The 106,141-nt window shown below is 37.9% G+C and overlaps 6 protein-coding genes and 1 long non-coding RNA gene across 7 annotated transcripts; 3 read left to right on the top strand and 4 right to left on the bottom strand.

Annotated features, from left to right (window-relative positions):
- Window positions 1-5,081: 5,081 nt before the first annotated feature.
- Window positions 5,082-10,167, bottom strand: LOC115926886. Its single transcript, XR_004065324.1, has 2 exons — window positions 8,426-10,167; window positions 5,082-8,393 (listed from the first exon to the last, which is right to left on the bottom strand). It is a non-coding gene; the product is annotated as an uncharacterized LOC115926886 (long non-coding RNA).
- A 1,845-nt stretch (window positions 10,168-12,012) lies between these two features.
- LOC100888616 (protein strawberry notch homolog 1) lies at window positions 12,013-68,810 on the bottom strand. Its single transcript, XM_030992486.1, has 30 exons — window positions 68,701-68,810; window positions 53,039-53,195; window positions 51,842-51,934; window positions 50,834-51,430; window positions 50,410-50,542; window positions 49,388-49,597; window positions 48,250-48,334; window positions 47,324-47,414; window positions 46,680-46,841; window positions 45,992-46,127; window positions 45,392-45,497; window positions 44,439-44,592; window positions 43,789-43,971; window positions 43,228-43,325; window positions 42,292-42,452; window positions 38,059-38,349; window positions 37,359-37,616; window positions 36,145-36,305; window positions 34,511-34,639; window positions 33,819-33,954; window positions 32,378-32,490; window positions 31,421-31,492; window positions 30,912-31,005; window positions 30,339-30,413; window positions 29,728-29,874; window positions 28,997-29,085; window positions 28,385-28,477; window positions 27,682-27,908; window positions 21,510-21,700; window positions 12,013-13,442 (listed from the first exon to the last, which is right to left on the bottom strand). The coding sequence occupies exons 2-30, from the start codon at window positions 53,183-53,185 to the stop codon at window positions 13,360-13,362; spliced, it is 4,515 nt and encodes a 1,504-aa protein (XP_030848346.1). The 5' UTR covers window positions 53,186-53,195; window positions 68,701-68,810; the 3' UTR covers window positions 12,013-13,359.
- LOC105444945 lies at window positions 62,155-64,467 on the top strand. The gene is made up of 2 exons (XM_011679861.2): window positions 62,155-63,985; window positions 64,040-64,467. Exon 1 carries the CDS (start codon window positions 62,409-62,411, stop codon window positions 63,975-63,977), a length of 1,569 nt encoding a protein of 522 aa, XP_011678163.2. The 5' UTR covers window positions 62,155-62,408; the 3' UTR covers window positions 63,978-63,985; window positions 64,040-64,467.
- Window positions 68,811-69,439: 629 nt separating the features above from the next.
- Window positions 69,440-76,001, top strand: LOC586407 (transmembrane emp24 domain-containing protein 2). The gene is made up of 4 exons (XM_786191.5): window positions 69,440-69,741; window positions 71,048-71,240; window positions 72,028-72,135; window positions 72,638-76,001. Exons 1-4 carry the CDS (start codon window positions 69,556-69,558, stop codon window positions 72,760-72,762), a joined length of 612 nt encoding a protein of 203 aa, XP_791284.2. The 5' UTR covers window positions 69,440-69,555; the 3' UTR covers window positions 72,763-76,001.
- Window positions 76,002-76,472: 471 nt separating this feature from the next.
- Window positions 76,473-87,182, top strand: LOC115926884 (deoxynucleotidyltransferase terminal-interacting protein 1-like). The gene is made up of 11 exons (XM_030992485.1): window positions 76,473-76,536; window positions 78,047-78,148; window positions 78,829-78,917; window positions 79,484-79,589; window positions 80,948-81,046; window positions 81,868-82,029; window positions 82,329-82,400; window positions 83,601-83,779; window positions 84,185-84,245; window positions 85,104-85,228; window positions 85,805-87,182. The coding sequence occupies exons 2-11, from the start codon at window positions 78,068-78,070 to the stop codon at window positions 85,944-85,946; spliced, it is 1,116 nt and encodes a 371-aa protein (XP_030848345.1). The 5' UTR covers window positions 76,473-76,536; window positions 78,047-78,067; the 3' UTR covers window positions 85,947-87,182.
- Window positions 87,183-90,566: 3,384 nt separating this feature from the next.
- LOC115926567 (chromatin target of PRMT1 protein-like) lies at window positions 90,567-92,270 on the bottom strand. Its single transcript, XM_030991360.1, has 2 exons — window positions 92,097-92,270; window positions 90,567-91,506 (listed from the first exon to the last, which is right to left on the bottom strand). The coding sequence occupies exons 1-2, from the start codon at window positions 92,149-92,151 to the stop codon at window positions 90,614-90,616; spliced, it is 948 nt and encodes a 315-aa protein (XP_030847220.1). The 5' UTR covers window positions 92,152-92,270; the 3' UTR covers window positions 90,567-90,613.
- Window positions 92,271-93,189: 919 nt separating this feature from the next.
- On the bottom strand, window positions 93,190-100,485 carry LOC115926528 (DNA repair protein XRCC1-like). Its single transcript, XM_030991318.1, has 7 exons — window positions 100,407-100,485; window positions 98,574-98,712; window positions 97,438-97,590; window positions 96,789-96,955; window positions 96,044-96,171; window positions 94,903-95,279; window positions 93,190-93,605 (listed from the first exon to the last, which is right to left on the bottom strand). The coding sequence occupies exons 1-7, from the start codon at window positions 100,449-100,451 to the stop codon at window positions 93,229-93,231; spliced, it is 1,386 nt and encodes a 461-aa protein (XP_030847178.1). The 5' UTR covers window positions 100,452-100,485; the 3' UTR covers window positions 93,190-93,228.
- Between the last annotated feature and the right edge of the window lie 5,656 nt (window positions 100,486-106,141).

The raw sequence follows: 106,141 nt of genomic DNA, 5'->3' as shown, positions 1-106,141 counted from the left end.
CACCATGCGGTCATAAAGAAATCAGTGTAATTTACGATCTTACATCTTATACACAGAGATCTTCTAATGGATAACGACTTGCCCTCCTACCCCTCCATGTAAAATATAGGCTTTGCTTTTGTAGCTTAGTATGTTGAATACAGTCTTCCATTTTTACTTTCTTTACAAACTGGTGCTATTAAATGTCTGTCTATTACGGCATTGTTGTTTAATATCAGTAACTTTGATTCACGTTGATGTAAATTTTGATCTATGGAGTCCTTATAATTCATTTTTTAATTATGCTACGAGTTTCCTATAGTTGTAATGTTGATATTGAATATTAATTAGTCTGTATTGATTATATTATTACTTTTTGTTCTAGTGGACTAGTTTAATCATATGTGCTGCATTATTTGCTCTTTAATAATGTCAGAGTATTCACTTGTGTTGCTCTCATAAACGTTTAGTTTGATCAAAAGCAATTATTATGTAGTTAAAGTTCATCGGAAAATGAGAAAAGCCATAGTTGTGTTGATATAGTACCGGTTTTAATAGTCTATCATTTCGGGGTGCTGTTGTTATTTGAGGGAAAGGTGGAGTTAGTAGGACGAATGAGGATTGGAGAGAAAGATACTAGGATATACAGACGTACTTTTGTTTATTGTAAATACACTGACGTAAGTAATTTTTAGAACAAACTATGTATAGTATAGATTGGTTTGATTTAATAGGTGATAGGTCGAATGTCTTTTATTTTTATTTCAATCAATGTGATGTAAATTTGTAAATGGTCCTTATAACTATCGATACTACTCTCATGTTTCTTATTTATTTCGATCATTCACCTACAGGTACACGTGTATGGGAGGTGTTCTTCTCATTCCAACACAGATCGCGACATTAAATTCAGAATAGGCTTGTAATAAAACTAGGCCAACGGAAATGGACGGACAGATAAAATAATCATTTATCATGTGAACACTCTTCATGTTACGTCGTAATTATTTTCTCGATTTTGTAATCCTGTAAACTCTACTCGTTTACAAATGTATTCAGATATAGAGCCTTGAAATACTTCATTCATATGATAATGTCTTGGAATACCGAATGTTTCGAGGCTTGCAACCGAGGGAATAAAACTACAGTATGTCGAAGGGAGAAATGCATTGAGATGTACTAGAAAGAAAGTGATTAATTTGGTTTTACCTCAAAATCTGATGAGACAGTTAAATACAATTGTCCATGGCGACGTATATTTGAGATGATTTGTGTTGCCTTTATAATGTTGCAGCCTGGCGTGCCTTTTGTGATGGTGTATTTGAATTAATAAATGTCAAGCCTAGGTTTGGACTTATTGGAATAATTTGTAGAACGTGTCGTCGTTGCCTGGACTCAAGAGAACGTGACACCAAACACTCGTAAATAATTAAAGCAGGGAGTACATCACATTGTAACATATTGTGCACATATACATGTACAGGAGAAAAGAGTGGATTGATCTGTGGCAGAAATAGTCGTGAAAACAAAACATATATAATGGTGGAGGGGGTGATGGAAGTGACGATGACTTTGGTTGCGATAATAATGGTGATTGTAGTGGTGGTATTGGTGGTGGTTATGATGGTGGTATACCTGACTCACACCGACAACAGACCGACCAAAATATTAAGTTACCCCTATGGCAAACGATTAGTCAGTTTGGAGTCGGTCTGGAGTCGATTTGGCGGTGTGATTAGTTGTTGGTGGTGGTTGTGCAGGCGGCGGAAGTGGAGGAGATGGTGGCGGTGGTGATGGTGGTGGTGGTGGGGGTGATGGTGGTGATGGTGGTGGTGGTCGTGGTGGTGAAGGAGATGGTGGGGGTTGTGGTGGTGGGCGTGGTGGAGGAGATGGTGGTGGTGGTGATGGTGGTGGTTGTGGTGATGGTGGGGGTGATGGTGATGATGGTGATGGTGGTGGTGGTGGTGGGCGTGGTGGAGGAGATGGTGGTGGCGGTGATGGTGGTGGTTGTGGTGGTGGTGGGGGTGATGGTGATGGTGGTGATGGTGGTGGTGGTGGTGGTGGTGGTGGTGGTGGTGGTGGTGAAGGAGATGGTGGTGGTTGTGGTGGTGGGGTGATGGAGGAGATGGTGGTGGTGGTGATGGTGGTGGTGGTGGTGATGGTGGTGAAGGAGATGGTAGTGGTGGTGGTGATGGTGGTGGTGGTGGTGATGGTGGTGGTGGTGAAGGAGATGGTGGTGGTTGTGGTGGTGGGGTGATGGAGGAGATGGTGGTGGTGGTGGTGGTGATGGTGATGGTGGTGAAGGAGATGGTGGTGGTTGTGGTGGTGGCGGTGGTGGAGGAGGTGGTCGTGGTGGTGAAGGCAGTGGTGGCCACGTTAGTAGTAGTGAATTTGTTACCCGGTAATTACATTTTCGACGCCATCTATGTTCATAGTGATGGAAGGTAATGATGTGCATTAAAAAAAATATATAAAGTCGATCCGGAAATTGGAGAAAAAAAATACCATATTTTATAGGCCTACATGTGTTTAGAAAGCACTTCAACAGTGGAAGACAGTGTCTTATAAAAGAAACCTGTGATACCTAAGGGAATTTTAAATACATTAAATGCATTAACCCTATTGGATACTAGTGATCCACAAAATTGATATCACATCTGGATTCACTCTTAAAAATAAACTGCTACCTGATAAAGCTCTAATGATATAGATAATCAAGTAACTGTCTAACCACAAGATCGTTGTGAAACTCAGTTTAATTTATCTAAAGCAGTTCACACTTTTGCACATTATAATCTAATTAACAGTTGGCGAAAACAACAATATATACGAGTACAGTACCGCTGTCTCAATATTAATAAGGAGATACAATAGGCTTGTAAATCATGTGCCTTTATATATAGCTGAATCTTAAAAATTGAATTTTAAAAGATCTAGTAAAGAGTTTTTATCAGGCTACAATACCTTGAATGTTACAGAGGATTGACTTAAACTCAATTTTCATAACACTCCATACATTCATTTGATATCATTCATTAATATTTGAATTGTGTTTTTTCTCCAGTGATTCCAACGATAAACGTAATAATCGCAGTTTTATGCTTAAAATATTCTGTGAGATTTTCATATTTGCAACTCATGGTGTCACGGTGTCACTGTGTCCCGGCACTGTGTACGAGTAGGTATTGACTGAGCGTAAACTATTTCTTCATAATTGTCTACAAATCTTACTTCCCTTTAATCTCCTTGAGGAAGTCGGTTAAGAAAGGCCCCATGACATTAATTATGAAATTATAAATGGCCTAGTACAGTCAGCAGAAAACAAAAAAGTGGGTCTGTATTTTGCACCCCTGGGTGAAAAGTTGAATTACACCCTTCCTAGCTAGGGAATGTCCGATGCGTAATTGTGAAATATTGCCCCCCCCCCCTCCCGCCCCCCCCCCCCCCGTCTAAAATTTACACTTTATAATTGACTAAGACTTGAGGAAACAGGAGTCGGTTTAAACCCTTCAGATACGATTAGGTTTTTGATAATTGTTGCAAAAGACCGCCGATACAGAGCATTCCCGTCCCAAAATGGTGTATTGGGGGGGGGGGGATGCTTAATGGATCGAGGGATCTGGACCTTTATAATAAAAGAATTATCGTCTAGTCAATATGCATGTTTTTTTAGGCCTTTTACTTACAATGTCAAAAGACATTTGCCCTGAGATGGTGCAAAAATTGAGTTATTTTCATCACCGACCGTTTTCTTTTCTTCCTTTTTTTTTAGAACAAAAACAAAGCAATAACACAGCTGTAAAATCAGATGGCTCGGTTATCGTTCAAGTACTCAAGACTTTTGAACATTTCCTTCAATGTCAAAAGTGATGTCTCTATCACTTGTTAACAGACCGAGACAGAATGTTATAACATAGCAAGATATCATCGGTTCCCTTTATAAAGCACTTTACTCGGGACCACAGCAAAGCGTTTGAATGCTGCCGAAAGGTAGTTCTTTAGTTCAATACTCCCAACAACGGGAAGAACAAAATTGAGACAGCCTGGAAATGATTTTGGCTGTAAGCGGACAGATAGATCTAATTTGTAGTAGAGAGTTGTGGGAGACGACTTACTTACAGTAACATTACTAGTTTGAATGTATTACAGATCGTAGGTCATGATGAGAGATGGTGTGTGTAAGGTGACCTAGGAGAGGAGTAGAACAGGGACCTCCTTGTTGAGACATGCAAGAAAAGTACACAGGGTGTTCAGGAGATTGTTGGTTGGATGGAATCTACGTCCGGGCCGGGAGGAAAGATTTGGGGGATGTATGATCTTCATCATCATCCTCATCATCGTCGTCATCGTCACTGCAGTCTTTGTGGCTATCGAAATCTTTAAGTTGTCCACCCTCATCATCTTTGGCACCATCAGCGCCAACTTTATTGCTATCATCATCAGAACCACCAGCACCATTGTAATCATAATCGAGAATAAAGCAGAGGGTTTTTAAGGAAGTGTTTTGGGGTCCCCCCCCCCCCCCAAGATAAATGCTCATTTTATTATCTGATTACGAAACTTAATCTGTGAATAAATCTTTTATTTCCATGCAAGAAATATCTCGATGTTTTTAGAAAACTTGTCAAGAGTAAACGCAAATCAAAGGACTGTACTTTTCGAGGAAGACTAGTTTACAACCGACAACCATTCATAAGATCATTACTACTACCCTCAGGGCCAGGGAGAGAACCAGCAGTACTAGAGTTAGGTGGTGAATGCATATGATTGCTAACTTCACTTATTAAAAGAAGTATCAAGAGGCGATTTATTGCAAGAAAATTGATGAAAGAAACCAGACATTTCACCAAGGCTCCTATATTTTATATAAAGCTCTAACGTATAGTACATTTGCCAGTGAAGTGCATTGCAACACACGACTTGCATAAAATATTAAATTACTTTACAAAGATGAAAATTGTCATCGCATGCAAGAAGGACTACATGCATGCACACTAAAAACACACCATAATTTGACTGAAAAGTCAGATTGTGATTTAAAGAGAGAGGAAGGATGGAAAGGAGGACTACACAAAATAGGGTTCACAGAAACAAATTATTCGCTGATTTTATGAAACCACAGAAAAGAACATTTCAACTCAATATTCCGTAATCTAGGTCCCTTTTTTATTGCATTGTTTTTCGACAAAGATATATATAGACAAAGCATTTATCAATCATATATCAATAATATGAACAAAAAATGAAAAGAACAAAAAATAGTGAATTGAAAACAATAATCATACAATTTGTACTTCTTGTATCCAATACATCACGCTCATTTATATGTACATCTCTTCATATAAATATTCTCCACTAATCTTTCTTTACAAAATCTTATAGGCTATATCACAATCAACCAGAAATCATGATTGATATCATGACTATGAATGGGTGCTATAGCACACAACACTAAGGAGCAACAAAGACAAAGTACGTTTAATCACCTACATATAAAACAAACTCATATAAATATGATTATTCAGATAACTTTGTAAGGAATGTACTTTGTTCCCAGTGTGAGGAAGAACACAAAACATTAAAAGACAACAAGGTGATCATAACATTTCATGAATATATGATTACTTCAGAAGATTTTTCTCAGCTAATTATTCTCTTTCTAGGTATCCATCACAGAATACCAATATAACCCCTTGCATTGAAAAAAGAATTCACCATGGGTAAACTTGTATGAAACGAAAATGACATAACGTGTATCAGTATGATGTCTTCATCATATTGATTTGCTACATGCCCGTTATAAACGTCTACAATAGGGACAAAAATACTTGCAAAAAACTTTCAAATCAAATATCTTTTTCTTATCAATTTTTTAAGAAAAGGCAACCAACATTAATATGTTCCATTTATTAAAAACAAAACAAAATGATATACAAATGAAGAAATATCTATGACTCAAAGAATCATTAAAATTTGGTACATAAAGCTTCATAGGACAAGATAGGTTACAAGTTACTTTAGGCATATTAGTCTTTAACAATTCAGACCCTAATGAAATAGCACCCTGTCTTCCTATGAGTACATGGTGCAAGTCACTTATCACACAGTGGACATACTAAAAAGGTTATATTTTATATTCTTTATCTTCTATACCAGACAAAAAGAATTGAAAGTCTGTGCAAAATGTAGACATGTAATTAATGTGTGCCTCTGCAAGCTTGGAAGTACATTTTTATCATTGAGTTCCTTAATGGCAAGAGTCAGAGTAAGCCCAAAAAACGGTTTGATCCTGCTTCTCTTTTAGATATAGACAAATCCTATGAAAATTTCATGTAGAAACCCGCAAGTGTAAACACCAAAGAGTCAAAATGTGGAACTAAACAATGAATTCATATCATATTTTACCGTTCAGTTGCCTGTCATTCTATGAACACTGTAAAGAAAAGAAAAAATCATCTCTTTAATGACACAAGAAATTGACTGTATGCTAAAGTTGCATTGTGGCATCATGTTGTGGCTCTTAAGAGACAAAAGATGTGCAGCATCGCAGGATTGTATTTTACTAATTTACATTAAATCAAACTAACTTGGAAAATGGCTTGGCGGCTTACCAAAACAATTATCGAACCCCTTTGAAAGTAATTCTTTAAACACATATATCTGTAAAAAGTAAAGCAAGCATAACATTTATGTAATGCATGTACATTAATTGTATGGTTCTCTGAATTAATGCACAAAGCTACAATTTGCAAAATGAACTAGAGCAAGAAAAGCAAGCAGTGATGAATGGATAATTAGAAAACTGTAACAACTGTCTCTCAAATCAACCCAAGGTTTAACCTTAAAGGCAATTAGGATTTGTGTCTTTGCTATTATCAACTTGGAGACACAATGCTCTCAACCAACCTACAGACAAGGGAAGAATAGAATCAATTATTGGTAATTACTCAGGAGTCTACAAAGAAATGACATCAATTACTGCAACTGGCACCATTTCCAATATTGACTTTGTATGTGAACCCTCATTCTACTATCAATCTCAAAGGCAATCTACATCGTGTGTAGACAATAACATCCTATACCCCAAAGGCAGAACCTTCAAATTCTAAACACACTGAGAGAAAAATACTGACATTTTTGTTTCTTTTTTTTCAAACAGAAGAAAGTAAAGAGAGTAAATATTGTTCAATCAATTCTCATAAAATGCTCTTAGAATACATCAATAGCCTGGCAGGCCCTTTTAAATTAAACTATCTTCTCAACTAGAACAATTTGTCAAAAATCTTTTCCAGAACATACCCTACATGTGCTCCCATAGGCCATGCAATCTCACAAGGCCTTTTCAAAGAAATTGAATACAATAGAAACACATATTGTTTTTCCTTCACTTTCATACAAAGCTGTTGAAAATACTCTTCTCAAAGGGTTTCATTAAAGCTTGCATTTTGTCAAACAAATCAGAAGGCAGAAAGTAGCAGTATTTGAAAGGATGACAATGCTGTGTAGATTTAGCCATAAGAAATGCATGGTTTTGTCAACACATAAACATTGTTCATGTAAATGTATTGAATTTCTTTTCAAGAATATTCTATTTAACAAAATGCAACTATCAGTTCTTTCTGTTCAACACAGGGTTTTTTTTCAAAACGAAGGCAAGGTGTAGAAACTGCTCGTGCAGATACATCTGGAAAAATATGGTACCAAGTTACATAACCATAATGTGCTGAACAAATATTGCTTTTCCTCTTTCCGATGGTTAGGGGAAAGAGATGATAGTGAAAATGATAACAGTATCATTCTAAACCAGCTTATTTCATGTTACAAACATCAAAGACCCCAAAGCATGTATTATCTGTTGTGAGCCAGAAGGGCATTAACTCATACACTTAACACCTAACCAGCCTTTTGGCTCTTAATAAACATTCCTATCTAGACTCTTTAATAACGATCATAAACTTTAAAAAAGATGGTTTTTATTATTATCAATTTGGGGGACTTTTTTGGTTTGTTAATTTCAAGTTGATCGAGCTGGTGCTGTGGTAAGCTTGCTCTATAAATGTCACTTCAAATAAATCATACAAGCAACCTTTCCACTATTGGTTTGAGAGAACAAGAAATCTGTTGAGTTTAGGTAATGATTGTGGACGTTGGTCACCTTCAATTCAAGTTTTACAGTTCATCCCTTGACAGGCTTGACAGGAAGCTATGGTCAGTACAACTGTCCATGGTCATCAATGGTCATTATGTCCATCTTCTTGTCATAACAAGTGAGTAAATATTGAAGATTAGCAGCACTTGTTTGCAACAATAACCTTCAGCTACATTCAGCTGGGATGACTGTGGTTAATCATCTTATATTTTGTACTCCAAACTAAATGGGCAAGTGGTCTTTATGCATGAGTTACTTAAGTACACTTTTCAATGAGAAACACTGTTTACAGGAAACAAAAAGTGGGTCTAAATGTGGACCATCAAATACACTGATACAGGTTGAAGCAAAAGAAGCTCTCAAGTTGTATTTTGATATTCTTTTCATTTAATACCTGATAGCAAATTAAGCAATAATATACTTGTAGATAGCCAACTTGGGGGGGGGGGGTGGAGGCAGAGCTATCAGTGGGATTTGCATATTAAGGAACATTGTCTCACCACTAAACACTTTTTGACTGACTCTGCATTGAACTATGGACCTAACCGTTACAAGACCACTAGTGGCTCAACCACTGAGCCATGACCCGTCCATGACCTCTGGTAGATGACCTCTGGTAGATCATCCACATTGTTGTTATATAATACCTGATTAGGTACTAGACATGAGAGGAAGTCAGGACATTTGAGATCTCGATTCACTAGTCATAACAAGTATTTTATTTAGAATACCAGACTGAAATAGGACATCACTGAGGTGACAAGATAAGGAAGAGATTGAGGAGCCTTTTATGAAGAATGGTAGGATGGACTACAAGGTTAAAGGAAGGATCCTCTTAGGATAACCAACAGTGCCATCTTTAAAGCCCCACTGTACTACTTGCAGCTACCTGCTCCCTCTATATAGAAAACAATGCCTAATCGGTGACCGTTACTTGAGAGCCGAGTTAATGAGATAGCCAGTACAGATGGGGTTTAAAGACCAAGACAAAGTCATTGATTTTTAAATGTTTTCTGATGTTCTTTAATATCATAATCAAAATCTAATCGAAGATCTTAAAATATCTTATCTCAGGAAGTTGTCAATCATTTAGAGGCATTATCAAATATAAATTTCTGTTTTCTATTAATTTAAAAGTTGCTGATTGAACATGAACGTATCTCAATGATTGGTGGCAGGAGGTTAAATAGTTACCTTTGAAATAATTGAAATAATGCTTCAAAAATAATAACGGAGCTTTTAACAGCACTATCATAAAAAACTTACTTTTGTAATGTACAATTTAAAGGGGTGTTTGAAATCTTGCGTACCCGACTTATAACCTTCTGTTCTTGTCCTTAGAAGGTCAGATTGTTCATTCTAAATTTGAAAAGGTAATTCCGATGCCTGACTGACCTTAGCTTTAAGTTGTACTGTGAGATTAGATTAGTGGTTAGGAGAAACAATGTAACCTCGCTTTCTGGCAGAAATCATGATTAGATAATCTCTACAGGTCACTCTTTTTAAACAAAACTCAAAGACCTGTCTGGGGCTGTGTTCACACAACAACTCATTTCTAGAAAATCAAGTTCCTGAAAAGAAGAAGTTCTCACAAAATTAGTCTAAAATCATGAAGAAATAATCTTTTTCAAGTCAGTCATAACAGAACTGTAACACATCTCTGAAGCCTGTTTCATATAATTGCTAATTTTTTAAGGAAAAACAAAATCGAGTTTCTAAAATCAATATTCAAGTAACAAAATTAGGTTAGCAAAATTTGACTTCTTGAAGATTAAAAAAAAATAACATCTTGATATTTTTGTTCGGAAATGGAACTGTTTTATCAACATGCAGAAGAAATAGCCATTACAATTCTGGTATGAAATGATCCAGTAATGAACTGCTCCATCTGATTTTCTAGAAGATTTGATAGGTAACTGATGAATCGAAGCAGTAATTATGATTAGGTAAATTAATATGCAAATTTTTGTTTGTGTTTATCTTTCTTCCACTGTATACTTTGCATTGTCTCTGAGTTGCTAGTGGAAAACAAAATACCACGTTTTTGAGGACTATGATTAAATTTTTCAAACAAAAAAGTTCCACAAACCATAAAATCTGTAATGAGAACAAACATCTGGAGAAGTACCAGGATACAAACAAAGCCGTTTAATCAGTAATAGGAAACATCCTTAAATTGGCAAGGGTCTGACGAGAAGCAAGCAGTTCTATCTGACCTTCAATTGGTCTAGTTGCATAAAATCACCTGTTAATTGAAGAAATGGACACATAATTTCATAGAATTAAAGGGAAACACCAAGCCCAAGTATAATTTGATGTAATAACTTCACTGAACAATCAGGGGGACACATCAAGTAATTCTGAGAGGTATCAATAACTCATTAAACTGCAAATGACTCATTTTTTAAAGATGAGAATTAAAGGTAAAGACCAGTTATGGTCATGCGATTGCATTGTGAAAGAAACGTTGTGGAATCGATCAGAAAAGGTTGATCATCTAGCATCTCGCATCTGCAAGGTTCTGGAATCATCAAAATGATAAGAAATTTGGCCCATTCTTCGTAAAGTTACAAGCACTATACACAGAAAGATGTATATGGGACTACCCTATATCTCTCACAGACCATGAGAGAAACAAATTTACCAAATATATGAATTAGTAGGCGGTTTCCCGGCAAATTTTTTATCATCATGTATTAGTCAAAACATATTCTTTCACATGATTGGTAATGAGAGCTTCCATTTCATTTTTTGAAATTGGGGCGTTTCCAAAACTGGTCTTTACCTTTAATGCTTAAAGGAGAGCAACTTGGTTATGAGCCTGTGGGGCCATGCCCTTACTATCTCATCATCCATTCCCAACCTCCCGATATTGATTTCCTAATGACTTTTCCAAGTTTATTGACAGTTATTGCATTCAGGTATTTTATGAAATGTAGGTTCCATTCATAAACATTCTTCATTTTTCATTTTCTTTGGACATCTTAGAAACCACATAAGCCTTCATATATAAAGCAACCAACAAAAATCAACTTCTCTCATAATTCTTCTGGCAAGTAATTTATTATCTTCATGAAAACCCTGATTTTCATTTTGAACGAACAGTTTAGTGCATCCAGACAGTCCAATGACAATCAAGGGTACCTGGTTTATACTTCCAACACAATTCATCAAAACTGTTTGCTTATGATGTAAGAAAGTGTACTTCATGACATGTCAAGCAAATCCTTATTAAAAGGATATTGACATTAATCTAACCTGAAGCTAATAAGGAAATAATAAAATGCAGCTTTTCTCAGATGTCCCTCTTAAACTTGTTGATTGATGCACTTCAGAGATACCTGTTGGTTTTACTCAATCTGCCTCAGAGAGAGAGCTATAAATGTTGGAGGCTTGAAGCCCATATCTCAAACAATGTAGAGTCTGAAAATAAAAAAGCCTGTAGACTAGCATTCCTGTTACATGATAGATTGATGGAAACAGAAGGAAATTTTCTAAGAGTTACATAATTTTTAAGAACCTCCTCTTACGGGATAATGCAGGGAGTTGTTGGCTTGCTAGTGAGTGCTAGAGATTAGTTTATGACATGAACCAATAACAGACTTATGACAAGAAAAGTAACTAAAATGCTTGTCTTTTCTGTGAAATTCCAGTAACCATCCATAAAAGTAAATTGCCGTAAGCCATACAATGTATGTATGTCATATGTGAGTTGGAGGTGCTCAAAGAAATTGTTCTATATATTTGACACATGTGATATCTTTTAGCCAACCATACACTGATTAGATGCTGCTTGTAAGTGTCGGCTTGCAAGGTGATGTAGATATACATGTACAGTAGGCTTGCGGGTGCACCATGTGAGAGAGAGAGAGGGTTGAGTAGTCCTGGAAAGAACTCTGACTCGGTAATCCTCTCTCTCTCTCTCACATGGTGCACCCGCAAGCCTACTGTATACATACACTGATTGTATAACAAGATATAATCATATGCAATATACACCCTGTTATCACTAAATGGACTGATTTTGTTTTAGCCCCGTCATACAATTTTGATCATTTCATATGAAAAAAAGGACACATTTTCCATTATTATTATGTTTCAGGGTTTATTGTTAACATTACACTATCATTTTTTAAAGATTATTAGTATTGCTAAAGATGTAAATTGTAAACACCATCTTTGTTAGGTTTTTCCAAGGACTTCGTTATATGGAACTATTTACATTACACAAACTTTTTCTTCTTCTTCATAAATATGAATTTCAAAGTTGAATACAGAGCAAATGGCTATAAGTGTGCAAGATCTCCCTTGTTTGGTTGATGCTTCAGTGATCATGGAATATATCTATGTGTAAGGAACAATCAGATAGCACTGATGAATCATGCTAGAAAACAGAATACAAAATATCAGACATGGCATCATCCACATATGTTCACCTGTCCCTCAAACTGGTCTGAAAAACAAACCCAGTGTTTTCAAACATTAGCACATATAGTACCAAGGTTCTTTTTGGTGATTCCCCCGCCCTCTCAATCTAGCTTGGTAGTTCTAGTCCTTTTAATATATCTCTGACCTTGTCTCTTCATATTGAAATGTGCAAGGCTCTGAATCTGATTTGGACAGTATTCATACAGAGGACTCTCTTGTATTAATCTAATGTATGAGATGCTACCCTCTCTTTCATCTGAGCCTGGTGTATGAAGTGCTTGAGGTATCAGCAGTTTGTCTCTGAGTAGCTAGTGGCGTTCCATCGTCTCATCTGGACGTATGAAGTGTGTGAGGTATTTCAGTACTGACCATGGTGTATGAAGTGCTTGGAGAGATCTTAGAATGTCTCGCAAGTATCTAGGTGTCCTATTGTCTGATCCTAAGTGTAGTTTATTAAGTGCCTTGAGGATAGTTCTCAGTAACTGTCTATGATTCTGGTCTATAACATGCTTCAAGTGATCTTAGAAAGTAGCTAGTGGTGTCTTATCGTCCATCAACCCAGGTGTATGAAGTGCTTGGAGAGATCTTAGAATGTCTCGCAATTATCTAGGTGTTACATTGTCTGATCCTTCAAGTGATCTTAGGTCTCTGAGGAGATAGTGATGCTCTCCCATCTGATCACGGTGTTCAAAGCGGCCAATCTAAACAAGAGCTCACTGATCATCAAGGTGATCTTAGAATGTCTCTGAGTGGCTAGTTGGTCCTATCATCCAGTCCTCATGCATGAATTGCTTAGAATCTACTCAGTATGTCTCTGAATAGCTTGTGGTGTCCTTGGAGAGCATGTCCTTCAGAGCTGGGACACAGTTACTTGGAATGAGAAGACCTGCATACAGAGATAAAGAGATGGGAAAGTAGGAGAGGAAGATCAAAAGAGGAGAAAATTAGAAGGGCAGAAATGAGAAAGAGAAAGATACAAATGAATGGGGTTTAGAAAGGTGCAGAAAAGGGAAGAAATGGGATACAAATGCAATTAAAAACATGCTATATTTCATGATGAATATTTGCCTCTCATCGTTCTTTCAGTTTATGCATCAGATATCTTGTCAAGTTTCATCACATTCAGCAGCGCTTGCGAGATCTGCCTTGCCAAGGCTTTGACATGAACATGGTGTTTCACAGTTAAAGAAACCTGATCTATTAGTTACGCTGGCAATATCTGTTCAAAAGAGGCTGTACGGCAATTACATCAAATTAATTCCACTCCTGATATTTCCTGCTCCTAATTGAAGTACACATTTCTGGGGCCCTGACTACATGTGGTTAATTTCCTTATCTCGGCACAGATATTTGATTGGAAGTATTATCATGGGGGGAAAATCATGTCTAAAACCATATGGAGTAAATGAAATGTCAGATAACAGCATGCAAACAGAATGTTGATTCGTTTCCATTTAACATGTATTTAGTTCTTATTTATAATCTTTGCTATTTTTCTGACATTTTCTGCCATTTTCTCTCTTATTTATTTCACTATTTTATCTTATTTCTGATCTGTCTATATGTCTGACGGTATTTGCATCTGTCTGTGTATCTCTATCTCTCTCTCTTTCTCGGCCTACACATGTACTGTACATGTACCTACATTTAGTTTTCTCCTTACACCAATCTCTTAAATGTTTTCTCTCTCTTTCTCTCTCTCTCTCCACTACTCTCCTCTAATCTATCTCTAAAAGTCTCTGTTATACCCTGGTTATACTCTCTGAAATTCTGAAAAATACAACTGATAAAACAGAATAAGAGAATTAACACGAGGCTGATAAAATACAGCGCCAAGTAATCTCAAAAATTCATTAAGGTGCTCGAAATCAGGACACGAAAGTGAAAAGTATTAAAACTAATTCCCACAAGTCATATCAATACATAACAGATTATAACTCCAAGGCTTAAGAGCAAAATATAGTTTTAAAAGTACTCTCAAAGGTCATCAGACATACCCCTTGGATGGACACCATTTTAAAGGACTACATACATCATCCACTTTAACTCCCTCTCCATCTCAACATGGCACTAACACTCAATACACGTCGCAACAAAAGCAACCGTACACAATAGATTAATATTTAAAATGTAAAATATCTTCAAATATCACTTTAGTACTATCAAAATTTCAAATGAGAGTGCAGTGCAGAGCACAGGATAGCTGTGAAGGAGGAAGAAGTTTAACAGACCTTTTGATTAGTTGGAACCTGGTACTTAATTTGACACTTTAAAACAATACTGTTTGTCTTGAATGAAGACTAACCCAAGTTTTTCCAAGATGTGTCAATTGTGTTGCTGCTAAACTACAGGGCCTAACCCTATGGACTGCGGTCTCTATAGTCTCCTAGTTCAGCATTATGACTGAAATGAGTTTAATTTGTGCCTGCAAACTAAAGGAAAGGGAGGTAAGAGAGGAGAAGGGGGGCTAAATTAGGCCAACCAGCACCCTTGGGGGTAACGCTATGTTGACAGACTTTATTACTAGTGATCTGACAAGGCTTTTGACTTTCGGCGAGGTAACACTCGACCTTATAACACTCAACACTAAGACTCTCAAAAAAGTACACATGAGATGGTGAACCAGTCGAGCTCAACATAAAATCAAGATCATCATCATGGTTCACAGCAGTTACATGTATACGATGCTATAATTCTTTTGATAAGATTAAAATATGCAAATAATATACCAAGATGAAGACATGAGATCATATGATATCCGGAAAGGTCTGGTGCTTTCATTGACCGAAAAGAATTAAATTACAACCATCAAAACTGTGCCAGCATTACATGGGTGATGGCTATCTTTCATTCAACACTCTAGACATATATGTGAAGTAGAATTTCAACACTTGTGTGGTAGCTAAAATTTCAATAATCATGATATGATATCATTTTCTGTAACGGGTATGAATTGCCACATGTACATGTAACCCTTCAAATGAATGACTCTACCACTGACTAGACAACTCATGTCACATGACTTAGTCACATGATGTCGGTGAGCAAGATGAATGCACTTTTTAAAACTCTTATTACTCTCAAACGACCTTTCAATTGTATTTTTGTTTTCAAGGTTGTTCACAAGTAGAGTTTTTGGCACTTTGAGAAAGAAGATTGGATAATTATGTGATGTCATCATGAAAACCCTGTTTTTCTTAGAAATATTCTCCTTCCAGATGTCTAGTCTACAAAAACACACTACAGGATTTGTTACACCTTGCCTCGTTCGCACCAAAGTGTTATATTTCTTGTGATTCCTTGACAAGGAACCTATCATAAATATACCCATCAGGCAAGGTGAATCAAACATCATTTTAAAGTATCCAAGCTACAATATTGCACTGTGGTCGTGCAGTACAATATTCTTTATTAAAAACAACATCTACATGTATATAGTATACTGTATGTTCAAGATTCCTAATGTTTTGAAGATTGTTAATATGGCTTTGATTTGGAACTATTATCTGTGCACAATGTATCTCAAGGCAAGCCCATTTAGGGATACTACATCTGTGTCGAGAGAGACAATGGTACAAACATACCTTTGAATGATCAAAATAACAATCAATGAATTCAAACTCAATAGCTCTCCACAAAAACAATCACCAAGCTACTGGTTTTAAGGAGATGCTCTATGCTCATTGGTTATGCATTAAAGTGAATGAACTGTAGACCAGAGGAAACAGGTAGAAGGGGGAAATAATTTTAAAGAGTCTCTCGAACACCCTGAACAACTGAAATGTATAGGATCCTAACCTTTATCAATTATCTGAAGACACATCTCTTCACCACTTCATAAATAATCAGAATAATGAACCCAGCGCATTGTTTTTCTTTTTCTTGAAGTGCATAGAGACATGCAATATTCCTATGTATTAAGGTTTGCGCTATACAAAAATATTTAATTATTATTATTATTATTATTATAATCAGATGTACTGTAGCACCAGCAAGCATAGGGAAAAGATTTAAAACTTGAAACATGCTCATTGAAAACAGCATAGATGTACAATATATTGTGATGCTTCAATATTATAGACTTGAGGAAACAGAGAAAATGCGAAGATAGTAGTCTAACAGCTTCAAGAACGTCCCTGACATACATGTAGATCTATCAATTTCAGGATGAGAGATAAGTGAGAAACAAGAAGATACCAGTATCAAGATGATTTAGATACAGAATGAGATCGTCTAAGGAGGGACGTGATTGTCACATACAGGATGGTATAAAAAGCAAGGAAACGGCCGAGTTTAATGTTTCATCACATACTTATTCTGTGACTTATCTGGCTTAACTAGGGTCGATCATATGGAAATGAGTGCTCAACATGTTCTAATTGATACTAATATCAACAGCTGTGATCTGTTAGGATTGGATAGGATTCAGACATTTATTACCTCCCTCGACACTCAGCGTGTCCACACACTAAACAATTTATCCCGAAACTCTATAACGAAACGTCGTATAAAGAATCATAGTATAAATTTCAAAGTGTCCACACACAAGAAACTTCATATAAATAATCATCGTATAAATTCAAGGATGTCCATAAACAGAAGAAAGTAATCCTGAAACTCTACAGTCTGGTCTCCTTTCGCTCGAGATCACGTTAAGCCCCGCCCAGTTAGTTACACTAGTTACACTCCCCCTGTCCACACACAACATTTTCGTGATTAGGCGTGATCTTTATGATCTTTATTGAGTTTCAGTTCGAAACGATGCCCAAACCTGCGTTTCGTTAGACTAGTTTCGTTATACGACGTATCGTTAGTGAGCGTCCACACACACAATTTCATCGTAAAACTATCGCGAAACGGTATCACTATCGCGAAACGGTATAGCTAATCACGGAAAATGTTGTGTGTGGACAGGGGGTCTATAAGGGGTGAAGTGCCCAATGACTATCACATTCTTCTGATTTAATCAATTTTACATACATGTATCTCCATTAAAAAAAAAGGATTCAAAAAGTTTCAATGACTCACTTTTTCCTCCTCAAATAATTTGTAACCAATCTTATATAGTCTGTATATTCTCTCTTCCTTACATGTTTGTATAAAATATGGACATAAAAAAATATAACAAAAAAGTGCTGTATGACTGAACCTTCAAAATGCAACAACATTTTGCCACTTTGTTCATGAAAGAAGTAGTCAAAAACACGATTCTTAATGCTTATTTTCATTTCAAATGAGCTTAATCATGAATTGCATGGCATTGTGGTAAAAATAAAATAATATTTCAAGAATTATTTTTGGTTTTCCTGTTCCTGTATTATGTAAAGTTCATAGCATTCTAGACCGGAAGATAAAGACAAACATCAAACTGATGACACTGTATCTACCGGTATACAAGTCAAAGAATGACCCCCATGTACATGGGCCATGCCCCCCTCCCTGACCCCAAAAAATTAATTACATAAATAACTCACTAAAAATGTGTACCCATCAAGATATCTTGATTTATATTTACCCAGTTCATGTCTCTCAGATAACATGAGATAGAAACCATATCCATGAAGAAAAAAATAGATGGAACTTCGCAGTAAAAAATGATGCCTTCGCCATAGAGCGATTTCACAAACCAAAACAGGAGCAATTTTTCAAATTCAAGTTTAATTGTGATCCATTAACAGGTTCTCAGAATATTGTGATTACATGCTATTTTTCATATACATGTATGATCCTTTTATCTTTGACCTCATGACCCTAAAATCTAATAAGTTCATTGGCTTTGCAAGATACATACATGACCTAAGTTTGGCAGGAATCCATCAATCGGTTCTTGAGATAACGCGGTCACGAGAACAGAACGTACATGTACGGACGGACGGACGGACAACCCCAAAACATAATGTCTCCGGGTATTTTGTAACGGAGGCTTAAAAAACTTTTAAAATTCAGCCTACTACAAAATAAAAAGTATCAATCAAGGTCCATAAATCTTGGGATGACTAATAAGACTGATATATTTTGGGGTAAGTGAACCTCTTTTGCATATTTTGATGCGCCAGAGCTTGCACTTTCAAGAATAAGACCTTAACGACTGTCTCACCTCCTCATTCAATCTTAGGGTTTCTCTTAAATGTTTATGGCACCAGGATATATTTGGATGCATCCAATAGCTCCTGACTGACATTACCACAATAGGACCCCTGGTAGCTAGACCCCTGGAAGCACTAGTCTACATCAAAGACTCAACAGGATATTCACAATGATGTTCATTCTAACAATAATAATAATAATAATAATATTCTGCTCAATACATCGATCCAACGATGTGCCTAAGCGCTTTACAGATATATTACAGATATGATACTGCTAATGTAACTAGTAGATTGTACTCTAAGATACTGATATATTAAATGAATGCTAAGAATACAAATGCAAGAATACAATTACATACAGTTGTTGTGGTACAGTAATTCACTTGCAGCTCTGTCTTAAGGGTGAAGGTTCGAATCCGGACCAATCACCACTGTCCTTTGTTGAGGTATTTATCAACATTTGCCACTCTTCATCCAGGTGTAAATGGATAACTGATATGCTAGGAGAACTACATATATGCTATTTGAAGTTTCTTATACTTAAGTTGTAGTTATGACAGATATATGGGAGCTACAATTATTATCTGGTGATGTACAGTATGTATGTCTTTTAGACCTACATGTTTCTGAAATATTGTGTATCTGATGACTACAAGGTTGTTACTAATGGGATATTACACTCCTACCCAAATCAATCCATGAAGTATTTGATATAGCACCTTTCCCTTGCAGTTACAAAGTGCTTCATAAGTGATCCACGATTTGCTCCACAAATATATTATACACCCACAATTTTCACAATTTGTTCTGAACGAAATGTTAAAGCAAAATGAGGATGAATGTTGGCTGGAGTTAAGGCTATGAACTCCATAGAATAAGCAATACCCAGGGGTATTCTCCAATTGTGAATTTCCTGAAGAGTTTCTTAGTCACTTTCCAGCAAAGGCTTCAACTCATCTTTAACCGCTTGCTCTCTCTCTCTCTCTGTCTCTCTCTCTCTCTCACTCTATTTCCTTTTTTCTTTCTTTCTTTCTTTCTTTCTTTCTTTCTTTCTTTCTTTGTCTTTCTTTCTCTCTCTCTTTCTTTCTCTCTTTATCTCTCTTTCTCTCATCTCCTTTAATTTCACTCAATCTTAGTTTTTCACCCTCAGTCTTCTCCATCTTCTCTCCAACTCTCCATCCCTCTTCCCACTCTCTCTCTCTCTCTCTCTCTCTCTCTCTCTCTCTCTCTCTTTCTCTCTCTGTTTCTCTCTCTCTCTCTCCCTCTCTGTCTCTCTTTCCATTTTAATCCTACTTTTCATTAAGCAAGCATGACAATGTATTCATGTATGCCTACAGACGGCCAAGGGAATTCAGTCAAAGCTCCGAACAGGATGCATGAATGATCAACCCAATTTCGTGTTGGGGTATTGCAGTGCTTGCCCAACAAATTAAGGCCACATGGAAATAAAACATTAATCATCATTACAATGATGGTCGATTCTCTATGTCACTCTTCAAATGTGTCACACCCATTTCTCTTTGCCAAACAAAAGAGACAGGATGTGGAAAGGTTCACGCCAAATTTCTTCAAGCGATTCTTTCATAAATTTCACAAATGTCCTGTACAAATAGCCTTTAGTCAAACAGAAAATGCATTGTCTTGAAGTTGAAATGTGAAAAATAGAAGAGATATTTCTCATTAACTTACATAGTTTGCGAGGCAAATTTCAAGAGAAAATGACCATTACATTCATAATGATCCTAAAGCTGAACATTTAAAAAAATATTATTTCTAATTTTACTAAAATGCATCTCAATATACTCTAGTCTGATATAAAGCTCAGTTTACAGCAGATTCACACACAGCATGCCCCCTCCCCTCAATTGAATAATTCCTATAATATAAACCCTTGATATAAGAGAGTAAGGGTCGAAAAAGGTTTTAGTTTTCATAACAACAGCATGCAGCATTCAGCTCAAGGGCGGACAAAAACTTCATGGTAGGTTGGTTGGGGATAGTCAAAAGCACATATCCTCCAGACAAAAAAAAAGAACAGATAAATACATTAATCCCTGATCACAATAAAATTACCTCTCAACTATCCCAATGGAAAACTGAACACGCTATAAATACAATCTGAATTAGTTTCATAAAGGAAGTGTTTTTGCAAGGCCTTGCCTCGAAAACAAGCAATATTGATAAGGGTAAAGAATTACAAGGAACAGTAAAAAGGGCAACCAATGATAACCCAGACATGTGAAGGAAATGGAAAGAAAACTTTTACTAGGTGCAGTGACACACAGACTTGTAGACGGACAAAATGGGTTGGTTTACATAAATAACAACTATCTTCATATTCTGCTTAGCTTTCCCACCAGGTCCAAACTTATTATAAAATTCATGAAAATCTGACATGTAAATAAACAAGAAAAGCGATAAGTGCACTATTAACGTCCGACTACTTTTCCTCCAAAAGCAGGGAACTATTCTAATCATTACATCAGGGGTTTACTAATAGGAAACTGCGAAAAACACAGGGATAAAAATACTTTAAAATTTGGGGGATACTTTTTAAGCTTGCTTGCATAAAAATAACACATTTAAATTGTTTTGCATTGAACTCTTTGCAAATTTAGGGGGGCTCTTTTATGTTTTTTTAGGGGCTCTTTTGGGCAATTTGGGGGCTAATTCGCTCCGAGCCCCCGTGTATTTTTTTCACAGGAAAAACACAAGGTGGTGGTCTCTTTGGCATATTATGCAAGTTCAGGATAATAACCAAGTTTGCTGTCATTCGATTTGGATGCGATGATGTCTACCCCTACCTAAGGTCTGAATAATTAGATTAAGAAAGAAAGAAAGTAAAGAAAATGAATAACACTTACCGACAAGTTTTCCTCTGTCCGTCTTGAGTCTAATGATCTGCATGATAGAACCACTTCTAGGATTGAGTCGTAGGACTTCCTCCACTCTCGCCCATACACTCAATACAGCACCAGATAAAACAAAGAAGGTCCTACGTCTCAGACCAATCTCACAAGGCAGACCAAGCATGTGCGACTTGCAGGTTCCTTTCCTAGTAAGGTCAAGGAAGACAATTAGACATTGTTAACAATTCATTCAGGGGCAAGTATTACATTGCACAACTAGCAAAATGGCACAGATGACTATTGTGGTCAGATTATCAAGATTTCTGGTTTTGTGATGAAAGGATGAAAACAGAGTCAACAAAGTTCCAGAGAGTACTTAGAAAGTACACCATCTTTGACTGATCTTAGACTCGCAGGGTACACCTAGCATGCTTCTGTCTTTCCTGGTGGGATAGAAAAAAAGGCCATTGGACATTAAGAAAATTAATTGTGGTAACAGTGATAATACTGAAAGTGTTTTAATGTGGATGGATTGTATAGGAATATATTCAATAGTGTACATTTAAAAACGATGCTAAACAATAACACTCTGGCAAACCTATGATGATATCAAACGGCTATACATATGCATCAGAATGGGTTAAATCTTAAAATATCAACCAACAAAAAACAAAAAAATAAAAAAATAAAATACAGACAACAAATTCTGAAGAACGGAACCAAAGTTCATAACCCAAATCAAACCTTTAACATGAGTTTTTTATTTAGTCCTTTGGTTTTTGAAATGTCCCTGGGAAAAAAAGTATAACGAAATAAATACACACAAAAAAAAACTAGATTCATATGGATCCACAGTCAACCATATCTACTTTTTTCTATGCATTGTTATGAGCGATGAAAAACTTAAGAGTGAAACTTTTTTTATAAAAAAAAAGCTGAAGAAGGGTCTGTGTGTCTCAAGAGATTTAAGTCTAATTATTTGCACATTTATGGATGCTTAAAATACAATGGGTGGGCTTTACACTTCTGCCGTTTCCAATTATAAAGAATACATACAGGAAGTCAGGGTGTCGTCTATAATCATCATCATCACATGAGAATCATAACGCAAAGATGGAAAATTACAAGAAAAGTCATCACTTGGTTAAGATTTGTCTGGACCATGCATGCCAGATGAATCGAATCTCTCTCTCTCTCTTGAGGTAAAGAAGCCTTTCCTCCGATGAGATAGCGAGCGGAAAGATGCAGGAACAAATACAGGAGACAGACAGTCCAAGGGAAACAATGCAAGTCATCTGTTGCTTTCATTATCTCTTTCATGAGGTCTTTCATGACTCCTGCTCTTTGTCTGAACTTCTCCTAGAAGACAAATTCGGCCTTCCTCCATGCAAGGCTCAAACTCAAGGCTACATGCACTGCACCATCTCAAGACTGGATGACTCATATCACCAAGACAACGGAATCAGATTGAGCAGGGAAGATCTATAAATGTGATTTAGGAGAAGTATGGTGTCTCCAGCGAACCTTTTGCTTGTTGACTGAGGGGTGGAAATAATAGGTGCATCCACATAAGAGCTAGTTTCAAGAACAGTTGCAAGCAGAAGTTTGGCAAACAGACATTTTCAGTGGATTTCCTACATTTGTTTTCAAACCATCTAAGAATAATCTCAAGAAAGTTACAAATATGTGTTTTGATTAATCACAACTTCAAAACTTCATAACTTTCTTATCTTTATTTGATTTTTATCATTTTTTTTAATAAATCTGTTTTATCTTTATGTAGTTGTTAAAGCCAACTTGATGCTAGAGTGGACTTCCCCTTTAATTATCATTAATGAGAGATTTAAAAAATTCAAAAATTCTCTGTGGTCTTACTTCTAGAAGATCCAAAAGCTGAAGTTAGGATGCAGCTACAGAATTACTTATTGGAGGTTCCTTTGAGGTCTCTGTGTTTGGTTAACCAATAATGCAGAGTACCAAGGGAATTGTGGGTAAATGTCTGGGAGGTTGTGGAGAATTAGCAAGACAGGAAAGGAAACATGAACATTCATGACGGAGATGAAGATGAAAGAGAGGCACGCCAGATCAATTTGCAGAGAGTAAAAGACAGAGAGAGGGGGAAGACGAGAGGAGAGGGAGAGAGACGATGATAGAGAGAGAGAGAGAGAGAGACAGACAGAAATAGATAGAGAGAGACAGAGACAGAGAGAGACAGAGACAGAAACAGAGACAGAGGGAGAGAGAGAGAGAAAGACAGAGAGAGACACACACATACATGTAGAGAGACAGAGAGAGACACACACAGAGAGAAAAACAGAGACAGAGACAGAGAATGAGAGAGAGAGAGAGAGAGAGAGAGAGAGAGCAAGAGACCGGCCGAGAGAGATTAGTATGAGAGCAAGGATGCTGACAGGAAGTGAAGAACACAACACAAGCTAGCGGGAGGATGGAATGAAGAGGAAGGAAATGGTCTGAAGATAACGAACGGTTGATAAGAATGGGAAGGTATCAACAAGGTAATGATAGATAAATGGCAAGGACACTTGAAGTTGGTGTAAAGGTGTTATATTCTATGAAATATGAGAAAACTTCATTGTAACAAATACATGTACAGGTACATGAATAAAGGTCAAGATGTTTATTTGCTTTAATTAAAGTCTATACAACTTAAATGCCTGATGACAAAGACAAAGTTCTGTTTCATGATTTCTAAATTGTGCTAAAGAAATTTTGTTTCAACTTCAACTTCAAAATCCCACATAATTTTAAGAATATTTGGCTAACATTCTCGGGTGTCCTGTTTAAGTTCCAACAGATTCACTGATTCATTCAGGCTTTCTGAGAATTCATGTACACTTGCTCTCGTCATCAAGGACACTTCCAAAGTGCAAATCAAGTTCTAAGGCCACAGAACTTAATCAGTGGGACCAATGACTAGGGGTCGAAGATATACATCAGTAGGTAGGTGGATACAGTCGACATGTGAGCTGACAGACATATCAGTCAGGATTGGAACTAGCTTATCACTAACACAATACAGAGTTACAGGGACTACAAGTAGTGACCTGCTACTTCCTCTCTGATCCAATACTAGGCTCATTCACACACAAAACCGTAAAAATAAGCAAGATTCAGACATTGATGTTTTAATGGCAGTCAAAATTTTGCTTTTTTTTTTTTCCTGAATGAACCAATATTTAATTTTTGCTGATTAGTAACATTCTGATCATGATCACACTCACAAAAATCAAATTGCATAAATGGCAGCAGGTATTTGGTGTGTGAGGGGGAGGGAGGGTGTGAATGAAATGAGACAAGATAGCTAATGTATCCTTTTCCACAATGGAAAATATGATTAAGAGCAGTATTGGTTTGATCATCTGTATACTGTGAATACAGAGGCACATGTACATGTACCTTCTCCAGACAAGATGGAACTGAATGAACTACAATCTCCATTTTGCAACGAAACATTAATCTTAATTCAAATCTCACTTCGTTTGTGTGTGAATGACCCAACAAGGTGTGACTCACCCAACAGAGAGCTGGGAGAGGGAAGAGGAAAGACAGAGGGAGACAGACAGACAGGATGAGGGAGGGGATTAGAGTATACGTCTTGGGTAGAGGAGATGACTAGCATGAAATAGAAACGATGAAGGGGAAATGATCCAACTATATAGTACAATAATAAAACACAAATCGATAATAAGAGAAAGAGAGAGAGAGGTGGGAGAGAAAGGGAGAGAGAAAGAAAAAAGGCAAACAAAAAAATGGATAGGGGAGAGTGAGGAAGAGAAAAATAATGAAACAGCAACAGGGAGAAAAGAGAAGGAGAGAGAGAGAGAGAGAGAGAGAGAGAGAGAGAAACGTTATAGGGCTGTAATGCAACAGAGTACTTTACCCCCAACCCACCCAAAACAAGCCATAGAGGTCTTGTGGTCAAGTGGAAAACTCAAGGACTGTAAACCAAAGGTACGAGTTCAAACCCTTGCCATAGCACTAACATCCTTTGGCAAGACATTAATCTACCTTTGCCATACTCAACCTAGGTAAGGATACCTGGCAAGAATTAATTCCTTAAAATGGCAGCCATGCTGAAGGCGGAGTAATCATTTTGGAGAGTGTCAAGTCTGACAAACATGAGCACTATGCAAGAACTCAGTATTATTATAATCATTATTACTTCAATTATTATTATTATAAGAAAACATATACACATACCGCACACAAGTAATATCAGATTCATATGCTTCAAGCAAAGGGAAGATAGTATGTGAAAGAAGGTTCAACAACAACAAAAAGGCATGGAATTTTCTAATGAGCAAAACAAGACATTGAAAATACATCGCAAAGAAGTGGTTAACAAGAATTATCTACATCAGGAAAGTGATAGATACATGTACCTAAAGAATGTAATGATCATTTCAAACCTTGAAAGAGAAAAAACACAGCCGAGGAGTAACAAAATATGTGTGTGTGTCTTATGGTTTCCTATCTTGTGCACCGCTAGCTATGACTCACTCAGCATGCAGTGAATGATCAGCCTTACTACATGGTAGGGGTAGGCAGAGATGGAGGTAGATAGTAAGTCAGGTGCTTTATAACAAGTGTATTAGAAAATGATACTGAAGACAAACAGAAAGTCCAATGGACCCCCCCCCCCCTCTCCCCAAATAAAGAGGTAAGGAGAAAGACAGACAGTGAATGAATAGCCTTGTTGAACATGACAGGGGTAGGCAGAGATGTAGATAGTGATATTAAGCTAAGGGTATAACAAGAGTATTAGAAAATGAATACTGAAGACAAACAGAAAGGCCGATTGAAAAAGAAAAGATATATAGATAAGGAGAAAGTCAGACAGTGAATGGATAGCCTTGTGACATGGTAGGGGAAGGCAGACATGGAGCTGGATAGTAAGTCAGGTGGTTTATAACAAGATTTAGAAAATGAATATTGAAGACAAACAGAAAGGTCAATGGAGCAAATAAGAGAAAGAGGTTAAGAAAAAGACAGACAGTGAATGAATAGCCTTGTTACATGACAGGGGTAGGCAGAGATAGTGATAGTGATAGTAAGCTAGGGGGTATAACAGTAGTAAGGACATGAAAAGTGAAGATAAACAGAGAGGCCAATGGAGAAAACAGAGATAGAGGTAAAGAGAGAGACAGACATGGAATAGATAGCCTTGTTACATGGCAGGGATAGGATGAGATAGAGATAGTGATAGTAAGCTAGGGGGGGGGTGTATAACGAGAGTAAGGAAATGAATACTGAAGACAAACAGAAGGACTGTGGATAAGAAAAGAGATATAATAGGTAAGGAGAAAGATAGACAGTGAATGGATAGCCTTGCTACATGGCAGGGCAGGAAGAGATAGAGATAGTGATAGTAAACCATGTGATACAAAACAGGAGTAAGGAATAGATGACAAATAGACAGAGAAAGAGGAAGATAGAGAAGGAAGATCAAGAAAATGAACAACAAAGAATAGGGAAAATAGACAAAGAGAAAGGCATAAAGACTGGTCAAAGAGAGACATTTAAAAAGAAATATGAAATTAATTGAGCTATCCACACTTGTTTTCAATAGCAATGAACTGAACAAAATAAAAAATGTACACAGCAACACCCCCCTCGTCAGATGTCATGTATCATAAGATCTCTATGAAGATAAACATGTATCCACACACATTGCTTTATATCAAAGGCCTACATGGGAGTTATGTTGGAGATGTCGTGGTTGAGTGGATACGTCGCTGGACTATTGATCACAAGGTACACGGTTCGAGCCGCACCGCGGCACTAATGTCCTTTGGCGAGACATTGATCTACATTTGCCACACTTCACTCGGGTGCAGTAAATGAGGACCTGGTGAAATTTATTCCTTGAAACGCAGCGCACGTAACAGGTGCACTGCTAAAGCCAGTGCGATTATGATTAAGTAAGTGTTAGGCGCAATATAAGCAATTATAATTATTATTCACTGCAATACAGGCCAAATCTTATGCAAACATTGTCAAGACCACTCACAAGTCAAGTTTATGTGTAAATCTGGATTTACATTTGCAGTATGGCTTCACACAAGTAATATCTTGAAGCTGATATTTTATCACAGCACAATTTAGTTGTTGCTGATTGATTCTCTATACGCAATTTATAAATAAGTGTAAACATCACTAAACTCACCAGAAGATATGAGCACACTTGTTCTCAGAGGCCTTATAGAGAGCTTCCCAGAATGGTTTAGCTTCATCCGGTAGGACCTTCCTGAACCTTATCTTGAGTTCACTGACCGTCTCTAGCTTACTCTGAAGACCAATGTTAGGCTTGAAGAGCTGTAAAGAACCTTTCTTAGAGGAGCTGGAGGAGGGAGGGAAGCGAGCAAGGATTGCTACCTTACGACCAAACTTCATCTGAAAAATAAAGGAATATGCCATGTGAAAGAATTATATTGAATAGACTTTGAATCTGACTGATTTACTTATTTGTTCCTCATGTGATAAAATGTGCTTATATTTTTTACACAATAAATCACACATGCATTTTATGAAGGACAATTGATTGAATAAAAGTAGGAACTTTATTCTTGTGAATTTGTCTATCACAGAAAATCTTTCAAACTGAAAAAGACTGATGAAGAATGTATTTTAAAAAGTTTAAAGTGATGCAGTGACAATCATAGAATGCACAGTCATAAATGACGCCTCCGCTATAGAGCGATCTATACATCTAAATCTTTGAAGGATCAAAATTGGGTGAAGCATCATTCAAGTCAGGTCAAGGGAATCATTAGATGGTGTGACACCTCCTACATAAACTCAATTTAATCTGACTTGATGACACTATCCTGACATCTTCTTGACTGCTCTTGTTGAGAGTGAATACTCACCAGTTGTGAGATGTAGAATCCTTCTTCAGGCTGCGAGAGCTCTGACCACATATCAATAGCTTTCTTCCATGACATCCCTCTCTCCGCTCCAACCTAAAATACAACACAATGAATATAACATTAATATCACCTTCATCTGACCACATATTAATAGCTTTCTTCCATGACATCTCTCTCTCCGCACCAACCTAAAATACAACACAATGAATATAACATCAATATCATATTGGCAGAGATGGAGAGGTCTTCATCTGGCCACATTTTACACATTGCATGATTAGCAAGCTACAATCATCAGCACAGACTCATAGCATCAGTTATAAGGACTATTTTTTTTTTTTTTTGGGGGGGGGGGTTTAATCTGTCATTTCTGTAAAGCATGTGTAGCATTCATCTCTATCACTGTAGCCTCTGCTTCCAAGGTGGAGATTACTATCCTGGAATTTATTTTACATTATAATTTTGTTGTTAACATTGAAATCATTGTAACAGGCAACAAAACAACACCATTAAAAGTTCAACTGTCAAAAGTTTTTGAATTATTACACTGAAATTCATATAATGTTGTTTACTGCATATAAATACATTACTGTTGAACATCAATGCCTTTACCTTGTGGAGTTCATTTGTTGCATTGCCTGACATAGCAACATATGTGTCTGTGTGTATCCTTCTTATATCCATTCTCTCATTGCTAATATCTGTTGATAGAACAAAATACAGTTTGCAAATGAGAAACAGTGGAGTTCATGTATTCTTGAAGATATACATATAAAATTCTTTTTTTTATAAAGTCCTTCCACAAGACAAGTACTCTGATTATTAATGTAAAGATGAGTACCTTGGCAGTAATGGACATATGTCAATGAATTGTTCACAAGAAATATAACAGTCTGTTTCTGGTTTATCATTAATTGGTGTAAAGTAACTGCTTGGGAAGAGGTTTTAATCATTTGGGCAATGAAAAAAATGGGAAAAAAAGGGATCTGCCACCAATAAGAAGTTATCACATGTGAAGTACACATTTATAAATAGCACTTGAGCCAGAACCATTGCTGCCAGTTAATATAAAACTGGATGAATATGGCCTAAAGTCGCCAAACTTTAAATTAAATTGCACCGAGAGTCTGAAACGACATTTTAATAAATGAGCCATTACAAACTCTGGTAACATTTACTCCTGGCTTAAATTAGTCCAAAATGTAGGTTTTAAAAGTTTTAAAGATTAGGGTGAAGGAAAGGAATAATAATGTGTGGTCAAGAGTTGCAGTAAGGCCTTTGTGGTTTTGTTAAAGTTGTCAACAGAGCCGTGTCGTAGAACCAAAAACAGATTCTTTACATACCCATAATACCAGCATCCCACTGGCCTTCCTTCTTAGCCCGTGATATAATAGTAACCATGGTATCACTGAAGTACTTGAAGAGAGAGTTCTGGGTATCTACCTCCATACCAAGGAGACGATTCAGGAACTTAGGCATACTGCTGTAGTCTGGATGGAAGACAAGAATAAAAGGTTTGATACTACTCACAAAATACTTCCAAACTTCCTTTCTATTCAAGACACTGCTGGTGTTATCCTGAAAACATCAGTCTTTCATACATCAGTCTTCATTTTTTAAAGCAGGACTGCACTATTTGTAGCTACTTTGCGCCCTCTATATAGCAAACAATCCCTAAGTGGTACCCGTTGGCCCCCCATGATCCCCTTTTCCTTGTGTTAATTGAGAGCTGATTTAATGAAATAACCACCTGTCGATGACCATGCAGGGAGGTCTAATCCCTCCTGGCCAAACTAGTGCAGACAGGCTTTAATTGAGCATCCATTTATTGAACGTTTCAGGGGAAATTACTATTGTTTAGTGTACTGAAGAAGATTAAAATTAACTCTTTCAATGACTTGAAGAACACTGCATATAAATTTAGAAAGGGATGGAAATGAGCTGCTAATTTTACCTTTCTCAAAGAAGTACATATCATGATCCTCATTGTATGACAGCAGACCAACACCTACCATGGCTTTCTTCACATCTACATGAACAAAGAAAAATAAGTGAAAGAGAAACAAATTCATTTTGAAATATTTTATATCTCAGCATAATTCAATCAGCAATTCAACAAATAAATTTAAGTACAAACATATTGAAGCTTTTTATCTGGCATTCATCAACGTTTATTTCGTATAAATGCCAAACACCAATCATTCTTTATCAATAAGGGAAGCACAAAAAAGTTGAATTGTTGTTATAGGCAATCCTCTGTGGTTAACATATATATTTTGTCACATTTTTTTCTTCTTTCTGATATTTTCTAAATGTTTGAAATGGAGCTTACACACGATATGAAATGAGCACACACACATAAACCAAACAAAAACAAAAGAAAACCAAAACCCCAAAACAAGAAGATACATATATAATCTCTTTTCACAAGAGCACTACGTATAATTTCACTTAAATTTTTTCCAGTCAAGAAAGATACAAAACATAAATATCTCTTTAAATTATTCCCATTTGAGATGATACATACCATCAAAGAATGACGATCCTCCAGGTGGTTTTACTATAGGAGTGTCCAGGTCCAGAATGGTTCTCATAATCAGCTCCAGTGCTTCACGTCCATACTGATAAATGAGAGGAACATGTGATGTAATCATTAGTATTTCATCAAGGCACACGCATATATATGCATGTAGTAAAGGAAAACCATACAAAATCAATTTGTCACATTTCTACAAATGTAGTTGATAATTAGGAAGCCATCAGAATAAGCAAATTGTAAATACTGTGAAAAAGGTTGTTTTTTTTCCCAAATAATATCTAGAAGCATATACATTCCTGTTGACATGATTCTTTCCTTACACAGTGGGTTTCAAGTAAAATGCTTTATAAAACTTTATTGGAGAAATAAAAATTACTAAAAGAATTCCACATGATGTATCTATATGAAAGAAGTTTAAATCCATGATAGTGACTCATTCAGCCCCGGTAAAAATCTCCTGAAGGGTAAGCAAACTATTACGGTTGTCAAGCACCTACCTTTGTATCAATGTTAAATCGACTCAAGTCTTTGGATTCTGTAGCTCTCCTATCACCGTGAGTAAGTGCTCCCTGCAATATGACAGGAATGATATAAATAAAATGAGTTGAAGAAAATCATCATCATGAAAATACTACCTTCAAGTATGTGAAAATGAATTCAATGAAAATAAAAAGACATCACTAAATTGTTGCTGAGCCGTACATAAAGCACTAAACTAAACACCAAAAGTACTTGCTAGTGTCAAGGGGCGTATTCACACCACAAGGGGGGACCGTGGGCGGACCGTGGATCGCGCTATCGTAGCGCGATCCACGGTCCGCCCATTGGCATTTGCCGAATCCACACCGGAATGAGATAGCGCAGTCTATCGTAGCACCCACTTTTTTTGAGAGGTCAGAGCGGTCAAAGATTTCGCGCGCTATTACTAATTAGGAGTGTTGAGTTGTACCGATTCAGATTCAGATCGCACCAATATAGAATGGGTATAAAATTCCCAGCGTGTAGAACGATGACTTCCGGCGTGCTATCGTAGCTCGGGTTCACACCGGCAGAGATAGCGCGGTCTAGTGGGCAGGCGCTAGACCGCAATAACTCTCGTGGACCACCCCCAAGAGGTGCTCCAGTGGCACACTGTTTTGGCTCGCCGTGGCTCACTGTTGGGCGGACCGAAATGACGTTGTACCTTCCACACCGCAGAGATAGCGTGGTCTAGCGCGCGCTAGACTGCGCTTTCTCTGCCGGTGTGAACAGCCTCATAGAGTAATATGTGGAAGCATCATCAATTTCTCTATTAGAGTTGTAGCACAATATCAATTACATGTATCAATCACTGAAACTTTTCACTTATTCTTCTACAATTGTGAAGAGAAAACTGGTAATTTTCAGTTGAAAAAGTTATGAAAGTCTACTTTATGTCATTTATCTATCTGATGAAATATAATTTTCAGACTTACCAGACTTTCGAGTCGCTTAGCAACAATGGAAGCAAATCTCTGTTCTCCCGCTAGCTCTGAGATGAGGAAGACATACTCTGGTGCTGTTACCTGATTAGATCTATGCGTACGACCTACGAGATAGAGAAAAGTAATATTGACAATATTTATTTCTTGTAAGTGCATATCACATATATTGTCTCTATACGCTTCCAAAATATGTTGAATACTACCCTGGCTTTAAATCCAGCAACCACAGTGCTCAGCGCATTCAAGGAAAGGTAACTAAGTGGTTAGAGAATAGGTTTTTGTAGTTGAAGGTCTAGTATTCAAAATTAATTTTACATGGTAGTGCAATTGGGCAAGCCTTCATTCATAATCATGTACTTTCTCATATCTACCACATGTGGTGCTTAAAGGTAAAGACCAGTTTGGAAACGCCCCCCTCTCAAAAAATGAAATGGAAGCTCTTATTACCAATGTGAAAGAATATGTTTTGACTAATACGTGATGATACAAATTTTGCTGGGAAACCGCCTACTAATTGATATATTTGGTAAATTATTATATCTATTCGGACCGGATAGATATCCCGTAGTCCCATATACATCTATCTGTGAACAGTGCTTGTTACTTTACCAAGACTGGGCTAAATTCCTTATCATTTTGATGATTCCAGAACCTTGTAGAGTACACACCAATACTTATATGCTAGATGATCAACCTTTTCTGATCGATTCCACACTGTTTCTTTCACAATGCAGTTGCATGACCAGGGACCCGTCTCACAAAGCCTTTTTTCAAATGACAAATGACAAAAATCAGAGACAAATCTGCCGATAACCAATCACAAGCAAAGATTTCAGTAGCTTATAACAAAAACTGTCATTTGTCACTGATGACAAGTTGTGTGAAACGCCCCCCAGAACTGGTCTTTATCTTTAAGGCACTCAAATGAGAGGGGCGATAAATTCATAGCCCCACTAGGAGCTTACCTATGAGAGTACCCTTGCTTTCATATCAGACAAGTAAAATGAGCATTAATCAATCAAAAGAGAGTTGACTCTCAAACCAAATGAGGACGAATTCAAGATAGTGTTTACGCCTGTCATCATCATCGATGACAGACAATTGGAAGGGAAATTGAGGATCGCAATATGGTAAAAAATCTATTTTATTATTATTACTACTACTTCTATATATGTATGACTGAAGATTTCTTGGAAAGATATGGTGAAGGAAGAAAGCAGTAAGGTTGGTTTAAATAAGAATGCTTGAGACAAGAAGAAGTGGACAGAGGGAGTGTCATCATGGCACGAAAGTCAGCTGACTTTATTAAATGATGATGATGATGACTATTCTATAAAATATTAAAAACTCAAATTATCTACATCTCTGAACACAACAAAGACAAATATCATACAGAACATTTCTGGATGTGATGATATTAATAAAGTCTTACCAAACTGTTGAACAGCTTTATCTGCACTCCAAGGTAATTCTAATGTTATATGAACTCTCTTCTTCTGATTGGCTACTCTTCTATCGGCCTGTAGTGAGATCCCTGAACTTGCTGCTTCTGAGATGATAGCTACATACTGCCAACCACAAACACAACAAATACATTTATTCATAAGTATGCTGCACAATTGAAATTAGCATCATTTACTTTTACTGTTTTTCATTAGCTGAATTGAGCATAAGTCTATTTGTAAATGTTAACCTCAGGAACATGGCAAATCCACTCCACACTGACTGCAAAATTGACTGAGCTTTTACCATTGGGGGTAATGTAATTATTTGATAAGTCTGTTGTTGGTCTCCTTGATGTGACTGGGTATTAGAAAAGAATACTTGTAAATTCTACAATAGAAGAGTGAAGTTTTGTGCATCAACCCAAAGAACAAGGGGCGAAACCTACTCCCATACCTTCTAACAATCTCTATCTCTTAAAGTTACTGGTCCTAAAGAATCTAAGTCTTGACAAGAAAAGTAATAGAAAGACTAGGGTATTATGAGCAATTGCTGCAAAGGTCTTACATCAGGAGTAAAACAATATAATGAAATGGATATAATTCAAGACCAAAAATTTACAATTCTCTTAAATACATTCTTACCACAAAACTTAAAAAGTTATGAAAGCAGATGTCTCACCTTCTCACCTTCCATGAAGCGTCTTTTCTCGGTCAGATTGAGGATTTCAAGTGGAATGTCATATTCACTTCTAGATTCATACTGGACGCCATTATCATGACTCACCACTCGACCCTTACGACCTGTCATCTGATTAAAGCAAATGGTATACCACAATTAATCTCGTTGTAACTGGCAACACACACGTACATGTACTTCAAAACCAAAAAATTATATGAACATACAACAACAAAGGCTGTTTTGACAAAAATTCATTCTTATTTTTAAGTTATTTCATGGATGGAACATAAATGTGCACCACTCTCAAAACCTACAAAATTCTCTGTTTTAAAAATAGACAGAAATGTGTATTCGATCACATACTGGGAATGGAAGCAGGGTTGGCATATTTCCCGCTTCGGAGGGTTATTTCCCGGACGCCGGGAAATAAGCGGTATTTACCGGTATTTACCGCTTTTTACCGGTATTTACCACTTTTTACCGGGAAATACCGGGAAATATATTTTTCCACTCACTTGTTCATAGGTATTGTCCAATTTTGAACATAATAACAATGGTGGTGAGTATGGTTGCTCTTGTGTGTACTATTTGTGTGTGTGTGTGTGTGTTTGTTTGTTTGTCTATGTCTGTAATTATGTAATGCTGGAAAAAAATACAGGAAAAAGATACCAAATAAACACCTAATCTAGATATGATGTTCTTCATTAAAGGGAACCAAAACCTTCATACTTTGATGAAATCATTTGTGGACAACTCTCCATGCCTTTTGTACATCAAATTTCACAATTCTTTCATTTTTTTCCCCTATTTATTTGTGTTCTTGATCGGATTTCATAACATGTGAAGTAGAATATCATTTTGCATTCTATATCTTGCTTTCAGGGGAGTACATTATCTCAATCACAAGAAAGAAGGAAAAACATGAAATTTGATGTACAAAAGGCATGGAGAGTTGTCCACAAATGATGTCATCAAATTGAATATCGCCCTCTAGTGACTAGTCATTTCAAAAAGCTTTAACTTCCTTATTCCTTGCCTGATTTTGTTCAAATTTTCACTGATTTTATTCAAATATCTTAAACTTTACAATAAAAGTAACTTGTATGAAGGTTTTGGTTCCCAGTTGCTAATTACCATATTCATGAATACCTATTAATTAGCATATGAACAAAATGCCATTTGTTTGGGTGTGTACATGTATGCAGTGAGGATTTCATAAATCTGTTTGTGTGTTCCTACTATGAGTATTGTGCTGCTAATTATTTCAGAACAATATTTTCAGTTATGAGGCTAAAAACAAGTAAAATTATTAATAAATAGAGAATTAAAATTATATTTCCCGTTTTTTACATATTTACCGGACGTGCATCTTATTTACCGGACAATATTTACCAGTATTTACCGCCGGTAATTACCGCCACCGGTATTTACCGCCCAACCCTGAATGGAAGCGCAGGATTATTTATTGACCGTTGCGTTTGTATAATTTTACCATTTGCATGATTATATTCAACATATTTTCATATGTATTTGTAAATTGTGAACAATTCAGCCATTGGATGCTCATCATGATTTCTATTAAACTATGAATAAAGGGGAATAAAAACACAGAACTATTCTATTGACCACCTTACCTCTGCAACATTATCTGGTCCACCTAGTTCATCAATGAGCTCATCTAGTGTGTTAGGAGGTAGTTCAGCTGATAGTTCTTCTAGAGTATCCATGAGTTCTTGTCTCATCAGTCTTCCTCTCTCGTAGGCATCCATGCCTGGTAGTACACTACTCTTGGTAGCTATGGACAAAAAGAAAACACATGTTTGATAAATAATAATAATCAGCATTTATACAGCGTCATCTCTCTAGAAATTCTATCCCGAGGCGCACTATTTCAGTGTTGCCCCAGCTATGCTAGCTGCCATTACAGTGCTCAGCATTTCAAGGAAATAATTCCTGCTAGGTACCCATTTACCTCATCTGGGTCGAGTGTGGCAAATGCAGATTAATGCCTTGCCAAAGGCCATTAGTGTCATGTCGGGGATGGAACCACAACCTTTCAATTTCAAATCAAGTGCTTAAACCAGACTATGACACTTCTACATAAAGCTATATGGTAAAGCACTATTTTGTGGAGGTGTCATGGTATTCATTCACTTGACTATTAATCCAAGGATTGAGCATTCGATTCGCAGCCCTGCACTAATTTTCTTTAGCAATACATTCATCCATATCTACTACTCTCCATCCGGGTGTAAGTGGATACCCAATATGCTAGAGCACTTCACATATGGTCTCCAGCTGTGACCAGGGTAATACTGTTAGGCACAAGAAGCGTCACAGCGTGCTGGACATGTGCGCTACATAAGAACTAAAGAAGCCACCATTATCATTATCATTATTATTATTACCAATAGACAGAGAATAAAACAAGAAACACTTACATATACACAGGAATTCAAAGCAAATACGTTTCAGTAGATGGAATATTATGCAACCTGACTGTTATCCAATATGGCAGTAAACACAATGTTATCAGATGTACAAAACTTAGATCATTGAGAGTGACAGATGATAGGTTTTGTTATTAGCTAGTGAAAATCCTTGCTTCTGATTGGTTGTCAGCAGATTTTTGTCATTGAAAAAAGGCTTTGTGAAAACAGTACCTGATAATTTAACCTCTCAGATATTAACATTCTTATTGACATTCTTATTGTTTGTTAATCTTTATCAAGTTTATACTAACTGTTACTTTAATTGTTTTTTATTTTTTATCTTGTAACAAAGCTTGTACTGCCCTTTAGGATTGAGTTAACACCTTCCAAACTCTGAGCAGAGGATTTGAGCTTACCTGAAGGAACTGATGATGAAAGACCCTGTAGGGTAGTAGCCGCTGCATCGGTAGATAGAGACCTTGGTGCCTTTGGCAGGATCCCAAGAGCTCTTAAAGCGTTGTCTGCAGCAGAATCAACGCTATCTATCTCATGAGAGGCGCTCTTAGATTTAGATGATGAAAAGGGAGATAACGAAGCTTTCTTGTCCTTGGGTTTCTTTGTCTTCTTTGTTTTTGGCTCTTTGCCCTTCCTTCCACTCCTGTTCAACCATGGGTCTGAAAGAAATCACATTTTACTGTTTTAGAAAACAAATGTATGTTGTTTAAGTGTTAAGTGGGAAATGTAATGAAGGGTATTCATTGATTGGACTAATTGCCAGGAAAAGCTCTCATCAGGTCCTCCTTCCATTAACAAAGCGTCCATGATAAGGCCTTCAAGCCTTCTAGGAATTTTTACAACCCCTTTGACCAATTCCTCTCCATGTGTCGAGAGTCAGAAATGTAATCATCTTGAAAACATATATTAGTGACATAATAAGGATTCAAACAGCGCACCATAATATCTGTAGTGCACTACACCACAACATCTTGTATGTACTTTTCTGTTTCCTGAGTTACAAAAGTTGAATTATTTCATGATCTATTCTTTTTAAATATCTTGAAATGTATTTTTTTTTCACTGTAAGTTTAAAACATTAAAAAAGAAATAGGTCCTCACCATCATCTGAATCTGAGTTGTTGTTAAATGGATTGAAGTCATCTTCATCATTGTCTGAATCAAAGATAGGTGAGTCATCATCATACGATGATGAAGAGGACGATGATGAGGCATCGTCATTATCCTTCTCTTTCTTCTTGGTCTCTTTGGTTTTCTTCTTCCTTTGTCCTCCATCGTCATCATCATCATCATCGTCATCATCATCATCATCATCATCAGTGCCACCTGATGAGCTTTCACTGTCTTCTACCCACCAGTCTCTGGTCACTCCCTTCTTCTTCCACTTCTTACCTGAGATAGAATACAAGAATACAATCACATGACATTCATATATCACCTGAGATAGAATACAAGAATACAATCATATCACATTCATGTGTCAACCGAGATAGAATACAAGAATACAATCACATGACATTCATATGTCGCCTGAGATAGAATACAAGAATACAATCACATGACATTCATATATCACCTGAGATAGAATACAAGAATACAATCATATCACATTCATGTGTCAACCGAGATAGAATACAAGAATACAATCACATGACATTCATATGTCGCCTGAGATAGAATACAAGAATACAATCACATCACATTCATGTGTCACCCGATATAGAATACAAGAATACAATCACATCACATTCATGTGTCACCCGAGATAGAATACAAGAATACAATCACATGACATTCATATGTCGCCTGAGATAGAATACAAGAATACAATCACATGACATTCACGTGTCGCCTGAGATAGAATACAAGAATGCAATCATATCACATTCACGTGTCACCTGATATAGAATACAAGAATACAATCACATGACATTCATATGTCGCCTGAGATAGAATACAAGAATACAATCACATGACATTCATATATCACCTGAGATAGAATACAAGAATACAATCATATCACATTCATGTGTCAACCGAGATAGAATACAAGAATACAATCACATGACATTCATATGTCGCCTGAGATAGAATACAAGAATACAATCACATCACATTCATGTGTCACCCGATATAGAATACAAGAATACAATCACATCACATTCATGTGTCACCTGAGATAGAATACAAGAATACAATCAAATCACATTCATGTGTCACCCGAGATAGAATACAAGAATACAATCACATGACATTCATATGTCGCCTGAGATAGAATACAAGAATACAATCACATGACATTCACGTGTCGCCTGAGATAGAATACAAGAATGCAATCATATCACATTCATGTGTCACCTGATATAGAATACAAGAATACAATCACATGACATTCACATGTCGCCTGAGATAGAATACAAGAATACCATCACATGACATTCACGTGTCGCCTGAGATAGAATACAAGAATGCAATCATATCACATTCATGTGTCACCTGAGATAGAATACAAGAATACAATCACATGACATTCACATGTCACCTGAGATAGAATACAAGAATACAATCACATGACATTCACATGTCACCTGAGATAGAATACAAGAATACAATCACATGACATTCATGTGTCACCTGAGATAGAATACAAGAATACAATCACATCACATTCATATGTCACCTGAGGTCACCTGAGATAGAATACCGGTACAAGAATAGAATCACATGACATTCATGTGTCACTGGAGATAGAATACAAGAATACAATCACATGACATTCATATGTAGCCTGAGATAGAATACAAGAATACGATCACATGACATTCACATGTCACCTGAGATAGAATACAAGAATACGATCACATGACATTCATGTGTCACCTTAGATAGAATACAAGAATACAACCACATGACATTCATATGTCGCCTGAGATAGAATACAAGAATACAATCATATCACATTCATGTGTCACCCGAGATAGAATACAAGAATACAATCACATCACATTCATGTGTCACCTGAGAATCCTGAGATAGAATACAAGAATACAATCACATCACATTCATGTGTCACCTGAGATAGAATACAAGAATACAATCACATCACATTCATGTGTCACCTTAGATAGAATACAAGAATACAACCACATGACATTCATATGTCGCCTGAGATAGAATACAAGAATACAATCATATCACATTCATGTGTCACCCGAGATAGAATACAAGAATACAATCACATCACATTCATGTGTCACCTGAGAATCCTGAGATAGAATACAAGAATACAATCACATCACATTCATGTGTCACCTGAGATAGAATACAAGAATACAATCACATCACATTCATGTGCCACCTGAGATAGAATACAAGAATACAATCACATCACATTCATGTCTTACCCGAGATAGAATACAAGAATACAATCACATCACACTCATGTCTTACCCGAGATAGAATACAAGAATACAATCACATCACATTCATGTGTCACCTGAGATAGAATACAAGAATACCATCACATCACATTCATGTCTTACCTGAGAAAGAATACAAGAAAACCATCACATCACATTCTATGATTCATGGTTCAAATTGTGATGTTAAGTATAATGTTGAGCAAAATGATCAAACATCGCACACTTTTACAATATTCTTCTTGATTGTTGATGATGAAGTAGATATATTTCAAAGAGGGTGTGGGTACAAACATGTGCCCAATAATAGATCTAGGAAACAGGTTTGATTTGAAGAAAATAAAGGAAATTCATGAAATTGTTCATACAATGCAAATGAACAGCTGAATCAAAGAAATTTCAAAATGTGTTTGATAGATATTTAAATTAAAAAGTTTATAACTTTCTTATCTCTTAGTGGATTTTAAGGCTGTGCATAACCGTGTAATGAGGTACTCGAGTACACTCCCGGGCTTACAAGCGAATACTCGAATATTCGGATGCCATGTTGTTGTTTTTTAATTTTAAAAAATTAAAAAAAAAAAAAAAATCCCGGTCACCTGGCTCTGTCCAGGCCGACGCTTATCCTTGCCAGGGAGAGCGCCGGCCGCCGCACAGTGGGCCAGGGATGAACCAAAGTGCGCCAAAACTCATTTTTGGTGATTTTTTTTCTTCCAACTTTTGTCTTGCCCAGTTGGAAGGTAACACATTGAGGAATACCTCAGAAAAATATTTAATTCCGATATGCACAATAAGGGTATAAATTTACTCCTTCAAACAGCAAAATCCTACATATTCACAGTTTTAGTGCAAAAGTGACTTATTTTATAAATCTTTCAATTTAACATGTAGTTTTTAAGTTATTGATATGAAATTGCTCTCACATATTCCTAATAGTTCATTTCATTGCATGAATGGGTTAAAATTGATAGAAACATAATCTTCATGATTTATACTAAAGGGTAATTCACTGAAAAATGGACTAATTATCCATGTTTTTTATAAATGCAAAGAAAATGTTTAGATCACATTCGTGAGTTTTTCGGAGTCGGACCTGGGATATTTCTACCGTAGCTATGGTGGTGGCAATTTAATTTTTTTTTATTACTACGGTAGAAATATCCCAGGTCCGCCTACGAAAACTCACGCTATTTTACTTCGATTTGCAGTTGAAGGCGACGATTTAATAATAATAATAATAGTAAATAATGCTGTTTTAAAAACCAAAGATGACTTTACCTCCGAGTCCAAACAGAAATCCGGACATTTAGGCCCAGTTTCTGAGTGGTGAGTTGACAGTGAATGAGCTGGAAACATTTTTACCCACGGTACCATGCTGGCGGCCGGCGCTCTCCCTGGTACAGTTAAGCGTCGGGCTGGACAGTGTCAGGTGACCGGGATTTTTGTTGTTGTTTTGTTTTGCGGCCGAATATTCGAGTACGAGTAAATCGTACTCGAGTAGTTGTCAACAGTGCGAGTATTCCAGTATTCGACTACTTGTCGCAGCCCAAGTGGATTTATCTCAAACTTTACAAGATCCAATTCTCTAGTTATCTCTACTCTTTTCATAACCAACTTGATACCAGGGTGCATTTCCTCTTCCAGGGGTGATAGTGAGCATTAAAATAAAAAAAAATTCCCCCTCAACCACACCACCCTTGAGTAAAAAAAAAAGAGGAATCGGGGGAAAAAATGGCATCTAACAACATTCCACCCATTTTGAGTAAGAAAAATTGGCAAATATTAGGGAAGAATAGAGAATATAAGGGGAAAATCGGTTATTGAAAAAAGAAAAAAAATCAGGAAACCAATTAAAATCAGGTTTTTTATCAGGCCTGTTTTCACATGTAAGAGAACAATCCAGAGACATACTGACCTGACTTTTTCCTCTTCTTTCCTCTCTTGCGTTTGCTCCCCTTATTATCCTCATTGTTGTCATCATGCATGTGACCATTGAAGCTCAGTCCTAGCATACTCATTGTCTTGTTACGATCAGGCACAGGAAAGTGCTTCTCCACCAATGTTGTGAATACACCTCTGTAGATGGATGAATGGTAAAATGGAAAAAAGGGAAATTCAAAAGGCAATGTTGAGCGTTGTGAACAAAAATGAAAAATCCCCAAGACTGAATTTAACGATTTTGGACAATAACATTTTTTGCAAACATACAATATTTCCTTACACCATAGGTTATTGCAATATATAACATACATATGGGTCACCTTAATCTATAAACTTGATCACATCTATACAATTGTGATTATCAGCTTATGTGAGTAACTTTATACTACTGGTTGAAAGTATGTAGTCCGAATAACTTACAAGGGTTATCAGCTTATCATGACTTTGTGAGGAGCTAAAACTTTGATGATATGCATACTCTTTTTGCGGTGAAAGATCTACAGAACATGCAATGGACCACTTTAGATGACCTTGGACACACATACAGTGTCAATCAATATCACACACCAAACAATTTTGAAACAGAGAGACTCACTTTCCAGCAATGAATGATTTACCATCACTAAATCAGCAACTCTTTCAATCACATCTGAAACATGTGCATTGAAACAAAGCAATCCAAATGAAAGTGGCTACAATTTCATGAAGCACTTCATGTCATATCATAGTACAGTGAAACCTGTCTATAAAGACCACCCAAGAAAGACAAGAAAAGTGGTCTTTATAGGAGGTGGTCTTTATGTACAGGTGCCTATAGTACATGATTCAATGAGAAACCATTTTCAAGGGAAACAAAAAATGGTGGTCTTTGTAGAGAGGTGGTCGCTAAACCAGGTTTGACTGTAGTTACCTTGCTGTAGAGACAAAATCATTGAGTTCTCCTCCTGCTTCTTCTAAGGCATCTAAGGTCCTGGCTTCACCCGTTGACTGAAGACCAATCACTACACACTGCAGGTACGTAGGCAGGAATGAAAGGTAAGAATACCATTAAAAACAGTAAATATTCATCATACACTTATGACAGTAAAATGCAGGATTGAATGTCAGAATATCACTTGCAAGGGATTACTCATTACCAAATATTCAATTAAGATAATAAATTGATAGTATGATGAATAACAGGTAGAAAGGAGTGTCTTTCAAGACTACACAGTCTTAATTATATTTGCTAAACATTATTTGTAAGGGCTCAGCAATCATCTCTAAAATATAATCATAATCACATCACTCAGTATGACAAGATGGCTGAATCTTTCAATCAATATGAGATACAGTTTAAATACATTGAGCCAAGGATGATTTCTAAGTACCTACGTCAAAATTGAAAACATCATAAGAGTTTCATAGGCAGACTAATTCAATCTCATGGATATTAAAAAGAGAAGCTTTCCCTAAAAGCATTCTATATTACCTTTCCATGTTTGACCGAGTCCCTGGCCAGCTTGACCAGATGCTTGACCTTGGCTGCAATACAGAGATACTTGAAGAATCTCTGATGAGCTGACCAGAACTGACCCCACATGGACTTGCACATACGTTGGTCCGCGTCCATTAGCTTGGCTGCCTTCTGGAATCGGTCTCTCGCCATATGCCACTGATAATATCAAAGATACACTGTAACAATCAGAATGGGCTTCCAATTTGCATACTTTCTTAAATCACATCACAAGTACCATTATCTTTTGAATATAAATGAAACGAACTAGAAGAATGAAATGTGTCCAAAATGAACATTGGATGGAAAAACAGGAGTACGAGTCTTTGTGCAAATATGTTTTCCTCTTTTCTTCATTTTAAGTTCCACATAATTATTGCCAAGTGCAATATAAGAAATTACAAAAACAGACATCCTGCTATTAAACCATAAATTGAAAGGAGGTGACTTGCATTCACTTTATAGCAGTTATAGATTTGATGAGATTTAACTTATTTGCCTCAAATTTCTTACATGACAAAAACATTTGATCATCAGTTGATATGACTTACTTTCAATTCATACCAATATTATACTATCGAGCAAAGCCATAGATTCCGTGATAAGAATTGGAAGCTTTGACTTACCAGTCTGACTGACTTGTTGTAGATCCGTTTGAAGGATTCTGAGAGAGCTACTTCTTTGATCTTGAAGGTAACTCCATGGAAACTAAGCTGTCTGGCCAGGTATGTCCCTCTCAGCTTCAAATCCATAGCAACCACTTCCATAGCACCAACTCCTCTAGAATATCAAATGTGACAAGTTCTCTTTAAGTTTGAAGGTAACTAGGTGAATCTCTATAAACATGCATTAAGTTATCAAACACAACTACAGCTATCAAAACCTAAAAGTGACTATTAAGTAATTTTTGTTGTTGATGTTTCAACATCACAACCTCTCCCCTTTGAATTTGTTTTCATGGGGATCATTTGAAAAGAATGGAAGTATTATATTCAACAAATTTAATTAAATGCCAGCAGCAGAAGTATATCAAAGATTATAAGATGATGACGTGGATCCTAATCAAATAATTGGTTGAGAGCTTACATGTGACCAGGCATTTATTTTGCCTAACACGTAATTTTGATGATGACCGGTAATAATCAAATGCTAATGAATCAAGGTTAAAAAAATTCATTTTATAAACAAATAAAACATAATCTTATAAAACAAATATTACACATCATTTTGTTCGGGCATTAGTAAAAAATTACCCACACCCGGTACCTTCGAAACAGTCCAAACACCCTCGACTTTCGCCTTGAGCGTGTTAGACTGTTCCAAAGGTACCTTGTGTGGGTAATTCTTACTAATGCCCTCACTGCTGTGTATTATTTGTATTTTTAAACCTATTTCCAACGAACAACAGGAATCCCATCCCCCTACCCCCCCCCCCCTCCCAAGAAAGCTTTATGGTGTTCAAGCATAAACAGTTCTGTTATGATCTTTTGAAAACTTGTGGAACATTAACCACAAAACACATGTTGCATCCTTAACACTTTTGTTTGTGAGGTATAAATGAAGCCGATGTATTCATTACCTTCTCTCAATGGCTTGGATGTAAGCATTGAAGTCTGGGAAAGCTGAGCCCTTTCCCCAGATACCAAGACGCGACATGTAGGCCATATTACGAGGCTCAGAAGCACCTATGTGAGAATACATTCAAAGACAATGAAACGCATGATTAATGTTCATGACATATTACGAGGCTCAGAAGCACCTGTGTGAGATACATTCAATGACAATGAAAAGCTTGATTCTTGTTCATGGCATATACTATGTATGTATTAACAAATTGAAATTTCAAAAATTAAGAACAAAAATTTGTTGGTTCCCTCTCCCATTCTTGCTGTCTGCAGTTTCTTAACTTGTTTTTTAGTTTTAGAAGCTCTCCAACTGTTCAGTTTCATTTTCCTCCATAATTCATCTATTCATTGGAACTGCATCTGTTTGTTTCTTCAAAAGAGACTTCAAGCACTGTACTCTTCACCTACAGCACCAAGCACTGTCTACCTTATTCTTTGGTACCCATCTTATACAAATCAATAAAACAAACCATTCATTAGGAATACAATTGTCACAAAGCCACCAGCGCACAATGCTTAAACTTTATAAGAAGACACAAAGACTGGTAACAAACCTGTAGCACTGCAGTATACCACTCTGGCCTTTGGGAGTTGTTTCTGTAGCTCTAGTACTGTGATACCAGTCTTGGTTGGTTTAGCTGACCCTGTAGGTACAAGGTTCTTAGCTTTGTGACACTCATCAAACACAATCTAGGAACCAGCAGTCAAGAAATCATAAATGATAAACCATTTCATTTACAATAAACAATTCAATATGTAGTGCTTCAAAGTAGAACGATTTATTACAACTTTAACAACTTTATTTACAGCCATCATTTTCATGATCCTATTCTCATAATTACCTTAACCAACAAACTCAATAGGGAGTTTTCAAAGATTCATAAAGAAGTACAGTTTTATGTATCAGCATCAATCATGCACTAAACAGAAAAGTAAAATTTTATATTTTGCATTAAAAAATCGGTCCATGACCGCAAATTTTGATTAGTGTAATGAAATGTTGGTTACCTATTTTACTTCAATGCCCCGTCAAAAGAAAGTACAAAAGCTTTAAGACCTATCATAAAGAACTACATAATTGACGACTATGACCTTACCAAATGGCATAAGCAAATACGTTTTACTCAAGCCATCGGCTCATGGCTATGAGACCACTGCTCTACCAATCACAATGCTCTACTATCATCTTAAACTAGATTGATCAGTTTTAGCATGGTTATAGGAATAATGTTTAAAGGATACAACTCCATCGAAATCCTTGCCAAACCAGTGAAGGATCTGTTTGAGACGAGTCCTATACTTGCTACGGTTCTGACTCTCTCCTATTAGTGAGGAGTAGGTAGCGAAGATGACACCTTTCCTCACGTGACCGTTCTCTGTGGAGTTGATCTTGGCATATTTGAACTTTGTAGAGAAAAAAAATATATCATGTAAATGAGAGAAGAGTGATGAAAGAAAGAAAAGAATATATATGAGAGAGAGAGAGTAGATTGAGAAGGAAGAAAAGAGAGACAGAGAGTAGGGGAGGGGGTTAAGAAAGAGGCAATAGAAGAAATGTAATCTTCAACTGTATGTAGACTAATAATGAGTGGGCTAGCCGTTCTCTTGCTTTGCAAACTCAAATATCTAGGATAACTCTGGAATTTGTTTGTGTATTTGATAGTATCTAGTTGCTATTCACTTTAACATGTTTCCCCATTTTAGACCAATATTGGTTGGTGTTGTACATTGTTTGTTGTTTCAAGCAGGGTTTTGCAAACTTGATATCATATTTCTTGGTAAAACCCACAATAATCTATAGACCAAATTAATAGCATGACTGGCAAACTTTACTCTCAACAGGAGAATTGTATTTTTCTTGAACACCACCTGTATGACCATCTTACCTTGTTGAGTGAATGAACAGGTATATTACTAGCACCAATATCCTTCAGATCTCTCATTGCATCGTATTTCAAGTCATTTGAAACACTCAACCTGGGAGAGAGAAAGCAGTGTTGTCCAATTTATATATTTGTTAGGGTCCTAACTCGAATTGCCAATGGCCTATGCAGTTCCCTTCCACATTTTCGTTTTACTGTAATATATATATATACATATATTGTTCATATTATTTATGTTCTTAATGGTAAGTTTTTTATGGAATGTGGAAATAAATTTGAATTTGAACTTGAACATTAATGTTCTGATTACTATCTTACTGGATACATTTTGAAGCGCTATTTTGTTTAGGGCTTCAATATTACACCATATCACAGACACTGATAACAAATAGGGCCATGCATCTCAGATTTGTGAAACTGGAAACATTGTTAAACAATGCGTTAAATATCTTACTGGATACAGGAGGCCTCCTAACCAAGTATTGAACATTATCAAAACCATTACTCATGTCTGGTTAAATGAAGAAGGCAGTCAAATCAATAAATTATCCCAATATTTACTGCCCATTAAAAGCATCAGTACAAACTTTCAATATCTTTGGTGTTATTATCAATCACTGCAGTAAAAACCTTGGTTTATAAAGCAATTACAAATATCTTTGGATCTAAACTAGAAACCTTTCATATCACTAACTATCAGAGTACTCTCTTCCTCCAAGGATGCAGTTCTATTTTAGCTAATAATATCTTCTTAATTTCATCTCACCTACAGTGTGTACCTTTCATGAACATTTATTCATTCAAAATATTTCATTCAGGGGGAAGGGTATCTTTTTCTTCTGAATGAGGTACATGAGATTTTCTAGGCTTATTTCCTATTCTGCATTTCTACCTAAAACAAAGTTCTTTGAATGACAACTATTTCTTACCATAGTGCTCTTTTCCTGCCCAGAGCATAGTTTTCTAAGATGACTCCAGCTACTGTTCTTCCTTTCCCTACACCAGCTCCATCACCTGATCAAACACACAAAACCAAGAATGAGAAGATTGACAATTTATATCACATTTTGCTTTAGTAAATAAAACAGGACAAACTATATTAAAATGATTTACATCATTGTTTGTGGCACAATGTTCATAAGTTTGGCTAGGAGGGATTAGACCACCCAGGGTGGTCACTGACAGGTGGCTATCTCATCAACTCAGCTCTCACATAAGAAAAAGAGGATCATGGGAGACCAATGGGCACCACTTAGGCATTGTTTTCTATATAGAGGGAGCAAGTAGCTACAAGTAGTACAGTGGGGCTTTAAATGAAGTCTTGATAAAAATCTTACCACTTTAACCTCATCAAGATAACTTACAGATTTATGTTCAAAACATTAACCCATTAGCAACTAGATATATTGTAAAATGGCCTATTACTCACTGGGAGATCAATGTTACTCTCATTTTGACATTGTTCTGAACAATATGAAACATGTACTATTTTTCTATGCAGAATCCTACTGTAGACATCGTAAGGATTACTCACGTATAACATTATCACGGTAGACCCTTAGAATGGATACTATAGCGCTTTGAAAATAGCAAAACATACAGGCAGTTTGGGGCAGTTCAGTGAGTAAATGGAGGGGCGGTTTAGTTGCTAAAGGGTTAAACAAATAAATTTGTGAACTTTGACCTCATGATTTGGATCATTTGTTGTGTACTTTGTTTCATCATTATCTTTTTCATTTCTTACTTTCACTATTTACTCTGTTGTTCAAGAGAAGGAGCACTACACACGTGTGTCATGTAATGTCTATAATCATTGGTATTATAATTTAATTCAATTTCAATTTCGGTTTTTATTAAAAATATACCAAATAAAAAGTCCAAAAACTAACAATAATTGGCTCACATTGTATCATATAAAAATACATTAAAAACAGTAGATTAAAAAAATTCAGTAACCATCATTACCTACAGACATATTCATCATCCGCACTATCAAACATTTATATTTCAATTTCCAAAAAGTGCAATGATGAAAGGAATAAAGACAAAGATCTGATTGAGACTGACCTACAAGGAACCCTGCGCGTGTTCCATTGGGTAGTATCGTCTCATGCTGCTGGCATGCATACGTGATAGCTTCAAGCTGCAGAGAAGAGAGGTGCCCATAATCCATGGTGCTCTCTGGTATGCTCAGATGATACCATACGTTAGGAGGCTGCACACTGGCGAGGGAACTCGTCTCAACTACAGCGTCAGGGTGACTCTGACCAATCTTCACTGCAATCAGAATGGGTTTGTAAACACAAAAAAATATGTAATTAGGAAGTTGTTGTACGAGTAAGTGGTGTCCTTAAAATAAACCATGAAAGGTTCAGTATAATGTGAAAGGAATCAGTTGCCCTAGAAAAAAATTGTTGGTCTAAGAAAGACTTGCTCTTGAACTGCTGATATAAATGCTAACGAAGGACCCTTCACAAGGCACATTGCCAGAGTTAACTGTTAAGAAAGAGTAACCTCTGTTCTTATTGCTTGCAATTGGCACTCTTAACAAATGTAAATCATATTGGGCGACCTCAATGATTCCTTTGTTATTCAATCATATTTTGATGTTCATTTACAGTGATCTGCATAAACTTCACAATAAACAAAAATAGCGGTAGTTTTGTTTGGTAGCCATCTGGGCAACACAGATAGACTTTTAGACTGTCTCGCAGGTGGGCAATGGCACCTGAGCAACACCTAATTTTGAGTCCTGGAACTTCAAAACCCCCAAAATATTGTGAAAAGCAAATATGTTGAATGTATTCCAAACATTGCAGATGGTGTCCTCTTTTCCTTGCTATCAGTGATTCATTAGTTGTTGTGCCTCACCATTTTATTGTTACCATTTCTGTTAAGTCACATGGATTGGAAAAGAAGACCTTTGGGTCACAGTTATTTAGTTGATCTTTTTCTTTTCCCGGCATCCATGTGACTCTTTTCCAAATGTACTCTTGTTTTGTATTCACTGATTTTCTTTGTTTTTGCAGAATAAATAATAATAATAATAAGAAGAAGAAGAACAGTTGACAATCTCCAGGAGTACTCACATTTACTTGGAGTGTAGTTTGCGTAGGTGTCGGCAAAGCTAAGAGTCTCATCCTCCTCCAGGTCGTCATCATCGTCATCATCGATGATCCGGAATGGGTGCCGCCTTGTGACGGTCAGAGTCTTGTTTACTCCCTGTATGAGACATGTAATAAGAAACACAGGTTAAGAACTTGTTTAGATACAACGTTAAGGAAACATGTCCGGGTCCGCTTTTTCATGGATAAGTCATCCAAAAGATATGCAAAACTTGAAAAAAAATTAAACAGAAATTGGAGTGGCGTGAACTGCAGCAGCTGTGCACATACAGCGAAATTCCTCTGTTGGAGGGCTTCACAATGTTGTAATTATTAGATGCAATCCACAACCTTTATTTTTTTTTCTCAAAATGAAGAAGGCAGAATGAAGAATGTTGTATTAACTAACCTGAGAAGTTGAAGGATAAAAAGGCATTTTCATCTTTGCCATTGGGTCATCATTCTTGGGTAGTTGGAATGAAGCTGATCTGACGACAGTGGATCCATTGCCCATCACAATAGGTGAAGATGATCTGTTCGAAACAACCCCTGGATGAGAGACTGTTTGCATAGTCCTAATAACCCCCGGTTTCATTAGGGCTGAGTCTGTATTAGATCTGGTAAGACTATATGGCTTAGTGTCATTGAGGACGATCGTCTTCTTGGTCGTTGGCTGCTGCACGCCCGGGCTTGATGGTCTAACAACAAACTTGACATACTGCTTGGTCAGTGGATTGCCTCCCTTGAGAGCGGCGAGAGTGGATGTGGTAATGGAGTTGTTGAGACCCTTCTCAGAGGATGTAGTGGTCAGAATAATAGGCTTGGTCGTGACTATCTGCTGACCGTCTGGTCTGCTGCTGATGATCTTGAGCATGCTGCCTGGTGAGCTCAGACCTCCTGCTGATGACATGGAGGTCATCTGGCGTATGACGATGGTTTGTTTAGAGGATGTCGGAAAGGCAGGCTGATGGTTCCCTGTCACTGTTCTAGTAGTACTGATCAGATTCTGTAATAGTCAATGTTAACGATTCATTATTTTCATTGATTGCTTTGAAAGTCAATATTCTTATCTTATAAATGCCAAAACCATTCACGATTGGAAATGACTAATTGGAAAATCAGTCTGAGGTGCTGGAAAGGTTTTAATTACAGACATCTTCAGGATATGTTAAAATCAAAAACACAAAGAGAACAAAGGAGGTTTGATCCTTTTCGAACAAACTGATAATTTTGCCTTTAATTTTGTTAACTTTTTTCTAAATTATTCCAGAACAAAATTGTCAATATCCAAACAATGACTTACCAAAGAACATTTTTGCTGTTGCTGATATATAAAGCAGACTATTTGATCAATAAAACAATAACTTGTCCACTGTACCACATATTGACATACATGTAAGATGGTCTTAAAAGTTACCTGTGGCTGGTTATATGAGCTTGAAGGTGTTTCTTGCAACATCTGTAGAAGTGGATCCGATTCTTCTTCCTCCACACCACTAGCAGCCATGGCCTGGCATTGAAATAGAAGAAAGGAAGGAGAGAGAGAGAGAGAGAGAGAGAGAGAGAGAGAGGGTGAGGATGAGAGAGGGATGGAAAATGAAGCAGACACACACACAGAGAAAGACAGAGACCAAGAGAAACAAAGATACAATAATTGTAACAGAGACGGAGTAAAAATGAGAAACAGAAAGAGAGAGAGAGAGACAGGGGGTGGAGACAGATTCAAATAAATAACATCCATGAGCCAATGATTCAAGTCCCATCACATCCCTGTAATTGCCTTAGTGTTTCACATGATATTACTAATCAATAATTATCTTTATATCTAGCTGTGAAAATGCAGTGAACTGCCCGTTTGAATTCTGATAGCACTTTGTTCTTTATAAATACTGCATTAGTCATGGTACAATTGATCATTATCAATACCAGCACCATTACCACCATCACAATCATCACCATCATCATCAGCATCATTGTCATCATCATCATCATCATCATCATCATCATCATCATCATCGTCATCATCATCATCATCATCATCATCATCATCATCATCATAATCATTGTCATCATCATGCTCATCATTATCTTCATTATCATCATCATCATCATCACCATCATCATCATTGTCATCATCATTATCATCATTATCATCATCATGCTCATCATTATCTTCATTATCATCATCATCATTATCATCATTGTCATCATCATCATCATCATCATCATCATCATCGTCGTCATCATCATCATCATCATCATCATCATCGTCATCATCATCATCATCATCATCATCATTGTCATCATCATGCTCATCATTATCTTCATTATCATCATCATCATGCTCATCAGCACCATCATTGTCATCATCATCACCACCACCATCATCATGCTCATCAGCATCATCATGCTCATCAGCACCTTCATCATCAGCAGCAGCAGCCCCTTATCATCACAACCACCATCATCGTCCCCATCATCATCACCATCATCGTCACCACCATCATCACCATCATCATCACCATCATCGTCACCACCATCATCACCATCAGCATCATCATCACAAGTTCACAACCACCATCACCAAAGCATCATCACCGTAGTGGTCACTCACCTGAGCCAGCACACTGCTAGGATCGCCTGAGAGGGAGTTATTCTCATCATCATCCTCCATAGAAGGGTTCAATATATCATCAAGAGATAGTCCGCTCTCACAAAGGGCAGCAGACAGGAGATCAGGTGGATTGCCTGAATCCCCCATGGTATTAACTCTAGTAATAGCAACAAAACATTTACAGATTTATTTGAAAATCTTTAAGAGTGGCATAGGATTATAGAAACAATAGCCCCGAAGTTTATGAACTTTTTGATCCAGTGAATATCAAGGCAATGTTGAGAAAGCTTGCCTAGCTAGGGGTTAAACCCATCAGAAAATCATCAGAAAATCATGTAAAATGATCTGTATTCAGGCATCCACACCAGATTAATTGTAAGAAACAAAATTAACAATGTCACTCAGGTAAAGCATTGGCAAGCTTACAAATAAGAAACATACAGTAGTCCTTTTGTAAACTGCTGCAGTTGTGTTTATAAATCTCCAAAGAGTGAATTCCCTGTGCCCCCCCCCCTTCCTGCCTGCCTATTAAACAATAGGACACTTGGTCTTACCCTGAATACACCATTACACTTACGGCTTAGTGTACTGGCTGAATTTTTCTGCACGTTTACATATCCTACAGATCCTCCATTCGCAATCTTACCCAGTTTCATAACCTAGCACACTTTTTGACAATATAGTCACTCTACTTTTAGAATCCCTTCATTTTTCTTTTTCCCAGGGATTTCGCTAAATGAACTAATCACTATTATTGTAAGTCAGGTAATTTCATGAAGACTGCATGTATTTGCGTTTGCTGCAGAATCAACCATCATGGCAAATAACTCTCATCATAGGTCACATTTTTGTAATGTAGATCGCATGTTATCATCAGGAACATGTGGAAGGTAAGCAAAGACAGAGTGCTATCACTATATCAGTATCGCTCCGCCTCTGGTAACACATTTTCCACTTTTTTTAGTGACCGAGCCCGTGGTTTTGTTGTTGTCGGTCCCGTGTGCACGTCATATTCCTTTTACTACAACAATTATATTGATTAATGGATTCAAATCCGTCAAAATCTGTGAGATCATCAACAAATGGTGAAACCGCGAAAGACCGTAACAGATCTGTGATTAGATCTATAGAGTATAGGTATGTTGTGGAGTGTATAATTGTATTTTTGTTATTATAGAATCTACATTTCATTCAATAGTAGATTCTAGAAGTCTAGATCTATTTTTCTTTTTTCTTTTTGTTAAAATCTGGCAATTTTCTGAATTAGACCCTAGTTCTAGATCTAGACAACGAGCGCAGAAATTGTATGTAGATCTAGGCCTAGGTCGTCTACACTAGATCTACGCTCACGCTGGGTACTGTAGTGACGGAGCGGAATATAACTTACTGAGCCTAAATCTTAACTATAATTATATAACCGACTATAATAAGGATTTATCCTACCATAGGCTGTATACTATACTGCTTGAAGTCTGTCTCAAGAAGCGCTTGAAGTGTTGCTCGTTGAGTGGAGCTCCACCGTCGCTAGTAGTAGTAGACCGAAGAGACAGAAGAGACGGGCAATCAACAGTGTTTGTCGCGTGCAGTCTCAGGTTCAATCTAACGTTCCCAGTGATAAGCACGCCCGCGGAAACTACCGCGGGTGTCGCCTAATGCGGGACTTACGCGCATATGCCGCCAGAGCCGTAGTGGCTCAGGCTGAATCACTACATTATTCCCCACTTAATGAGTTTGAAGCCTACTTCTAACTAAAACTAAACTAAAACTAACTTAAAACTACTCCCGTACCGCAGTGCGGGGTCACGCCGTTCCCGCTGGTGGATGGGTCAAGGACCCTCCTTGCCAGCACCGGTGAAGTCTTGGTCTTTCCAGGGGGCGGGCGCCTTTATCATACCTTATAACGTACTGTATTCCAAACTTTGGTACGGGAAATATTATGTAAAGTACAGGTAAAATGCACTGTAAAATGTAAAATGCACTGTATTCCACAATTTGGTATATTTAAGTACTAAATAGGATTCAAGTCCCGGAAATGTCCCAGGGATCAAGAACAGAAAGAAACAGAAATATACCAGTTAACCCTTACCGTGCTGGTGTCACGTGTAAATGACAAAGAATAGCAGTCCTGGCACGGGCGTAAGGGATTAACGGGGGCATTACAGGCATAGAGAAACAGAAATATACCAGTTAACCCTTACCGTGCCGGTAATACATAATGAAAAATTGCAATACGTCTTGGCACGGGCGTAAGGGATTAACCGGGGCATTACATTAAATTCCCAAGGTGACCGAGCATGAAAGTGTGAGTGATCAACATAAACGATGAATGGCAATAAGTGTGCAGAAAAGGGGAAGAGCCCAATGGCTCCCCATTCCCCAAGTGCAGTTTGGATGGTACAATGTCCAGAAACTGGGCAGTCCCACATGAGAGCCAAACGGCTCCCTACAGGCAGTCCAAACGGTGCATATAAGAAGTATTAGAATGATAAAAGCAGATCACTGAAACCAGATGGAAAATGATATAGAAGGTGAAAACACTTCCAACAAAATAAGATTACATTCTCTGGGCCACTCGGCACCCGGGGGCACCCGGGGGCACCCGTTTCATGGCCTCGAACACACATGAGTGCTCTGTCTCCCTGTGGAAAGAATGCTTCCTAGTCAGCTCTTAAAGCGGAGCAGCTATTTCAGCATAGATAACTCCGCTAACCGAAGCAGAAACTTTTCAGTTTTATTTAATTGTTATCTATTCAGTTTAAAAACATCAACACTTAAAGTTCAGGAACTCAGAATGGACGATTTACAATGAAATTAAACAGTGTAAACAACAGTGAACTAAAATATATATATTTAAGACAAACATGTTATTTCCCAGGAACAGGAACCGGCACCATGTCCTCGCGGACGAGCCGTTGTGAATGGCTTTGATAATGAACCATAATATATATACTTAACATGTTATTTCCCCCGATCAAACACGATCCGAGGAATCCAAAATGGGAGCCTGTGGGTGGGCTGGAAAAGGGAAAGGTCCTTACTCTGGAGCCCTGGACTCCCAACAACCTTACATCCTACCCGCTTCCCACTAGAAGGAGGCACCACGGCCGTCCTAGCGACTACCTGGACAAAGGGACCGACCGAAGAGTCAGGCGGGTCACTAACATTATTTACCTTGACAAAGGGACCGACCGAAGGGTCAGGCGGGTCACTAACATTAACTACCTTGTCCAAGGGACCGACCGAAGAGTCAGGCGGGTCACTAACATTAACTACCTTGTCCAAGGGACCGACCGAAGAGTCCGGCGGGTCACTAACATTAACTACACCCGTATTCACCGATTGTAGGCCTCTTGGTTTCCAGATCGGAGATCGGCCTCGGTCTCCGATCCCTCCAGGTTTTCCGGAACACCAGTAGCCACGGGAGATAGAGGGCGGGCATTGGAAAGCATAGAAAACTCCAAAGACTTAACAGTCTTCAGTATTTCTTCTAGCATACAATCGGTATTGTACGCATGCGTCTTAAGACTGGCGACTTCCTCTTTTAAATAGCCAATGTCATTCCTGGCCTGAACTTCAAAAGGCGTTGTGACCTTCCCCCGGTCCTCCACAGGAGCCGGACGGGGAACATCTCGACCTTTGGAAACGGTTGGGGAACGATTCAGGGGATGGGGTTGCCTATAACGATAAATTACCGGCTCCTCAACCGTATCATAACTGTCTACCTCCTGATCGTACATGCAAGTCTGCTGCACCTGCTGCCGAGAAGCCGAATACGTACGGCGAGCCTCGCTCCCATAAACAACACGTTGGGTATGTTGCGCCCACCTGATGGCTTCCAGGGCCTCCTCGACGGACTTCGGGCGCGTATTGAGAGCTGTTAACCCCGCCGCCTTATCCGTACAACCCTGGCATAACTGCAATACCATTTGAGTGCTGTCACCCCGTTGGTCCCACCCAAAAGCTTCAAAGGACAAAGCTTGGAGCCGATCGGACCACCCAAGGAGAGACTCCTCCGGGAGTTGGCGAGCCGTTCGAAATTCGGCTATGGCCTCCTCCGGGAATCGGGTAGCCCCAAACCGACGCCCCATCGCTGTTAACATATGGTAATAAGAATTAGTGCCCATATCCCTAAGGTTCGAAAAACAATCTGAGGCCGACCCCTCCAAACACCAGCCTAGCGCATCCAAACACTCGCTTGGACTCCACTGACACGATACAGCATAACTGGTGAACTTCCTGAGAAAGGAATGCCAACTTGTTCGCCCATCGTAATTAAGTGACCTCGGCAGACGGGGGGGCCAATCTCGGCGCCCCTGCGACCGGTACTCCCCCTGACCCCCTGATGAGGATTCCCTGGGAGGATACTGAATGTCGGGTCGGGATTCCCTGGAAGAGGGATAAACATAATCCCTACGTGGGGGTTCCCTGAAAGGCGGACCATAATTATTAGAAGGGGATTCCCTAGAAGGGGGATAACAATAATCCCTACGTGGGGGTTCTCTGGACGGGGATTCCCTAGGAGGATAAGACCTGTCGGGCGGGGATTCCCTGGACGGCGGACAGTCAACGGCCCTAAGCCGATACTCGGCTGTGGGCTCGGCTGGGGAGCTGGCCGGTTGCGGCGAGCTCCTGCCCTGCTGTTGCTCAGCCGTAGAACTGGCTACAGGCCCAGCTGGGCCTCCATCTGTAGGTTTAACTATCTTAGCCTGATAAGGCTCAAAATCAAATAAACGTAAAAGCTCCTTGGCTTCATGGAGACGGGGACACTGCATAAATAACTCCTCAGTTAAGCTCCCACATTGCTCCCTCCAACTAATAATTTTGTGGGACTTAGTTCTATCCACAACGGCCAGTAAAGCCTCCTCAGTCCCATAATTCACTTTAACCTTCTCCGAGGCCATAACCGGCTTTAAATCAGCAACGATTAAATAGCCAAATGATAAAATTAAATACACAATCTTTCCTTCTTGCTTACTTAATAATACCCTACTTAGTTTCCTAAGAGCTTACTAAGTGCCTGACAGGTAAATACTAAAACCCTAAACCTCACCGAAAAAACACCGCGGAATTATCTCCACGGTGAACAGCTTCAGCGAGCGGGCCAAAACTAAACCCTACTAAGTAACCCTAAAGGACTACACTTAAACCGGCAACAAACCTCACCGAAAAACACCGCGGAACTATCTCCACGGTATAATGCTCGGCGAGATGGCCGTACAATATTAGTAATGATGAAATGAAGATGAAATTAAATACCACCCACGATTTAACCCAAAATCCACAGATATACAAAACAATACCGACAGTCAAAAATCCCACTTAGGTACCTACCCAATCCTTCCTTCTTGCTTACTTACTAACGTACGTAGTTCCTTCAAGGAAAATACTTCTTGCTTAGACTACTTAGTTTCTTAAAGGAAAATACTTGCTTACTTACTTAGTTTCTTACTTAGTTTCTTACAGGAAAGACCTATTGCCTACTTAAAAAGTAAGAACTTACTTAGTTTCTTTCCAAAATCTTACTTAGTTTCTTACTAAAAAATTCCTACTTAAACAACCCTATACCCATAGTATACCTCACCGAAAAAACACCGCGGAATTATCTCCACGGTAATAATACTTCGGCGAGAGGGTTGAAACTAATTTAATTATACTCCTACTCACTAATTCGTAGTGATTCAGCCTGAGCCACTACGGCTCTGGCGGCATATGCGCGTAAGTCCCGCATTAGGCGACACCCGCGGTAGTTTCCGCGGGCGTGCTTATCACTGGGAACGTTAGATTGAACCTGAGACTGCACGCGACAAACACTGTTGATTGCCCGTCTCTTCTGTCTCTTCGGTCTACTACTACTAGCGACGGTGGAGCTCCACTCAACGAGCAACACTTCAAGCGCTTCTTGAGACAGACTTCAAGCAGTATAGTATACAGCCTATGGTAGGATAAATCCTTATTATAGTCGTTCATGTAATTATAGTTAAGATTTAGGCCCAGTAAGTTATATTCCGCTCCGTCACTACAATGGCGTAATCTCTGAAATAACATGTTAAGTATATATATTATGGTTCATTATCAAAGCCATTCACAACGGCTCGTCCGCGAGGACATGGTGCCGGTTCCTGTTCCTGGGAAATAACATGTTTGTCTTAAATATATATATTTTAGTTCACTTTTGTTTACACTGTTTAATTTCATTGTAAATCGTCCATTCTGAGTTCCTGAACTTTAAGTGTTGATGTTTTTAAACTGAATAGATAACAATTAAATAAAACTGAAAAGTTTCTGCTTCGGTTAGCGGAGTTATCAATGCTGAATTAGCTGCTCCGCTTTAAGAGCTGACTAGGAAGCATTCTTTCCACAGGGAGACAGAGCACTCATGTGTGTTCGAGGCCATAAAACGGCCGGCTTTTGATATCTCCCAAGTGACACTACGTGGTACTGGTTCCAATAATAAGTCAGAATATGATCATGTTTTGGGGGAGTAATTCCTCTGGAGTAATTCCTCTGGATCAACAAGAGCCTTTTGGATTTGCTTGATGGTGTTAGGGGCCTGGGTGCCCTTAATGATATCAGGAACTTGCCGGCAGTGGCTATTGTGCCCCCGGTGCCGAGTGGCTCACCTTCTATATCATTTTCCATCTGATTTCAGTGATCTGCTTTTATCATTCTAATACTTCTTATATGCACCGTTTGGACTGCCTGTAGGGAGCCGTTTGGCTCTCATGTGGGACTGCCCAGTTTCTGGACATTGTACCATCCAAACTGCACTTGGGGAATGGGGAGCCATTGGGCTCTTCCCCTTTTCTGCACACTTATTGCCATTCATCGTTTATGTTGATCACTCACACTTTCATGCTCGGTCACCTTGGGAATTTAATGTAATGCCCCGGTTAATCCCTTATGCCCGTGCCAAGAAGTTTTGCACTTTGTCATTATGTATAATCGGCACGGTAAGGGTTAACTGGTATATTTCTGTTTCTTTATGCCTGTAATGCCCCGGTTAATCCCTTACGCCCGTGCCAGGACTGCTATTCTTTGTCATTTACACGTGACACCGGCACGGTAAGGGTTAACTGGTATATTTCTGTTTCTTTCTGTTCTTGATCCCTGGGACATTTCCGGGACTTGAATCCTATTTAGTACTTAAATATACCAAATTGTGGAATACAGTGCATTTTACATTTTACAGTGCATTTTACCTGTACTTTAAATAATATTTCCCGTACCAAAGTTTGGAATACAGTACGTAGTAAGGTATGATAAAGGCGCCCGCCCCCTGGAAAGACCAAGACTTCACTGGTGCTGGCAAGGAGGGTCCTTGACCCATCCACCAGCGGGAACGGCGTGACCCCGCACTGCGGTACGGGAGTAGTTTTAAGTTAGTTTTAGTTTAGTTTTAGTTAGAAGTAGGCTTCAAACTCATTAAGTGGGGAATAATGTAGTGATTCAGCCTGAGCCACTACGGCTCTGGCGGCATATGCGCGTAAGTCCCGCATTAGGCGACACCCGCGGTAGTTTCCGCGGGCGTGCTTATCACTGGGAACGTTAGATTGAACCTGAGACTGCACGCGACAAACACTGTTGATTGCCCGTCTCTTCTGTCTCTTCGGTCTACTACTACTAGCGACGGTGGAGCTCCACTCAACGAGCAACACTTCAAGCGCTTCTTGAGACAGACTTCAAGCAGTATAGTATACAGCCTATGGTAGGATAAATCCTTATTATAGTCGTTCATGTAATTATAGTTAAGATTTAGGCCCAGTAAGTTATATTCCGCTCCGTCACTACAATGGCGTAATCGCTAATTTTTTTCCGAACCTGTTCGGGCTAGTTTTTTAATTTTATCGCGCACGTTTTTGAGCCGCCATCTTTGTCGGTATTCACTCGTGTGTTGAAGGGATTTTCTATTTTTGTAATTTCATTCGTAGGGCCTTGTAAGCTAGTTTATTCCTCATTTGTAGTTGATTAGTGCTGTAGATTAGTATTTTAGGGACTCGTAGAGTTTTTTCAGTGCTGTATTCCGATTTTTGGGTACTCATTTCGGTGTTTTGGGGATAATTTTTTGTGGTCGCACACATGTCCGAGCCGCCATCTTGGATACGTTGACTCGTGTGTTGAAGGGATTTTTTATTTTTGGAACTTTTTTCGTAGGGCCTTATAAGCTCATATTTTTTCATTTCTTGTCTACTTAGGGTTGTAGGATAGTTTTTTAGGGACTCGTTGGTATTTTTACGGCCGTATTTCGATTTTGACATCGGTTTCGGTCAGTTTTTGTACTTAAATTTGCTCGTTTTTTTTCCTACTCACTAGACTAGTTGTACAGCCGTTTTTTGTCGTGCTCGTAGTTTTGATCCTCTCGCCAGAGTTTTATACTGTGGAGATAATTCCACGGTGTTCTTTTTCGGTGAGGTATAGGGTCGGTTAAGTAGAACTTAGTAAGTAAGGGTAGGCTCTATTTAGACTAGTTTCAACCCTCTTGCCGAAATATTATTACCGTGGAGATAATTCCACGGTGTTTTTTCGGTGAGGTATACTATGGGTATAGGGTTGTTTAAGTAGGAGTAGAATTAGTGAGTAGGAGTAGATCTATAATTAAATTAGTTTCAACCCTCTCGCCGAAGTATTATTACCGTGGAGATAATTCCGCGGTGTTTTTTCGGTGAGGTATACTATGGGTATAGGGTTGTTTAAGTAGGAATTTTTTAGTAAGAAACTAAGTAAGATTATGAAAGAAACTAGTCTAAGTAAGATTTTGGAAAGAAACTAAGTAAGTTCTTACTTTTTTAAGTAGGCAATAGGTCTTTCCTGTAAGAAACTAAGTAAGAAACTAAGTAAGTAAGCAAGTATTTTCCTTTAAGAAACTAAGTAGTCTAAGCAAGAAGTATTTTCCTTGAAGGAACTACGTACGTTAGTAAGTAAGCAAGAAGGAAGGATTGGGTAGGTACCTAAGTGGGATTTTTGACTGTCAGTCTTGTTTTGGATATCTGTGGATTTTGGGTTAAATCGTGGGTGGTATTTAATTTCATCTTCATTTCATCATTACTAATATTGTACGGCCATCTCGCCGAGCATTATACCGTGGAGATAGTTCCGCGGTGTTTTTCGGTGAAGTATATTGCCGGTTTAAGTGTAGTCCTTTAGTGTTACTTAGTAGGGTTTAGTTTTGGCCCGCTCGCTGAAGCTGTTCACCGTGGAGATAATTCCGCGGTGTTTTTCAGTGAGGTTTAGGGTTTCAGTATTTACCTGTCAGGCACTTAGTAAGCTATTAGGAAACTAAGTAGGGTATTATTAAGTAAGCAAGAAGGAAAGATTGTATGTGTATTTAATTTTATCATTTGGTTATATAATCGTTGCTGATTTGAAGCCGGTTATGACCTCGGAGAGGGTTAAAGTGAATTATGGGACTGAGGAGGCTTTACTGGCCGTTGTGGATAGAACTAAGTCCCACAAGATTTTTAGTTGGAGGGAGCAATGTGGGAGTTTAACTGAGGAGTTATTTTTGCAGTGTCCCCGTCTCCATGAAGCCAAGGAGCTGGTACATTTATTTGATTTTGAGCCTTATCGGGTGGATCAGGCTGAGCAGGCACAGGGGGTGGGGGAGGGGACTGGGCAAACCTTGACTGCACAAACCCAGTCTGTCCAGAGTCCGGGTCCCGTTCCTTATGGGCATACAGTGTACCCCCCATTTTCGGGTGAAGGCCCAGCTGGGCCTATATCCGGGTCTGCGCCCTCCCCAGCCGGGCCCTCCGCCGACTATCGGCTTAGGGATGATAGCAGTGTACCCTCCAGGGAACCCCCACGTAGGGATTGTCCCTCTTCTAGAGAATCCCCTTCTAGTAATTGTGGTCCGCTTTCCAGGGAACCCCCACGTAGGGATTATGTATATCCCCCTTCTGGGGAATCCCGACCTGACATTCAGTATCCTCCCAGGGAATCCTCACCTGTGGGTCAGGGAGAGTACCGGTCACAGGGGCGCCGGGATTGGCCCCCCCGTCTGCCGAGGTCACTTAATTACGATGGGCGAACAAGTTGGCATTCCTTTCTCAGGAAGTTCACCAGTTATGCTGTATCGTGTCAGTGGAGTCCAAGCGAGTGTTTGGATGCGCTAGGCTGGTGTTTGGAGGGGTCGGCCTCAGATTGTTTTTCGAACCTTAGGGATATGGGCACTAATTCTTATTACCATATGTTAACAGCGATGGGGCGTCGGTTTGGGGCTACCCGATTTCCGGAGGAGGCCATAGCCGAATTTCGAACGGCTCGCCAACTCCCGGAGGAGTCTCTTCTTGGGTGGTCCGATCGGCTCCAAGCTTTGTCCTTTGAAGCTTTTGGGTGGGACCAACGGGGTGACAGCACTCAAATGGTATTGCAGTTATGCCAGGGTTGTACGGATAAGGCGGCGGGTTTAACAGCTCTCAATACGCGCCCGAAGTCCGTCGAGGAGGCCCTGGAAGCCATCAGGTGGGCGCAACATACCCAACGTGTTGTTTATGGGAGCGAGGCTCGCCGTACGTATTCGGCTTCTCGGCAGCAGGTGCAGCAGACTTGCATGTACGATCAGGAGGTGGACAGGTATGATACGGTAATTTATCATCATAGGCAACCCCATCCCCTAGATCGTTCCCCAACAGTTTCCAAAGGTCAAGATGTTCCCCGTCCGGCTCCCGTGGAGGACCGGGGGAAGGTCACAACGCCTTTTGAAGTTCAGGCCAGGAATGACATTGGCTATTTAAAAGAGGAAGTCGCCAGTCTTAAGACGCATGCGTACAATACCGATTGTATGCTAGAAGAAATACTGAAGACTGTTAAGTCTTTGGAGTTTTCTATGCTTTCCAATGCCCGCCCTCTATCTCCCGTGGCTACTGGTGTTCCGGAAAACCTGGAGGGATCGGAGAGCGAGGCCGATCTCCGATCTGGAAACCGAGAGGCCTACAATCGGTAAATACTGGGGTAGTTAATGTAGTTAGTGACCCGCCGGATTCTTCGGTCGGTCCCTTGGACAAGGTAGTTAATGTTAGTGACCCGCCTGACTCTTCGGTCGGTCCCTTGGACAAGGTAGTTAATGTTAGTGACCCGCCTGACTCTTCGGTCGGTCCCTTTGTCAAGGTAAATAATGTTAGTGACCCGCCTGACTCTTCGGTCGGTCCCTTTGTCCAGGTAGTCGCTAGGACGGCCGTGGGGCCTCCTTCTAGTGGGAAGCGGGTAGGATGTAAGGTTGTTGGGAGTCCAGGGCTCCAGAGTAAGGACCTTTCCCTTTTCCAGCCCACCCGCAGGCTCCCATTTTGGATTCCTCGGATCGTGTTTGATCGGGGGAAATAACATGTTAAGTATATATATTATGGTTCATTATCAAAGCCATTCACAACGGCTCGTCCGCGAGGACATGGTGCCGGTTCCTGTTCCTGGGAAATAACATGTTTGTCTTAAATATATATATTTTAGTTCACTTTTGTTTACACTGTTTAATTTCATTGTAAATCGTCCATTCTGAGTTCCTGAACTTTAAGTGTTGATGTTTTTAAACTGAATAGATAACAATTAAATAAAACTGAAAAGTTTCTGCTTCGGTTAGCGGAGTTATCAATGCTGAATTAGCTGCTCCGCTTTAAGAGCTGACTAGGAAGCATTCTTTCCACAGGGAGACAGAGCACTCATGTGTGTTCGAGGCCATAAAACGGCCGGCTTTTGATATCTCCCAAGTGACACTACGTGGTACTGGTTCCAATAATAAGTCAGAATATGATCATGTTTTGGGGGAGTAATTCCTCTGGAGTAATTCCTCTGGATCAACAAGAGCCTTTTGGATTTGCTTGATGGTGTTAGGGGCCTGGGTGCCCTTAATGATATCAGGAACTTGCCGGCAGTGGCTATTGTGCCCCCGGTGCCGAGTGGCTCACCTTCTATATCATTTTCCATCTGATTTCAGTGATCTGCTTTTATCATTCTAATACTTCTTATATGCACCGTTTGGACTGCCTGTAGGGAGCCGTTTGGCTCTCATGTGGGACTGCCCAGTTTCTGGACATTGTACCATCCAAACTGCACTTGGGGAATGGGGAGCCATTGGGCTCTTCCCCTTTTCTGCACACTTATTGCCATTCATCGTTTATGTTGATCACTCACACTTTCATGCTCGGTCACCTTGGGAATTTAATGTAATGCCCCGGTTAATCCCTTATGCCCGTGCCAAGAAGTTTTGCACTTTGTCATTATGTATAATCGGCACGGTAAGGGTTAACTGGTATATTTCTGTTTCTTTATGCCTGTAATGCCCCGGTTAATCCCTTACGCCCGTGCCAGGACTGCTATTCTTTGTCATTTACACGTGACACCGGCACGGTAAGGGTTAACTGGTATATTTCTGTTTCTTTCTGTTCTTGATCCCTGGGACATTTCCGGGACTTGAATCCTATTTAGTACTTAAATATACCAAATTGTGGAATACAGTGCATTTTACATTTTACAGTGCATTTTACCTGTACTTTAAATAATATTTCCCGTACCAAAGTTTGGAATACAGTACGTAGTAAGGTATGATAAAGGCGCCCGCCCCCTGGAAAGACCAAGACTTCACTGGTGCTGGCAAGGAGGGTCCTTGACCCATCCACCAGCGGGAACGGCGTGACCCCGCACTGCGGTACGGGAGTAGTTTTAAGTTAGTTTTAGTTTAGTTTTAGTTAGAAGTAGGCTTCAAACTCATTAAGTGGGGAATAATGTAGTGATTCAGCCTGAGCCACTACGGCTCTGGCGGCATATGCGCGTAAGTCCCGCATTAGGCGACACCCGCGGTAGTTTCCGCGGGCGTGCTTATCACTGGGAACGTTAGATTGAACCTGAGACTGCACGCGACAAACACTGTTGATTGCCCGTCTCTTCTGTCTCTTCGGTCTACTACTACTAGCGACGGTGGAGCTCCACTCAACGAGCAACACTTCAAGCGCTTCTTGAGACAGACTTCAAGCAGTATAGTATACAGCCTATGGTAGGATAAATCCTTATTATAGTCGTTCATGTAATTATAGTTAAGATTTAGGCCCAGTAAGTTATATTCCGCTCCGTCACTACATTATTGAATCACTACACTAAGCCGTTGTGAATGGCTTTGATAATGAACCATAATATATATACTTAACATGTTATTTCCCCCGATCAAACACGATCCGAGGAATCCAAAATGGGAGCCTGTGGGTGGGCTGGAAAAGGGAAAGGTCCTTACTCTGGAGCCCTGGACTCCCAACAACCTTACATCCTACCCGCTTCCCACTAGAAGGAGGCACCACGGCCGTCCTAGCGACTACCTGGACAAAGGGACCGACCGAAGAGTCAGGCGGGTCACTAACATTATTTACCTTGACAAAGGGACCGACCGAAGGGTCAGGCGGGTCACTAACATTAACTACCTTGTCCAAGGGACCGACCGAAGAGTCAGGCGGGTCACTAACATTAACTACCTTGTCCAAGGGACCGACCGAAGAGTCCGGCGGGTCACTAACATTAACTACACCCGTATTCACCGATTGTAGGCCTCTTGGTTTCCAGATCGGAGATCGGCCTCGGTCTCCGATCCCTCCAGGTTTTCCGGAACACCAGTAGCCACGGGAGATAGAGGGCGGGCATTGGAAAGCATAGAAAACTCCAAAGACTTAACAGTCTTCAGTATTTCTTCTAGCATACAATCGGTATTGTACGCATGCGTCTTAAGACTGGCGACTCCTACTCACTAATTCGTAGTAATGTAGTGATTCAGCCTGAGCCACTACGGCTCTGGCGGCATATGCGCGTAAGTCCCGCATTAGGCGACACCCGCGGTAGTTTCCGCGGGCGTGCTTATCACTGGGAACGTTAGATTGAACCTGAGACTGCACGCGACAAACACTGTTGATTGCCCGTCTCTTCTGTCTCTTCGGTCTACTACTACTAGCGACGGTGGAGCTCCACTCAACGAGCAACACTTCAAGTTCAGGAACTCAGAATGGACGATTTACAATGAAATTAAACAGTGTAAACAACAGTGAACTAAAATATATATATTTAAGACAAACATGTTATTTCCCAGGAACAGGAACCGGCACCATGTCCTCGCGGACGAGCCGTTGTGAATGGCTTTGATAATGAACCATAATATATATACTTAACATGTTATTTCCCCCGATCAAACACGATCCGAGGAATCCAAAATGGGAGCCTGTGGGTGGGCTGGAAAAGGGAAAGGTCCTTACTCTGGAGCCCTGGACTCCCAACAACCTTACATCCTACCCGCTTCCCACTAGAAGGAGGCACCACGGCCGTCCTAGCGACTACCTGGACAAAGGGACCGACCGAAGAGTCAGGCGGGTCACTAACATTATTTACCTTGACAAAGGGACCGACCGAAGGGTCAGGCGGGTCACTAACATTAACTACCTTGTCCAAGGGACCGACCGAAGAGTCAGGCGGGTCACTAACATTAACTACCTTGTCCAAGGGACCGACCGAAGAGTCCGGCGGGTCACTAACATTAACTACACCCGTATTCACCGATTGTAGGCCTCTTGGTTTCCAGATCGGAGATCGGCCTCGGTCTCCGATCCCTCCAGGTTTTCCGGAACACCAGTAGCCACGGGAGATAGAGGGCGGGCATTGGAAAGCATAGAAAACTCCAAAGACTTAACAGTCTTCAGTATTTCTTCTAGCATACAATCGGTATTGTACGCATGCGTCTTAAGACTGGCGACTTCCTCTTTTAAATAGCCAATGTCATTCCTGGCCTGAACTTCAAAAGGCCCTACGAATGAAATTACGAAAATAGAAAATCCCTTCAACACACGAGTGAACGCCGACAAGATGGCGGCTCAAAAACGTGCGCGATAAAAAAAAACTAGCCCCTACAGGTCCGAAAAAGAGCGATTACGCCATTGTAGTGACGGAGCGGAATATAACTTACTGAGCCTAAATCTTAACTATAATTATATAACCGACTATAATAAGGATTTATCCTACCATAGGCTGTATACTATACTGCTTGAAGTCTGTCTCAAGAAGCGCTTGAAGTGTTGCTCGTTGAGTGGAGCTCCACCGTCGCTAGTAGTAGTAGACCGAAGAGACAGAAGAGACGGGCAATCAACAGTGTTTGTCGCGTGCAGTCTCAGGTTCAATCTAACGTTCCCAGTGATAAGCACGCCCGCGGAAACTACCGCGGGTGTCGCCTAATGCGGGACTTACGCGCATATGCCGCCAGAGCCGTAGTGGCTCAGGCTGAATCACTACAGTACTATTATTATTGGCCTCCCTAATTGAAAATTTTGGTTTAAAATCTACCTAGAGGTCTTCTTCCTCTTCTTCTTCTTCTTCCTTTTGAGTACAGACCTCTTTACAGAGTATTATCGTACAAACTATTATTAAATGTGCAAAAGATCTACACCCATTAGAAAGCAATGCAACGACTGTGTTTACAAATGAATAGTCTACCACTAGCCCACTGCACTATTAGTACCAGTGCAGCGCCAGCGCGCGGTACGAATTAATCATGATCATACACGATGCAGATGGAGATAGATGACTCCACCGTATTTGTCCCTCAGCGTCGTGCCGTTTATGCAGATAAAACAAAAGTAACCCACTAATTACTGCCCAAAATCTGCAACATATAATGTAGCAACTGATGATAAAAAGGAAAGATACGATACCTCAGTTTATTGTCGCGAAATAATGGAGTCCCTTAACTTGAAGTTGCACTTGGTATTGCGGAAGTCCGTCGAGACGAACGAACTGCACATGTACGTATCCGGAGTCCGAGATAGATTGTGCATGCTGCATACACTAGCTATGCGCAAGATGATATGCATGCGTGCACAGTGCAGAACTGAAAAAACCGGTCAAATCTTATGAGGACGTTGTATGGCATTGCCAATCTAACAAACTATTAGGAAATATATGATATAATATAATTTACCACTAAAAACTAGTTTATATGCTCATATTATATAAAAAATAAGTATTTATTTTTTATTTTTCATATCAATAAACGTTTGTAGTGTGTCATGAGGATTTTAAGACTACTTTCAGTAAATTCTATTAGATTGTTAAACAAAAAATATGTATAAACGGATAGATAATCAAATCGCATGGAATATGACTGAATAATGTAAATTCATGATGGACATTTTGTATTTCTGGTTGAAAAATCAATCGAAAAACAAAACTAGAGATTAAACTGTGTAAACTCCGGTCTTCATTTGAAACAAAACGATCTACAAAAAATTAGACGACTTAAAAATATATTTTACATTCAAGCGTACTTGTGTAGGTTTGCTATAAGACAAAATATGCCACGTAGAGGTCACGAATGCTCTCTACTTGCTGCTATGCGCAGCAGTGTTCCTACTAACTTCTGGCACAAAATCTGTAGTACGCGTGGCAAAATATGAGTGATCGACAATATAGGGAATAACACAGCTTGTTGTATTGACTCTCATGCATTGAGCTTGCAGGCAAAAGCTTGATTAAAAATTGTTCTTGTTTTGAAACATTAATTGTACAAGATGGCAACTTATCATTACGTCCTTTTTATTGCTTTTTTTGTCATGTGTATGACAACAGTAAAAGCATATTTCATTGCCATTGATGCCCATGCAGAAGAATGTTTCCACGACAGAGTGTCATCTGGGACAAGAATGGCCCTCACATTTGAAGTTGCAGAGGGAGGATTTCTTGACATTGATGTGAAGGTGAATATGAAAAAATATTTTCATTACTCTTTCCTCAAGTATTTATTTGCATTCATCCTTTTTCTTTCTCAGATTGTGTAGTTATTTAACACATATTTGATTTGATTTTGTGTTCTTGTGTATTGTTAAATTTATACTCTTAGTCTTACTCTTAGACTTATGAATTTTGTTATGAATATATTATTGATGATGATGGGGAATTGTGTGTCTGGTCAGCTGTCAGTGAAGTTCGAACGCTTTATAAAATAAAGCAGTCACTGCACTGACACTGTTGCCTTTGTTTATAACCAAAATGTTTTGTCAAATAACCCCAAACCATCATAGATATTCGTTCTTTTGTATAACATATTCTTCAAAGATGTATGAAATGTAATAAATATTGCATTTAAACATCTTCAAGTCACTGTTTTAAATCAACTGTCCAGATACCATAGAACAAATTTTTTGTCTCTTTTGTCTTGTTTTGGGTAGGGTCGGCTCCTCTAAAGAGAGGAGCCAACCCTACCCGAATCAAAGGAGCCAACGAACGAAACGAAAGAGACAGAAATTTGGTCTCCAGATCGATACCACAGCCTGTCCAGACACACATTTTGGGTATAGGCCTAGACCTTATTCTTATTTCTTTACTTAATTCTTTTTTAAAGGGGACAAAGTTGAAACTTTCCTCATCATGCCCTGACTGAGTCCATGTTCCCCCTTTTCCCTCCATTTGTCCCTATTTGTCATTCTTAGAGTCCAGTATCTGTAAAGTAGACGTTAATAGACCCTCTAGCTCTACTTCAAATCATAAATGAATGAAAATATTAATGATATGAATTATTCCTCTTGTAATGATTTTCTTTTTTACCGTTAGAAATTAATCTTTCAACCCTACACCAACATATAGGAGACCTCACCAAGCATTTGTCTTTCCCTTAATCTCTTTTCTTTGTCTATAGACTGGATCTGTGTGTCGTTTATTTGTTGTTGTTGTTTTCTTTTCATTTTTTTTTTTTTGTTTTGGTCAAACAAGGGCAAATCCCATTGAATTGGTGGACAGTCTGACAGTTATTGAAATGTAAAGGTAGTTTGTTCCAAAGTTCAGCGGAAGCTTTGCAAAATGAGCGATGACCATAAGAAAGAGTTGACACCGAAGAAGGCACGAGGTTTAATTGTGAAGATGACCATAGACTGCAGAGGGTTTGTATTCCTGGATTAGTTCTTGCAGATAAATTGGTGCCAATATTTGAACACAATTATAAATTAAATCCATGTAGCTGTTGAATTATGAGTAATGTGTACCTATGTTTGCCCTTCTTAACCTCAGATTTCTGGACCAGATGGTAAAGCTATTCACACAGGGGAGAGAGAGTCCAATGGTAAATACACCTTTGCAGCTCACATGGATGGAGTTTACAGATACTGCTTCAGCAATAAGATGTCAACAATGACACCTAAGATTGTTATGTTCTCTATGGATGTAGGAGACCAACCTAAAGATCAAGGAATAGAAACAGAAGGTAGGTTAATCTGGCTTGAAAATATTTTTTTTTTAAATAATTTTAAAAATCCTGAAATGAGTATGCTTACATGCTCTTCTTTGAATACTGTAAAACAGTGTCTTTTACAGATAGTTTGATGATAGGGAGCCTCATACTGCCTAGCTTAGATATCTGGCTTGAAAACTTTGTTTTGTGGATAATTAAATAAAATCCTGAAATGATTAAGCTTATGCTCTTCTTTGGAAGCTGTAAACGAAAATCAGGAGAGAAGACAGCCTTTACATTTTGTCTTTGTAAAAACAACATGCCTTTAATATGTGAAATTGAAATAGGACTGAGGAATGCGTACTAGATGATTATGAAAGTCAACTTACAATGAGCATTTTAGACAATATGAACGTTGACTTAATACATCATTTCATCATGTGTATAATTGTATAACTTTAAAGTATTTAAATCTTCCATGTGCTGCAAAATGTTTGCTATTTGAATAGCCATCAATATCTCATTCCTTATTTATATAATTTCTGGGATTTTTTCCTTCTCATTATCATATTTTAAAGGGATAGAAGTAACATACAAATTATAGTCTCTTGTAACAAAATACCAAATGTGATGGAGTACACAAAATTTCCCTGAAAAATAGTTTGTTCAATGTACATGTATGTGGCATAGTTTGCCAGATATTGTAATAAATAATGGAATTGCCAATGTCTCTTTTATCCATCGTGTCTATGAGTCCCTGAGATTCCCTCTTTCTTGCTATTATTGATCCTACTCTTGTTTCACCTTTCTTCTCTTTCAGAGCATCAGAGCAAACTTGAAGAGATGGTGAATGAACTAGCAACAGGTCTTACAGGGGTCAAACATGAACTAGAATATATGGAAGTCAGAGAAAGGGTTCATAGATCAAGTAAGTAATCATTTAATCTAAAACCTGTCAGTCTCTCTTCTTCTCTGTTACTTTCCATGTATATTTGTTTTTATATGTGGTGTGTGAAGACTACTTTTACTATTTTACTGTAAAACATAACTTTTGTAGTTTTGTAGATGTCTTGTAAAGATGTATGAATATGTGGGATTGTCACATTTCATTTGCCATGAAAATAAAGTCACAATTATAGGGAATGATAAATGCTCAATTTTGCTTTAATTGTCAGCTTAACAAGGTTCATATTGACATAGAATGACAAAGATGTCACTGACTTATGACTGTCACTACTCTAATTTCTCAGACAAGTGTAACTAATTTATTTCTTCCTAAGACTCCATCCGTGGTCACAGTTAATACTTCTTGATCTTTCTTTGAATGTCAAACATTTCATTATTTTGCCCATTTCAATGTTTGCATTTTTCAACTTCATATTAATCAATTCCTCCTTTTTTTTTATTTTCATCTTTTTTCCCACTTGCAGTTAACGACAACACAAATTCCAGAGTGGTATTATGGGCATTCTTTGAGAGCTTGGTGCTGGTTGCCATGACGCTAGGACAGGTGTATTATCTTAAGAGATTCTTTGAAGTCAGGAGAGTGGTGTAAACATTAAGCACTAAGTAGTTTTAAATATCAGGGCCCATATTCATAAAACTTTATTAGGCCTAGTACCTTATTCTGAAAACTGTATTGTTATCTCTAGTGTTAATGGAGAGAATGTTCATTTTCACCACAAATTAAAATTGCTCAGAACAAACTCTTTTTGGTGCTCCCACAGGTTTCTCTGTAAAATATTTACTTTTTAGCAGAAAATGTCAGAAACTAACTAGCGACCTTTCCTAGATTTAGTATAACAATTAAGAATTAAGAAAATAATATAGTTTTGAGAGTAGGATGATTACTACCACCAGCATATGCCTAACAGGTGTGTAAATAACTGAAGACTGACTTATGTTTTATGAATATGGGCCTATAGAACTGTAGATTGGGGTTATGTAGACATGAAGGTCATCTTGGTTTCTTGTCATGAAGATTGCTTCTCTTATTACAATAGAATTGACACCGACTGTCAAGAACTAATAAGGACGTTGTTCACACAGTATTGTTTTTAAACTTCTGAATGACTTTTAGACAATTTCTTTTGATATACAGTTTAATAACTCCAGGTCATAAATTTTCAATGGAATGAAAAGAAATGATCATTGCTGATAGTGTGATACACACCAAGGAAATCCAACTAGAAATAGTTATTAATTTGTGTCCACATGTAGATTTTTATCATCTTTTCTTCTAGAAAGGTCTGTATGCTTCTTGCTGAAAATGTTGAAAAGTAGTTATCATTCTGTTTAAAGCAAGAAAGGCGTCAACTCTGTGTTAGAGTGTATGAGTTAAAACCCTTCTTCCTCCAAACAGAGGATATTTACCCTTGCCATGACATGGTAATCTCATTTAGTGAAATACTAAATGAATCTTAAGTATGGACTGTAACTCCATTTGTCATCTCCAGGAAATTAATTGAACAAGGAAAACTGTTTCTAGTGAATTTCAATATCTCAAGTTGCTCAATATTTATTTTGTTACAAAAATGGCAGTTTGATATAGACTGTAATGGTTTTATATTGTAAACACTAAAACCAACAAAAGTAAAGTTTAGATAAATTTACAATTAAGTGTTTTTTTTGCATTGCGACTTGTTTTACCTTTGATTTTTTCCCAACTTTTTTGTGTGTTTAGAAAATTACGAATATATGTTGAAATGTTCTATAGGAATTTAAAGGATAAATTGGTAGGCAACTATACTACTATAGGGTAGAGAAATAGAGTGAAGCACATAGTCCCCTTATGTATAAAAATTGTATTTATTATTATTACAGCATTGCACATGCATTTCTTTTCTTTCTTTTTTTCCTCATTGAGATGTAGGTACTACTTGAGTTAATCAGTTGGAAACTATTTGTAAAGATGTAATCATCGTAAGTAAATGTAGAAGTACATGGAATGCATGAATTCTTGAGGAACATAGGGAATAATTGGTTTATTGTTTAAATTAAAATCTCTTTGGATATCTTTTTCAGATTTGTTATTCGATCTGTTCTGCATCGGTTTCCTGTTATGTCTATTTCATCATGTTTTTGATATGTTGAATATGCTGTTTTTCAGGTTATCAAATTTGAATGTTCTTTAATTCATATTATTCTTGGAATAAAGTGTTTTTTAATGACTTAAAATCATGACAGAGAAAGTATATAAAGCCATTATGGTTGAGGTGTGTTTTAAAAATAGATTCCTTTGTATTTGCAGGTATTATTCCATGAATTTCCATCTAAGTTATAGGGATAACAATAGCATGCATGGTTATAGCGATCTTACCATTCTAAAATATGACATATTAGATGTGAATTGATTACTGTTAACCAAGGTTAACAATTTAAAAAAAAATTGTGATGTGCAATTCATCTGACAATATTTGTTTTCTTTTCCTAGTTGGGTCATTTATATATTATGTGTTTTACTGTTGGATTCTCGTTGTCAACATCCATTATGTTTAATGTGTCACAATGTTTTTAGGTACAAACTTTTATTCCAGGTTGTATAACTACAATGTATGGTACCTAACCGAGTATCTAGAAATTATGTGTTCAGACAAGGATATTGCCAAGTTATTGAACACATCACATTCTCAAATTATATATTTCAACTTTTTTAAGATGAGGTATATATTGAGGCATGATGCAAGAATGCATACCAGTATTTAAATGTAAAGCTGGAGTTACAATGTTTATCCTCATTTCCTTTGTACAATAGCATGTGAAGGTGGATATTAATTTTTAATTTACATATGTAAATGTGAAATTTAGGTATTCTCTTGGTTTTGATACAAGTTCGTAGTTTGTTGTAATGCCTTTCTTTGGTAAGGATGGTGTTATAGTTTTGCCTTTAGGTATGAGACATGTAAGATGATCGGAATAGAACAGAATGTTATCAGTCTTGGTACAGTCAATTCAATTGGTTATACTGGTACATGTAGTTGTTACTTGTTAGTCATTTATTTTCAGTGTGCATGCAGTGATGAGAGTAGTAGGCAAGAAATACTCTATAAAGTACATTGTTATCTGTTCAGCTTTGTATATTGATAAATATTTCTCTTTCTTTTCTTTTCTTTTCTTTTGATTTTGTTTTTTGTTAAATTCTTATCAAGTTGTAAACTTTGAAATGCTCATGTATATACACATGTACATGTAAAGTTCTGCATTTTCCATGATTTATTAAAGACTTCTACTTTATGAAATTATCTATTATATGCCTCTTGTGTGGGTTTGTTTATACAGGGTGTCTAAAAGAAACTACAATGAAATTTAAATTTTGTCCTGTTTTGGTTTTATGGATTAGCATTAGTGTGTTGTTTATTTGTGCGGTGTTTAGGGGGTGGGGGAAGTCCAATGTGGGTTAGTATGTTGGTGTTAAGAGTATGTTAGTAAGTTAGGTTATAGTGTTAGAAGCCATCAAAGACTGCATGTAGACATCTCATTTGGGACTCGCTATGGTCCATGATAATACCCCCAGATTACTGAGACGACTTGATGGGCATTGTGTCACAAATTATTTTGACCCTAGTAATAATCATTATAAAATGAAAATGGACCAAAAAAGATTGCCAAAATATGCTGCCCATATAGAGGTAGAAACTAGAAAGTTATAGTATTTTACCACTTGGATGCTGAGTTTATGTGTCACAGAAAATGATATAGACTGTTGCAATCTCTTTGTTATAATGTACCAATGTTAACTCTGAATAATAATTGGCCGTTAATAAAAGAAAAACATCAAAGAAGAAGTACAATAAATATGCTTATCATGAGTGATTTTTTTCTTCTTCTAAAGTGACAAGAAAATAAATGACTGTAATGTCCTTCAACACTCTATATCCCCCGCTTCCCCTCCCCGTTGTTTTCTAAAGTCATTCTAACTTATACTTTATTTCAAAACTTACCAAATCAGAAATTATAATAGCTTTTTGAGAATAGCCTACATGGGAAAAATAGGATCATACAGAATTATCACAAAAATAGAATTATATAAAATGCCAACCATAATTAATTAAATTATAATTACAGAAAAATCAGACATTGACCAAAATATAGGGTAGAAATTTAGAATTTAAAAAAAAACTAAATGAGTAACAAATCAGAACAAGAGCAGCGGCAAGTGTTTAGCAATGTCGTACTTTTTGACGTACCGAGCGACCATTATGAATACCGGTATTCATTTATTGCATGCGTGTGCGGTACTTTCACAACAAGGAAGGTTCTGCAATTCTGCAATTTATTGTACGACTACGTGACGTTCCTCATCGTTTGACTTAATTTTGCAGCAATACCGGTGAGCAAAGAACGATTTTTTTTTTTTTTTACTGTATAATTAATGAACGAATGGACTCAAAATATCTTTGAAAAAGATCAAAATGCAGACCAAATGTATTTTTGGGGTATATTTTGTGTGTGTGCTCGCGTTTTTTCCTTCTGACCGGATGGAAACAACACAGATTATAAGCTGTGGGACAATACTGTGGACCATAGTCTATTCACACACAAGACAGTGCACTGTTATGTTAGAAATTCCCTCTGGAATTGTGTTGATAGGTCTATTTTTGTCACTGAATGTCATTGTCTCATAGAATGAACCATAAAAAGATGACTGAGTGAGTGCTATATATACTAAATTATGATATGAATATTGAATGATGACCCGATAGTGAATTGATTTTGTTTTCAATGCCAAAATTTAACCAAAAAGGCAAAGGCAAAGCAACAACAAAAAAGGTTTTCTCTAGCAAAGCTAGCATATCACAAAACTTTCAAAAGAACAAATGCGCTGACATCCAGTTGACACAGGTGAATATTCTTCTCAATGGAATGTTGCCAATCTTGCACTTACAACGGTTTCATGAAATGATGCCTACCCCCAGGGTGATGTGGAAGAGGTTTTTTCAGTTTAACATCTCTTGAATTTTAACGCTGGCTCTTCTAGCTTCTCTAACACAAAAAGAACCCTCCCATACTCCCTGCAGTCATCTTAATAATATCTCATTATCTGCCAGTGTAAAATATACTTTCAGTTCACAGGATCTCTTAATCTAAATACAAAGTTTAGGACTTGGTTTTGTAATTTACTAGCATACATGTAAGTGCAATTTTCTCAGTGATATTTAAGTATTTCATTGTTAAAATCCCAAGAGCTCTTTTTCAGTTTAAAACCTGAGCAAATTATTGCAATTAACACAAAATGTTCAACTCTGTTTTACTTTGTAGTGCCACATATAAATATTTAAACAAAAACAAGAAGTAGGGTCTCAATTTGAGCCCTGCTATCATTCTGATGTTGTTCTCAACTATTAAAATTGATCATGATTTGGTCTTGGGTCATATACAGTTAAAGGTAAAGACCAGTATTGGAAACGCCCCAATTTCAAAAAATGAAATGGAAGCTCTCATAACTAATCATGTGAAAGAATATGTTTTGACTAATACATGATGATAAAAAATTTGCCGGGAAACCGCCTAATAATTCATATATTTGGTAAATTTGTTTCTCTCATGGACTGTGAGAGATATAGGGTAGTCCCATATACATGTACATCTTCCTGTGTATAGTACTTGTAACTTTATGAAGAATGGGCCAAATTTCTTATCATTTTGATGATTCCAGAACCTTGCAGATGCTAGATGCTAGATGATCAACCTTTTCTGATCGATTCCACAATGTTTCTTTCACAATGCAATTGCATGACCATAACTGGTCTTTACCTTTAAACCATAATATCTGTGACAATGTGAAAGTAAATTTTATCAAATCTATGATGCTGACCAACATATGTGTGATCTACTTTCAGGTACAACTGAGAATTGACAAGATGAGTTTTGTTGAAAGCCTGCCACCACACTGGACTAATGACAGCCTGACAAAGAAGAAGGCTCTTCTGTGTAACAAGATAGTAAGCATCCTATACAATACCTAATCTCTATAAATGATTAATCATTTGAAAATAATTAATGAGTCACTGTCTCTATTTTGATAGAGTGAAACAAGTTATAGGAGTTTTTTAAATCCCTCTGGCGCTATATGTGTTTAAAAAATTATCATAAATGAAATTGAAAGAGTCAAATTTAGTAGTAGGCTTTGTTTTATTTTTAGATTGGGCTTAATATATTTATTGTTTCAAACCTTTAAATGAAAATCAACAGATTGTCTACACTCTACACTTTGCTTTGAAAGTTGGGAGTCCTCAATTGATTTCCTAATTTTGCAAGAATAAGAAATTGATGGAGGTTTATAATCAAAGGAAAGTAGAGTCACACCTGTCTATTGAGGCTGCCCAATGGAAACAGCAAAAGTTGTCAGTGTAGACAGGTGGCCTTTTAAAGGCAGGTTTATAAAACACAAATTATTTCTCCAGGGAGACAAAATGCATGGTCATTATAGACAGGTGACATTTATAGAGAGGTGGCCACTAAGATAGATTTGACTGTATACCATTATGATATGATTCAGAATGTCTTCTGTACTTGTGATTAGTGTACTGCACTCTACATTTGTTATCTTTTGTTCTTCTATTTGAAAAAAAGTTTCTTTCTGTTTTTCAAACCTTTTCTTTTGTTATCATGATTTTTGCAGAAGAATCCTTTTTGCATGTCTTTGAAGACCTTTCCCACCAGCAAGCATCAAAGACTAACCAGACAACCAGGCGTCAACTTCAAGACCAGGTAAGAACACTCAAGGCCCCATTTCACAAAACTTGTCATCAGTGACAAATGACAGTTTTTGTTATAAGCTACTGAAGTCCTTGCCTCTGATTAGTTATCAGCAGATTTGTCACTGATTTTTGTCATTTGTCATTGAAAAATGGCTTTGTGAAACACTCCCCAGGAATGTTCTCAAGAAAAGATGATCCCCTGGTGAACCTCTATCAAAAAGTTGTTTAGTATGAAAGGATTTACAGAGATCCAATTAATATCAATTTGGTAATCTCAGACAAAATTACACATTTTGTATGTACAGTATTGTTTTTATACATCTTTGTCTTTTACAAGATATAATATAAATAACAATTTAAAGTCTCACACATAGGAAATATAAGAAACATTGCTTTTAGCTGGATACATTTCTACAGGTGACGGGGTTGTAGAAAAAGATGTCTGCTTTACTTGCTTGTTTTGGATACACTTGATAAAGTACCATACAAGTGTTCGAAAATTTGTACCATTATGCCTGTATTTATTAAGAAATCACATTTTCAGCACAGCGTTCAATTGTCCCTCATTGTTTACAGGAGTGGTGTTGTGTTCAATCCAATCACGCCCTTGGAGATCTTACGAGGAACCTTACAGAAGCGAATCAACAAGGATATCCATTGCATATTCCAGTATTATGCTCAGGTAGGTCTCTTGCCAATATTAGGGACTTTTAGATTTGCACGTCGACAGCTTTGACTGCAACGTGTGACGTTATTTTAAGGCACTGCGCATGCGTCACGTCGTTTCAGTCGGCGATCGAAAATGCGTCAACCTTGATTTTCCTAAATCTAGTACGGTACTAGTATATGCCGCGTGTGCGTAAAATATACAGTTCCTCAGGTAGACAAAGGAACATCCCTTCCCTGCCATTATGTGAAAATGTGTAGAACAGGTGTCACTTGCATATTCACCTGTTCTACACATTTTTACATAATAGCAGTGAAGGGATGTTCTACCACAGCAGTAGGCCATTTTCGTAGTGTAACCAAATTTAATGCATAAGTCTTTGTGAAGTGCCTCAATACAAATTATTTCATTCACCTGATAGGAATAATAGTAATTCAATATTAAGTGTTGCTAGGTAGGTCAAGCCATCATGTTGTCCAACCTGGCAACAATTAATGTATGCAGTTCGGATTCTTTCTATTAAAATACTATTATTCTTATCAGGTGAATGCAATAATCTGTATTGAGGCACTTCACAAAGACTTATGCATTAAATTTGGTTACATTACGAAAATGGCCTATTGTTGAGGGTAGAATGAGGAACTGTATATTTTGTCCTCTTTCTTTGTCCGTCATATTCATAGTGTTACTTACTGCATGCATGTATATCGCCGAGTGCAATCTAAAAGATTTCTAATTGTAGTCAACATGGGCAGTTGAGTACGTTGACACGCATGATCAGTCGGCGTTCGTCGTGTTCTCGTCCACTCAATCTAAAAGTCCCTATTGTCTGCGAAACTAAATGTTCGTTATTTTGTTATTAGCATTTTAAAGGATATAATTCTCTGACAAGCATTGTTTGAATGTAGGAACGTATGAATATTATATGAACTTATTTACCGGCAGTGCTTAATTTTGCATCTACACAATGCACTGTTCTTGTTAATATGTATATTAAAATCTTCAAAATTACTTAAGAGTTTACTAGGTGGCTCTTAAAAAGAAATACATTACAAAATGAAAAATCTAGTATGTGCATTATTCTACCTAATGAAACAGGAAAGGGGGAATAGGTATGAACGTAATTGAATTTTATGAAGTATTTGATCTGAGACTTCTTTATGTAAGATTCTTGTTTTTTAAGCTACATCATTTGCTATTTTTAACAATACTAATCTCGACTGTCAATTCTGAGTAGTTTTTGTTAGTCACCTTGGTTACCGGTATGTGTTCTCTCACTCTCTGTCTCTCTTGGATTTTTTTTCTTCATGTGCCACAACTTCAGTTTTGTACTGTAATGATGAAAATAAAACTGCATTTCAATTTCATTTCAGTTTTTCTACATGGCTGTTGAGAACATGAGAGAGAACTATGGAGCAGACAGCGTGACTGAAGAACATGTATTGACTGTCTTCAGGAACAGCTTGGAAGCGGTAAGCTGTTTAAATATTTATTATTCTTATTATTGTCTCAAGAAAAAAGGAATTTTTATATGAATTTCAATTTGAAGGGAGAGTCTGCCAGATATGAGGCCTTTGCTTACAATCTAATGCATATGCATTTATCAAGATGCAGATATAGACCATCTGTGTGTGGTGGCTTGGCTTAGCACCTGCAGTCTCTGTGTACCAGTACACAGTGAAGTTGAATAGTCAGTATAGAACAGTGAATCTCCTCTGATAACTTGACATGCAAGTGAATGGAGTAAATATGGATAAGGTTGTAATTTCCTGTGAGTAATGTGAGTAATTGCATTTATACTCCACATTATTGTTTACCATCACAATTTCCACACTCTATTCCACCCTTCTGGAGTGGAAAGAGAGACATTTAATAGGCAATATGTACAGGCACCTTGTGGTAATTACCGACTTCTCATTACCACACTATACAGGCCAAAGATCTATTCTATTCATCCGATTATCATACAGGCAAAGAAAAACAAAGGGGGACAATAGTAATGGTTACATTGTAGTAGCGACTATCTCATCTGTCCCATCCTGTACAGGCCAAAGATTTATTTCGGTCCTCTGATAAGCAGACAAGTAAAGAGAGACAGTCACCAGTAACCAAGGGAGACAAAAAAAAGTGGTCTTTATAGACAGGTGATCTTTATGTACATGTTTCAATGAGAACCCATTTTCAAGGGAAACAAAAAATGTGTCCTTTGTAGATGGGTGGTTTTTGTAGACAGGTGGTCGTAAAGCAGGTTTGACTGTAGCATTTACCATTTTCTATTTTTCACACTGTACAGGCAAAGGATCTATTCCAGCCCTCTGGGAAGCAGACAGGTAAAGAGAGACATGGATCAGGTTCTCATAAGATCAATGTCAAGATGCATCTAGATAAGATGAAGACATCAGAAGCTGTGCTCAGAAGGAATGATGATGAAGATTGTGATGAACCAGAGAGAAAGGTCAGTCCTTCATCTTGGTGATATCAATCAAAGTTTTACAGTTTTGTAATATAATGCCTTAGTAGGTTGTGCACACTTTTTGTTTTCCTTCTTCGAAATGTTTGCAAAACCATATATTGAAAAGTTAAAGTAAAGTGTTTACCATCTAATTTTATGAATAATGACAACAGGATACATCACTTTTTATTTGAAACAGGAATGTTTCAGACCCTCAAAGCTTTTGCATCATTATTGAGAAATACTATTGGTCCTAAAATGTTCAAATTATTAATATTTAGATCTTGTTTTACTGTTTGCAGAGATCCAAGCACAATCCAGACAACAACTCCACATTCTCACTGAGGCCACCTCCTAGGATACAGACAAGGAAGGTATGTCTAAATAATAATAATAATAATAATACACTATTTATATAGCGCAAAATAAACATAAGTTTCTCTTTGCGCTGTACAAGTTTATATATAATCACATAAAAGGAATCAATACAGAGAAATATACAAATCTTATACTACTAAAATAACTAAGTAAGTAAGGATAGTTTAAAATAATTAATTAAGGCTAAAGAGGTGCGTTTTTAGTGAAGATTTGAATGTTGCAGAAGTGGGTGCCTGCCGTATGAAATTGGGGAGATTGTTCCAAAGGTTTGGTCCAGCAACTGCAAATGATCTGCCCCCATAGAATATAGTATTGGTTTTTGGTACACAAAGTAATGCTTGATTGCTTGAACGGAGGGTTCGGGGTGAGTGGTATTGTTTGAGCAAATCAGTCAGGTATGAAGGAGAAGGACTATGTTGTGCTTTAAATGTAATTAATAAGAGTTTGAATATGATGCGCATATCTACAGGAAGCCAGTGTAGTTTCTTAAGAGTACTAGTTATACTTTGTTGGCGTGGAGTGCGAGTGACCAGTCTCGCTGCAATGTTCTGTATCATCTGGATCAGGTGAATATCAATTGCGGGAAGTCCAAACAACAAGCTGTTACAGGAGTCTAATCTGCTTGTCACAAATGTATACTAAACATCTTGAATCTAGTCAGCTTATCACCTTCCTCAGCTGAGAAACTACACCCAGTATTCATGTGCATTGTAAATAGAGTATGAAGTTATTCCATAGTTGTCAGTGAAAAATACATAATTTTTCATAAATAATTTTTCACTAATAAAGTCAATAGTGATTGAGACATTTTCTGTTTAGATCCAGAAGGGCATTAACCCACAATTTTCACAGAGTTAACACCCTTCTTGCTCCAACTAAGAAGTTTGCTCCCATATTAATTATCCCCTACGGCTCTTCCTTTAAAAAAATTGCTATATACATGTACGTATTATGTCAGGCGGCTTGAGCATTCCTTTGGATGGGTGCATAAGAAATGTTGCTACAGTGAAACCTGTCTATAAAGACCATCCAAGGGAGACAAGAAATGTTGTCTTTATATGGCGGTGATCTTTAAGCACAGGTTCCTTTAGTATTGTTTCAATGAGAAACCATTTTCAAGAAAACAAAAATGTGGTCGTTGTAGACAGGTGGTCACTAAAGCAGGTTTGACTGTATTCTTATTTTTGTACCATCAGAGGAAAGGGCGCCCTCCTGCACATCACCGTGACTACACGGATGTGATCACGACCTCCTCCTCTGGGAGCTATAAGAGTAACAAGGTCAAGGTAGAACCGGTCAAGAAAGAAGGACCAAAGTGGGACCCATCTAGACTGGTCCATGGCTCCAGGTTTGTCATGGGTGCCAAGGCTAACAAGTAAGATCATTCTTCATTTATTTGTGTGTGATCAACTTATAATTTTGTAAAGGATAAAAGTAGGGAAAGATTTCTATGTAGGTTTCTTTTGTATAAGTTTTGATAGTTGAGAGCTCCAAAATCATACTTGTTTCATAGCCTTCAATGAAAAGGAACCCAGTATATAGCTATTAAACCTGTTATATATAATATGACCGAGATGGAAAAAAATAAAACTAATAATGGCAAAATGAAAGAGAAGTAACAGTGATGATGATGATAATGACAAAAGTAGTATAAAACAGTCATAGTTGAATGTGTTAATCATTATTTGTGTTTGCTACTAGAGATAATGTTGACAGAGATTCTAGTTGAAATTTGGTAACTCCTTTTTTTTTCTCCCTCTAATATTTGTTTTCTTTCCAGAGCTCTTGGTCTAGGTGCTACCAGAGGAAGATTATACATCAAGCATCCAGAACTATTCAAGGTAAAATCTCTCATTCCTATTCCAAATCAATTGATGAACATGTTTTGAATAGGTCGGTAGAGATTTTTAAACTCATTTCAGTCTTTTGAATGTCTTAATATGAATGATTTTGAGCATAGACATTTTCTGAATGCCAGTAGATAAGTCCATACCATATAAAAAAAAGATCTCATGGAACTCATAAGTAGAAATAGGCAACTTACATAGATATGTTACCCCTGGCAGTCAAGGCACTTCACTGGCAAGTAATGTTCCCATGGTATTCTATGAGCAGTGTTTTATGGAATAAACTGACTTACTCTGAAAGTAGAGAAACCAGGGAGGTGTTTCATAAAGCTGTGCGTAAAGTTGTGCATGACTTTACGAATGACCTAAATGGGATTCTAAAATCCTTTTATTTGCATACCGGTAAGCTAAGTTGAAATATGCAGATGTAGCTTAACCTTATCATTATTAACAAAAAATTGTAATTTAAAGTGCATTTTTGGCTACAATGTAATTGAGATTATTGGAAATACAGTCAAACTTTTTTAAAATGTCAGGAAAATCTTTGAGCATCCCATTAGGCTCTTCATATTCAAATCATTTGTAAGGTCGTTCGTAACTTTACGCACAGCTTTATGAAACACCCCCCTGGTCCCTGTTTCATAAAACTTGTTATCACTAACAAGTCTTAAATTTCCAAGACAAATCTGCTCTCAGCCAATCAAATGCCATGATTTCAGTAGCTTATAACAGTTATTGTTACTTGTCATTTATAACAAGCTTTATGAAACAGGGCCCAGATGTAGTGATGATTAGTCTTTTGGTCAGTAGGATATCAGCTGATTATATTTTAACAATCATTTTTTAATGTAGTATGCTGGGGACCAAGATGACAAACAGTGGCTGTATGATAATCATCTCATGCCAGCGACTGGAGGAAAGGCTTACATCCTCCTACTTGAAGATGTTCTTGATTTGGCAGAGACAGAAGAGTATAAGTAAGTCAAAAGTTGAAAATTTTCCTTTGCACACACAACCCCACCCCCCCCCCTTCAGGATTAATGTCATTTAAAGCTTTGAAGGTAATGTACACGGTTGGTAAAATCAAGAGCTGTGAAATAATAAGCAGGCAAATAAGGATATCATTTCTATCTTAAACACTAAACTAATATTTGCCCCAATGTTAAGATTGGCCATGTTATTGTGGTGTTATGTTTTGTAGAAGATCCCTATGTACCTTGTTCTTGATAAGTCACAAATTCTAATTGCCATGGCATGCAACGTTCCCTTTTTCTCAGGTGAAGCCACATTTTGGGCAACACAAATAATAGGAAATTTCTATTTCTAGGCTATTATGAGTTATGTTAATAAAAGCAATGCATAGTGTGATCATTGTTAGATAACACTTTGACCCTTTAGCTTTCTGTTGTAACAGGAAATGATTTGCATTATATATCGACCATACATTGATTTTAAAATTTATACCATGATTTCCCTTTTACCCCTTCTCTTTTTCTTTCCCACCATGCTTTTCACACCCCTTCCCTTCACTTTATTCCTTCACCCCCAAACAGGGAATGTGGAAGTCTAGCGCTAGAGGAGCTGCAAACATTCAACGTTCCACCTGAGATCTTGGAGAAGATGAGACGCTACATGGAAACGCATCGCACAGACTGTGATGGTAGCAACAATAGCAGTGATATCAATGAAAATTAATGATGAAAGTCTCCTTTTCGAACTGATGTTTATTTGGTTCAATATTGCTCTATTTTTTGTTTAAATGGGGAAGGTATGTGTAGTAAAAAAAAAACATGAGATTACATTATGCCCTCAACAACTAAGCTTTTGCATTTTTCATGTAAGGCGATTCCATGCAATGTGTCCAATTGGACATTTGACATTTATCCATCTTGTTTCGTCCAAAAATGAAAGTCATGTTACAGGATCATTGACTTGTCTTTTCCTGGTATCACTAACATTATGTGTCATATATATATAGATATGTCGTAGAGGATACATTGCACAGAATCGCCCATACGAGAAAATTGGGTCCTCTTTTCTCAAATCTGTGACATAAATGTATGCATACAATTGGCCACTGGCTGATATGTACATAGTTCTCATGTAGGGATATATATCCATTAGTTTTACAACTGGGTATTCAACTTAAAAGGACCATCAACTTTCAGAGAACCTTCCTACAGGTTTTTTTTTCTTCCAATGGGGAGGGGGGGGGGGGCATGTGTATTTAGTTAAGTTATGTAGAAGTATAGAGAAGAAATATATTGTGCAATGTATGTGTAAAAGCAGTTTTCATTTACTGCTACAGTTATTTAATATATTATATTGTTGCTATGTGGATTGTATCAAAGCACAAAGGACATTCCAGTTTCCTGTTTCAGTTTTTATTTTTGTACTGTTGTGCCATAATCACTTTGAATAAAACAATATACATAAACATTACTTAAAAACTGAAATGATGGGGTTAGAAATTGGGTTACATATTAAGCCAAGTTAATCATGGTTATCAACTTTAAGAAGAGTATATTTTCATAAGCAAACAAATTGTAAATGCTTCTAATATTATATGATGGGAGTCTTCATTGTTTAGTTAAATAAGAGAGTAGAATTGTGAGATAAGGACCCTGTAACAATTCAATGGGGTTTGATCTGGAAAAATTATAGCAATTATTTATTTTGCTAATAGATTGAAATTGTGATACTGCAGGCCCTATTCAGAATGAGGTGGGAAATAGACATAAAGACATAAAGGTGAGAGGCGAAGTTTGAATATTTAAGCTTACATAGTAGTTCCCCTTTTGTACATGTAATATAAAGGATTGACCGGAAGCAGTCATATTGCCGTTTGACACATTTTCCCATTTTGAGATTGAGCATGCATCATAGCATAGATCTTTTCAACCACTGAGTTTGTACCTAGATGTTTCAGTTAAGAAAAATCTGGAATATCATAAAGCTGCCAAGGGCAATCAATCATTACAGCTTGCTTCTTGATCTTCTGGGGAATTTCATTGTTCTTGTCAATTTCTCATACTTAAAGTACTTCTCATCTTCCAAAGCAATCTTGACAGAGCCCTTTAATTGATCTGTTGTTGACTTATTGGCTCCTCACAGCTATTCACTGCTTTTAGTAGGGTTGTAATGTAGAGTTAGCACACAACAGATGACCATTCTTGATAGATTTAACAAGATTTATTTAATGAAAACAATTTACTGTACATTCAAATGAATTATTATGTTTATAAACGAAGGAAATAAATACTATTTACAAATGGCAGAAATATAAACATGTTTATATAAAGAAGGCTATTTTTATTCTACTTAACCATGATAGAGTAATTTGAATAAATACGAACAATTTTCCTGAAACAACCACATGATCCAATCAGTTTCTATTTTGTTTATTTTTGTCATAGCGAAGCTAAGAGAACAAGTTGAAATGGTTCAATGTTTTATGATACAGCAGGTTTCAACTTTTATTCATTCATTCTATTTAGGTTTCAATGTAGCAGGATTCTATTTTGATCAGAAAAGAAAAGAATTTAGGGCTCTACACTATTTTTTTATTATGTTTAGTAGGAGGCCTGGGTTGGACGTTTTGAAGGCTGTATCGATGAGCAGCCCACATTACAATTTTGAAATGGGGGGGGGGGGGGGGGGGGGGGGTTCCAAACTAATTTCAAGCACCCATGTGTTCTAGACACCTGTTGATATTGAGCCCTCCCTAATGCAAATACATTGTGTACAACACAGATATATACAATGTATTTCATGTACAATATTTTCAGTCACCAATGTACATCAAAGATACAGAATAGAAAAGCTCAAAGTTTTTTGAACTATGTTTCTAATGACACAAAAAGTTTGACAGCAAATTTTGATGACACTTGAAGTACTGATGGGTACTGGCATACTAATCTTATATTACTGATAAATCTATTCCTATTACCAAAATGAATTCTCATTAATTATACTTTCTTATTTTCTGTAACCAATCATTTTGGAACAGTTTGTAAGAAATAAATGTCCATTTTGTATATTCAGAGTTAATCCAGTTAATGGTTATAGATAACAGTTCTATCATTATAGACTAGTCATGCAGTGTTTATGTTTAATATCTACAGGAATACTTGAATACAGAAAGAACGAGTACATTCATACAATATTGATTTAATGTACAGTACATATACAACTTAAGATTAATAGAGAGAAAAAATACATATAGAAGTTTTGAGAATTCTATTAATGGCAACATCAGTCATCTCTGGTTCATTAAGAATGGGACATGATAACAATTTCTTAAAAGCTGGCAAGAGATTTTGGTTGTGAAATATCAGTAACAAAAACGTACCTTTTGTTAGATAGGTCTGATTTCTATAATGCAAAAGCGAAAGATACTACATATGAAAAGGTAGTATAACGTTGTTCTATTATTATCATGAATACTCACAGTGAAACTAATTTTGAGAGTAACTTGTCATGGAGCTACATCACTTTCTGGATCATGTAGTAAATGAACCGACAGGAAGTTGGGATAATCAAAATGATTGTATATACTTAGCATCGAGCAAGTCCCAAGGCTTTTTGGAATTACGAGTCACAAATAAATGGTGTAAATATCATGGGACAATAAATACATTTGCATATATTAATTTTCCTGATGTATGGTTCGTTCCAAGTTTCAGTAGGGCTGTTAGTCAAGTATCGGGCATATTTAGATCTTTGATGTAGTCTAAATATCGGGCCAAAATTTAGACTTGCTAACCTTGCTACAAATTACACACAAAACTACGAACGTCCGAACACACACATGCACATATGGGACTAAGAAGTAGTCTAATTGCCCTAAAGAACGATCTTTGTATTCAAAATACAGTGATCCTTTGTTACATTACAACAGTATAGATAATAATATCGATTATGTTTTTATTTATATGTCAATAATATGAATACACATACCTAAGCTAATTAACTTTCAATATACCTCTTTTCTATGGACATTAGTAAAAAAAACTAGATGGAACTTCAACTGCGCGCAGTCGAAAATGATGCCTCCGTCATAGAGCAATTTTACAAACCAAAACAGAAGAAATTTTTTCGAAGTCAAGTTCAATTGTAATCCATTAACAGGTTCTCAGAATATTGTGATTACAAGCTATTTTTGCATACATAATGAGCCCATGACCTTTGACCTTATGAACCAAGAATCTACTCAGTTCATTGGCTCTGCAAGAAACATACATGACCTAAGTTGGCAGGAATCCATCAATCGGTTCTTGAGATAACGCGATCACGAGCTGTTTTTGCATACATAATGTGCCCTGTGGCCTTTGACCTTTGACCTTGTGACCCCTACATCTAATCAGTTCATCGGCTCTGCAAGTAACATACATGACCTAAGTTTGGCAGCAATCCATCAATCGGTTCTTCAGATAACGCGATCACAAGCTTGTTTTGCATACATAATGAGCCATGTGGCCTTTGACCTTTGACCTCGTGACCCCAAAATCTAATCAGTTCATCGGCTCTACAAGATACATACATGACCTAAGTTTGGCAGCAATCCATCAATCGGTTCTTCAGATAACGCGATCACGAGCTCGTTTTGCATACATAATGAGCCCTGTGACCTTTGACCTTTGACCTCGTGACCTCAAAATCTATTCAGTTTTTCAGCTTTGCAAGTAACATACATGACCTAAGTTTGGCAGCAATCCATCAATCGGTTCTTCAGATAACGCGATCACGAGCTCGTTTTGCATACATAATGAGCCCTGTGACCTTTGACCTTTGACCTCGTGACCCCAAAATCTAATCAGTTCATCGGCTTTACAAGATACATACATGACCAAAGTTTGGCAGAAATCCATCAACCAGTTCTTCAGATAACGCGATCACGAGCTCGTTTTGCATACATAATGAGCCCTGTGACCTTTGACCTTTGACCTCGTAACCCCAAAATCTAATCAGTTCATCGGCCCTACAAGATACATACATGACCAAAGTTTGGCAGGAATCCATCAACCAGTTCTTCAGATAACGCGATCACGAGCTCGTTTTGCATACATAATGAGCCCTGTGACCTTTGACCTTTGACCTCGTAACCCCAAAATCTAATCAGTTCATCAGCTCTACAAGATACATATATGACCAAAGTTTGGCAGGAATCCATCAACCAGTTCTTCAGATAACGCGATCACGAGAACGGGACGTACGTACGTACAGACGTACGTACGTACGTACGTACGGACGTACGGACGGACGGACAACCCGAAAACATAATGCCTCCGGCTACTTCGTAACGGAGGCATAAAAAGATGCAAACTTGTCTCTTTCCCCATTCTGAGGATAGCTCACATTCATCAATCAACCCAAATAGCTGCTTCAACATCCCTTAGAAAGCCTCCACCGAGCGCCCCAAACCCTCCCAACCCCACCCCGCCAGGCCCCCCACCGGGCATCCCTCCAGACTCCCCACAGAACGCAGCATGGGTCTCTATACTGTACTGAGGAAACTTCTGCATGCATATCGGACAGGGGACCAGGTCAAAAGTCATCCGTGGCTCGGGATCATGTGAGATGTCTAGCTCATCGTCTGTGACATCAGATCTAGTGGGGGAGTAGTTAGTCCATGGGTTGGGTAAGTCAGTAGAAGGTGAATTCCTTCCTCGACCCCTTCCTCTTCCCCTACCCCTGGGCTGACCCCGCCCTCCTCTCTGCCCCCTTCCTCTACCAGAGGTTGAGGGCGTGGCACGATCATCTTCATCATCGGAACTAAAGGATGCATCAATAAATTCTACTGAAGTAGGCATCTTTCCTTTCTTTGTCACAGCTTTAGCACCTCCTCTGCCTCTCCCCCTCCCCCGGCCTCTTGCCCTACCCTGACCACTCCCTCGTCCAGGGGTGGAAGCAGAACCTGATTGACCATCGTTATTCCGACCCCTCCCTCTGACCGTCCTACCGGTAGCACCACGCTTACTCCCTCGCCCTCCTCTCCTTGGAGTACACACATCTTCCTCCCTACCATCCATCCCCATCTCATACCCCATTGCACCATCCATCGCCGTAGTAACTCCTCCAGCAGCTCCACCAATGTGTCTCTTAGTGGATGAATCACCAGGGTGTCCGTGGACTAGAGCGTTGGCGCTGCGTTTCAGGAGCGTTGCAGGACTTGGTGATGAGCTGACTGATGTTGAATCACGTTTCCCTCGGCAATCCAAGATGTGTATGTTCATACGAGATGCAGGATACAAACCTGTTCAGAAAGAAAGATGAACAAAAATGAATGTTGCTATAATGAAGGACTTGAACATGTTGAATAATTATACTAAGTTAGACAGTACCACCTGTGCGCTTAGAAACGCCTGTATAAAGCGCCCTATAAATGTAATTATTATTATTAATATTATTAAAAAGATCTTCATATGAATTCTACAACCAAATAATGGGATTTATATCTAATCATCTCTGTAGCTATCAACAAAATTAAGATTTATTTTATTGTCGATTCATACTGACTGCATAAATACTGGTGACACAATCAGCATTGTTGATGCACAAAATCCCACCATTAAGCCACTAAAAATTACTCAATCTGCTAATGTTATAACTAATAACAGACATAACAAGTTTTTGTTTATATTTTTTTCATAGATTTGTCCTAATAAAAGCAGGAAACATATAATGTATCGCCACCACACCCTCCCCCCCCTTCTCTCTCTCTCTCTCTCTCTGTCTGTCTCTGTCTCTCTCTCTGTCTGTCTCTCTCTCTCTCTCTCTCTCACTTCCTCTCTCACTTCCTCTCTCTTGTTCATAGAGGCATACAGTAATGACCGCTGACCTTACCTCCACACTTATGGCATGGTTTGCCCTCACCAGATTGAGCGGCAGGTGAGTTCATCCAAGATGGAAGGTCACGACCTTTGACCTCTGGCTCTTCGGGCTCGAAGCCAGAGTGAAAGATCCTTTGATCGTCCCTGACAAGAAACAACAAACATTTGCTGTAAACAATCTGCAGATAATAGCTATACCTAACAAGTGTACATGAAGAAATGTTATGGCATATGTGACATGGTATCTTTACCACAAGCCATATAACCTGCATAACATGTTTATGTACTACCTAATATATATGTGACAATTGCAACTCAAAAAACACAGGAAATCTGCATAAATTAGAGCTCAGTAAAGGAGTATTTGGTTCAGATGATAACATCTTAGTTTATATTATTTCCTGAAAGAGTATACTTTGTTTTTGTAATCCCAAATTTTGGAAGCACACAACAATCTAGACATGGTATTTTTGCAGTGTTTTGTAGACCTTTGGTTCGTTTGATCTTGGGTTTGTTGTAACAGTTTTTAAAATAATTTCCTTATGACCCAGGCTACTACTCTTTGATCTCCTAAACTTAAAATTTGAGTAAGCTGTTACATTGATACCTATTGGAAATAAAGAATAGGATGTGCTTAATTGGTGTGCCAAGTTTAGGACAATCTCATAATCCCTTCACAGAAATTTATACAGAGATCTAATCCTCCCTTTGTCACCTTGCCCTGATACCTAGGGAAATATTGAATAGAATATAGACTTTAAAGTTTAAACGCCTTTTTCTTAGAAGTTACATTTTTTTAACTAGACATTCTTCTCCTCGTTACTTTTTACTTTAATGGGTTACTAACGTTCAATTGTTATATCTCATTCTAAATCTGAGAATCGGACAGAAACTAAGGAATTATTTCTGGCCACTGTTTGGTGGTTTTGTGGTGCTGGGTGGGTTACATCTTGAAATGTGTCATCCTATTTTCACAGAAAATAAAAGCAGTGCTCAAATTTGGTTCAACCTCACCTTCAGTGGCAGACACATAAGAAATCATTTCTTTTTTAAATCAATCTGCAAATATCACTGAAACACTGCTGACCAACATTAAGCCTTACGTCCAAATGAACAGTACCAACTGAGTCAGGGATAAAGCAAAGTTAATAAAAAGTCAGTAACAAAATAAAAATCACATACCTCAAAGGTGGGCTTGAAGAAACAGAAGAAGATTTTGACTGTAAACTTCCAGTGTTCTTGTTATTCCTGCTGAGTCCAGCATTTGGAGAGGGTTTAGCGTGTAACCATCCTGAGTTAATGTCCTTATTGCTCAGTCCAATGTTTGGAATATTAGGGGTGGGTTTGGCTTGTAACCATCCATTCTCTTTTTTACTAGTCCTTCTTAGTCCAATGTCTGGTATATCAGTACCGGCAGGGTCATCCAGGGCTTCCACAGCATGGATCGCTAGACGCTTGAAGATTGCTTTCTCATTCTTCGCTAGCTTCCTACCTAAACAACTCTCAAACTTTGGTCTCAGTTCTGTGGTTGAAAGAGAACAAAATTTCACTTGCACAAATTGAATAACTCCATATTTAGACAATATGAATGATTCATAAAACATGGGATGAGTAATTTTGAGGAATGAAATATTGTATCATACTTGAAAATATGTGTTTAAAACTTTAAATACACAGACATTTGAAGATTTATATATAATATGTGCCTAAACTATCTATGGTAACAAGCTGCATTACATTTGCATAAGATTCAGATGACTGTTTATGTGCCCATTATTACATGTACCTCACAGAATTTACACATTTTTTGTCCTCATCAACTCAAAGTTCTGATATCTATTGCATACATCTACAATTTAGGCAGATTTAATTGTATATGATTGATACCACTTCCAAGGCCATATTGGAAGTTAAAGGGAAAGTCCACCCCCAAAATAAGTTTGTTTCGATAGAGGCAGAATAATAAGAAAATCAGGTGAGTGAAAGTTTGAGCAAATTCTGAATGAAAATAAGAAAGTTATGAATTATTGAAGTTGTGATCAATCAAATACAAATTGGCAACTCTGTGACCTATTATATGAGCTCTCCTTCATTTGCTTTGTGCATAATATTCCATAAAATCATGTTTTCTTCGTTATTGATGACGGAATATATATTTGTTCCTTGCAGGGGGAGTATAGAAACATATTTGCAATTATTATATTTAGGGTGCATGTATGGTTGAAATTATTCTTGGGGGAAAATGAAAATTTTAGATTTTTTTAGTACTGAGCAAATGGAAGTTGAGCTCGCATGATACGTCATAGAGTTGCCAATTTGTGTTTGATTGATCACAACTTCAAAAATCCTAACTTCCTTATTTTTAATCGGAATTTGTTCAAACTTTCATTGACTTGTTTCTCTCATTTTTCTACTCCTATTAAAACTAACTTAATTTCAGGGTGGACTTCCCCTTTAAAGATAATGGGTGGTATTCTGATAGCGCGTACTAAGTTGAGCCTGGCTGAACTTAGTCCACACTTTTATGGAGTGCCTGTTGCCAACTCATTTACCCTGTACAGATTATTTTAATCCTGCAATGAAAAGTGTCAAAAAAATTCATTTTGCAATGTAATGGGAAGAAAAAGATAATATGAGTATGAACTGAATTTCAACAGTCTTTGTAGGTTATCTTTGTCATGAATATTGAAGGAGGAAGATGACACCTAGCATTCCATAGAAGTGTGAACTAAAATGTTTGTTTAGTCTGGACTTAGCCCGGGCTCAACTTATGAGAATACCACAAGTTAAAACAGCAAGGGGAAAACACTGTCATGTACCTGTGAGAGTAGCATCTTTTAACGCTGGGCCAATGTGGGCCAAAAACTCCTTGACCTGTTCCTCAAGAAGAATCACTGCATCATCAGGCGGCTGCTCTAAAACAGATATATTGTTCTTTCCTTTCCCTCTCTTGAATGACGTGGATGATGATGATGATGATGATGATGCTATTGGGGTGGTTGCTAACAGTGATGATGCTGATGGGTTTTCGTTGTTGATTGGTGCGGTCCGAGAGGGAGAAGATGGCGTTCTCTTTCCCGATGCAGCTAGGATCAGCTGAGCAGCTCTGCCCAAGGAATGTCCACTCTGAGACTTAGATTCTGATGTAGACTCTATCCTGACCAGTCTGTCCTTAAGGTTTGAGGTTGCAGTACTCCTGTACATCAATGATATAAGGAATGCATTAGCAATATACCAGTTTGTAGATACAATCTGCCCTTGCGCAAATAAAGGTCACTTGTACAAAATTGTAAAACTCACTAAGACTAATACTAGATACATGCTCAAAAAAAGTCATGTAATCATTATTCATGCATGCATCTGTGATACATTCTATTGAACACAGGTGGAAGTAATCATTTAAAGAGGGCAAACAAAGAATCACCTCCATGACTTTAACTGTGATTATTCCAAAAGGTACAAAGTGGGATTTATCTATTTTTAAAAGATCTGTGGATATTTGGAGTCATCTGAACCATATACTACAAACTGGTCTATTGAAGGAATAAAACGGTGGATAACTAATGTCCTATTGATCACAATCATTTCCTTTGTGTGAAACAGGCGAAGGCTATTTGAGTAGATTAGTCACTAATTTCAGTTAAACTAGACTGGTGTATGACTACATCCTCATGTCTATGAGCTCGAATTTGCATAAATATATGTTCAGGCTACAGTTTGAGGTGTTTGGAAAGTACCAGGTACTAGTACTGCAATCATATTTCCTTCAGCAAAAAGGAATCCATTTTCCTTCAACAATATGATACTTTAAGATTACACTATGAAATGAATTATCAATATTATCAATATTATGAGCCAATAATATTCAATTATATAGTACATGTATATATTGTACAACATAAATATCCACAATCATATAAAACACTGCAAGTGGAAAAAGAAAAAAAAATGTCTACTTACTCTCCTTGATTGATATTATTAAATGTTTTCTGGAAAGCTGCATTTGACTTCCATGACGGTGATAGGATAGAGACTCTATCTTGTGGTTTCTGGACAGGCTTAGGCTTCTGGACCGGCTGCTTTCTCTCCTTAATCAAAGATGTGAAGAAGAAAAAAAAAAAAAACGTTTAAGACGATAACACATGATTTTACACAGTCGCACCCATATACCAATTCATAGTCACTTAATGATACAAAGATTTGAAGGGAATCCAATTTCTAGATACACTACACAATAAATGAAGAAATCGATAGAGTATGAGTTTGCAGATGATGTTTCCATTCTTCAAGGGTATCCTGTATAAAATGTTCATCCATTATGCTTGACATAGCTTGAACACTGACAATATATATTTAATTATATATTTATTGGTATATAATGATCGACCAGCAGCACAAAGCTGAAAGGGTCAATTTACAAAGGTACAGTGATGTATGTACAATAGGATTACAAAACATAGTACCGGTAAATAAATCAGTAACATAATGACAATACAGCAGAATTATATTGCATTTGTTCATGTACAAGCACATAAAGTGAAAGGATGAACTAGCAGGAGATATATATATATTTTTTTTATTAAATTGAAATTAAAAAAAATCTCATGATTCTCATCGGAGCATATGAAAATGTATACGTCTGTTGGGTTTGCATATGAAAAATATGACACTAGAACCCAGAGGAAACCATAGACAGCTGACTTACCGTATGCATGTTATTAGTCAGTCTATCTTCACTTCCTGTCTCCTTCTGCTCCATCGAACTGATCTTGATAAAAGCGAGACCAAACTGAGTATCTTTCTTGAAAGGCTGTCTACAAACCACCTTGATCCGATCCCAATACTCCTCACGAGCATCCTCACAAAGCTGATCTGTAAACACAAGCAAAACAACACAGTCAGCTAATAATAGAAATCATTACCATGACTTTAAAGTCTTCTCTACCATGTGCCTGAATTTGTCTCCAAAACACCGGAAAATCAATTACAAATTATAGCTCACTCAGGTAGAGTTGGGGATTGTTGCTATTAACATCTTGTTGAGCATTAGATTCGTCTGGGACTGTTTCATTCCTGTTTCATTCCTATGTGTTTCCTGTGCCATTCCTGTGTCTTCATGTGCCATTCTAACAGTAAAATGCTACCTCACAAACCTTTGTATATTCCTTTTCGAATACTTTTAAAGAAGCATTTATGTGCCTAATCCCAATTTTTTTTTTTTTTTAGTTGAATGTAGAAAAATATACTGCAATAAACTGAACTAAGAGGAAGCAGTTCCTTGTGAGTATGCTTCATTGTTCTACTACACCTTAATCAGAATGTTCAATGGTCTTGGCATTCCTAGTATATCTTACCTCTAGAGAACATCTTAACTCCGGTCTTGTTTTTGCCTTGCTTACTATCCATGGGTGTCATACAGCTTGTGGTTGGTACCAGAGTCTTGAACTGATCATCGGATGCTGAGGACCGACGCACTAGCATCTCAATCAATGCTGAACCATAGTTCCCTGGATTTTTAGAACAATAGTGGTGGTAAGAGATAAGCGGTGGGATGACCATGCAGAACATAATTTTTTCTAAATCTAAATCAAGGCAGAACTAAAGATATTTGGTTTGCATTTTTAAGTGCAATCATGTCATACCTTTTTTTGAGGATTAAGATTACCTGTTTACAGCGGCCACTTCTGTTGTGTCAAGTTTGACAGATATGAGTGCTGTACAAGAAACCACTTTTATTATTATCATAATTTATGTATCATTATTTGTTTTTATTCCCAGCATACAAAGCCTTTCACATCGCTAAGGAACAAGTTCCCAAACAATTTGTCTCTGAATAACCAAAACTGTGTGAACAATATGAATGAGGAGACAATCATACTGTATATCACACATAAAGAAGAAGATATTGTTCATTATTTTAAATGATTGTATTAACATTTACTGGCTATTGTAATATTACACTGAAAATTGAAGAGACAAGAAACTGTAAATAAAACACTTTGATGTCTAGCGTGCATATAACTTTCAGGAATTAAAAAAAGAAATTTCATGCCTCAAAATGGTAGACTATACAAAACTGACTAATTGAAGAAGCTGTACACATAAACATGCAAAATAATGAGGCATGTACATCAGAGATGCATGTACACCAGACCGTATGTTCCAGGGCCAAGATGAAAAGATTTTATTTTAATAAATTATATTCACTAAACAATATGTCTCAGACCCAAGACCAGACATCCAACATCTAAGACCAAGACAATGTCCTTTGGCAAGACATTGATCAACATTTGCCACACTCAAGCCAGGTGATGTAAATGGGTACCTGGCAGGAATTAATTCTTTGAAATGCTAGGGCGCCGTAATGGCAGCACAGCTAAAGCCGGGGTAATAATCTCCAAGTTTGGAAGCGCTTAGTGATTCTAATAAGCGCTATATAAAAACTGAGTATTATAATTATTATTATTATGAATTCAAAATGTATTCTAACCTATGTCTATGAATCCAATCTTAACAGCTCTCTCCAACTGAAACTCCACTTGAACTGATCCTGATCGGTCACTGGGAGCACACAGCCAGCGTCTCCATTGGTTGGTTTCAAGCAGGTTTCTTGCACAATGGTCTGCATCCTACACATGAAACAAGACAATTACATATTGTTAATGTTTAATACAATTTCTTCTAGAAGATAAGGATTCATAGCAGTAACCACATGAGATGAACTCAAATTAGCATGACCTAGAAATATTTCGAAAATTTAAACAAAAGTGTTTGTTTTTTATCTAGAATTTAGAAAGCTTGCTTATAGATTCTCGTTATATGTTCATTTTTCTGATACTATAATCTTAAATTATTGTTCTTCAAATGAATGGGAGAAAAAAAGGCAGTAAAATTCTTTAAAAAATATCTTTGGGACTTAATCTGTCATCTCCTTCTCTCTCCGGGAAAACAACTGGTAGTCATGATGATGGTGATGATGATGGTGATGATGACGATGAAAATGGTGATGGCGATGATGATTTTGATGATGGTGGTGATGATGATTTTGATGACAATGATAATGGTGATGCTTATCTGTGATCATTAGGAATAAGTGACTTTGTTTATCTTCATGTTTTGAAATTAAACTAAAGACAAAGTTGTATGCCATAATTAAGCAGTTGTCTTGTCAAGTAATTAAGAAGAATTGACAAGCAAAAAGTCTGCAAGTCCAAGAGTCATGAATCACTGATCAGATTGGCATAGATAGACTATAGATAAACAAAACAGTTAAAGTAAAGATTAAATTCCACGATACTTGATGATAGTCACTGACTAACTTTTGACACACATAGGGCCCGAATTCACAAAGCAAGGTTTGAGCTCAGACCAAGGTTTGAGCTCAAACCTCCTTTTGTTTCGCCAAACCTCTCTTTGTTATTTACAAACCAGGTTTGTAAATAACAAAGAGAGGTTTGGCGAAACAAAAGGAGGTTTGAGCTCAAACCTTGGTCTGAGCTCAAACCTTGCTTTGTGAATTCGGGCCATAATGTTTGTAACGAAACTTGCAACACATGCACAACCTTTGTTATTTTTTAATTTTAGACCAAGCTTGTAAATTGCCCTGGCCATGCTGGCATAAATTTAATGTTGGTTCACCATGTTCATTTAAATAAGAGTAGATCTAGACCTAGATGCATAGATCTAGGTCTATGTTAATTATTGTTAACTTGTATGTTGTAACTTTACTCTTTAGTCAATCTGAATCTCCAACATTATTATAAATATAAATTACAATTAATATTCATCCACTCATCATGTCATGTCTCATCTGCTTATACCCCAGAATCAGATCATGCAGTCAACTCAGTCAAAGTTCATGTGAACACAACAAAAATACATTCATGACACTAGATCTACACATTCTCACTTCGATCTCTCTCTGTTCCCTCCACTTTTCGGAGATCAGCGAGTTTATCGCATTTAAAGTAGTAGGCTGCTGTAAATATGTTATAAAATCGTGTCGACTATACTCACTGCTCAGTATTGACTCTAAATTCTTAGACTAAGTCAGTAAGTGAAGTAGATCTAGATCTAGATCTAACTGAGTAAGTCGGAGAGGCCTAGTAGAGGTCTAGTGACTAGCACATAGCCTAGACCTATTTCACATCAAACTAAGCAAGTGGTAGTGGTACTAGTACAGTCACTGTACGTACTACGTGTACGATCGAGTGAGAACTCCTAGATATATCATGACATGTCTATACATAACTTCAATTCTTGTCAAAATTTTAGATGATGCAAAGCATTTCCTACATTCTGTATTAAATTACAGCTTGCTTACTTGAGAGCTGAATGAAACAATGTTCTTCAGTTTTACAGGAGCCATCTCGTCGTACAGTTGAGCAACACCTGTGCTCAATGCAACACCTGTGCTCAATGCAAAACAGATTTAGAAAGGCGCGCCACAGACTTTACGCGCATGCGCTCTTCATAATTATTATGTTGACAGCTAATCCAAAGACCCAAGACCCATGGGGCTTTCGGATTTCACAAAAGTAGACCTAATTAACCTTCATGTATTGTATTGGATTGTATTATATTGTATTGTATTGTATTGTATTTATTAAATTTATTTGATGTACATCAATATTCTGTTTATAAACATATAAATCACTTTACAATGTATAAACTGTAACAAATCAACTTCTGTTTGGAAACATAATGTCAATGTCATATTTATAAGTCAATTTACAATGTAATGTAACAAATCAATATTCTGTAAACATATAGATCTATACCGTATAAATCAATTTACATGAATGGGTAATTCCCCTCATTTAGGCAATACGGCCGCAGACGCTTTTTAGGGGTAAATCTTCAGTTTCTTAATTGTTGACTCTTCCGTGCCCTGGTAGCAATTAACTTCTTGAAGAACTTGGGACAGGAGGAACTATACCAAATTGATTAATTGATTGATTCCTGGATTGATTAATTGATTTTATTCGCCAAGCCTCCAACATACAAGAACAAACAAAATTAACAAATGACCGGTTGGTTACCTCCAATTTAACACAGGACATAGTATATGATGAATTGATAACAAAGTAAACCAAAGTAAGAACCAAACTTACGAAAACTTTGTTTTTTAAATAAGACTGGACTCCAAGTATTGAAGTTCATGATCAGGGGTGGCGGAGCGACTTCGAAAGTGAGGGGGGGGGGAGGGGCACCAACAAAAAAGTGCACTTTCTGGAGAGAAAAAAAGAGGCACCTACAAAGGGAAATCTCAAAGCGCAAATATACATTTTCTAGACATTGGTATACTCCGCTACATTGTAATCATATATTATCAGGGATGAATTCAATATATGTTTCTCTTTATACACCATACAAGATATTGCTTAATTTTTCAGTGGGTGTGATGGTCCGAAAATTCATTTGCGAGCCAACGAAGGGAGTGAAGAAAACAAATTAATTTGTGAGACAGCAGCACACACAAAAAATACATCAGAGGAAAAACCCCAATCCTGAGCCTTATTAGCACATTCTCATAACGGAAAACTGAAAAAGACCTTTGATTAGTAACATAATTATATCATCTATGAATGCGATTGAGCTTTGGGGGAAAATCTTTTTAGCCGCTTAAAATTAGGGGCAAGTTAAATGTTGAGAGATAAAGGGGACACTAAGTTTTATCAAAAGGGATAAAGAGGCACTCACCAGGGCTGAAAAGGGGCACTTATGAGAATGGTAAGGGGCACTTGTAAAAAAGAAAGTGTGCATTAGTTGAAATCAAAGGGGCACCGATCAGATTTTAATAGGGGCGTTTATCGGAGGTGAAAGGGGGCTTTTATGCGAAGGGGGAAGTGGCTCTTATTAAAAGGAAAACGGGCACGTGTCAAAATAAAAGGGCAATTATTAGAGGTAAAAAAATATACAAAGAACACTTAGGGCCTATCAGGAGGGAAAGGGGCACTTGTCAAAGTAAAAACGAGTATCTCTCATATTAGAGTATAGGGTTAGTTGTCGGAGGTGAAGGGGCACTTATCTACAGTGAAAAAGAGTAACTTCTCGTTCCTGGAAAGGGTCATTTACCGGAGATGAACAAGGGCTTTTATGAGAAGGGGGAATGGGCTCTCTTTTAATGGGGGCGCTTTCATTAGGAAAAGAGATGAAAAAACACTTACCATGAGCGAAAGGGGCACTTGTCAAAGTAAAAACGAGTATCTCTAATATTTGAATAGGGGTAATTATCGGAGGTGAAGGGGCACGTATCTAAAGTTAAAAGGAGTAACTTCTCGTTCCTGGAAAGGGTCATTTACCGGAGATGAACAAGGGCTTTTATGAGAAGGGGGAATGGGCTCTCTTTTAATGGGGGCGCTTTCATTAGGAAAAGAGATGAAAAAACACTTACCAGGAGCGAAAGGGGCACTTGTCAAAGTAAAAACGAGTATCTCTAATATTTGAATAGGGGTAATTATCGGAGGTGAAGGGGCACGTATCTAAAGTTAAAAGGAGTAACTTCTCGTTCCTGGAAAGGGTCATTTACCGGAGATGAACAAGGGCTTTTATGAGAAGGGGAAGGGGCTCTTTTTTAAATGGGGGTACTTTCATTAGGAAAAGGGGCACTTATTATAATTGAAAAGGGGCACATGTGAAAATATAAGGTAATCTTATTCGAGTTAAAAAAAGGGGGTCGTTATCAAAAGGGGAAGGGGCACTTCTAAAAAAGGAAAGGGGCACTTGTCAAAGTAAAAGGGGCACCTCTCAGATTTGAATAGCGCAATTATCAGAGGTGAAGGGGGCACTTTTCAAAAGTGAAAAGGGGCACTTCTAGTACCTGATAAGGACCACTTAGGCAGGGGCGGCGATTTAAAAAACCGTTTATTTGGGGGGGGGAGAAGAAAAAAAATCTGCATCGTCACCGCTCTTACATGTTACATGCAGGCCCCCGCGGAACGTTTTTCAAAGTGGGAGGGGGGGGGGGCTAAAGAATTTGCGATCAGATAGAGCATGCATATCACTAATCGGAGTGGGGTCCAGGGGGCGAAGCCCCCAGAGGCTCAGCGGTTTTAGGCATTAAATTACTATCAGATGAGCACCCAGGGGCCGCCTTAGGGCCCTTGGTGGGGTCTAAGGGGCGGAGCCACCGTAAGCTCAGGTGTTTTAGGCATTTAATTATGGTCAGCTGAGCAACCAGGGGCCCGCCTTAGGGCCCTTGGTGGGGTAAAGGGGGCAGAGCCCCCGGAAGCTCAGGGAAAATCATGCCATTTCAGTAACATTTGTAAATTAGTCACTGGGATCAAATTAGAAATAAACCACGTTTGAATTTTATCGGGGGGGGGGGGGGGCTGCCCAAAGCACGAGTTAGTGAGCATAGTGAAAAAATTGTATTCCTTAAGCTACGGTCACAAAGGTTCGTAAGAACGATGCGTTCGTACGAATCTCCCTGTTTTTCCATTGTCTTTCCGAATTTCCATTGTCTGAAAATCGTTCGTACGGCGTTCGTAGCAGTTCGCAATGGCATTTGTGACCGAGGCTTTAGCAAAACTATAGTATGAAAACAAACAATATACTTTTTGCATTTCACTTTTCTACAATATTTAATTGTATATTTTGGAGGATATTATGCGAGGGAGTATAGCTCCCGAGCCAGATGATTTTTGCATTTTTATTTGTCTTAATGCTGCACTCTTGGGCCCTCCAAAGCCTAATAGTGTGTTGCAGTCTTTAATCAGCATTTGCTGTACATTATTTTATTGCACTTTTTCAAATTTTCCGGGGGGACGATTGGGGGGGGGGGGGGGACGTGTTCCCCCGTCCCCCGGGATCGCCGCCCCTGCACTTAGGCCCACTAGATATTAGAGAAAGGGCACTTATGAAAATGGAAAATGGACTCTTATTGCAAAGGAAAATGGGGCACTTAAGGGGCACTTCTCCAAATTAATTGGGGCACTTATCAAAGTAAAAGGGGAACTCCCGCCTCTGTTCACGATGAATAACAGGATAACGGAAAACCACTTCACTAAGTCATCAGGAAAGAAATGTCCATGAATTTGAATGAGTTAGTAAACCAGTCTATTCGGACAAAACACACAGGAATAAGTACACGTCTTGTTTCTTTCATAGTGCGAAACGTTTGTTCCTTTGTTAAAAAAATGCCCTTCACCATGCATAAATGTGATGTCATGCTATCAAACCTATTTGGGAAGATGCTATGAAAATTATTAATCTCTTTCAATCATTGCCTTTATATCGGCTTATCTGTGTAAAAAAGGGGGAAAACCATTCTTTAATTTTGATCTAATAAAAACGTCACTTTTAATAGTACCGATCATCGATATAGCATGCAGAGACCTCTATCCACTATGCAATGATTGCGTTGCAAGTATATAGGCCCCAGAGTCAGGGATGGCGATTTCTTTTCATAACCGGGGGGGGGGGGGGGGGACGAAATGCGAAGGAAAATATGTAATCCGTTGGTATCACCAGTGGCATAATGAGACATTTGTTAATCACTGGTATCGAATTAGAAATAAACCACGTTTTAATTATATCGGGGGAACTGCCCCCCCCCCCATCAGTACACCAGTGGGTATCACTGGTGATACCAACGAAATGCAGATATTCTACACAATTTACTTGTACATTTCGAAGGAAATATATGTGAGGGAGCGTAGCTTGGGCCTTCCAGAGCCTAAAAGTGTGTTGCAGTATTCAGTTAGTATTTGCTATACATTTTCTTTTTGTACTTTTTCAAATTTTCCGGAGGGGGGGGGGGGGGGGGGAGACGAAAAATATGAGGGGGGAGGGGACGTCCTCCCCGTACCTCCCGGGATCGCCGCCCATGCAGAGCCATTTATAATCATGGTGCATGGTAGGCCCTCATTTACAAAAGACGTCTGGACCATCTCCCGCTCCTTCTAACTCACCGGGGTTGGAGATCCGGTGGGGCGGGGACAAGCCCCCCAACGCCAGAATTTTTGAAAAATGAATGAAAAAAAAAAAAAAATACCCGAACAACGGATAAACATGACTTTCCGAAAATGTTAATAGAATGCAAAATGCGAAATGACGAGCTTCGATCAGCATGCAGGCTATCATTTTCTGGTTCTTCTGAATATGCCTGCGCTTTATATCATCTGACAACCTTAAAAATGCAAAGTAAAAGTTATTGCTAATTCGTCCGGACTTGTCAAAAGGAGCAAAAGGGGCATGGGGGGGGGGGGGGGGGGAGGAGGTTCTTTGTATTTGATATTTACATGATAATGTCAATTTGATTACAAATTTTAATCGATTGAATTTAATTTCACACGCACTTCAGGGGAATATATACCTAGCTGCAGGCGCGTACGCAGGGGGGGGGGGGGGTGTTTGGGGGGGTTAAACCCCCCCTTTGCAGGGGCGGATCTAGCTTTTTGCTCAGGGGGGGGGGTTGACCAATAATGACGATGCGGAGCATCGTCCACGAGCCGCGAAGCGGCGAGCCGATTTTTTTGGGGTGTTTATTTGAACCCCGTAAGTGATGTTTTCCTGGCATCTATTAACACAATGGAAACCATAAAAAGCAGTGCATGATAATGTCTTTTTAAATCAAGTAACAGTTAAATACACAGTTATATCCAGAGTTATCATGTGTTTGGTTAAGTTACCAGATGAGTTGAATATCTTCTCACAATATTTGCACTTGAAAGGGTTTCTGTCCAGCGTGCGTTCTTTTTTTTTTTTTTTTTTTTCCCTTTTTCTTTTTTTTTTTTTTTTAATGTAGGGATTTTGGGGATGAGAATCGGCAACGCTGGCCTAGCTTGTCACTTCGGCGGTGGCCCGTGTCCTCAAAAAAGCTGATGGGGGGGGGGGGGCAAGGGACTCTGTGACATTTGTTCGCCCAACCCCCCCCTCCCCCCAAAAAGAAATAATAATAATAATAATAATAATAATAATAATAAATGAAATAAATACATAGAAATAGAATAAAATAAAATTACAAGTTTAAAAAAAAGATAAGATTTAAAAAAAATGGTCCCCGGATTTTTTTTTTTTGGGGGGGTTGCAACCCCAACCCCCCCTCTAGATTGT

This window comes from Strongylocentrotus purpuratus, unplaced genomic scaffold, assembly GCF_000002235.5.
Source record: "Strongylocentrotus purpuratus isolate Spur 01 unplaced genomic scaffold, Spur_5.0 spur5_scaffold_2, whole genome shotgun sequence".
NCBI lineage: Eukaryota > Metazoa > Echinodermata > Echinoidea > Camarodonta > Strongylocentrotidae > Strongylocentrotus > Strongylocentrotus purpuratus.
Note: the sequence above shows the minus strand (reverse complement) of the source record. Positions and strands in the feature narration are given on the sequence as shown.

Bases quoted from the DNA above. Each gene is read 5' to 3' on its own strand.
- LOC100888616 (XM_030992486.1), bottom strand. From the start codon at position 53,185: ATGGGGGATTCAGGCAATCCACCTGATCTCCTGTCTGCTGCCCTTTGT. The intron at 47,415-48,249 runs GTAAGAAATAGT...TCTCTCTCCCAG, and splicing joins GGCAGGAAAAGAGCACTATG to GTTGAGTGTTTCAAATGACT. The intron at 29,875-30,338 runs GTAAAATTAGCA...TCTTCCATCCAG, and splicing joins TATGTACTTCTTTGAGAAAG to ACTACAGCAGTATGCCTAAG.
- LOC105444945 (XM_011679861.2), top strand. From the start codon at position 62,409: ATGACCTCGGAGAGGGTTAAAGTGAATTATGGGACTGAGGAGGCTTTA.
- LOC586407 (XM_786191.5), top strand. From the start codon at position 69,556: ATGGCAACTTATCATTACGTCCTTTTTATTGCTTTTTTTGTCATGTGT. The intron at 71,241-72,027 runs GTAGGTTAATCT...CTTCTCTTTCAG, and splicing joins TCAAGGAATAGAAACAGAAG to AGCATCAGAGCAAACTTGAA. The intron at 72,136-72,637 runs GTAAGTAATCAT...TCCCACTTGCAG, and splicing joins AGAAAGGGTTCATAGATCAA to TTAACGACAACACAAATTCC.
- LOC115926884 (XM_030992485.1), top strand. From the start codon at position 78,068: ATGAGTTTTGTTGAAAGCCTGCCACCACACTGGACTAATGACAGCCTG. The intron at 79,590-80,947 runs GTAGGTCTCTTG...ATTTCATTTCAG, and splicing joins TATTCCAGTATTATGCTCAG to TTTTTCTACATGGCTGTTGA. The intron at 83,780-84,184 runs GTAAGATCATTC...TTTTCTTTCCAG, and splicing joins ATGGGTGCCAAGGCTAACAA to AGCTCTTGGTCTAGGTGCTA.
- LOC115926567 (XM_030991360.1), bottom strand. From the start codon at position 92,151: ATGAACTCACCTGCCGCTCAATCTGGTGAGGGCAAACCATGCCATAAG. The intron at 91,507-92,096 runs GTAAGGTCAGCG...CTTTCTGAACAG, and splicing joins ACCATGCCATAAGTGTGGAG to GTTTGTATCCTGCATCTCGT.
- LOC115926528 (XM_030991318.1), bottom strand. From the start codon at position 100,451: ATGGCTCCTGTAAAACTGAAGAACATTGTTTCATTCAGCTCTCAA. The intron at 98,713-100,406 runs GTAAGCAAGCTG...TTTCATGTGTAG, and splicing joins TTGTTTCATTCAGCTCTCAA to GATGCAGACCATTGTGCAAG. The intron at 96,956-97,437 runs GTAAGATATACT...TTGTGTTTACAG, and splicing joins AGTTAAGATGTTCTCTAGAG to ATCAGCTTTGTGAGGATGCT.